Source organism: Vidua chalybeata, chromosome 15, assembly GCF_026979565.1.
Source record: "Vidua chalybeata isolate OUT-0048 chromosome 15, bVidCha1 merged haplotype, whole genome shotgun sequence".
Lineage (NCBI taxonomy): Eukaryota > Metazoa > Chordata > Aves > Passeriformes > Viduidae > Vidua > Vidua chalybeata.
The window spans coordinates 11,815,158-11,933,051 of NC_071544.1; the positions used below are offsets into that span (position 1 = coordinate 11,815,158).

The 117,894-nt window shown below is 55.1% G+C and overlaps 5 protein-coding genes across 7 annotated transcripts in view; 2 read left to right on the forward strand and 3 right to left on the reverse strand.

The window, feature by feature from the left end:
- Nucleotides 1-14,055, reverse strand: part of PDGFRB (platelet derived growth factor receptor beta) — a 31,575-nt gene extending 17,520 nt beyond the window's left edge. The window contains exons 1-2 of the mRNA XM_053956721.1: nucleotides 13,790-14,055; nucleotides 838-914 (exon numbers count right to left, since the gene is read on the reverse strand). Of these exons, the coding sequence (XP_053812696.1) occupies nucleotides 838-886 (49 nt within the window). The 5' untranslated portion in view covers nucleotides 887-914; nucleotides 13,790-14,055. The remainder of the gene's footprint in view (nucleotides 1-837; nucleotides 915-13,789) is intronic.
- A 7,561-nt stretch (nucleotides 14,056-21,616) lies between these two features.
- CDX1 (caudal type homeobox 1) lies at nucleotides 21,617-33,896 on the forward strand. The gene is made up of 3 exons (XM_053956785.1): nucleotides 21,617-22,043; nucleotides 33,322-33,467; nucleotides 33,690-33,896. The coding sequence occupies exons 1-3, from the start codon at nucleotides 21,617-21,619 to the stop codon at nucleotides 33,894-33,896; spliced, it is 780 nt and encodes a 259-aa protein (XP_053812760.1).
- Nucleotides 33,897-40,202: 6,306 nt separating this feature from the next.
- On the forward strand, nucleotides 40,203-53,650 carry SLC6A7 (solute carrier family 6 member 7). Of its 2 annotated transcripts, XM_053956527.1 has the most exons (14): nucleotides 40,203-40,389; nucleotides 45,849-46,029; nucleotides 46,690-46,821; nucleotides 47,397-47,631; nucleotides 48,123-48,261; nucleotides 48,543-48,677; nucleotides 49,322-49,425; nucleotides 49,971-50,095; nucleotides 50,473-50,585; nucleotides 50,667-50,798; nucleotides 51,129-51,228; nucleotides 51,583-51,683; nucleotides 51,889-52,056; nucleotides 52,991-53,650. In XM_053956527.1, the coding sequence occupies exons 1-14, from the start codon at nucleotides 40,357-40,359 to the stop codon at nucleotides 53,204-53,206; spliced, it is 1,914 nt and encodes a 637-aa protein (XP_053812502.1). In that variant the 5' UTR covers nucleotides 40,203-40,356; the 3' UTR covers nucleotides 53,207-53,650. The 2 variants fall into 2 exon arrangements, with proteins under 2 accessions (XP_053812502.1, XP_053812501.1); XM_053956526.1 differs by having other exon boundaries at nucleotides 50,473-50,798.
- Nucleotides 53,651-56,498: 2,848 nt separating this feature from the next.
- Nucleotides 56,499-90,354, reverse strand: CAMK2A (calcium/calmodulin dependent protein kinase II alpha). Of its 2 annotated transcripts, XM_053956454.1 has the most exons (19): nucleotides 90,154-90,354; nucleotides 84,525-84,619; nucleotides 81,579-81,638; nucleotides 77,855-77,909; nucleotides 77,541-77,606; nucleotides 75,927-75,999; nucleotides 75,474-75,576; nucleotides 74,885-74,968; nucleotides 74,199-74,293; nucleotides 73,691-73,813; nucleotides 72,858-72,941; nucleotides 71,505-71,547; nucleotides 69,745-69,785; nucleotides 65,168-65,200; nucleotides 64,032-64,080; nucleotides 62,672-62,747; nucleotides 61,770-61,864; nucleotides 61,186-61,423; nucleotides 56,499-60,979 (listed from the first exon to the last, which is right to left on the reverse strand). In XM_053956454.1, the coding sequence occupies exons 1-18, from the start codon at nucleotides 90,213-90,215 to the stop codon at nucleotides 61,191-61,193; spliced, it is 1,470 nt and encodes a 489-aa protein (XP_053812429.1). In that variant the 5' UTR covers nucleotides 90,216-90,354; the 3' UTR covers nucleotides 56,499-60,979; nucleotides 61,186-61,190. The 2 variants fall into 2 exon arrangements, with proteins under 2 accessions (XP_053812429.1, XP_053812428.1); XM_053956453.1 differs by lacking the exon at nucleotides 65,168-65,200 and having other exon boundaries at nucleotides 90,154-90,304.
- Nucleotides 90,355-94,508: 4,154 nt separating this feature from the next.
- On the reverse strand, nucleotides 94,509-100,384 carry ARSI (arylsulfatase family member I). The gene is made up of 2 exons (XM_053956638.1): nucleotides 99,561-100,384; nucleotides 94,509-98,512 (listed from the first exon to the last, which is right to left on the reverse strand). Exons 1-2 carry the CDS (start codon nucleotides 99,878-99,880, stop codon nucleotides 97,108-97,110), a joined length of 1,725 nt encoding a protein of 574 aa, XP_053812613.1. The 5' UTR covers nucleotides 99,881-100,384; the 3' UTR covers nucleotides 94,509-97,107.
- Between the last annotated feature and the right edge of the window lie 17,510 nt (nucleotides 100,385-117,894).

Below are 117,894 nucleotides of genomic sequence, written 5' to 3' on the forward strand. Positions count from 1 at the left end.
AAATGTCCTGCCAGTCCAGACCTTGGTGGGTCACCCTTCATTCCCTGTACCTCCTACAACCCTTACTGGAGGGCAAATCAGACATCACAGCATTTAGCAGTTGTGTTCAATGCAGCCCATGTTGTCTGAGGCAGTATTGGGTAGAGAAGCCCCAAGGAGGATAGGAGGCAATTCCTTGCACTTCTGGCTGCCTGTCCACACAGACAGTGTCAGACAGGACACAGATGAGGCTGAAACAATGACAGTTCACAAGAAAGTGAAAAAGGAATGAAAGCAAAACCTTGCAGGAAATCCTTTGGAAGCAATAGAGCAGGAAAGGTCTTCCTGAATGGTTCTCCACGTCTCTCCCAGCTTCCTTGCTCCACCATTTGCCCAGATGTCCCAATGGGGCTGTGACACACTCCCCTCTGGTGTCCCCACATGTGGGCAGGACAGCTGGGGACAGCTCCAGGGACTTGCAGCAATGTTGAGAACAGCCCAGGTGCAGCCAGGAGCCCTGGTGCCTTGCAGTGGGGGGTTGTTGGATATATGGGATCTGACCAAATCCCTCCTGCTGTGGGGTGTCCAGCTAATGTGGGTTCTCAGGTGTCTGCTAAGGAAGGTGTGAGCACACCTGGCACTGCTGCCCGTGGAAAGGTCTCCTCCTCCCTCCAGGAGGGCACTTCACATCCACCCCACCACGGGACTGAGCCAGCCCATGGATCTGAGCCATTAGCAGGGATAGATGTGCCTGGAGCATGCTGTGCACCCCAGTGCTTCCCCATGGCACTGCCCCTTTCCTCCCCCTCACCCCAAAGGGAGCCCCCAGGGACCCCCCTGCCCAGCCACAGCACTCACCAGTGAGGATGAGGAGCCAGAGACACTTCTTGAGAGTGGGGCACGGCATGCTGGGCTCTGGGCTGGGTGTCTGAGTCCTGCCAGGAGCAAAGCGATATGAGCACAGCGCTCAGCAGAGCAGGGATCCCTCAGCTGTCCTGGGCAGGGGTGCCTGGCCTCACTTCTGCACCTCAGAAACCTTCCATCTCTCCAGTTTTCAGCCTGTCTCTCCTGCGGGAGTGGTGCTCCCCCCTCATGCTGGATCTGCAGTTTCTAAGGCTTCTCCCACTGGTAAACAGGGATTTTGCTGGAGGCTCCAGCAGTTGTGTCAACTTTTGCTCATCTCAGCTGGAAATGCCTCTCCCCCTTGGCAGAGCCCTGTCTTCCTCCCTCCCTCCCTCTGCTTTACCACTTGCCTTTTTTCCTTAGTTTTTCTTCCCTCAGTCATAGTGAGATAAAACTTGCTAGAAAACAGATCCCCTTCCAACCCTCCCACATTGTTTGCTCCTTCCAATGAAATAAAAGAAGCCTTGTCATGGCACTTGGCTGCTGGCTGGGGTTAAACCACAACAAGCCTGAAGAAACTTCACCAAAAAATGAGTTTCTTGTATTTAACTTTTAAATACATAAACTTAAGAGAATATCCATGAGGGTTTTTTTTTTAAGTTTAAAGTCCTTCTAATCAACATTTCTCAAGAAACCTTTTCTACAGAGCTTTTTCAGCCCTCCCTGGTGCAAACCATGAGCCAAAAGAAACGAGGTCAGAGATCCCTAAGAGCAAGGGTCTGTCTCCTGTGTATTGGGGGTGACAGGTACCCCTCCCCATGATGCCTGCAGGGGTGGGAACGACTATTTCTGAAAAGCAAAATGAACACACCGACAAAGAGGAAGAGTAAGGGAAAAGGCTTTCTCTGTGCCTGGGCGAAGTCTGGGGGAAATGAGTTCCCTCGGGAACTCGGGGATGCTCCTGCACAGAGCTGAGCCCCACAGCTCAGCCAGGCTGCAGCCCGGGCTGAGCTCCTGCCCGGCCACTGAGCCACCTCCCAAGGCAGACCCCGAGGCGAAGCCCCCTGCGATGCTGGCAGTGCTCTGGGGAGCTCTTGCCAAGCTCAAGGAGGGCTAGTGGCAATCTGGGCTTGCTGACCCGGCCCCAGGCCCCGTCTCTTACTGAGCTCTCCGCTGCCTCCTGGCCCTGGAGCGGCCTCCCGGTCCGCTTGATGTTAAGGAGGAAATGGTTTTTAAATGACGTGCGCTTGTCAGATGTTTTTATTATTCTCTTGCTTTGGCTCAACAGAAGTCTGATCTACCACAAATCCTTCCAGGTCTCCAGCTTACTCAGCAGCGCCCGTCTCCCTCCTCCCGAAAAAAGCCTCTATAACTCTTTCTCTCTCTTCGTTTGCCAGAGGGGATAAGAGCACTTAGGGCAAGAGAGGGGGGTGGGTAGGATGAAAGGACCGAGGTGAAATTCAGGCTGTAAAATGAATGTGACCTCCCTGCACCCACCCTCGGAGCACCAAGCTGCAGGAGAGAAGGACGGACAATCTAATCTCTGTCCCCCAAGGCAGTGCCATGAGAACAATCACCTTCGTTTCCCCGTTCTCCTTTACAGAGGTGTGTGATTCATCCATTATTCAATGTTCAAGGTCGTAGGGACAACTGGGATCCTCTCCTTCGACCCCTCCCTGCCTGCATGCACAAGCCAGGTTGTATTCACCACCCCAGCCCCCAGATACCTGCCTGGAAGCGGCTAAGATCCTCCCGAGCTCACGCCCAGCTTTTATCTGTGCAGCCCCATGGCTGTCCCTGTCAGTCCTGCTGCAGGCGGCATCTCGGCTGCCCGTCCCCACGCAGACAGCTCCCTGCCTGCACAGTGATCTCTGCAGGACCACCGACGGGCAAACCCTGCCCTGCCGGATCGGGGAGCCGGGCACGGGGGCTGTGTGCTGGTGCTGGGCTAGCAGGGGTGCTGCAGCAGCGAGCAGCGAGAGCCCCGCAGCCTCCGCCTGCCGCCGCTGGCCGCCTGCGCTGTGCTCATAGCTGCTTTTAATAAAGCTGCTGGTTTTGCAGAAAGGCATTTCTCTTGGAGATGCTTCCCAAGCAGAGTGGGAGGGTGGCAACGTCTCGCAAAGAGTGGTGACCTCTCCCTTGTTTGTCTGCTCCGGCCGGGCCGAGAGGCACGCTCAGAGACGCTGGCTGAGCTCTGTCCTGCGGGAGGAGAGGGACAAGCCTGTCCCTCCCTGTCACGGGGACACGTGTGCTTGCTACATGTGGGTGCGCACAAGCATCTCACAAGGGATGCAAATGCACCCAGCTCGCTGCCAGCCTTGAGAGCACTTGTTTCTCTCCTCAATCCCAGCTTTTGTTCTTAGCAGGAACTGTGAGTGCCACTAAGAGTGCCAGACGAGGAGGAGCAATCCCACTCAGTGGTAGAAAAGCAGGCACGCAGATGTTATCCCACCCAGGGACCCAAACACAGGCACCTACACGATGCTCAGCTGCCTTGGGTGATCTCCTCTCACCCCTATGGGTTAGCAGGGTGCCACAGACCCCTCAGTCTCCTACATCCTTCCCACAAGCTGACTATGCTTAAGCCGTGGGATCCTTTGCCTTCACCCATCCAGGCACAATCATGGAGGCCAGGGAGCTCCTGCAGCAATGTCCAGCACCCTTCACTCAGCCCTGCAGCTCCGTGGCAACCTCCCACCGTGCAGAGCCACCAAGGTGCTGTCCCAGCTCTCCATCCCCATGCTACACCCCTCACAATCCTTCCCTCCCCGCCAGCACCGGTACAGACCTTCCCTCTGCCCCTCTCCAGCTCCTCGCTGTGAAGGCAAACCAGTCCTAGCCAGGCTGGGAAAGGAGCCTTTCTCTTGAGCCACACTGTTTATTATTCTAAAGGAGGAATTTGGCTGGGAGAGGAGACAGGAGGTCGGCTGGCTCGCAGGGCAGCAGCGCTGGCTGGGTGACACAGCCCCACACCACATGCAGCCCCACATGCCTGTGGGGTGGCTGTGCTCCCCAGGGGCTCAGGTCTCGGCAGGGCTCAGGTCCCAGGGGCCACACTGGGGCTCGTCCAAGTGCCGTGGGGGAGGCTGGTCCCCGACAGTTGGCACTGTCCCTGCTCGCCCCCACGCTACGCCCAGCGAGGCCAGAGCCAGGCACTGCTGGACTGAGAGTGTCTGGGAGGGTTTGGAGTCCAAACAAGACACAGATACAGGCAACTGTCCCTGACTGGTGCCACAGACACTGCCTGTCCTTATCTCCCCTCTGTAATCACACCAGCCTGGCAGAGCAGAGTGGAGTTTGCAGCAGAGTTGAGGAGAGCTGAGCCAGCCTTGGGGCTGCTGGCTTTCCCAGCTGGCAAAGGAGTATCCCAGGGCTGGCTGAGGTCAGGCACTGCTGGAATCCTGTTTGAGCATCTCTAGCCTTGTGCTCTTGCAGGGGGGTTCTGGGAGATGGAATAAAAGGGCTCACCCCAACATCCCAGAGCAGCTGCAGCACTGAGCACAGGGCTCTGTGATCCCACAGACAGAACACAGAGAGAGGGCCAGAGCAGAGGTCAAACAGCACGGCCAGGGCCATGGCCAGGGCCTCGCCACGCCAGGACCGGGATTCAAGTCTCATGATTCCCCATCTCATGACTACACAGCTTTTCCAGAGCAGCCTGCTCCCTTTTCTCCTGCATCCCAAATCTGATGACAGCTGAGCTTTCTCCTCCGCCTCCTCTCGCAGTCCCTCGCTCGAGCGGCCGGGGGCTGATGCCTCTGTGGCTGATGAACTTGGACAGGAATTTCTGCAGCAGGAGCAGGGCAACGCCCAGGAGTTTGGATACAAGGAAGAGCTGTATCCAGCCTCTGCTGGGGATGGTACTACCTTAATTTAGAGAGCCACCTCTACTACTCCTTGCACCTCAGAGTGCCTTGCTAAGCAGCTCAAGCATCACCAGACCTTACTGACTCATTAATGTTCCCCCACTCCAGACCTCTCTCTTGTTAAAGAATGCTAGTAAGCCTAAAATGCCTTTGCTAATGCCCAAAATATGCTGTGTGGGTTCAATCTTCGCTCTTCTTGGGTAACAAGGCGAGAATTTCCTCTGATTTTGCTCTGTGTGCCCTGCCATACGCTGAGTCCCCTTCCCTCTGCACTTGCTCCCTGCGTGTCTCCCAGCATCCTGGCAGAACACACACTGCAGCCACTGCTGGCACAGCACTGCATGGCACTGCCCAGCCCCAGGCATGGATCATGTGGGACAAGGCCATTTCCAGCCCTGTAAACCTCATAAACCATGGGAGAGAATGGGTTAGGAACACCAAGGATGTCCTCCCAGTCCACGGCTCTCTTCCCAGCACACCTAGACCATGTTTCTTGCCTCTCCACAACCAGTGCCCTGTGCAGAACCAGTGTGTGTGTGGGGTCCCACAAGCACCCCAGAGCTGTGGGAGCTGAGAACCAGCCTGCAGAGCTGGTGCTTAGGGAAAGGGACAGCTCAGCATGCTGGGGAGTGGGGGAGCAGCCACAGCCACCCTGACAGCCACCTTGGCAGGAGCTCTGCTCCCTACAGACCATTAGTCACCAGTAAGGGAATGCACTGTTTGCTGGACATCAGGGTGCACAGCCCCCTCTCAGCAAATTCTATTTTGTATTTCCAGGGGCAATTCCTGCATCCATTGCCCACGTTGCTCTTCTCTCTGGCCATGCTCTCCTTGCCCTCATCGCTGCTCCTGCGGTGTTGGGCAGAGGTGCTGGATGCTGGCCCTGCCCACGAGGACATCTCGTCTGACCAGGAAGGAGCTCTCACACAGCTGCCAATCCTTTCCCTTCCTCTGGATTTCTATTTCTAGCCCCTTTTCTTGCAGGGCTGTGCTTCCAGGCACTCCCACAATGCTTGATGGCTCCGCTGTCCTGCCAAACAGGCAAGGGACATCTGGTGCAAATTAGCGGGAAGTCAAATATACTTTATTTCTTCTCTGTCTAATCACATCTGAGTCATTAAGTGAGATCATGGGTGCCCATATGCAATAAAAAATTCCCTCTATGGATCCCGTGATCAATACCTCTCACAGCCAGGGAGCAAAGGCATTCCTGGCAGGAGGAGGGGGACGCCATCCCCTGCTTTTGAAGGTAAAAGGCTCCCTGAGCAAAGGCTGATGACCCCTGAAACCCAAACCTTGCTTGTCCGGCAGTGAAACTCCTTGGTTTGTCCTGTTTTCCTCTGCCACTCTCCCTCTGGCCTCTGCAACTGCTTCTTTCCCACCCTTTAATCTAAATAAAACTGAGTGGTTGTTTTTTGGTTTTTTTTTTCCCTTGGCTGGAATTGTCCAGAGTTGCAACATCTCTCCTCTGGGGTCCCTTGGCTCCCATGACACCATGTTTACTCACAGGCCAGATTATCATCACAGAGCCCTTTTTCTTTTTCCCAGCAAAAGGCTAGAATTAGGCACACATGGGGAACTTGTCATCCCAAGGCCCATAAACGGCTGCTGATAAAACACAGAGGTAGGAAATCTGAAACCAGACTGAGGAGCAGCAGGGCTGGGGAGTCCCTGCATCCCACAGACCATCCCTGCCCCAGGGATGAACACCTGGGGGCAAAACCCTCCTCACCTGGCCACATGCCAGTGCCAAGGGGGCCCCAAAGCTTTACCCAGACACTTTGAGACTGGGGGATGCTGAGAGCCTGGGTACCTGTTGGCATTGTGCAGGATCTGGGGGTGTTTCAGTCTGGGAGAGGTGAAGTTTTGCAAGCACAGGCAGTGTCATTAATGTCAAAACCCTCTGAGTGGTTTTGTGAGAACTCCTTGGCTGTGAAGATGTGATTAAAGCCACAGCCTTGGACTGAGCTCTCTAGGAGACAGGAGAAGCGTGGGCAGATGCCAGCTCTGGGGATGAGCCGAGGGACAAGCCCAGGGACACTGTGCCCACAGGAGGGGACGGCTCTCCTGCTGACCTCTGCATCGGGGAGCAGATCTGACATGACCAAAGCCCCTGCCCAGGACCCCAGATTCTGGTCCCCAGCCTCAGTGGCATCTGGAGAATGTGGTTGTGTGGTCATGAGGATCCTGCAGCAGATGTCAGCACACGAGTTGGCACACCCAGCCTCCTCCAGGGCACCCTGACACATCCAACAGAAAGCTGAAAATCAGGACTGTGACCCTGAAGCAGGGGAGGGAGACTGCCAGGGGGGATGACAATCCCACATGGAGCCCCAGCAGTGTGATTCAGCTGCCCTGGGGTCAGCCACGTGAGGAATGGGGTGGGGAGGCGAGCCCCACGCAGCCCTGTCTGACCACGGCCATCCTCCCTCTCCGAGCGAGGGGGGACCACGATGTCCACCCACAGAATCCAGCAAATCTCCAGCCACGGGCTCTCCACAACACGTCGCTGTGAGGAGCCAGCACAGAGGGACGTGGGACCAGGGCGAGCCCTGCACTCTCACCCATATCCCCTCCTCTTTCCCCCTCTGTTTTAAGCCCATGGGGGACAGAGGAAACGAGTGACCCATTTAGCGCAAGTTCAGAATAAAAAGAAACATCTGTTTGGAGAGGTGCCAGTGTTATAAATAATCCCCCAGCCCCTGTGATGGTATTCATGGCCCTTTCGGCTGCGCATGCTCCCCTGCTTCCGCTTTCGGAGGAAAGGCCAGACCCCGTGGGCTGCTCCCCGGAGCCTGCGAGCTTGGCCTGGACTGTGGGAAAACCCTGGGTGAGGACCAGGGTTCACCTGGGCCTGGGGAAGGAGGGAGGGGGTGTTGGGAGGAACGGCTGCCACGTGCCAAGCAATGCCCAGCTGTCACTTGCTGCATCCCCTGCTTCTCACCCAGGTCAAATCCTGCCCACCTTGGACTCCCTGGGGCACACAATGTGTGTCAAGGTCATGGTGGTGCTGGCACTGCTCTGGGGTGGTGCTGGAGGCTGGGCAGCATTTTGGAGCACAGCCCAAGATCTGGCATTGTGCATGTCTGGGGATGCTCTCACCGGGTGCAGACTCAGGGCTCACCCCTTGTAGTGCAATGACCCCCCCCAGGGAGGTACAAATGTGCCCCTTGAGAGCATTTCAGCCCTTCCCAGTGCTCTTTTCCAACAGGATGCTTTAAAACACCCAACACAGCCCAGCCAGGGCCATCCCCTAATTTCTCTATTACCCATGACAACAAAGACATTTTTGGGAGAACATACCATGCTGTTTCACAAGCATGTAAGCAATGTCAGTTATGAACATGGCTGCAGGGATCCAAACAACTCCCTGCATCCCCTTGGCCCCTCCAACTGGATAGCAAAGCCTTGGGGCTGGCTGAGTGACTCAGCTCTCCTATCCCTCCATCCCCAAACCAGCACATTTAGGGGTCCCAGCTCCTGGGCATGTCAGACTGGATGGGGGTTGCTTGCCTTGAGCAAAGCCCATCTGCTTACCTGCTGCTTCTCCCCACCAGAGCAGAGAAATGAGGGAAGCAGGGGACATGGAACTGAGATCAAGGACTATCTTGGCTTCTCATCCCTTGGCCTGGCATCCCCAGGGCTTTCCTCACTCTTGTTCCATGGCTGCCAGAAAGTCGTGTCTGCCTTCCCATGCTGATTCAAGGGAAGCTCTCTGCTGGTGTCTGCACAGGGAGGAGAACAGTCCCCAGCAAGTCAGCACCTCCATTACCTGCTCACAGCCACTGATCCAGGGTGGCTGCTCTGGTGGGGCCAGGGCTGGAGCCAAAGGTCCCAGCTGGCTCTAATTAACCACTAATAAGCTGTGAGGGAAGGGCAACGGAGGCAGGATGAGAAAAAGAACTATCCCAAGTCCCAGTAGGATGTAGGGGCTTTGCAAAGCCCCAGGAGCAGGCAGAGTTGTGGTTTTACCAGTCCAACATCGCAGCAAAGGCTGAGCAACCTGATCCTCTTGTGAGCATTTCCCTGAGATCTGCGGAGGAGGAGATAATCTCCGTGGATGCATCAGCTCCTCCCAGCTGCCTCCGAGGGACCCAAGCTTAATTGCTTTGTTCTGGGGTTTTAGGTTCTCGTGGCTGGGATTAGGCACTCACCATCTCTGTGGTCAGGGCACCCTTAGCCTATCTGCAGGGACTGGAGAGGAGCCTGGCACTGCGGCCAGGGTGGGAAAGGATGGAGCCAGCCAGTGCTAGGTGTGAAGGGCAGAGGCTGCTTTCTGATGGGTTTTTTGTTTGGCCCTGTTACTTCTGGATTTCTGAGAGGAAGAAAAATGCAATTTCTGGTGCAGCTCTTGGTGCTGTGAGCAGATTCTGCACCCTCCTGCATAGGCTCACGTGTGGGGCAGGAAGACCAGGATGGTGTCACTTGGCACCAGGACTGCAGAGATGGATTATCTCCTCCTGCATGCTCTGACCAAGCAGTATAAACCATTCTTGCCAACCTGCATGCAGGCTTCTTTATAACTTCTCCTCTCAGTCACAAATCAGAAATCAGCTCCCCTCTCCACCCATGCTCTGCAGACAGCCCCAGCCCCAAAACCTGACAGAACCTCCAGAGGAGAAGCTGAGGCAGGACTTGGCACCAGCAGCTGCCAGCACCCCCTGCCCTCCCCCTGAGTGCAGCTTTTAAATGGGCACTGAGTCCTGCTCCTGAATCAGACCATATTCTCCTAAACAGCTCCCAGCCTGGAGAAGGAAACTTGGCAGCTGCCTGTGGGGAGAGAGGAGGGGACCCCTCTCGTGGTGCCTGCAGCGCCCGGCCCCAAGGAAAGCAGTGTTTCTGTTCTGCCACCATTGCTTGGCAAAGGCTGAAACCAAGGTGACTTCCAGTTTGGAAGAGGAGAATGAGCTTGCAGAGCACAGGGCTTGAAATGGTGTATTTTTTGCTGGCGCCGGTTCAGACAAACCCACAAGCAAACATATTTTTTTGTATAAATAAGACAGTGTGTCTCGCCAGTTAAAGCAATTCAAACATGAATGTAGCAATTTAATTGGTGCCAATTGCTGGGTCTTGGTAGCATTAAGATTTCAGTCACAGCCTCTTTCACATGGCAGCTGGGTCGGAAGAGGGAAGGCAGAGGGCCCGGCAGGATGGGGCTGAGGAGCAGGATTGCCCATCTCCTGCTGCTTCAGGAGCATCACCCCTGTGCTGCCCATGGAGACCTGCCAATGCCACAGCAGGGAGAAGGTGCTCCATCTGTTTCCTGGTGGATTTCCAGGCTTTAGCAATCAGTGCAGTGCCCTGATATATCCCTGCATTCTCCAACCCCTCCCTGCTCCAGCCTCTGCACCCCACAACTTCCCACCAGCTCCATCACACACTGGCTCTTACGGGGCCCAAGGAAGGGTGTAGGATGGGTGTGAGTCAATTCCTGGGTGGATAAGCAGGTTCCCCTGCAGATATGGCCTGGATCAGTCCATCCATGGGTGCAGGACAAACACCACACACTGCACTGCCCTGGCTCTCCTGGCACCAGCCTTCCTGTGGGAGTTTTGTGAGCTCCCTGCTCCCTGCATAAGCTCCACACACCATGGTCCTCTTGCTCTGCAGGTTGTGGCTGCCAGGGAAGGTTGCACACACACCAGGGTATGCCACAGCCTGGTGTGCACCCAGGGAAAAGCAGGGTGTGAGGGGCAGTACATAACTGCACAGCTCCTGTTACCACACTGGAGGACAATGGGCTCGAGGGACCACCTTGCTCAGCACATGACCCATCCCAGCACCCCTCTGTGCATCCCCAGTATGTGTCCCTGTCACAGCTGGGGCTGCTCTGTGTTCCCCATGGTGCTGGAACGTGCTGCCCTTCCAGGAGGAGGTGTCTCAGTGGCAGCAGAACAGGACAGAGGTGAGCTTAGCTTGGGAATTAGCAATGGGGGAGAGGAGGAGGGGGAACACCGACCCCTAAAACAAGCCTCGTTATGTCCAATTTGCCCGGTGGAGCGGAAGGAGCTTCCTGGAGCTGCTCCAGCCCCTCAGGAAACAATACCCAGTCTATACCCTCCCCCTGCAGCTCCCCTCCAGGGGATTTCTTTCCCTTGCCTAAAGTACAAACAAACAAACTCCACGAAGTGTTCAGCTCCAATCCTCCCTTGCTGGGACAGGATACATCCAGCCAACCCCAAGCCCACATGGTCCCCAGCTCCTTCCAGCTCTGGGTCAAAGGCAGCGCTGGTTGCCAGCGCCGGCAGCTGTGCTCCCACGGGATTCAGGATTCAGCCACCGCACGGCTCCTCTGCTCCCTGACCTTTGCCACTCCATCCCAGGAAGAGCTTTGCTGGAGCCTGACACTGTGGACAGCATTGCAATCCCATCCCACTTCCCATCAGACACTGAGGCCAAAGGAACCTTGAGGACCAGGCAGAGAAGTCCCTGCCTGGAGCCTCTGGCAGCAGTTGGACATTTGGCCAAAACCACATCCAGCCAACGTGGTCTCTTTTTGCATGGCATCACTCCTGCAGCTAAAGAGCATTTCTTAATCTCAGCTTTCCTCTCACTGAGGAAAGTGTTCACTGTGTTCACTGAGACAATCCTGTCCTGCTCTACTCCTGCAGACAGGCTCAGTGCTCTCCTCTCCCTGGGAGTGTTGTTCTGAGTGCCTTGGAAATCCTGTCACAGACCCATCAAAAATGAGGCTGAAAGTGATCATGGTGTCACTGTCCTGTGTCCATGTCTGCCCAGCCAGAGCTTTTCCTGACATGTCCTTTGAGACTTGTGAGGCTGAAGGAACTCATCCTTCTGTCTTTAAGCCTACAGACATTTCCCCTAAAAACTCTTTTCTCTCTGTGATGACTTTTCCTCTGCATGAAGACTGTGTGTCACCTTCCCACAACACCCAGTGACCAACGAGACACATCAACCCCTCTCCCAGTCCTTTGCAGCTTCTTCTGGACTTCTCATCATCCTCACTGTTGTCCCTGAGCCCATCCACTCCATGCCTAGCCCTGCTGAAGCACCTGGTGTCACTTGCTGGGGAGGAGCTGCTCCCTCCCCTGCCTCTGTGAGCTGCCTCCAGCTGTGCATCTTCCAGCACATCCCTCAGGAAGAGCTTGGGTTTCCTGGCACCATGCTGCAATCTGGTTTGTGTCCACTACAGCCACTCTGCTTGGTTCTGGACTCTGCTGGAGCTCTTGGGATCCTCCCTCACTCCCATGCACACCAGCTGCCCTCCCAGCTCGGTGCCACCCCAGGGTGGAGGATGTGTGCTCAGCCACCTCCCAGGTGGTTCATGCAGGGATTGCACCGGACCAAGCCCAGGCCAGAGCCCTGCAGCACACCACAAGATATGCCCAGGACTGTGGACAATAAGCATGGCTAACTTCTCCCAGACTGCAGTAGTGCAGCTGGCCATGCTTGCTGCACACCGACCACGGGCACCCCGCACTCCCAGTCCTGGGCAGGGATGCAGGAGGTGATCCAGGGATGGGGAGTTGAGTGGCTGTTGTTTCCTGGACTGCTCCTTCTATGAGGACCCTCCATGCTCCTGAGCTGGAGGAAGGGACAGCCAGCTTTAGGAAGAGAGAAAAGCCCCATGCATGCTGCAATTGGGTTGCTGTGACTTGGTGCTTGTCCAAAACACTGATCCCTCCTGATGCACCGACTGATCTAGGGGTGTTTCCTGGGCTCAGGGACATTGCCCAGGGTTGGTGGCTGCCACAGCAGCCAAAGCAACCCAAGCTTGGTGACATCCCTGTCAAGGAGTGACTCCAAGCCTCATGTCAGACCCTGGCCAGGGCTGCCAACCAGGGCAGCTGCCTGGCAGCTCCTCCTCCAAGCCAGTCTGGCCTGCGTCCTCTGCCAGGCAGAGACACGTCCTTGACACTGGCTTACAGTGACCACATGAAACTCACTCCTTCCCCAAGTGCATGGGAGGCACAAGCATCTTGTCCTGCAGGGTGCTGAGGGGGGAATGACCCTCCCAGCCACCCCTCAATAGCCCCTCAGAAACACTGGGTCTCAAGATTGTTAATCCTTGTCATTAATGGGACACCTGAAAAGGTTTGGGAATGCCAAGCCTCTGCCAGCTTAGGGTTTGCACACCAGACCAACTACTTTAAGCTATTTTCCCCCTGCTTTAGCATAAACCCCACTTGCTCTGGGACCAGGATGGAGAAGCACAACATCCCTTTCCACCACAAATCCTGTTTTGAATGACTCCCAGTTGGCAGGTGAGTGCAGGAGCTGGATACTCTGAGCCCACTGTGAGCACCAAAGCCCCGCAGGTCATGCTCACCCCTGTCCTTGGGCTGTCAGAGCCTCACTCCAGATCAGCTCTGCCCTGTTGGAGGCCCTCAGCTCTTGTGCTTTCAGGACAGCAGAGTAGTTGCCCACATCCATGCCTAGTAGAGTTTTACCAAGCTCTGCTAGAGTTTTACCAAGCATTCCCAGGCACAGGTCCTGGGCAGGGCTTGCACATGTCCCTCTCCATGGCCCACAGGCACAGGAGCCCTGCCATGGCCGCAGACAGAGGTGACACTGTCCTTGGAGCAGCCTGCATTTAGGGATGGCCATGGTGTGTTTGGACAGGCTGACAGTGACAGGGCTGACACTGCTCTGCACTCACACTCTAAAGGATATCTCACTGGCATGGTGAGCAGCCTCCTCCCCCTGCACACGCCAGCCCTCCCACAGCCACCAGGTTGCAGAGCCAGGGCAAGCCCCTGATCCAGGGAGAAGCAGAGATCACCTGGGCCCTACTCCCGCTGCAGTGGGGTCCTCCCTTCCTGTCCTACAGCTGCAGCATCCCCTTGCTCCTCTCAGCCGTCCCCACCCAGGACCTGGTGAGAGCTGATGCCATGTTCTTTCCCATGGGATGCCAGAGAATTCAGCTGCTTTCCACCAAACACCATCTCCCCAGAGCCTGGTGGGCGTTTCGGGCTGCCAACCCCTTGGAGGGGAGCAAAGCCCCTTCCAGAGCAGCCGGGCTGGCTCAGGGACAGGGTCCTTCGGGACTGTACCAGCTCCAACACGACGTTTCCCATCTGGAGAGCCAGAGCTGAGCAGGAGGGCGAGTCAGCCCCCGGGTGGGCGACACAAGAGCTTACCTTGAGCAGGGTCCCACCGGCCGAGTGCCTGTGCCGCACGTCCCACCGGGAAGGCTCCAAAATTCCTTCCTCTCCTCCTCCAAACTCTCTATCTGCTGCCTGCTGAGGCTCTCCCTGCCCTCCCAGCCTTCCCCAGCTGGCAAGGCTTTTCCACTTAAAGGCGAAAGAGAGGGAAAGAAAGAAATGAAGTGGAAGGGAGGAGGGGAAAAAAAATAAAAATAAAATCAAAAAGAGAGGCAAGGCTGTGCCAAGGCTGGGATGCAGCCAAGCCCCTGCTCTCCTCCTCTAGTGCATCTGAGCAGTGCCCTGTGCAGCCCCCAGCCCAGCTGGGAGGGGGTTCTGCCTCCTCGGACCCGAGTGTGGAGCAAACCCCGGGGCCGAGGGATGTGCACGCGTGTGTGCGTGCGTGTATAAATAAAAGAGACCTCGGGAGGAGGAGAAGGGGGGAGGCTGCTTCGCCAATGAGGAGCGGAGCTCCTCCGACTTCCTCCCTCCACCCTCTGTGGGGACCCTTTGCGGAGCAGAACTTGCGATTAACACCCGGCGGACGAGTGTGATGGGTGAAGAAAAAAATTTAAAAGGAGGAGAAGCCAAAGTGGCTGCAAGGAGAGGGGAGTTCTGCTGCAGGCTGCGATGGGGCGAGCGATGAGGGCCCGGCTAACAGGGAACAAAAGGAGCCCGGACCAGCCCGACTATCGCCTCCTTAAATCGGAGGGAAGGAGCTGCTCTCTCCCTGTGTCTGCTTTCAATTCTGGCCTTTCTCCTGTTTTCTTTTTCTTTTATTTTCTTTCTCTTTTTTTCCCCTCAAGCCCCCCCCCCCCCTCCCGTTTTCTTTTTTTTTTTTCCCTTTTCTCAGGATATGAGGGGATGTTTAGAAAATCCACTGCCCACGCCAGCAGCTGACTCATGTTTTTATTAAAAAAGGCCTGTACTGAACTGACTCCGTGTGTTCCCCCAGATGCCTCCCTGTGCTGTGCCGGCCCTGCTGCTCCTGGCCCCTGACCCCGACTGGCCACTGCCCCTTGGGGACCACCAACGCACCCTTGCAACTCTTCTTTTTTGGAAAGGGGGATAAAAGGCTTTCTGCAACTGGGATGCTGCAGCAGAGGGTGGGTTTAGCTGGGGATTTGGGGCTGTTGGGGCTGCCGAGACAGAGCTGGAGAGGTGGCAGGAGTGATCACCTCAGCCCTGCCATCATCTCAGATGTCCTACACCCCTGCTGCCCTGGGAGGATGGAATCCAGGTGATGAACCAGCTTTAAATCCTCCCAGTTTCTTAAGGAGTTCAAATCAAGTTTCTGAGAAACTTCCAGTAGGCAGAACATTATCGTGTGTCCAGAGGGGGATTTTTTTTTCAATTTGTTTTAGCACTGTAACAGGGGACAGGTCATCTTTGGATGAAAACTGCTTTTTGACCATGAGTTCTTGCCACCGTTTTCATCCTGGGGATGCTTTAGGGTGGTCAGGCATTGGAACAGGCTGTGAAGGGAAGTGGTGGAATCACCATCCCCGAAAGTGTTCAAAAATGTCTAGATGTGGCATCTGGGGACATGGCCTAGTGGTGAAGGTGGCTGTGGTGGGTTGGACTCAGTGATCTTACAGGTCTTTTTTAGCCTTAACCATTCTGTGTTTCTCTCTGATCCAAACAAGAAAAAGTGCAAAACTGCACTGGCTATCCTGAAAAGACACCTGTCCATCTTTCTTTAACTTTCCTTTCTCAGAATTAAAAAGCCCTCCCCGTAATGACAACACTGCTGAAATCTGTGTTTCTGCTTTTTTTGCAAGGCAGACTCATCCCCTCCTGCCAAGCTAGTAAATGCCTGCACAATGGCCACAGGGAATGATTCCCTGGCTGGACCAGCCCAAGGGATTTGCTGCTTATCTGACATTATCTCCATGTTTTCTTTTTATCTATGAAAAACCAAAGTGGAGGTGTTTATTGTGTGTAGCTGTGGAGGGTGAGGAAAGCCAGGCTGCAGCAGCCAGGTTATCCCTGTGTGCCACTCATGGCATGGGGCTGGTGTGCCAGCTCCATGCCTGGCAGCAGGACAGCTGCAGGAGGGATGCAGCCCTGGCTTGGAAGGATTCCCCCAACTCCAGACCTGGTGGTGGCTCTGTGTCAGGGGTCCTGTCACCCCCCTGGGCCGAGACAGGCTGCTGTGCAGAAGTGGAGCCAGCGAGCGCGAGAGCAGCTCATGTGGGGGGCAGGCAGCAGAGGGGACGTGCTCTGCACATGGCTCTTCCCAAGGCTTTTCCCAAGGGGCAAAGATGTGTCTGGTGGGTCCATGTGTGAGGACCTAAGGGCTGCTGGGAATTGCTCAGCAGAGCTATTTCCTGGCAGTGTCCTCGCTCCAAGGACGTGACTGCTCCAGGCAGAGTGGGAGAGGGAGAAACCCACTGGGTTTCTCCACTGGGAGAAATCCTGCTGGGCCCCTTGCATTAGGGATGGGCTACCTGGGATGAGCAGGGGGTGGAAAAGACGACACAGACCATGCTTGAGGGTAGAGCATCCTGAGCCTGAAGTGGGACATATTTCCCCCTCAGTCCTTTCCAAACAGATGGCCCCAATACCCACTCCAGGCTGGGTCCAGGAAGAATCTGGCAAACAAAACCTCCCAGTCTGCAAAGGCCAGGATTCATTGTTTGGGGATGCTGAGAGCCCTGGGGAGCCCAAAGCATCCCGGCAAGCACACGTCAGCCCACTCTGTACATCCCCAGGGAGCATCCACAGCCGCACATTTTGTTTAGGAACAGCTCGTTGGGGTTACGGCAGCTCCTGGGAAAGGCCAGCTCAGAGGAAGCACCAAAGCCAGAGGAACTCGCCTGTGCAAGTGTGGGGGTGGAGGGCAGCAGCTCTGCTACTTCGGCATCATCAGCCCTTCATTGCTCACCTCTATTTTTGGTGCTTCGTGGTGCTGCAGGACCCAGTGGTCCCCCTGGGGCTGGGACAGCTGCAGTGTGGGATGCCAGACCCCTCTCAGCTGAGATTTCCAGCCTCAATAAGCATCGTTAAGTGCTAATGGGGGCTTGGGGTCATGTAGTGCAGCATCTCTGGTAGGGAAATCAGCCACTGAGACAGGACATTCCAGGGTATTTGGTCTGCTTTGGCATCACGTGGATCAAAGCAGCTCTCCAAACTCCTGCCCCATCCCAGGCAGAGCTGGGACCACAGAGAAAAGCCCAAGCCTGACACAGAGTAGAGAGACCAGAGCCAGGTGACCCAAGACAATGGTGGAAACAACCATGCTGGAGTCAGCAACAGGTCCCATGTGCCAGCAGGTGACAGGCAGGTACGAAAGACGCAGCAGATGTTGGCCTACCCCACTTCTCTGAAGGTTTGATGAGGGCCAGATTTGCTCCAGCTTCAGTTTTTCAGAGCCTCTATCAATTCCAAGTCAGCCCAGGAATTTCAGCGCTGCTCTGAAGTGGTGTCAAGCCGCAGACCACAAGAGAGGAGTGGAGGGTGCCAGGGAGCACAGCACCACATCTGGGCAGCCCATCTGGTGTGGCAGCTGCCAGCACATGCTCCTGGCTGGATCCCGCTCCTGGGCCCTGCAGGGAGCTGCACTGAGGCTTCATCCAGCGTCTCTAAAGCTCTGCCCTGGTGTCCAGAGGAGCCTGTACCCCGTGTGTGTGTGTGGTCCTGCTTGGACTGGGTGGGTGACACCAGTGCCCAGGGAGGAAGGGGAGGCAGAAAGTGCTGGGCTTCTTCCAAAGTGAGTGCATGCCCAAGCATAACATAATGGGGAGTATCCTGCAGCATTCCCCAGCACTGGGAACACTCCTGCAGCACTGGAAACCCTGGCCATGGACACCACAGGGTGCCAGCAGTGTCAGGAGGTAACTCTGAGCTGTACACATGTATTGTGCTGTGTCCTTATGGGTGCTGGCCCGTTGCCTACATCCCCTGGGCTGGGGCACTTGGAGGAGGCAGCAGCCAACAGACGATGTTATCCCGCTGCCTTTCCCCACCTCAGGGCCTTTCCGACCCCGTCCCACGCACTCTTCCTAACCCCCACCACGAACCTCGGTATTAAATGTGCTCAGCAGAGCCCCGGGAGGCAGCGACAGGCTCCTGGGTGAATACTAATAACGGTGCCGTCCGCTTGCCCCAGACTTTCCCACACATCTGCAGCCACTTAATGTGGGAATCGTTAACCCTCTGCTTGCCCCGTGCCCGAAACACAGCCAAGGAGTGAAACCAGAATGCTCTCCACCAGTGCAGGGGGAATCACACCCCCAGCCTGCTGAGAGCAGGGCCCACATGTGCTGGGAAGCAATGAGGGCTGCCAGCATGTGTCCCTGTCCCCAGTGCCCTCTTGAGAATAGTCAATTTGTGGCATTTGCATTTGCCAAGAAAGCTGATCCAGATCCCAAAGAGGATCGCTGAGCCCTGGGTGGGGAGAGGGGAGCTGTGTGGCAGCGCTGGTGGCACATCCATTTGGGCTGTCCTGGTCCATCTCTCTGGGGATCAGCTCTGCAGACTCTCCTCAGCCTGGGGACACAAGTGACAGCACAGGGGTGGTTCAGGCATCTGGGGAGAACCAAAGGCCACACGTGAGTCTGCAGTGGGGCTGAGGGAGTTGAGGAAGGGAGTTGTCCTCTGCAAGAGGGTTGCACTGATGTCTCCATTGCCAGAGAGGAGGGGTAACTCTTGGGGTATTCAGGAGACAGGGAATGACTGAAAGGTCCTGGCTGGACTGGGATGTGAGTGGCCATGCAGCTCTGGGATATGCTGGTCTGAAGCCACAGATTTGCCTTTGGGAGCAATAGGAGCTGGAGGGAGTGGGGAGGTGGTGGGGCAGAAGGCTGTGGGGGAAAGGGGGAGCAAGGGGAGATGTCTCCTTGACTCTCTGTGGGCATCTCCCGCTCCTGCAGAAACCATGGTGGGGTTCAGAGCGAGTTGGGGGACAAGGCAGGACTTGGTTTCCCATATTGAGTGCCTCCTCCATGGGAGCAGGAGCTGATGGGATGGTGTCCCTGCTCCATCTGGGATAGCTGCGTGCAGCCTGGCCCCAGGGACGTCCCAGCCCTGCTCCTTCCAGGAGATGGCATCACTCGATCACGGATAGCAGCACCGAGCCCCAGGGAGCACCCAGGGAGCCCTGACTGCTCTCCCTCTCCACTTCATCTGCCTGGTTTCTACCAGAAATACCAGGTCTGAAGGACTAGGGGTGGTCTGCAGGTTGGGTGCATTTCTGGGGGTCTCTAGGATGGATGGAGGGGGTACAGCCTCCTGCTCTCACCCAGCTGGGGACCCCAGGGGCTCTGTCAGTTCCTCATCTGCTCACCCATGGGACCCCAGTGCAGATGGCATCCTGAGGCACTGAGGGTCCCCCTCAGCACCCTTCAGCCCCACTCGAGCAGCTGAGATGCTCCTTGGGGAGCCCATGAAGGGCTCCTCATCTGGCTCCTCCCCAGCAGAAACTTCACCACCAGTAGTAAGTGGGTCAAAGAAAGGAAGAAGAGGGAAGTTATTGTTGGTGATCTTTATGGCCTAATTGTCCTCCCCTTTGCCCACACTGAGGGAGATCATGCTCAGCTGTCAGTGGCCATGCTGTGCCCTGCCTAGCCTGTCACCTGCTCCCCTGGGGAGGATGCAGGTGTGGGTTGCTGCCCCAGAGCCCTGAGCCCCCCAGTCCCCAGGAGCTGCCTGAGCCCTTGGCATTGGCTCCACAGACTGGGAAAAGGTAAGGGGAGGCTGGGCTGCCTGTCACTGCCTGTCAGAAACAGCCAGTGGCAGGAATAACCCCAGTCCCTAAAACTGGGGGTGGACTGGTTGTGCAGCCAGCCCTGGGATGGAACCCAACAGCCACTTGTGTTCCTCTGTACCTCCCACCATCTGCTCAGGGGGAGTTTTCTTCTTTTGTTTTTCCCCACTTCCTGAGCATCTTTGCTGATGGGAGGAAGAGGAGGAGTAGGGTGGCCTTGACTCTCTACACAGAGCCATGGCTGTACTGAGATCTTGGGGAAAATCCGGGACAAATGGGATTATATGGCACATCAAGCAATCTGAGCTGAGTGCTGAGCTGAGATCATCACTGGGTGGGACGGTCATGACAGTCACCTTTGTTACAAGGGAGGGACCTGGGACAAGGCTGAGCAAGGGGTTGGGGACCCTGGGGGCCCAGAAGGGATGCTGCTCACCTCTCCTGGTGCCTCCAGCCATGCCAGGTTTGGGGAAGCAGACTGCAAGTGATGCCAGCTCTGGGGGTGATTTCCCACTGCTGAGGGTTTACCCATCTCTGTCCTCGTAAACCAGACCCCTCACCTCTTACCCATCTCCCCTCCATCTCATCCTGGCACCCACCCTTGCAGGAAGTGGATGTAGCACAAAGGAATATGTGCACCCAGTTTCAGGTAGAACTGGGGCTAGACCAGTGGGATGAGGTTCTTGGGACTGACACAGACCACTGAGGGTCCAAAGCCCCATGACAGAGGGGCTGGGGCCCCTCTCCTCTGTCATCCTTTTTTTTTTTTTTTTTTTCCTGATTCCTACTGTCAAATTCCAGGCTGTTTTGGTCCCAATAGGGTAAGGATCATCCTTGCCCTGCTCACATTTCTAGCAGGGGAAGGGGCTGGTGCAGAGAAAAGGGCAGAGGGTGTTTTGCCACTTCCTCAAGGCAAAACACCTTCCTGAAGCCTCTGTGGACTCTGCTTCTGATTGAGGAGAAAAGGCCAGCCTGCAAATGACAGCTGTGGCTGCAGTGGTGGCCAGTGCAGCTGGAGTGTGACACTGGCAGGGAGGGGACATCAGTGGAGCCGAGGTTCCCAGCTGCCAGTGGTGGGGGTTTCTGGGCAGTGTGTCACCCAGTCCCCCTCTGGAGTGCAGGTGTGTCTGACCTGACAGGTGACAAGCGGGTGATCTCTGCTGGGACGTTTGTGGCTGGCACCTCCCACCTTGCAGGCAGACAGAGCTTCACAGGTGTCCCCTTTCTGCTTGATTTTCCCTATCACCAACATATGGAGATGGTTTTGCTTTCTTAGGAGAGAAAACAGGTGAGCAGCTCCTCTTGCTGCAGGGCTGTGAGCCCCCTGGAGATGTGTCAGCCCAGGTATTCCAGCAGTGTCCATGGTGTCCATTCTCCCTGCACACGGAGTCTGCCCATCATTCCTGCTCTCTGAGGCTGGGCTGAGCTTTGCTGTCAGGATTAGAGGGGCGGATTTGCTCTGGGATAAAGAAAATGCAGACCCAGCACCTCCACCAGCCCCTCTTTTCCAAAGAGGCAGATGCTGCTGCTGGGCACAGGAAAACATTATCTGGAGCAAGAGTTTGGTGTCCCCTAATGTGGGTGACAGACACACACAGGCCAGCTTGTCCCCTGCGTGCAGCCAGCTTTTAATACAGAGGTTCATCCCAAGGCAGCCTGTTCCTGGGGTATGGATGGTGATGGGATCCCTTGGGGCATCCTCACGGGACTCCTGTGGCAGCCTAATGTCCCCAAAGCCTGCTGCTACAGAGGGACCATGTCCTGTGGCTTGGGCACAGTTGTGGGGTAGTGACAGAGGGGCTGGGGGGTCCTCGGTGCTCCCTGGGGTCACCCCCTACCTCATCCTCCTTGCAGTCAGAGTGGGAAGTTTGAACTCGTCCCCCTCACCCGCTGGGGCTTCTGCACTTTGAAATGCAAACCTGCCTTTCAATGCAAATGCTGCGAGAGGTTGGGCCCAATAAAAGCCCGTGGGCAGGGAGGTGCCTGGCCCCAGGACAGGCTCCCCAAGGCGCCCAGGTGAGTGCTGGCGAAGGAGGGGCGGCCGCCTCCCCGCCGAACCCAAGCGGCCGCAGCCGCGGCTCGGCAGCGCAGCATGAGCGCGGGGACGGCCCGGGAAGATGTATGTAGGATATCTTGTGGATAAGGACACCAACATGTATCCCAGCCCGGTCCGGCACCCCAGCCTCAACCTCAACCCCCAGAACTACGTGCCGGGGCCACCGCAGTACTCGGACTTCGCCAGCTACCACCATGTGCCGGGGATTAACAACGACCTGCACCACGGGCAGCCGGCAGCTGCCTGGGGCTCTCCCTACACCCCTGCCAAGGAGGACTGGCATTCCTATGGCACCGCTGCGACGCCTTCCACCGCCAGCCCCGGGCAGTTTGGATTCAGCCCCCCAGATTTTAATCCCATTCAGCCTCCGGGCTCTGGACTCCTGCCTCCACCCATCAGCAGCTCGGTCCCCCAGCTCTCCCCTAACGCCCAGAGACGCACCCCGTATGAGTGGATGAGGCGCAGCATTCCCAGCACCAGCAACAACGGTAAGGAAACCCCCAGCCCTGCACCCCTGCAGCGTGCCCAGGGCAGAGGATCCCTCTGGAGTTCTGCAGGGCTGGATCCTGCTCTGTGGCTCTCCCTGCATGGGGACTGCCAGAGGGACAGCAAGCTTGGCCTGTCCTTGGCACGACACCCAGTCCTCAAAGAGCAGGGGAGCTCTGAGGTGGCGGGGGCTGAGGATGGGCAGGGAAGGTGCTGTCCTTCCACACTCACAGCTGGCCTTATATGGCTGGAAAGTCATTTTCCCAACTGGTGCCATTGCCTGCAGCCACTGGGTAGATGGGCAGAGCCAGAGACCACCAGGACCCTGGGGGTGTTGGATGGGGAGGTCTCAAAAGTGCAAGAGTGAGAGTGTGGGGCTGTGGCTGTACATGAGTGTGAGCTGGCTGTGTGAAGGGCTGTGTATGGTGGGTGTGCAAGGTGCCCGAAGCTGTGTGCGTGTGCAGGGAAGGAGCCGTGTGTATATCCATGCTCTGTGTGTGCATGAGGTGGATTCAGTGAGGTGCTGCAGGCTCTGTGGGTGTGCAGGGCACCATGAGGAGTGTGTGTGTACAGGCAGTGCCACCAGGTGTGTGTGGGGGAGGTGACATGCTCAGTGTGTGTGTGCAGGGTGCTGTGGGGACGGTGTGGTGCATGGTGCGTGTGTGCAGGGTGCATGGTGTGTGTGTTCTGGGGACAGTGCCACGTGGAGGGTGGCTGTGGGTGCTGCAGGTGCACGGGCCAGTGGGTGCCCGGCTCTGCAGGAAAGGGGGCCCTGGTTCCTGCGATTACCTCTGGCCTGGGCACGGAGCGGTCCTGCCGTCCTCAGGGTCCTGTCCCCGCTGAACTCCTGACCTGGGGGAAGCGTCTGGGTGACCCCAGCCCCCTACCCCCCCTGCAGCCCACTTCAAAGGCGGTGGGCAGATCCCCCTTGGGGCCAGCCCAAATTGACAAGGACTTCTCTTTGTCATGGAGATGGTGGCCGGCTCCTTTGGCAGTGAGGTGAGGTGCGGGCCCTTTGTCCTGACCTACCCTCACCCTTTCATCTTCCCAGCCTGGACCCTTCCCAGCAGGACCCATGGGGCTTGCCTGAACCTGCCGCCCCTCTCCCTCTCCCGTGCTGGCCATGAGCTCCTCGGAGCACTGCTGGCGCCAGCTCATTACAGGAGTGGCTGTGGGCATCTCTCAGGGGTGAGTTTGCTCTGAGTTACTGCTGCCCCAAATCACTGAAATCAGGGCCTGAGCTCCCTGTTTGCAAAGTACCTCCAGTTTTTGGCTTGTTTTTGGCCTTGCACTATTCCCAGTGGCCAAGGGCCATGTAAGGGTCTTCTGCAGAGGTGCCTGGGGTCTTCCAGCATGGAAAATACCTACTTGTATTCCCAGAATCCATGTGGCAGGGATGGGGACCAGTGTCTGCAGTGGAGCAGGCAGAACATCTCAATAAATGGAAAAAAAGCCCAGCCCCAGTCTGGAAAGGGGAGGGAGAGGCAGGCTGGTATTTCCTGTCCCATTTTAAGCACTGAATGTAACTATTTAGGAAAAATGCTTCCCCCCACATGCAGTGATGGAGACCCACAGGCATGCCAGGGCTGAGGACTTCCCTCTGCCCAGGGTGGAGAGAGAAATGTGATGTGCAACCCTCCCCTGCAGCAGGAACCCTGCCACTTCTGCAGGTTTTGTAGGTCTGAACATCTTGGTTTCTTCTGAGAAGAGAGGTGGGAGGGAAAATGAATGGGGAAGGAAAGCCATCAGCACACCTCTCCCTCTGGATCAAGGCCATGGGTTTACACCCAGCAGTGGGGCCAAGATAAAGCAGGAGCTTGAAAGTGCCTCTGATTGAGTTAGACGACAATTGAGTTGATTGAATTGTGGAAAAATATCATTAGTTGCTTAGTTTGTATCTCTGAGATCAAATACATACAAAGGAACAAATAAACCAGCCTTGTTCCTCTCACACACAGAGGAGCTACCCCAGCCCCACCACAGTGATGCAGGGGTGAAAGGCTCTTTCTTGGGGTGGTTTCCTTAGGACCTGTCCTTGCACCTCTGCTGGGTCCAAGCCCAATGCTGCTGCTGCCAAGCAACTGCAGGATTTGGTTGTGGTGGGATCATGAGCTGGGAGATGATGGGATGCAGTTGGTGCTTTCCAGTGCTGCCCTTTAAATAGAAGTCTTCATTAAGCTTGAAAGAGAGTAGGGCAGAGATGGGTTTGACATAGATAAGGGTGAAGTTCTTAGATGAATCATTTTATTGAAATCAATGAACTGGACTTTGATCAGTCTGGATTGATAAACTCCTCATCTCACCACAGTGAGGGAATAGGAAATGAATACACGGAGGTTTTTTGCTATAAATATCAACAGTTTCATTGCGAATGCTATAAATCATAACACTTCAGAGGGTTGTAAATTAATGTTCCCCTTCTGTCTTGGCTCGTATGAACAGCTTCTGGCCATAGTTTGAAATCTTTTGGGGAAGAGCTGCATGGTAGCAAAATAAATTATTGTGCAGGGAATATGAGTGTGTTGGGCACTTCTGCAAATGTGATCCAGAGCTTGAGAAAAATCAATGAGAAATCTCCCAGTGACTCACTGCAGAGTCAGGCTTTACAGGGGGGTGATTTTCTGTACCTGTTGCTACATTCATGCGTGCTTCACCTGGCTGAGCTGAGATAACCCAGCAGCAGAAGGGATTAAACCAGGAATTGGGAATCACAGGGGGAACGGAGCTGGAAAATGTCCCCAGGCCTCATTTCTCTCTCCAATGTCACCTCCTTTTCTGCTCATAAAATCTTCACTAGCAGCATGTCAGAGCCTCATGCTTCCTCCTTATTCACAATTATTTGCAAACTTCCCTGTGAATTGCACCCAGGGTTTATAAAAAGCTCAGGAAGGTGGTTGGAAGTGGAGCTGGCTGAACTTTGAAATTCACCCTCTGCTTGTTAGTCATGCAAATCCTCAGATACCGCCTCGGGTCTGGCGTTTAGGTCACTAATTGAGCAGGGGCTTCAGTGCTAAATATTGCAAGTGAAAGTGCAGTTGGAGCATCCCTTGCAGAGGCAAATGTGCTCAGGGCTTCTTGTGGTACCAATGCCCATGGTGCCCACGCAGGTTTTGGGGTGATGGAGGGTGAGCAGTGATGCTCTGAGCATGTGGTGATTTGCTGGGTCTGCAGTTTTCCATCTCAGCTTTATTATTTCTAGGTCAGTTTTCCAGCTCTGTTTATTTTCCTAGAGGGGCCCATGAACACTGGGGGAAAGAGTTCAAATCCCAATAATGAGACAGAAATGTTTCCCCTGGACTGCTGGGATTCATGCTGTGCTTGGTATGTTTTGGGATGATGGTGCAGTGCATTTCCCTGGTCAGTCCCTGCATGGGGAGCCTCTCTTTAGGCCGTGCTCATTCCCTGTGAGACCCTTTCCTTCACTGGGACACTCGAGGTGTGTGTCAGGCCCCATCAGTCTTCTCCCTTTGAATTATTAACCCACAACCTGCTCCTGGCCCCAGCTAGGGTTTGTTGACTGCTTAGCCTTCTGGCCAAGGTACAGGCCTCTCAAACTTTCCTAGAATTGACTTTCCTTGAACAAAAAAGGGCTTCCCTGGAGCACTGGCAGTACCTACGTGATGGGCTTGGCTGGCTAATACCCTGGGATTAGCAGAGGGACACTTTAAACCTCTGGCCAATGACAGATGCTTCCTATAGGGGACCTTTCAAGGACACCCACTGCAGTCCTGTTAGCTTTGTGATTGCTTGGATAAGGGGCTGCATCCTTCCCCCACACTGCCCCATGGCAAGTGTGGCCCAAATCCTATAGGGCTGCAAAGGGGGAGAGGAACCCTGGGATCCATATGGGACCCCCCCATTGCCTTGCTGTCCTGCTCTTCCCACTGCAGATGAGCCACATCCAGCCAGGAAGCAGGCTGGGATGAGCTGGATCAGGCTGGAGTGAGGTGACATTCTGAAGAGGGCTGTGTCCGCCCCACGTGTGCCAGCAGCCCGTGTGTCACCCCGGAGCTGCTGTGCTCTTTGACCCAGCGCAGGAGCCAGGCTGGCGGCGCTCAGCTCGGCACTCATAAAACATGGGAGCAACTGAAGGAATTTGCCAGGTGCCAAAATAAAGGATTGAGTTGCTGCAGGGCTGGGAAAGACTTGCTCAACACCCAGCTTTGTGCTGCTGCCCCTGGGGATGAAGGGAGCATCTGGTTGTGTTGTCCATGTCCAGGAACATGGGGTTGTGATGGGGAATCCCCAGCTTGCTGTGAACATCAGGCATCTGCTCCTCATCCCCTTGGGGTTTGCACCTCCTGGGAGAAGGATGGGGCTTGCAGGAGGGGTGTCCTCACCAATGGGTGTGGATGTGGGTGCAGCTCTGTCCCTGTCCCGCTGTGCTGGCTGTGTAAAACCCAGCCAGGGCCAGCCTGTGCTCCGGTGCACTGGTTTGCACTCTCCAAATCCAGCTCTTTGACCAGGTGTTTCTGCCCTTTCCTGGCAGCCGGGCTGCCCTGCCTGGCTGGCCTGTGCACCAAGCCTGGGCTCTGCCTCGAGCTCTGCTACAAACCCTGGGCATGCATTCCCCAGCCACACACTTGCTCTTAGAGCAAAACTTTTTAGGGAACATAGAGCTTGATCCTCAGTGAGCAGGAGACCAGAAAGCCATTGGGTCAAGCGGTGCAGCTTGGCACGTGAAATGCTCACCCTACGAAGCTGAGCCAGGTTTTATTGCGACCTGGTGCACATGGGAGAATTGCAGTTTGCTCTGAAGCCTTTGGCACCAGGAAGAAATATTCAGGTTGTGTGAGGTGAGCTGCCATGGAGAGAGCTACTCTGGGTGTTGGAGCATTGCTGGGCTCCTTGGAGGGGCCTCAGACTCCAAGATGAGTCCTGCCTCAACCCTGATGTCTCAAATGCCCATTTTTCCAACCCAGAGTAGAGATGGGGGAGCTTTGAGGAGTGAGGATTCATTAAGCATTCCCTCCCTCCACAGCACTGAGACATTAAATATGTACAGAGAAGATGTGTGGTTCCTCTCACCCAGTTTTTGACACCCAGCCGTTGTCTAAATGCAATGCATTCTGGCAGAGGAATGATGTCAGGCAGGGATCTCGGGGAGGATTGCCCTACAGAGGGGGTCGTTTCTCACTGGCTGGGATGAAACAAGCCACATGGCTCCGCTCCTTCGCCCCGTGTTGGTCGTCCCATCCATCACTCCTCTGCTTCCTGCGGCAGAGGAAAAATAGCTGAGGAAGTTGAAGTATGCAAGGGAAGGGGAAGGCTTGTGAAAACCGTGAGCTGCTGGTTCCCAGCACTCAGGGAGTGTGAGGGGCTCGGGTTTATCCCCCCCTCCCAGACCACAGAGGAGCGTGGGTGTTTCGGAGTGGCTGCTGGAGCTGGAGGGGGACGAAATGAGTGTGGGGAGGGGGTGAACAGGGAGGGCATCAGAGGCTCAGCCCTTGCCAGCACCAGTGCAGACTTTGGGGTTCCCGTTTCCCGTCGGTTTAGGGATGGTGGAATGAGCTGGGCTGTCTGCCCGAGCCTCAGCAGCAGCTCTGTGTGCTGCGGCTCCCGTCAACGCTGCTCGGCAGAGGGAGCATCGACCCCTCTGCACACAGGCAGCTGGAGCACATCTGGCTGCCAGATGAGGGTGGCTCCAGCCAGCCTGGAGGCTCCTGAGCTTTAGGAGCCGACCTCAGCCCTTTCCTGGACCTGCTGTGTCTGTCATGGGGCATTTCTCTGCTGGCTGTCCTCAGTTTTGTGGGGTTGTGAGGGGGATTTCCCCCATGGAGCTGCAGAAGGATTGGGGATTCAACTGCCCAGGGCATCTCATGGCTCTGACCCTGGGACTGTGTGCCTCAGTTTCTCCAGCTGTTGCATTGCCTAAGCTCTGTTGGGGCTGAGGGAAGATTTCCTTGGTCCTTTCCCTGGGTAGAAATGCCAGATCCTGACAGAGCACTGATTCCTCTGCGATGGGAGGATTTTATCCTCTTTGCAAGTAGATGTGCTCATTAGAATGGAGCAGCTTTATCATGGAGAAGAAGCACCCACACGGAGGGGACAGCCTTGTGGCCTGTCTTGCTGCACTTCACCTCTGCTATGGACCAGTTCTTTCCCAGGTGCTCTGTGGTGACAGGACTTTTACACCTGATGTTTTTCAGCATTATAATATTGCAATGCCATCAGATAGTGTGGGAGCAGGCCCCCAGTACAGACAGATCAGCAGACAAGGCTGTACAGATGGAGCCGGTGTGGGGCCAGAGCACGGCCAGGAAGATGGGATCAGGCAGGATGGCTCTGGGAGCACAAGGAGCCAGCACAGAGCAAGGCATGGGAGCTGCTGAGGCAGCCTGGCAGCGATGCCTCCATCCCTCTTCTGCAAAGCAACATCCAATGTGTCCCCAGGCCCTGGGGACCTCTGCTATGGGGTGATGGCTGTCACTACCCTGGGTTCTCATCTCAGTGGCTCCAGCCAGTGGGTTGGCACTGCCATACCCCAGCTTCCCTGACCAGAGCCCTGGTGGCTGCACAGAAGCTTCCCACAGAGCCAGAGTTTGTGGTTGTGGTAATTTTGAGCTGCTTTGACCTGTGAAATAGAGACTTTTAGAAAAGTGCTTCAGTTTATGCTCCTGGCTGCTGGCAGCTGTGCTGCTCCTGCTGTGGCTGGGAGAAATGTGTCCCACAGATGGGGATCCTCCCTTTGGAGCTGGGCTGATCCCCTCATATCTTGCCAGCTTTTGCTCCACCTCCACGCACGGTGCCACTGCCACCCCTCATTCTCTTTCCTCCCTGGTTTGAACCAGCCCCTTCCCAGCTGTTCTTAGAGCTGCTCAGCACCAGTCACACAATATCCATATTCTCAGTCTGTTAGGGTTTTTGGGGCACAGTTTTTTCCTCAAAACCATCCTTTGGGCAGGCCAGGACTGGGGATGGTGAAAGATCCCCTTCCTGGCAGCCTCCACTGTGGCTGTGAGGGGAGAGAGCTTGGGATGGTGGGCACAGGATCCACTTTGATTTTCCCTTACCCTGCCAGGCTCCTGATCCAGCCCTGGGCAGCAGTTCTGGTACCTCTGTCTTGGGGCAGGGTTGCTGTGGGGAGTGGATCCAGGCTGGGGTCAGGGCTCCATCCCCCGTGTGTGTGCGTGCACGCTCGGGAGCGCGTCCCTTGGGGTTTGCACAGCACATTAAAGCTATTCCCTTATCTAATCGTGGCTCAGGTGAGAGCTATTAGGGTTACACATTAACAGTGGTAACGATACCCTCTCCCCGCGCTGTCATTGGCCCTGCCTTGATCCCAAAGCCGACACCATTCCCCACGGATGGCTCCATTTGCCTGCCCAAGCAGTTCCTTTGCCTGGGCTTTCGGGGACAAGCGGGAGGGGCTGTAAATGCATAGCAGGGTCGGCAGGGGCTAACAACTGTGCTAAGAGACATCACTGGCACCCCCTCTGCACCCCATCCACGCTCCCTCCTGGGGCAGCAGCCCCAGCTCCAGGTTATCCCAGCCATGGGACAGCCTGATTCAGCTTTGCCAGGCTGGAAATGCAGGAGCAGTTCCATCCCTCTCTTTGGCCATAGGCACGAGGGCTCCCCAGAAGGAACCGGATTGGCTTGTCCCGAATTTCCTCTTTCTTTTCACAGAGCCATAAAAAAGCTCCAGGAGAGAGTTAAGTGTAACCAAGCATTCATATTCAAGGTAGTTGAATTATTCATTGTCAATAGTATTTCTTGCAAATCCTTTTCTTTTCCTTGTGAATCACCCACAGTACATCTCTGAATTCAGCAAACATCTGAAAACAGCAATTAGTGGAGGTGAATAACTTTCCATCTCTGGCTTGGTCGTCAGCCCCCTGTTTTGAGTTTTTTCTACCTGATATTGAGCAGAAAGTGATGATATTGGTACTGATATTGAGCCTGGTGCCCAGCTCACCCCATGATGGCTCTGCCAGCCCTGAGGCAAAGCCCAGCCTCCAACCAGGATGAAGGATGAAGAAGGAATAACAAAGAACAGGCTGTGATGGATCTATTTACAGCTGCAGCAGGAAATAATAATTCCTACTGAAATTCATGGCATATGTGATATTCACAAACTGCCTTATTTCTTTAGTCCTTAATTTATTTTTTTTACTTTATCTGTCAACTCTTCACTTTCCAGGTGTTCTTTTTTTCCAAACAGTGGTATTCAAATAAAAACATTGCAAGTAAGACCATTTAAATGTTATTATCTCTTTAGAGATGCTTTTGCTTTCAAATGACAAAAAAAAAAAAAAAAAAAGATAAATTTATGAGAAAGAAAAATCTTGCAGGAGCCCCAGAGCCTGGAGGAGCCAGAGGGAGCCCAGTTTCTCACGGAGCTGCTAAACCTCACATAAATCTCCACCAGAGCATCTGGTTTATTCTGTAACTTCTTGGGAATTGCTGTGTTTTCAGATTCAGCACAGGTCCCTCCTGGGCTGGGCTGCAGAAGATCTTTTGATGCTGCTGAACCCTTCCCCTGCAGGGTGCTGAGAGGCAGCAGTGACCCCTGGGATGGACAGGAGCCCTGAGGGAGGCCGAGGGCAGGGTGGGATCCTGCGTGGGCTGGGTGCCCCCGGCATCACTCCAGTCCAGCAGGGCTCCCATGGGCAGCTTTGTTTGGAGCTGTCACAGCTGATGTGTGCCAGACAGGAGACAAGTGCCTGGCAAAGCTGCCATACACCCCTTGCACACGGAATCTCTGCGTTTCACCCCTGTCTCTGCAGACAGTCCACTAACACCTCGCTCAATCAAATTAACCTTTTTTACCCTTTTTAAACTCACAGGGTCACACTGTGTGATACGCACAGGTTTGACCTGATGGTGGTGAGGAAGGATTACGTGTTTGCTTCTGGCCAGCCCTGGGATGAGCTGGGCTCCCCACTCTGAAACATTCACTGAATTCATCACATCCCTCAAATACCAGTTAGTGGCTGAGGTCCTGCCATGGTGCTGGAAATCTGGTTCTATTCCTGGTCATGGAATATTCCTGGTCGTTGCAGCCTTGCTGGGCTCCTTCCCTCTTCCATGGATCACTGGAGAGCTTCAGTGCTTCTTGGGGATTGTGCTGAGACCCTCAGCCATCACCCTGCTCATGCTGTGCTGAGCCCATGCCAGCACCGCCAGGAGCAATGGCAGGAGGACACAGACAGTGGCACAGTCATGGAAACGGGGTGCTAACTCAAACTGAGTGACTGCTGCTTGTGTGCCTGGGAGTGCCAGCATCAAGTGCCAGCAGGGTGAGATGCCTTCCATGCCCATCCCAGGTTCTACTCGTGCTTCCACTCTTGGTCTGCTCAGTGTCAATGTCATGAGCTGGATTCTTGCAGCTCCTGCTTATTCAGTAGAAAACCAGCTGCTTTCTTCCATCCCATGTGATGCTGCAAGGGGGCCCCTCTCCCACTTGCAGTACTCTGGGGCCATGGGTAGTCCTGTCTTGAACTCTTTTACATTTAACTTTCAGCATAAGAAGTGGCTTAGGAATGTCTCCATCTCTTTGCAATGGGAGAGCAGGAGAGAGACACTGTCAAAAATAAAACTGAGCTGGTTGACAAACAGATTTGCGGCCCAGAGGTTGGAGTTTGCTCTGTGGATGTTCTCTGGTGTCTCATTAGGGTGTTTAGAGCCCAGTTTTCCTCTGCACTACCTAAACTCCTGCTTCCACTCAGATGGTGTCAGAACACAATTGTACTGCTGGGACTGCCCAGTGTCCAACTGATTTGGCCTAAATGAGTGGATGTGTGAAAGACTTGTTAGGGAGAACAGATGAACAGGACGGCAGGCACACAAAGATCCCATTTCCTGGCAGAACCAGGCTGCAAGCACGGTTATGTAGGTTGCTGGGTCACTAGAAATCCCTTTCTGCACATGTGCAGCAGTGGTGTGCAGTATCTTGTCCGTGTTGATACACCCAGGGCAGCCCCAGGGAAATCCATGGAGCTGCTCTGAGCTTGCTCCCACTCCTTCCCACAGCAGCACTGCTCTCAGCATCAGAAATTCAGAGGAAGATGGGCAAACACCTCTGCCAGGCAAACAAATGGCCAGGCATTATCCCTCTCAACTCCCTGGAACAGGATTTTGTAATTTTGGGTGGAGAAGCAAATATTCACAGCTGTGTTTATTCCCTGCCTATGGGCTCTTCTGCAGAGGACAACACCAGGAACTTGTCAGCAAACTGCCAGGCATGGGTGTCCTCCCTCAGAGTGCCACCTGCCCCCAGAGCCCAGGCAGAGTTCCACAGGTCGCCCTGTGTGCCTGTGGAATAACAAATGAACTTAGGAAGAGACAGCTGGGCTACCCTCGACTGTATTTTTCTGCTAGAAAGCAGCAGGTGCTGTTTGCACAGACATGTGGATCCTGATGGCCCCAAGCTCTGTCCATATCTGGGGGACCAAGGAGAGATTCAGGCTGGCTTTGGCCAAACACCCCTGGCCCATGGAGCCAGTTCCCAGGAGTGCTTAGGCATCATGTGGGCTTTCTCCAGTGCATCTTTAAAGACTGCACCTCAAGCACTGCCCTGTCTTAGCTCAGTACTGGGAGGAGGAGAGCAACCCTCTGGGTGGCAGAGAAATGCGGTCCTTCCAGGGTTTTCTGTCCTTCCCCTGTTCTGATCCATCATTCAAGTGATAGCACCTTGGTTTGGGGCTTCCTAGAAAAAGAGCTGGGCTTTCCTTAGCCCTGCCAGGCAGCCTGTCCTCAGCCCACCACAGGACCTGCAGCTCTACTCCTCTCAGGGACCGTGTGTCATGACACAGGGGATTTATGGTCCATAGGTTGGATATTAGGAAAAGGCTTTTCACAGAAAGAGTGATAAAGTATTGGAATGGTCTGTCCGGGGAGGTGGTGAAGTCACCATCCCTGGATGTGTTTAAAAAAAGACTGGATGTGGCACTGGGTGCCATGGTTTAGTTGAGGTGTCAGGGAATGGGTTGGACTCGATGATCTTGAAGGTGATTCTCAACCCAGTGATTCTGTGATTCTGTGATCCTCACAAGGGATCTCTGAATCCCCCCTGCTCTTTCCTCCAAGCAATTCAACCAAAGCCCAGGTACTTCCCAACAAGAAGAAACATTCTGGTGCAAAACAGGAAGGATGTTAAAGCCAGTAGGAGCCTCCTGATTCTCCCACTGGTCCCCAGGGCATTGCCGTGTTTCTCCTGAGCTCTCCACAGGTGGTTGTGTGTCTCCTCCATGCCCATGCCCTCGGGGATGTTCCTTGCCTTTCACTGCTCCCCTTCTTCCCCTGTTGGCTCACCCCCCACTCTGCTCTCTCTGCCAGGCAAGACCAGGACAAAAGACAAGTACCGGGTGGTGTACACGGACCACCAGCGCCTGGAGCTGGAGAAGGAGTTTCACTACAGCCGCTACATCACCATCCGCCGCAAGGCTGAGCTGGCCGTGGCCCTCGGGCTGACTGAGCGGCAGGTCAGTGCTGCAGTGTCCCGGGAAACCCCAGCCGAGTGGACATGGGGATGGGGAAGGGTGAGGGCTTTAGCCCTAGTGGTTAGAGGAGGCCCCACCTTGCTCCACAGACATCCCTTCCTTTCCAAACTTTGGGATGCCGTCCCTGCCCCATGAGGACTGGAGGTTGTCATCCTTGCCTGTGTCCATCCTCATCCCTTCATTGCCCTCTTTTCCTTTCTGCAGGTGAAAATCTGGTTTCAGAATCGGAGGGCGAAGGAGAGGAAGGTGAACAAGAAGAAGCTGCAGCAGCAGAGCCAGCCCACCAGCACCACCACACCGACCCCACCAGCTGTCAGCACCCTGGGACCCATTGGAGGCCTCTGCAGCAGCAATGCCCCCAGCCTCGTCTCCTCATCTCCGCTGACGATCAAGGAAGAATTCATGCCTTAACCCTCTTCACCAGCTACAGACCCCAAGAGAAAAGCACTATGCAGCAGAGCCCTGCCAGCCCACGTGCTCTGGAGGGTGACAGCCCCTTCCCAAAGACATGACTGTCCCTGGCTGAACTGATGGGACAGACAGCGAGGCTGGGCCAGGTGGCACTGGGGCCTTCCCAAGGAACGGGTGGGCTCTTCACTGTGTGAAAACCTGGGTTAGGTACTGCTCTCCCATAGGAACCACACACTGGATGGGTCTCTGGTCTTTGTAGCAAGGTCCTGATGTCAGCAGAAGGAAGGGGGTGATAGTGGAGGAGGGCTTTCCTACAGTGCTCCAGGTGCTTCCTTTGGTGTTCCTGGCAATCCAGCTGCCTGGTGCTTTTGGGCAGTTCGAACAAGACTGAAATAGAAAAAAGACCTGGCTGGACTCAAGGCAAAATGAATTTCTGCTGAGCTGGTCTCCTGGGAAGCGAGGTGAGGAGGGCAGAGCAAGCTGGGCCCTGGGAACCAAGTAAGACCCATGGCTGTGGGATGTGACATGGGAGCCCTTCAAACCACGGTGATGGTGGCAAGCTGGAGCACATCCTTGACAAGAGTACCTGAACATCCCCACCGTTGTCCCCAGTGACCCTGGCGGTGCCCAACCCTCCATCCCCAGCCCTGCCCCTGCAGCCACACAGAGCCATGTGGAGGCATCTCCAGCAGCCCTGGTTCCCCTGGCTGTGCCATGGCAAGGTGGCACTGCAGCCATCCTCCACCTGGAGCACAGGGAGAGGGTAGAAGGGAGCCTGGCACAGGCACATTTGGGGCAGACCACCCTGCTGAGCCCTTCCATGGGCAAGGGAAGGGGAACAGAAGGTTTTCCAGCAGGACAGGGTCCAAGAACCAGCCCCAGGCTGTCCAGAAGGACCAATACTGGGAGAGTTTTGGGTGCTGGTCCAAGGGAGCACAGTAACTGCAGGCAGCAGGAGCTGCTGCCAGGTGGGCAGGGGCCTCTTCAGGCATGCAAGAAATGACTGGCATGTGCCCTGGTGTTAGGTGATGGAGAGGTGGTTTTCATAAAGACAGAGAAGCATTTATTTTCCTATTTTCTTTAAAATTCAGATTACAGGACTACAGATTTTGTCCTCCCTGTCTCCCTGCTCCTTCATGCACTGCACTCCCTCTTACCCACTGTGTTCCCTAGGCCAGTTAGCTAAACCCCATCCATTCCTCCTGGTGAACTGCAGCCCAGAAGTCCCTTTATCCTGTTAAGTTTTGACCATTGTATAGGCCCAGGTTAATGTACAGCCCAGTTTCAGCAACCCCACAGGCCAGTGGGACACAGCTGGGGCACAGCTGGGACACAGGAGGGTCTGTGGCTCCTTCTCAGGCTGCACCATGTGCTCCTCAGCTGCAGTTCTGAAGACTTAAGACAGGGATAAGGGAGCATGAGCCTTGCATGGTGGCTTGTGTGATGTTTCTCAGCATTTTCTCTCCAAGCTCTGGGAGGATGGAGCAGCAGACATGTCCCTGCTGCCTGGAGACCACCCAGTCAAGCCCTCACATCCCACCTGACACTGCTTGTGCCTCACATCCCTTGGCCACACTGTCCACTGCCAGCCCCCACCGCTCCCAGCCCCCAGAACACAAAGTCCCCAGGTGTGCTGTGGCTTTTACAAGTGGGTCCCAGTTATCCCACTGTGTGCACTGCTCTGCTCCAGCCCTCAAAGGCCTTGGGTCTCCCTCCTGCCAGTGACACTTCCCACAGCCACTGTTACCAGGTGTGCTCAGTGATGAGGACAAATGTTTGCATCAACTCAGGACTTTAGCTCAGTTTTTGTGTACATAAGGCAGAACTGGTTTTCCTTTTTTATTTTTTAGGCATCGGTGAAAATAAAAACAAGCAGGGATCCTGTGTGACACAGGTTTGTTGCTGTCATTGCTGCCTGTGGTGCTGGGGCAGGGGAGGATGCTGGCTTCAGGGTCACACTGGGGCCGATGCTCCTGGGCACAGCTGGGGTTGGGAAGGGTGCCTTGAGGCAGCAGCCTTGTCCCTGTAGCACACGGTGTGCCTGTCCCACCCACAGGGACACTGCTGGCAGTGGCATGGCTCATATCACAGCATGGCACTGCCACGTCTCATTCCTTTGGCACCAAGAGGGATGGCAGACACGATGGCTGCAAACTCACAGCACTGGAGACAGAGGGGAGAGGGTGAGGCCATTGTTGGGCTGGCAGAGGCCAAAGAACAAGGCCAGCTGCCCACGGATGTGGCCAACTCCCGTTGGCGCCTCCTGGTCTCTAATCTCATTTTATGGCTGTCGATGGGCTGAATATCCTCCTTGTCCAAGATGAATAAACAGAGAATGAGGATGTGAGATAGTGCCCGGGACAGCTGGCATTGGTGCCTGACACTCTCCCCTCTCCATCCCATGAGTGTTCCCCTCATCTAGCAGAACACTGAGCAAGCAGCTGCCCTCGAATCCCTTTCCCAAATGGCTCCTCCAGCCCCAAAACTCTTCCCAGTGCCAGGCATTGCATGGGGTGTGTTGAGGTGCCAGGGCAGGGCAGCTGGCTGTGGAAGGACACCTGAAGCAGGATAAAGTCCTCGTGGGTGGAGGAGATGGAGGAGTGGGAACAGGATGAGGTGGCATTGCTGAGAGAGGGACAGAACAAAGTGTTTGTTCCTGCAATTGCAACAGAGGCTGCACCTACTGCTGCACCTACTGCTGCACCCTGGTGACCCTGCACTCACCAGCATGGTGCCAGGCTGCCCATGGCACAGGAGAAACACCTCATGCACCCCTGCAAGGAAACGTGGGGAATCAGGAACTAAAATAGGCAGGGGGATGCAAATGCAACGGAGCTGATGCCGTATAGGAAAGGGATGAGACTGAATCAGCCACGTGCCAGAAGAGTGGGCTGGACTGGGGAAACTGGAGTTGCTTCTGTGTGCAGTCTCCAGCATGGTCCCCAGGGTGGGGGCTGGCTCCCCTACACTCATCCTCCCTCCCTGGGCTTTGGCTGCCTTTAATGTCCAATTTTGCCATTGCCACGTGGAGAGCAGCAGTGGGGTCCTGCCCTGGCAGGGGATGGGGTGATGGCAGCCCGGCACTGGGCATCACTACTGTCTGCAAGGGGAGAGCCTGCAGACAGCACTGGGGAGGGGAACAGAGTCCTGGTGGGGGTGAAATGTGCATCTCCCAAATTCACCTGTGGTGTTGGGTGGCCTGCAGGGAGATGAGGGGCTGGGACAGAGGGAAGATGCTCCACTGCCTTCCCAGAGAGGCTGCGGGTGCTGTTGACAAGATGAAATTCCAACTGATACCCTAATCTGGCGCCTGCCTGTTTGCACAGCAGGGTAAAAGTCCAGGGAGCCGTGGGCTGTGCCCTTGGGTCCCTGCCACCCGTGTGTGCACAGGGAGCCGGTGCTGGCGGGAAGAGGCAATAAATGCACCCACACACCCAGCCACCCCTTCCCCCTACACACACACACGCCCCTTGACCGGGTGATGAAATGCATCTGCTCTGTTCCCCCTCCCAGGTCCCCCCCTGCGCCCTGCATCTGCTGTTTGGGCAGGGATGGGTGAGCCATGCAGGGCCCTCCCTGTGCCAGGAAAGGGGCTGGTGGACACCATGTCCCCACCAGCTTTGGAACCTTTGGTTCAAACCTCCTGGACACGTGTCACCTTGGCAGTTCAACCCCTGGCAGGTGACAAACACCTGGTTCTAGCACCTGCAGCAGCTGCCTCCCGTGTCACACGTCCCACATGGAACCTGGCCCTTATGGGAAGAGCCTGCCCTCATAGCCAGGGGACCCTGGGGGCTGTCCTCTACAAATTCCCACAGCTTCTCCCTGCTCCTCCCTCTACACTTTCCATCAGCTCCCACTGCCCAGCTTTACCCCTCCTTGGAGAAATCTTGAAACCATCATCAAAATAAGGCCACGCACAGCAGGTGGCCGAGCACAGCCGTGCTGCCAGCAGCCTCCAGCATGGCACACTTCCCAGCAGTGACTAACCAGAGCACCGCTGCCTTGTCGCCTTCCTCGTGTCTGCAGCAGATCTGGGCACGGTCCCATCCTGCTGCCAGCCACCTTCTCACCCCTTCCCAGGCGGCTGCCACCCGGATGTGTGTGGTCTGCCCAGGCAGGGTGGGCGAGGGTGTTTCCTCAGCCTGTGTTCTGCCCTCTCCTTGCCCTCCAGTGTCACAAAGAGCAGGCAGTGCCCGCGGCTGTCAGTGCTGCCTTGGGTGGAGGATGTGTCCTGTGCTTTGGCCCATGAGAAGGGAAAGGTTTACTTGGTGTCCCAGGGGCGGCTCAGAGGTGGAGTGGGAGAAAACAAAACTTGCTAGGAAATGCTTGCAAGCCCTTTGTGTGCTACCTAGTGCCAGCCCCTTGGGGACCAGGGCATGGGGACAGTTGTGCACACTCTTGTCCTCTCCTGGGGCTTTTGGGGTCCCTAGATTGCACTGCTCCTTCTGGCTATTTCTGCCTCTGGTGTGTGCTGTTACATGAAGTACATTTCTTGCCAGCTCCGGGGCAGAGCCAGACGTGGTCCAGCCCTGCAATGCTAAGCTGAAACATCCCAGGTCCCTGGGGTGGGACATCTACTCCCTGGTGATCCCAGGCAATGAAGAGCTGCTGGTGCTACCAGAGCACCACCAGACAAACCAGAAGAGCGAGTTCCAGGTACAGAGCATCCCAGAAGAATTGGTATCAGCATGGACATTTCAGGGCCCCATCAGCCCAGGGTGTCTCTAATGAAAAATACTGCCCTGGACACAAGAAGATGAGGCCATGAAGTCTGTCCAGGAATGCTGAATGGTTTGTGTAGGGATCAGTCCATGGTGATGTGGGGCTGGGACAGCTGTAATAAGGTGGCACCAGGCTCTGTGATTCAGATTGCACTGGCATGAAAGGCAAACAAAGCATCCCTGCCCTGCATGAAGGCTGAGGTAGGAACAGTGCTTGATGCAGCCCCTGGCCATCAGCCTGGCCAGCTCCAGGCTCAGAACTCCCAGTCACCATCTGGGAGAGGGAGAAGAGGTGGGCAAGTCCAAGGCAGGTAAAACCAGCCTGAGTGAATTCCCAAAGATACTTTTATTTTTGAGGAAGCTGTGAGAGTGTGAAAAGAGATGTTTGATGGGTTATCTAGTTTTGCTCTTTCCTCTTTTCTCTGGGAAATCCAGGTAAATATTAGCTCTAAAAGACCCATTGTGCAAATGCTGAGCCAGTTTATCAAGTTAGATTCCTTCAGAAATCTTTATGCTTTCATAAGTCTTTATGCTGAGAATACCTTTCCTTTCAGGGAAAATGTTCAGAAGTGCTTAGAGGGCTGTAGGAGTACAACTGCCATTAGATGTCCTGGATATTTGCTTTAATATCAGGCAGGCTGGGTTCTCTCTGTTCCAGCCCTGTCATTGTCCTCCTCATCCCCACTCACATTAAGCCTCAGTAAAGCACCTGGGCAGAAGTCTGGCTCAGGCTGGAGCCTGTAGGGCACTTGCAAGAAAAAGGGACACATCTGGTGTCAGAGCACTGGGCACAGTCTAGGCATGAAGGGATGGACAAGTGGAAATTATCATGGGAAAGAGCTCTGACTGTGAGTCCAGAGCTGTCCTGGTCCCACGCTGGCCCCTGAGCATGTGGGGTTGTCCTTTCTCCCATTTCCACCATGAAAGTCGGAGGAGAAGGCACAGGCCAGCTCTGCCACCTCATTGGGAATTTGACTGAGTATGAGGGTGAAAAGCCAGCATCTCCCTGGACACTGGGGCTCCCATATCCCACTGCTGACTCAAACTGGGACATCTGGACCCTGGAGATGTGACCTGTGCTCCAGCACTGGGCTCAGATGCTCACCCTGGGCACTGCCCAAGGATTGCTCTTGCCCTCAGTGTGGTGGGATGTGTTGGTCCTACCCAAAGGGACTGGTGGCTGTGGAGCATCTCTCTCCCCTGGACTGAGGGGTGGGCTCAGGGAGCATGGGGAACAATCGCTTCTCATCTGCTCAAGCTCCAGCTGTGTCCTGCCACAGGAAAGTCACCTCAGAACCAGACAGGAAGGTGCTGTGAGCTGCTGGCATCTGCTGCCATCACTACATGGGGTGCTCAGTGACAGAGTGACCCCACAATCAGGTCTTTGGGACACCTAGGGACACCTGATGCATTTGCGGTGTGAGTGAGGCAGCAGCCGTTCTCCCTCGCTGCCGGGTGGGGGGCTGAGGTCCCGGAGCCCCCTTTTCCTCGCCAGGAATGCTTTTGACAGACAGACCTCCCTCCTCCCTCCCTGCTCTGCACGCAGCCATCCTCCGCTCAAGGCAAACCTTTCCTCCAGCCTCGCTCCTCACGTCCCCAGCTCTGCCCGGCAGCAGGTGCGTGCCCACCCCTCCGTGCCGGCCATCGTTCCCCCGCTCCCCCTTCGCCCTCCCCAGCGCCGGAGAGAGCGAGACGAAAAGTGTCGGAGCGGGGAGCGCATAGCAACAGGGTCTAGGATGAAGCAGGTTCGGCAGCAGCATCTCCGGAAGGTGAGAGCCGGGAGCGAGGATGCCCCAGGGATAGGAGCAGGGGCCAGGGGTACCCCCGGCAGGTGACAGCCAGAAGCGAGGGGACCCCAGGGCTGGGAGAGGAAGCGGGGATAACCCCGGGCTGGGAGCGGGGGAGTCATGCCCATCGCCCCGCATCCCGTCCCCGGGAGCTTTCGTGGGCAGCCGGCAGGGATCAGTGGGATATTAGGGAACAGCGTTGGTGCGCGGGGCCAAAGCGAGATCGTGGGCAGCGGGCTGGGGCATTTCGTGCCCACCGCTCCGCCGGAGCGGGAGGCACCGCTGCCCCCCACCCCTCCCCTGCCGGCAGGTGCTGCCGGCGGTGGGTGACTCATGTTGTGTCTGGCCGGGCGCCGTGGGTGGCCCCGGGGGCAGAGCTGGCTCCCCGCACCCCGGGAACGCTGCTCCCAGCAGCCCCGGGACTGCCCGGGCTCGGGGTCCCTCCCGCGGGATGAGCACAGGGGCTGGGCAGTGCCTTTCCCATCTGCAGCTCGGATTGCCTCCTCATCCTCCTCCAGGATTTAGAGGGGTGTGGGTGATGTGGGGTCAGCTGGATGCTGAACTCTGGGTTCAGGGCAGAGCTGGCAGAACTACAAACCCTTTTTACATCCTGCTGGAAACCCTTTTTTAACCCAGTTGTCAGGCTTTCCCATCCTAGACTCCCCTCCATTGCCACTTTGCTCTTACCAGTCTGAGCTCCCATTTCCCCCACGCTGGGGACCGAGTCCTTTCTCTGGGGACGCAGTGGAGCAGGGTGGCAGAGACATTGTCAGCCACATGGGGATGTGCTGCTGCTGAATGGCTCAGCCTTTCATGGAGCATCCCGGGCAGTGACCCAGGGCTGGGAGCCTCTTCAGCTACACCCTGTGCCAAACCATGCCCATTGAACACAGGGCAGGTTGACTCTGTTGAGATGAATGAAAACCCAGGAGAGTTTTATCCCTGCCAGGAAATTCCTAGGATATTGAGAAATGACTTTAAAAACCCAGCAGTATCCTGGTGACAGCCAGCAGGCCCTCACAGCCTATTTCTCCACTCTTGTTTGGAGGCATCGTTTGGCTCTTCTCTTTCTTCCTCTTTCCTACAAATTGCTTTACCAGATGGCTTTGTGACTGCAAGATCCATTAAAAGTGGTCTTTGCCCCTTCCAATGTCTTTCTGAGTCACTTGATGCTGGTGACCCTCTTCAGCATTTATTCAGGAATTCATTTAGTCCCGTGGTGATCAGTTGGGATGGAAAGCAGATGTCTCTGGAGTTATTTTCCTCATTCCCAGTGTTGCTCAGAGCCCTCTGTCCTTCATTACCCAAAAATACTCTTGCTGAGCTCCAGATGGAGGACCTGGTGCTCACAGCCACCTTGGGACCACTGTGTTCAATGCTGGCATTGGGCTTGCCTGGAGCTGGTGGTGGCTGATGAAGAGATGTGCCCATCCCGACTGCAGCACCCACCCAGGACCCTGACAGCCTCCTCTTCCTCTCATTGTGATCCACTTCCCATTGGTGAGCTGGAGTTGTACCAGACATATTTTAGACATATGGAAATACCTCTTGATTAGAGAAGATCTTTCTCAGGCTCTGAGGATTTTAGGTTGGTTTTTGCATAATAGTATTTCCAGAAGAGCTGAGTGTTGTTCTCATTTATTTGATTCTTTTCTTTGGGGTTTATTTGGTAGAAATGGACTAAATCCCACTGGAGCCAGTGGTGGGAGCCATGGTTCCTGCTGTCCCTTCCCACACCTGTCCAGGCTGCTGAGCAGCATCTTCCTTCCCGAGCCACTGCCCTCCTCTGCCTGCCACAAACTGCCTCGAAACTTCCCCGGGGTTTTCAGATGAAAAACCACAAGCATTTGTATCTGTGCATACTCCCTACACTTTGGACATTGCTGTAATGAGTTTGCTTTAGCCTCAGCCATCTCCAACCTCCTTGTGCTGGCTCTGCCATCGCTTGCTCCCTCTCATGGCATCAGCTGTGACCCCGGGCTGGGGTCACCCAGGGTCAGTTCAGCCCTTTGAGGGGCTCTTCCTCGCCATAGCAGTGCTTTATTTACTTCACTTTGTAAATGATATTACATGTGAATTAATTTTTATGCCTTTTTAAGATTTTTTTCTCTTAGAGATTAACAAGCAATTCAAACTAATCTGAAGTGACTCACACTTTAGAGACTCACTGTGCTCAGATCCGCAGGGGAGAAATCTGGTGCCGGATGGCATTTCTCTTGCTCAAAGGCTGTGATCACGCACAAAACATTGACAAAATAACCCCACAATGCCAGCTTGAATGGAGACAAAATAGGATGAAAACATACCTTTGATCTGGCTGCAGTTTTTTCACTCAGACACAGCTGAGTTTTGGTTTAAGTAAATTGGTTTAGAGAAAATAATTAGCACAGAGCTGTTTCCTTACAGACCTGAGCTCTTATCTTGGCAGAGACTAAAGTGCTTTTTCTTCTCGGTGACCTTTGCTTTGCTGATTTCTTTGGGAGCATCTTTTGGTGAATAATGGGAAGTGATGCTGTGTTCAAAGAGGCCGTGGTTGCCAAGGGAGCTGTTAGTCCCCGTCTGTTTATAACTGCGAGACGGGAGCCCGGCTTGAAGGATGGCAGCTGACGGTGGAAAGCACTAGAGCAATGCTGTAGCACTGAAACACTTCAGCTGCTGCTGAAAAAGAGAATTTCTGTTATGACAGAGGCTGAAATAGAGCATTAATCCTAAAAAAAAAGCTCTAGAGTCAAGCTGGTGAGTGAGATTTCCAGCAGTCAGGAGAAGGGAGGTGTGCTTCCCTCTGCAATGTGGGACAAGGATGGGCTGGAAGCCTTAAATACTGTGCTTTGTAATTCATTTCAATCAGGCAAATAGGCCAGTTTTTCTGTGATTTCTATGGAAAGACTGGGATTTGGGGGAATTTTGAGCATTGCAGTCAGGGAGTCACTTTGTGTGTGTTTTCCAGCAGCATCCCTGACCTGTATCTCCTCAGCTTGCCCAGTGGGGACAAGTGTCATTGTCCTTTGGGTTTATCTGACATTTGAGTCGTCTCTGCTTTCTGCTCTGGGGTCCTAAATTTGAGCTGAGGAGCTCCAGATCAAGATATTAACAAGGGGGGGCAGTCATTATTGAGACACAAGTGACAAACTACATCCTATGGCCCTTGAAATGGTGACTGAGGTGGGGACCAGGCCATTTAGATTTTGGGAAAGGTCTCATTGATTCCTTTCATTTCCTCTTGTTGCTTCTGTGTTGATTTCTGTTCTACATCTCACGGACAGGCACTCACATGTAATGAGATCTTGCAGCTCTACCTGTGCCCTCCTGCAGGTGTTTGGGATTCAGACAGAGATGCAGGAATTCGGCAACAGGATTTTATGGTCTCCCAGCATCCCTGCTTGCTAGTTTTCTGTGATTCAAATCTGGAAAACAAGAGCTCCCCAGCCAGTGTGATGGACAGGGAAGCATTCTTTTGCAAGGGGAAGACCCAACTGTGATGGCCCCTACCTGGCAGGGATCTTTGTGAGCACAGGTTTTAGCTGCTGAAATCTTTGGGAGGGAGTTCAGAGCAGCCTGTGCATCCCCTGCAAGCACAGACAGCTGCAGGTCACACGCTGTGTGTGCTGGGCTAATTAGCAGGCACGGCCATGGCCTGGAGGTGTTGCTAAACCACAGAGCTGTGTTGAACAACTGCAGGAGGGCTGCCAGGTACTGATGGTTTTATAGCACAGTATTACATTTGGGTCAAATTTGGACTTTTCAGCCTGTGTTTTTGCAACTTTTTCTTCTGGCCCTTGCTTTGTGATAGCGGCATCCAGGAGGGATGGGCTTTTCACAGAGGATTTTGGTGTAACAGCTTTGCTGGAGCTGTACATTTCAGGTTGGCTCTGGGAAGAGTTTGGCCTTGTCCTGTCCCTTGAGGTGTTTGTGCACCAGGTGGGGATGGGGTGGATTTTGCCTCTGTGTGTGGTGCTTTTGGGCTGCAAGCAGCATGTCTGCAGTGCCAGCAGCTGGGGGTTTGGGGAGCACCCTGCACAGGGTGGGAGCTGGCAGCCCTCTCCTTCAGCATCATGGCTCAGGATCTCCATGGGAACCAGCAGCAGGAGCATCCTCCAGTCCAGTCCAGCTGGAGAGGAGGAGGAGGAGGAGGAGAAGAGGTGGCTGCCACCTTCCATGAGGCCATGAAAGGGCAGCACTAAGCTCTGATCACCAGCCAGCTCTGGCCTCCTGGGGACTGGAGTCTGCTGCAGGCTCTGAGCACCAGTGCACACTGGTACAGGAGACCCACAACCCCTTCTGGCTGATCCTTCCAAACCCAGGTCCCTCTCCCTCAACTACATCCCATGGGTTTGTTTCTACAGTTATGAACAAGGACAGGGAGAAGGCAGCTTTTTTTCTTCAGAGAGCCCAAGAAGAAAAGGTTCCCAAAAGGGTTCCTCTGGCCCAGGTCCTGGTACCTAGTCAGCAGGGACACCAGAATCCTCCTGTGCCTCAACAGAAACATGATGAACTCCCATGCCAGGGTACAGCAACACATGGTGGCACAGGGACAGGATCCTCATTCCACCCTGCTGCCTGGTTTTGCTGTGGGTGTATCTGTGATAGGATCTCATCCGGCAGCTGCTGGCTCAGACTTTCAGCTCTGGAGTCAGTGGGAATGCTCCCCCTGCTCTCCTGAGATCAGGAAATTGGGGGAATTCAGACTGAGCATCTCACTACAAATCTGATGTACACCCATACAAACACAGAGGTACCCTCCTGGTGCATCACCCCCACCCAAATGGATTGCAGGACTCGCACTTCCACTTGCAGGGCTGAGGCAGTGGGGAGGAAGGGAATGGGTTAATGCCCTGCCTGTGCTGCATTGATCCAGAGCACATTAGGAATTCTGGAAGGAGGTCTCTCATCTCTCAGCAGGGACAACTGGGAGGAAAACACTAAATTCCCACAGTGCAGGCTTTTGGCAGTTGGAAAAGTTGAAAAATGCACAGAGCTGAGTGCCTGGCATGGCAGCACACATGGGGCTGGGTGTCACGCTCCCTGGCACGCCACAGTGCTTCTCCTGCTGCCCTCATGCCCGTATTCTGCAGGAGATGCAGAAAGTTTATTGTGGCCCCCTGAAAGGATCTCTTTGGAACCTGGAGTTGTGAGTTGGGTCCTGGTCCTTCCCAGAATGAATTGGGACAATCCCACGTTTCCCAGGGGAGCTCTGGCCATGTGGGATCACATTTATCCCTTTTGTTTGCTCAGTGGCAGAGCAGGGCATTGGCTGAGGTGGGGAACAGAGGCCTGCTGGGACAGGGTGTTCCCAAGGGACAAGTGTCAATGCTGTGACTTGGGGTCACAAATTCACTCGCGAGTTCTTGGCACTTCTTCCCTCTCTCCCACTGTTCATTCTCTGTTTTTATTCCTTGCTCAACCCCTGTCTGCCCTCTCCCACACCCTGGTCCCTCACTCAGCCAGTGGCACCAGATGTCCTGGTAAGCCCCAGCAGCCAGGATGGGGACCTGGGCTCCGAGTGCCCAGAGGACAGAGGGAACTGGACAGGGCGGCTGGATTTCCTCCTCTCCTGCATCGGATACTGCGTGGGCCTTGGAAACGTCTGGAGGTTCCCCTACAGGGCTTACACCAACGGAGGAGGTACTTGGGCATCCTTTGCAGTGGTCAGTCTCCCACCCACTGACCTGGGCTGGTAGAGTATCCTTGAAGAAACATCCCTTCCCCTTCCTGGGGTTGGAAAGTAGCACTTGTTGTGGGGTGAAGCCTCCTCCTGCCCTCCCCATGGTTGTTTAGGGCTTTAACCACTTGTATCCATGTGGGGAAGGGATTTGCAAGCCCATCTCTGTATTCCTGGCCTTGGACAAACCCCTGTCTCCATGCTGAACCAAGCACCAGCTCTCCTGGTGTCTGGCAGCTTCTTGGTCTGGTGTCCTCCAGGACTCAGCAGCTATCAGAGGAGGGAGTGAATTTTTGCAGTGCAAGAGCCCTGGGTGATAGTGCAAAATGTTGGTTCAACTCCTCCCAGAGCAATAATAACCGGAGAATTTCATGGTGTTTGCAAAAGATTCAAAGAGAAAGGAGAATTGGGAGCAGTGGGGAAGCACAGCACCAGGTGAATCACAGCTCTTTTCTCCTACACTAACAGTGAGCTCTTGCTCCTCCCTGCCTTCCTGATTTTGATGTAGATCCTTCGGAGCCACACGTTTTGAATGTGCTTTATTCCCTGTCACGGTTAGGCTTTACATGTTTGTTCTGTATTACTTTAAAGATTTTTTTTTTTTTTTTTTTGGTTTCTTGCAGGAGCTTTCTTGGTTCCTTACTTCATCATGCTGGCCATCTGTGGGATCCCCATCTTCTTCATGGAGCTGTCACTTGGCCAGTTCTCCAGCCTGGGGCCACTTGCTGTCTGGAAGATCAGCCCTCTCTTTAAAGGTGCGTGAGTGAAGTCCAGAGCCTCTGAGTGACCTCTGCAAGAGCTCTTAGATGAGGACATGCACCAGCAGCAGCATCCCATGGTCCTCAAAGCTCTCGTTAGAATCAAAAGAACCTGGGGGAAGGTGTGGCAGGCTGGAATCTTGAATTAGATGTTTTAGTAGCTGCAGGATATGCATGAGATTAGTCAGTCTTTGGGGGCTCTGGATGACATTGCCAGCTCTAGAAATTATATGAAGATTATTAAGCCAGCTGTGGTACAAAATAGAGCATGAAAACTAAGCAATACCTGTTAAAAACAAAGGTAAGAATAAAGAATTCAGAAAAAAAAATAGTTCAGATCAAATGCTTTTATTCTCAACATTAAGATGGTGTAAAGTTTTTTGTATGAGGCAATAGATCATCAATGCAGAGAAGGCTTGTCCAGATGTCATAATGGCAATAAGTGGCTCCCCCAGCAGGTGAACCTTGGACTGGTTGATCATTTGGCTGCTGAGATGCAGTGTCTGACCCTGCTTTTGGATGTGCTTTGCTCTGCTCCAGCTCACTCCTTCTTTACCCTCTCCTTCCTTCAGGCGTTGGCATGGGCACAATCCTCATCGTCTCCTTGGTGGCCATTTACTACAATATGATCATTGCTTACGTTCTCTTCTACCTCTTTGCATCCCTCACAAGCGACTTGCCCTGGCAGCACTGTGGCAACTGGTGGAACACTGACCTGTGCCTGGACCACCACGTCATCAAGGCGGGGAACAGCACCCTCCCCGTCAACATCAGCAACACCGTCAGCCCCAGCGAGGAGTACTGGAGGTAACGAGGTCAGCCCGAGCCAGGCCTGGGGACGTGGTTGGTATCTAGTCAGGGAGAGGATGGGGATGGCATGAGGGGTGAGGATCTGCACGTCTCACAGCACAGATGCTGCAGGTCTCACTCATGGGTGGTGGTGTGGGTGCAGCAATGGGCTCGTGTGCTCAGCTCTGGCTGACAACTCAGTTAAGCCACTGGGATGTGGGAGGTGTCCATGTTCTAGTCCTGCTTTGTTGGCCTGGAGATATGCTAGACTAAAATGCATCCCACGTCTGGAATGGCTGGCAATTTGCTCTCGAGATGCCAGGCTTCCCTTCTGGGCTCTTTAATACGTGGTGGAGAAATCACTCCAAGTGTTCACTGTTTGCTTGGCAAGGAGCTGCCAGTGCCTATGATTGTTGGCAAGGTCATTTTGCAGCAAAGGCATTTCTAGGGTCAGAGGGCCTCTGGAAGAAGGCAGCCCATGCTCACTAGCAGCTCTCCTTCCTCCCTAGCCGGTATGTCCTGCACATCCAAGGAAGCTCGGGGATTGGGGATCCTGGGAGGATCCGCTGGAACTTGTGTCTGTGCCTGCTCCTTTCTTGGACTATTGTTTATCTGTGCATCCTTAAGGGAGTCAAATCCTCTGGCAAGGTAAGGGCTGGCTGCTCTCCTCTGGGGGGGCTACAGCGATGCTCACCAGTGTGTGCAACTCTGCACCTCTGGGAAAGTGAGACCCACAAACAGCATCTGCTGGGTATAAGATATTTTGGGGGTGCCTTGCACACCCAGACACCAGCAGCGCTGGCACACCAGCCCTGCTGCAGTCCAAGGACCCCAGGGTGATGTGTCCCACCCTAGGGACGGGGCGTGGGGGCAGCACCCACGCTGTGCTCTCATTCCCAGCTCTCCCAGCTGGCTCTGCTCTCCCACAGGTTGTGTACTTCACTGCCACCTTCCCATATCTCATCCTGGTGATGCTGCTCATTCGTGGCGTGACCCTGGAGGGGGCCTGGAAGGGGATCCAGTTTTACCTCACACCCCAGTTTGATCACTTGCTGTCTTCCAAGGTGAGTAGGATGCTGTGCAATTTGTTCAAGACACAAAAAATGAAACTTCTCCTGCTACCTCCTGAATGCCACAGAGGCAGTTCCCTTACTCAGGTGTCTTTTCTGGCCACACCCTAACCTAAAGCTCTCTTGGTTGCTCCTAGACCAAAAATCTTTGTCCCATACCTTGTTTGGGCCACTATTCCCATGTATCCCCACCCTATGCATGTGTTTATGGCTCTGCATAGATGGGATGGTACCAAAATTCCCCTGAGTACCAGGACCATGGGCAGGATCATCCCTGCCCCTGTGATGGGCTGATGGGTGCCCGTGGTGGATTTCACTGTTTGCTGTTCTCAAGAAATCCCAGCATGTGGAGTGGGGGTCAGCAGTGGTGGTCATCAAGAGACCACCCAGTTTTACAAGGGCATTTAATGCCACGCTGGGCTGGCCCTAAAACATTCTTATTAGCCCTCCCATTAGCCAGCTGATCCACTCTGAGTGGTGAGTGTTAACAAGGAAGGGCAAATATCCCATAGGCTGTGCATGCTTGGAGTGCTGGAGAAGATGTGCCCAGGGATCTGGGGAAGCAGATTTCTAATGTCATCTTCCTCATGTGGAGGATTCCAAACCCCTGCTCTCCTCAGAACTGCTTCTTTCCCCAGGTGTGGATCGAGGCAGCCCTGCAGATTTTCTACTCCCTTGGGGTGGGCTTTGGGGGCCTCCTCACCTTCGCCTCATACAACACCTTCCATCAGAATATCTACAGGTGGGAGTCAGCTGCTGTCTTGTAAAAATTATGGGTTGTGGGGAGCCATGAAAACCTGAGCTGGTGGGTTCAAAGCCAGCAGAAGCACGTGGTGCAGCACAGTCACCTCGCTCTGCTCCTTGCACTGAGGGAATACCTGGCAGTTTTTGCAGGCTTGAGAAGAACAGAGGGATTCTCCTAAGCACCAAGGCAGAGCACCCAGCTCAGATATTTTGGGTTGTAGGTGCTGAAAGCTGAGGATATTTGAGGTTGGAGCTGTGCATGTGTGCCCTGTCCCCAGCATCCAGCGTAGTTCACTGAAAGAGACAGGTGTGACATTTGGTCGCATCCCATCCACAGGGGACAGAAAGCTTTGGAGGAACCCCACAGAGTTATCCATTAAATATAAGCTCCTTTTGACCCTGGAAAGCACTTGCCATGAGAGGCCTTGAAGGACAGTCACTGGGTCACCTTACTGTGGTGTCTGGGGCTGGCAGTGCCACCGTGCCCTGGTGTGGGGCGGGAAGGAATGGCCAAGTTCAGAGCATCTTCTTCCTTCTCTGTAGGGACACCTTCATAGTGACCCTGGGCAATGCCATCACCAGCATCCTGGCAGGGTTTGCCATCTTCTCCGTTTTGGGATACATGTCCCAGGAGCTTGGGGTCCCTGTTAACCAGGTGGCAAAAGCAGGTGAGGCCAAACAAAGATATTTTCCCCTTCCCCCTCTGGCTGGGTGTGCTGAGGAGCCTCCCTTCCAGGATGGAAGGCGCCTGAGGGTGTCAGCATGAGGGAGGAAGGCGGATGCTCGGCTGGCCAGGGGGAGGGAAGGGGGCAGATAAGTTCCCGTGGTGTAAATATTGAGTAACAAGTGTTGTCTAATGAAGGAGCTCCTGAGCAAGGAGCAGGCTGTTTCTCCACCCTTTGCCACAGGACCCTTCCTGCCCATCTTGCCAGAGTCCTGGCAAGTCTCTGCCATGGTGCTGCTCTGCTGAGCTCTCCTCTCCTCCATCCCCCCATGCCCAGCTCTTCCACAACCTTTTCACCCTGCTGTCCTTTGCCTCCCCTAGGTCCTGGTCTGGCTTTTGTGGTGTACCCCCAGGCCATGACAATGCTCCCCCTTTCTCCATTCTGGTCATTCCTGTTCTTCTTCATGCTGTTAACCTTGGGCCTGGACAGCCAGGTAAGGACAGAGCCCACGGAGACAGCCATGGACTCCAGGCAGCCTGAGGGCTCAGGGGACCCTCTCCTCCTGTGCCTGCAGTTTGCATTTATGGAGACCATCGTTACGGCAGTGACAGATGAATTCCCCTACTACCTGCGGCCAAAGAAAGCTTCCTTCTCAGCTGTCATCTGCATTGCCCTCTTCCTGATGGGGCTCATCCTCACAACAGAGGTATGGGTGTGGGGACTGATCCATTGTGGGGACCAACTAGGGACTCATTTTAGGGAGAACTTAGGTCAGGGGCCAAGTTTTCACATGTATATTCATATCAGATAAACAGGTGAAAGAGAGAAACAAGCCTGGGCTTCCAGAAGGTGTGAGGGCCATGGGGAGTGACATAGGGTCATTCCCATCCCTACACCAACCCCATAAGGAGACTGATGGCTCTTGAGGCTGCTAACTGCTGTCCTCCCCAGGGTCCCCGAAAGTCAGAGGACATGGGTGGAGGTTTACTGGGATGATGGTCCAGGAGATGCTGGCATCTGTGCTTTGTGTCCGCAGGGTGGGATGTACTGGCTGGTCCTATTGGATGACTACAGTGCTGGCTTTGGTCTCATGGTGGTGGTGATCACTACCTGCCTTGTGGTGACACGTGTCTATGGTAAGGTTGCCTGTCCCCACAGGGGCACAGGGAAGGATGTGCTGTCTGTATGAAGAGAGGAATTTAGAGGGAGCAGTAGGGAAACCAACAGCCTCACAGTGGAGCATGAGACTCTGCTCCCATCACCTGTTTCTTCTTGGCTATCACTTGATTCACCTCTCCAAAGATACATGTGGTGCTGAGCCTGGTCCTTCAGGCAACACCAGCTGGGCCCCCTCCTGCATCTCCCAGATGGGTGGGGGGAGACTGCAGTACAGGATACAAACCTGCTTGTGATCAGTGCAGGGCAGCCTGGTACAGGCACAAGGCTCTGGCAGGGGGGTCAAATCTTCTGAGTCCCTCTCCCTCCTGCAGGCATGAAGAGGTTCTGCCGAGATATCCACATGATGCTGGGATTCAAACCAGGCCCCTACTTCAGAGCTTGCTGGATGGTCCTATCCCCGGCAACGATGATGGTAAAGTGCTCAGCTTGAGCTGCTGGATGGTGCTGGAAAACCATGGTGCTGCCAGCATCCCTGAGTGACCTCCCAGTGTGATAAGTTACTCTGCTGGCATCTCCTGCCCCAGAGACCATCCTTCTTCTGGGAGTTGTCCGTCATCTCTAGGCCTTTTTTGAGCATGAGACCTCTGGGATGATCTCACTTTCTTCCCATCCCACAGGCTCTGCTGGTGTATAACATTGTCAAGTACCAGCCTTCTGAGTATGGCAACTACCGCTTCCCCACCTGGGCAGAGGTCTTGGGCATCCTCATGGGAGTCCTCTCCTGCCTGATGATTCCCATGGGCATGGTGGTGGCTGTGCTCCAAGAAGAAGGGACGCTGTGGGAGGTAGGAGGTACTGGGGCCTGACACTGCTGGGGAGCACCCCAGAAATATGCAGCAGGGAGCACAAGCCAGAATCATCTGGAAGTTTCTGTATCCTCTCTCCTGGAGGTGTGTGTCCCCATTCCCTCTTGCTGCCCATGGGGTGTGAGAGATGGCACATCTCAAAGCATTTCCAGCAGTGCTGTTTCCCTTGATGCCAGACAGGTGCTGAGTAAAACAGCTGCCCAAGGGGCAGCCCAGTGTGAATTCCCACTCCAAAACAAGCCTGCTGTGCCCTGTGAGGAAGCACATTGTCCCCAGTGTGGGGTGGCCATGGGCACCTGGGACTTTGCACCCACTTGGCAAGAGCAATGACACAGCAAAGCAGGCAGCTGCCAGACTGTGCAGGCAGCCCAGATGGGATCCCTGCCCTGAAAGGCTTCTCCCTGGAGCAGGTTACAGAGCTGCTGGCTGCTCACAGCTTTCTCAGACCTTCACTGCTCTCGCCAGGCTGTTAAAAGCAGAGGAGCAGAGCTTGATGCCCTCCCTAGGTAGCAATCCCCTGCTGGAGCACTTGCTGGCTGTAATCTGGCTTGACACAGCCATGGGCCCTGTGACATGGCCAGGAGCCACCTTGGCCAAGGCTAACCCCTTGTCTGAGTGGCTCTAACCCCACAGCACAAGGCTATAGCCCTACAATAGCCCCTTGTTCCTGCAAGCCCTCACCACCAGCACCCACAGCTCATGACATCTCCCCAGCCCACAGCAAGACACTTAGACAGAACCACCTTCCCAAAAGGTTTCAGGATGAGCTTTTGACCCCATCCCATCCTCACTGAGGGTTCTTTCAGTCCCTGGGGGCCAGCAGGGCTCTGGGAGCGGTGGGTGAGCTGTGGGGTGGTGCCTGGGGAGTGGAGGGTGCAGGGTGCCTGTGCTCGCTCTGCCTGTCCCCCCACAGCGAGTCCAGCAAGCCAGCCGGCCGGCCATGGACTGGGGCCCGTCCCTGGAGGAGAACCGCACCGGCATGTACGTGGCGAGCCTGGCTGGCAGCCAGTCCCCCAAACCCCTGATGGTGCACATGCGGAAATATGGGGGCATCACCAGCTACGAGAACACGGCCATCGAGGTGGACCGGGAGATGGAGGAGGAGGACGAGGAGGAGTCCATGATATGAGGGGACTCAGCGTCCCATAGGCTGGGTGGGAGCTCGCCTCCCATTTTGCACAGGTTGCACTGCAGCACTTCAGGACAGCTTGGCGGGTCTTTCAAGGAGTAGTCGGGAGCTGCTGACCCTGCCAGGTTCCCCATCACCACCCTGGCCCTGCCAGGACAGAGCTGCTGCCTGTCCTGGTGCCCCCGATGTGTTTCTGTTCAGTGTGACAAACTGTGTGATGAGTCCATGTGTTTGTGTGACAGTGTCTGGTTGAAGTGTCACAGCTGTCCCACTCCCACCTGCAGCCCCAGCCCTGCTGTCCCCTCTCAGGATTGTCCAGGGTGGAGGGATGTCCAGGCTGCAGGAGGTGGGGAGGAGGAGAAGGAGCTCCTGTGTGTAGATCTGTTCTCTGTTTGTCTGTATTTGACTCCAATATCCCATAAACACATATGAGAGAATCTGTAACAGCCTCTATGCCCAGAGGACAGCTTGTGCCAGAGTGCTCTGATCCCACAGAGGTATTCCAGCAAAACCAGCACAAATCAGTGTCCTCCTAAAGCAATTTGACCTAATAAACAAGCTGTAATAAACGAGTAGAAGAATAAAAGAAAAGGCTTGATAAACAAACCAGGCTGTAGATCCCCCAAGGACCTTAGTGGGTCAGGGTGGCTCTTCCCTGTGGTGTCTGGCAGGGTTGGGGTGATTTGAAGGGAGAGAAGAGATGGTGTAACCTGTCCCTCATGTGTGCAGGATGTCAGGGACAGGTTTCAGCTGGACCCAGTGTCCAAGGAGGACCTGTGTCTATTGCCAAGGGAGATCCAAGGTATAGCCCCAGCCCTGAGTGCTGTTTTTCCCAGGGAAAGGAGAAGAGCTGGGTTTCAGTGTCTGTGTGTGATTTGGGGTAGATCAGCCCATGTCCCACCTACTGCTGACACTGCTGGCCTGGGGGTATTGGTGACCTCCTGGATGAGGCTGTTTGGACCTGATGCTGCCAGTCCCCATCATCCCAGTGTCATGTGTTCCTTCTGCCATGTGCCATCAGCTCACCCGTAGCTGTGTGACACAGCCCCTGCCTGGGTTATTTGGAGGGTGTTCAGCATGGAAGAAAGGCACATCTAGTGGGGCACAGCTCCTCCTGGTCTTTTTCCTGCAAATCTTTGTTCTGGTAAAAGACAAAACCATAGGACAAAGAGAAAAATTAGGGTCTCTGTCTGGATTATGGATGTGCTCCTGATGCACTGGGTCCAGCACTGTGGCCTGAGCCTCCAGGGTGAATTCTGTCAGGAGGCTGCAATCTTCTTCTTTCCCTCCAGTATAAGAGATTTAATTATTGCCTTTGCCCCTCCAAGAGTGTAGGATCAGCTCCTACACCTTGTCCTCCTGCCTGCTCACCTCCTCTTGTCCAGGGATGCTGAGCTCATTTCCAGATAGCTGTGCCTTTCCTTTCTCCTGCAGGACCACTGATGACTTTCCCCATCCTCCTCCCCATACCCCACCATGGCTGCAGCCCGTGGGGGCGATGGGGGTCCCCCAGCTCCAGCTACTCCGAGTGTGTGGCTCTGGCAGCACAACTGTGAAGCACCTTCGACTGCTGGCCCCAGGTTAATCATTAGAGTCCGGCCATAAAAGCGTGGCTGATGGAAAGCTCAGGCCATGGCGGCTGGGGAGCGGGGAGGGCCTGCCATAAACATTTATGGCCCCAATGAATCCCTTGCTCTAACCTTGACACTATTTACTGAGCAGGAGGCCTCTGGAGGTCACGGTGCTGCCTAGCCATCGCTGTGGGTGCTGGCCAGGGAGCCTGGGCTGGGCTGGCCCCTGGAGGGGCACACACAGGGGTCTGTGTGGGGTGATGGACTCCAGGGTTTCATGATGGTGCCGCCGGCCACAAAGTAGGAGAAGAAGAAGCAGGAGAACCTGACGCCTTCCCACAGCATGAAGCTGCTCTGGGCTGACCAAGATGGTCCAGTCTCTGCATGTTTCTCAGGTTTTCCTACCTGCATGGGGTCCTACCATATTCCCCAAATCCCCAGCGTGATCCTGGGATCCTCAGGGCTCTCCTTTGGTAGCTGCCATCAACCAGCACTGTGCTGCAGAGCAACGGGAGGGATGGAGCCGAGGCTGTGCCAGGGATGTGGTCGGGAGGCAAAGCTGGCACTGAGGGAGGACACCAAGGGCAAAAGGCAGTGGGGCAGTGGCACATCCAGAGGACACATGTCCTGTGCCAGGCATGGCTGCCCAGGGCTGGGGGGGGACACAGCAGCGGGAACATTCCAGTGCTGACACCTGCCAGACCTGAAGCAGATGGCAGAGATGGGGGGCAAGGGGGCACCCCAGGGCCTGGCATGGAGCAGGAACAGGGAATGTGGCAGCCTGACTCCAGACCCCCTGAGGTACCAGCCCACCCTGCATGAGCAAAGCCCAGCAGGTGCCCCTGGGAGCCCCCCAAACCCTCCCTGGACTTAGCTGGAAGTCCTGTGTCCCTCACCCTGTAGCATCAGCTTCCCCTAAACTTCCCCAAATTGCCCGGTGGGCACCCCCACCCCCCATCTAGCTTAAACACCTGCTGGGGCCTCCCAGGCAACTGCAGCACCCCAAGCCCTGTCCCTGGGAAAAGGGCTGGATGGCAATGAGCTGGGTCGGGGCGTGACACTGAGCTCTCTGAAACCCCAGAGATGCTGAAGACCAGGGGTGGGCAGTGTCCAGAGTACCAGCATCCTGCAGGCAGCAGGATACCTGCAGCCCTTGCCCAAGGCCTGCTCTCAGCCTTGATGCTTTCGAGGACAGGAGTGCGGTGATGGAGGGACAAGGGGGTGGCAGACGGTCTGAGTCACTGCAGTGACGGAGAATCATCCGTTTCCATGCTCAGAAGTTGGTAGCTATTTATTGCACTTGAACACCAAGAATAAAACTGACACTCGCCCCCCCTCCCACACCCACCCCGCTCCCAGTCCCCCCCCCACCGCCCTCCCCAAACAGAGCATCCGATTTGAGCAGTGATCATTCTGTTCACAGCCGCAGGTTCAAAAAAGACAAAGGAAAAGGAAACAAAACCTATCCTCCCCCCCCCCCCACCCACCCCCCTCCCCAAGTTCCCACTGAATCCAACACGGTCACACTGCTCAACAGTTCGAGTGCACTTACAAAAAGAGAAGAGAAAGGCTTCAGCTGCAACCGTACAGACGAACAGACACGAGGGGACAGGCAGCGACCCCTCCCTGGGGCTTGATTTTTTGTTACGTGACAAAGCTTGGTATACTCTTAATTATAATATATTTTTTGCAATCATCTTAAATAAATATTTCCATAGAGATTTCCTGTAAGTATATATATTTTTATATATATATATAATATATAAGAGAGAGAGATAGATCTCATTTTCTTTCCTTAAACCACTGTTAACATATTTTCCCTGCTTGTCCAAAAAATGTTACAAAAGCCCTAAAATTGTGCAACAATTAGAAAAAAGGGACAACAATCCAAAGAAGGAAGGAGCCACTCGATACAGTCCCCTCCACTGCTCCCTCTCTCCCACTCCCTGTTGATGACCTTCAGGAGGGAAGGAGATTCAGACGACTCTGGTGGCAGAGTGGCCACCAGCCCTGGTGTCCCCACAGCCTGCTCACATCTGGGTTTCGCTGTCTGATACCTTGGGACACGGGCAAGGGCAAGGTCCCTTCTGGCTGGAGGATCTGTGCAGCATCAAGAGTGTGGGGTACACCATAACCTGTCCTATGGTGGGCAAGAAGGGTCAGTCTGTCTCCTGGGGTGATGAGAGGATGTGATCTCCTGCTGGCAGACACCTCTTGGTCCATGGGGCTGTGTGGCTGCCCCCTCACACATGGCACTGCAATCCCACCACGGGCTGCAGAGCCCACTGGGAGCTCCAAGTGGGAGTAGATGACTACTGCCTGCTTCAGCTTCTGGAGATCCATGGGGGCATCCATGGGAGGAGAGGCAGGTTTGGGGTCAGACAAGGATTTGGTGCCTGGCAGAAGGGGCATTTCATGCGGGTTTGGGGGGGGAAGACAACTCTCCCAGTGGTGTCTGGCTGGGGTGAGGAGCAGGGTGCCTGCTCCTCTAGCAAAGAGCAGAGGCCTCTGTCTTCCAGAGGGGATGCATCAGCAAGATGTGAGAAATTATGATGTTGCCAGAGGACCTTGGCAGTCAGGAAGGGAAAACAGGCAGATCCCAAACCCACCTGTGGAGCTGGGAGCTCAACACCACTACAGCAAGTGCCTCCAGTTAGACATCCCCTGTGGTCTGGGAGAGGTGGAAGAGAGGATGAGTTTGGAGGACTTCTGAGTTTGGTTTGACTCAGGCACCAGGAGACCAGAGGAGAGGGGTTCTGTCTGTGCCAGGAAATTAAATGTGCCATAGCCTGATCTCCAGCCTTGAGGCCAATGGGACAGGAGGTCCATGGTGGTAAACTCTATCCCAGCAAGGTGGCCCTGTCCATGTTGCTTATTAGGAACATCCCTGGACATTGTCATTCCCAGAACCATGGTGGGATTGCTGGGGTAATGCCCATTTGCGTGTGTCAGGGACAGTGTCAACAGCTTAAAAGTAGAGATGTAACAGCAGCATCCCTGGCTTTTCCAGCCAAAGAAGAATGGTGGAAACTTATTTATATAGCTTTCCTGCAAGTTTAGGAGAAATCAGCAAATGCGAAGGAAGACAGAAATGGATGTTTTCCATGAATACTGAAAGAAAAGGTGGAGGTCCATCAGTGCTAACTGAGATGCTCTGGAGATACAGGAACACGCTCTGGAGAAGTAGGGCAAGGTAGGCAGAGACACCAGGCAGGACAGACCCCTAAAGTGCAGGTGCTTAATGCTGCCACGTGGGCATGTTGGGAAGTTGGGTCTTCCTTGGTCAGGCTGCAGCTTGACTGGAAGACTAAAATGAGTTTAAACTTCAGACTCTGCTTGCCTTGCAAAGGAGTGTTGCAAGGACATCCAGCCGCCTCCTGGGGAGATGACCTTAGGGAAACCTCAAGGAGGAGAAACTCCCTCCAAAAAGACACCTCAAAGCCTTCCTGGGAGCCAAGATGCTTCTCCCTAGAAGTGACTGTGGGTTCTCAGTGAAAAGAGATTGTATCTACCCCAACTTCTCATCTGTTATTCCCAGGGAATCCCAGTCCCAGTCCTTTCTCCAGTAGCAGCTGCTGGAGCAGCTTCACCCTCACAGCCCATCCAAGGTCCACAGCTATCAGCAGCTTCAAAACCAGGCTGTGATGGCATCTGCCCTTCAGCCTCCATGCAGAGCCCTGATATGATGTCCTCCATCATCATCCACTTTATACAAATTCCCAAAAATCTTCTTGACACCTGGAGAGCTTGGACATTAGAAGGTGGATGACACTGACCACAGCCAGCTTCAGAGCCAGCTCTGGAGAGGGAGAGAGAGAACTATGAAAGAGCTGAGTCCTTCCTTTAAAAATTAAAAAAACTTCAGCACTACATGACTACAGGAAGAAAAACAGATTTGTAAAAACACCCAAACTCTACCTTAAAAGCTAATCCTTTCCCTGCATGGATTTCCCTGCTTTGGGGAACTCTTGCAAGCCTATGGTGCACAGGTCCACCAAAGGCATGGGGAACCCCATGGGCACCCATGGATCAGCTCTGTGATTTGCCCCCAAGAAGGCATCTCCTACATACATCACCAGCAGCCACCGCACTGCTGGCACAGAGGAACACACCAAAACACTTCTCATGGCCTCTCCGTGCCCCAGCAGTTTAGATTTCTCCCCCTCCATCCAGTGGGAAAATATTTTTGCAGTCTGCAAGGATGCAGCTGCGTTTGGCATGGTGGCCGTCCCTGCCTCAACAGAGAGCAAAGCATTCAAAACCACTGAAAAGGCAAAATACACACTCAGAATTTACATGGAGGAAACATTTCCTCTTTTTTTTTTTCCTTTTTTTTTTTCCTTTTTCCTTTTTTTTTTTAGGTCCAAAACAAGCGGTTTTTGTTCGTTTCTTTGTTTTTCAACACACGCACTGTCTAGAAAGTTAAACACCATGCAGACGAAGAGAGTGGAGCTAGAAAGTACCCCGGGGCAGCAGTGCTGCAGAAGCCTCACATCAGTGAGGAAAGAGGCTCCAGTCGGAAAAAAGAGAATTTGAAATGGAAGAATTGCCGGAAGAACACCCACCCTCGAACCTCTACCTGATGGCAAAGAGGTGAGACTAACCTTCCCCTTCCCGGCCATGTCTTCTGTCCTGAAAGCCACATGCTGGTGGCACTCCCAGAGCCACCGCTGTGGTTTGCCCTGCAGGAAGACCCATGGGGTGCAGAAAGGTGCCACGGCGATGTGGGTGTCCCTGGAGATGGGTGCCCCTGGAGGCGGGTGCCTTTGCCACCCAACGCTGCGGGACAGAATGGGACAAGCCACCACGGTGTGAGAGGAGGGGGCTGGCAGCCGTGGGACCCCTGGTAGGAGCATCGTGGCAGAACAACCCCACTTCAAATGTAAACGCAATGAAAAACAGCAACCCCTGAAAATCCCCCCTCCCGCCCCACTTAAACAGTTGAATGCTTCTAGTTATTACATAAAGATCCATTTCAGCAAATACTCAAAATCAAGTTACGAAATACACGGTAGGTTGGTTTCTTTTCCCTATAAAAAGGCATGCGCTCAAAGGAGAAGACAGCGAAAGGCTTGCTTGTTTTTCTTGAAGCACAATCAGATTCTGCAGTTTGTCACTAAAGCTTGCATTCCTTGTTGTCGCTGGAAGGAGTCCCGTGGGCCATGGAGGTTTGTGCCCCGAGCCAGCAGCCAGCTTGGCTGCCCCCATCCCATCCTAGGAATCGGGAGCAAGGGAACGCCAGTGCTGTATGTGGGGGGCAGGGGTGGGTGCTGGGGTAAAGGACCCAGGCTGGGTGGTGGGTGAGGAGGAGGGTGCAGGGGCGATGCTACTGCCCGGACATGGATGGGAGAGCCCCAGCTCCCGTCTGTGCTGATGGGAAGCAGTTGTCATTCTCCTCCTCTCTTCTCCCAGCATCGCCAGTCTCTGCTCCAAAGGGAGAAGGGAGGAAGAAGGGAGAGCATCCTTCTTGGCACAGCAGTTGGCTCCACAGCCTGGAGCCAGGGTGCAAACCTACTTGCTCTCCTGGGAATGAGCCAGCCTGTGCTGGGAAGAGAAAATTAACAGATAGTCTTTACTCACCCATCCAAACATGGCCCTCCTTGCACAGGTATGCATGAAAAATGGACTTGGCAAATGGATTGAATTGCAGTTCCCTGGACGAGGCTGCTGGGAAGCAGGAACTCAGGTTGGGAGCAGGCAGGAGTCATGGCAGCAGACAGGGACCTTGATAGCAGCAAAGCAAAATCCACCAGCACGAAGGGAGGATGCAGCAGAGAGCGGCTCAAAACTGCCCCCCTCTTCCTCGGAGGGCTTCCAGCAGAGGTGGGGATGGAGGTGGATGATGAGCCCAGTTCAGGAGATGTGCTGGGTAGTGAGGAGTCTCACCGACGCTATGCAGCCGATGAGGGGGGCCTGTACACCGGCCAGATGCTTGGGTTTAAGTTCATGGTTTCTCTTTTTCTGGTTCATGCAGAGGAAGGGGGCCCAGCACCATGACCCCGGCAGGGTGGGGGGTTTGATGGGATGCTTGTGCTGCACTGGCGGAGCTGTCGTGTGTGTGCGGTGAGAAGCGAGGGGTTATTCCAGCGGGAACCAAGCAGCAGAGCCAACAGCCAAAGTCCCGTAGGTGAACATGTCGGAGGGGGTCTCCCCTTGGTAGTCAGTCAGTGACAAACCCAACACGGGCAGGACCACACTTCAGCTGCAAAACACAACCCGGGAAGAGCCGGAGTTTGCTTTGACCATCCCTTTGTCAGAGCATCCCTCTCCCCGCTGCTATCTCACAGCAATCAGCCATCTCCCCACTACAGATCCTCAGGAGAGGATCCCACGTCCTGTGAGCCCCAGCGCTGCAGTGTGCCCACACCAGCCCTCCCTATCCCTTGTGCCCCACCCCTGGATGCTCACAGGGCTTACTGCGGTAGGACCGAGGGCGCGCCAGATCTGTGGAAGTGAACAATCTGCCATTTGCCATCCCGGCGGTGCCAGATGCGGGTCTCCTCAGACTGGGCAGTGCGGGGGATCCCTCCAGAGTCCACGTACTGCGTGATGCGAATGTAGGCAATGCAGGCAGACTCGTCTCCCATCAGGTGGATGTGGGGGTTCAGGATCGTCGTGTGCACGGGCTTGCTGTTCCGGGACCACACTGGTGAGGGACAAGCACAAGTGGATTTAGGAGTTTGGGTGGCTCTTGCTCAGGGTGGCAGCAATGTTGGAAGGGGAGACACTTGTGTTAAGCTCTCTGCTTGATGGGGCTGAGTAAATGCTGTACAGGTGGATTCATGATGGGTCCATCTAGAAAACAGCTAACCCAACAACCTCTACAGATACCTGGCCCCAGCTGACCTAACACCCCCTGCTGGGGTCTTCCAGATGAGCCAGAGATGCTCCCACAGCAACCCTAGCCCTATTCTCTCCAAAAAACTGATGGAGGTCAAGACAGGCACATGGGAGGTGGGAGGGGTCCCTCAGAAAGCAAGTGAGCTGCTTACGGTTTTCAAAGTAGAATCGGTGGAAATCCAGGCCTTCCACAAGGTTGCCCAGAGCCTCAGGCTCAAAAGCAGTCATTCCAGGGTCACACATCTTCCTGGGGAGCCAAGAAAGGGAGAGAAAAGGGAGAGGTTATCTCACCACTTCTGACATGAGAGCCTGAAGTGCCCAAATGCCTCCTGCTGGGGATGGCTCCGTCAGCCTGAGGCTGAGGAGTGTCTGCACCAGTGAGTAATTCTTGCAAAAATCTGACCTCAACCCTGCATTCTGCCAACACACCTCCCCTTCTGACCACTAACTGTAGCCAAGGCCCCACCAAAGAAGGGTGCCTTCTCCATCAGTCACCCTCTGCAATTAAACATCCTCAAACATTGTCATCTTCTTTACAAGAAAGGAAGACATCAGGGAAAAAGCTCGTATTATCTGCTCTGTGTCAAAATATCCCTGCTGCGGCAGGGATGACAACCTGTACTCACTCAGACATCACTAATTACATCAGCCTTGGACACAGAAGAGGTGTACTCTGAACAGCATCAGCTCAACAAGCAGAAATCATCTACACTTCAGAGCAGCCTGTGGCAATCTGGATATAATGGATTCCATGGATACAAACACTTCTTTCACCATAAGTCATGTTTACAATTATTCCTCTTTCTGCAAACCAAAAATTGGGCTCATCTGTGACAGTGAGACCAGAGAATTGCAGTCAGCTGAGCACAAGAGCAGCATCAGGCTTGCAAACTGGTGTCTCCTTCTTCTCTTGGATGGTCTCCACTCTTCCCCACCACATCAACCTTGTCACCCTGCCCTGGGCAGCAGTAAAATCTCCTGGGCAGCACTGTAAGAGTGAGAGACTCCAGCCTGGGAGGCTGAGCCCTCACCCAGCCCAAACCCACACACTCACGTGTAGGACTCGAAGTCGCCATTGCTAATTGCTTCAATCAGCTGCTCTGTGACTTTAATGATTTCTTGCTTCCGTACTGTTGGTTTAAAGAGAAAAGGGAAATAAAAGGATAAAACAGACCAGAAATAGGCACCAGTGTTACCATACTGGTGAGAGTTCTTTATGTCATCAGAAACAGACCACAGGATGTGGGGGGACTTTGGAATCTGTACAGGGAAAAAGCAGGAGAGCAACTGGGGAGAGAGATGTGGAGAAGGGCTCTTCATCTCCAGATTTTCAAAGCTAGGGCAAAACTGAAAAATGCCTGTAATTTCCTAAAGAGCCAAAAGGTTAATCACCAAGTGGGAAGCTACCCTCAGCCCAAAAGTTGGGAAAGGTTGGTCTTGGCTGAAAAACCTTGCTAAGCTTGGACCCTCTACCCCATGGACTCACACCAGAAGCCAGCTAGGGCAAGCTGGACCAAGGATGCTCTCACCTTCTTTTTGAAATGGGAGGAGAACAGGTGAGTGACATGTGCAGCCACCCCAGGAGATACAAGAAGGGACCCTGCAAAGGGCACAGAACTGTGCAGCTGCTGCCAGAGATTCCAGGCACTGCCGGTTCATCTGGGAAGGGATGGGCTGCAAGAGTGTCTTTGGGGCTCCCAGGGATGCAGGAGGAACTGTCAGAGGTAACCCCGGGCTTATTAACAAAGCTCCACTTCAAATGCAAATTGGCATCATGCTTGACTTTTTTTTTCCCTTGCATTGTGACTAATGAAAGGAGAGGGAGCGTGTTCCCAGGAGTTGCTCAGAAAGGTGAGGGAATCTCATCACTTCCTGAGCACCACCTGCCTCCACATCCAGGCCCAAGGAGCCCCTCTCTAGGAGGACAAGTTGTCCCACTAGCTCTCATGTCAGGCCAAAGTCCATTTTGCTTGTGTAGAGATCACTTCATCGAGAGACTTTACAAATTAACACGGATAAATTATTCCCTGGGTTATTCTTAGAAAGCTGCCTCTGGCAGGCAGGCAGGCAGGCGGCAGACAGGGATTTCCCCTGGAGGCTTTTCCCAAAGGGAAGCTTATTTTAAAAGAGCAGCCAGGCTGCTATCCCTGCAGATTCCTGCCATTTCCACACCTGCTTTCAGGGAACATCCCTGTTCACGGGAGCACCTCACTCCTCACCAGCAGTGCCCCAGCTGCTCGTGTCAGCAACCCAGCAGTGAAACCATCTGAGGAGTTACAGCAACTTCTGATGGGCCCTGAGGCTTGATGGTGGTGGGTTGCCACACTGTGGCAAATATCTCATGAGGAGTGGCCAGACCTATGGGCACCCCTCCAAAACAACCGTCCCACCTTCCCACTTGCCCCCATTGGTACCTTTGGTGTCTTCGTCCTCAATGGTGGTGTTGGTGCTCTCCGACGATTCCTGAGCAAAGAACAGAAGGGAGACATGGGGTGGTGAGAAGAGTTTTCTCCCCGTGACAGATGGTGCTCGTGTGTTCGACAGCCCCCCGAGTCTGACCCCACAGCGCTCAACTGTGCCAACAGACAGAAACCAAGGAAAACGCCAGCAGGTCCAACCTGTCCTCAACCACAGCTCTAGGGCAGCACTGGCAGAGCCCTCCCTGACCTCCACTCCTTGTCGCCAAGGGCACAAGAGGTGGGCTGTGGAGGGTCTCGTAGGAACGGCGCTGCCTTTCCTACTGGCACCTGTGGGGACAGAGATGGGGCCAGGTCCAGGGGCCATGTGGTGGGTTCCTAGGAGCGTTGCCGGAGGGGCAGGGAGAGGGGCTGTGCAGGGGTGGAAGACACCATGTTGACTGTACAATAAAGAGAGAGATGTACAAATTAACAGCGAGAAGGAGCTGGGATGAGAAAGAGGGGACTGTGCAGGAGTGAGAGAGACCACACTGACCGCAGAGTAGGGAGAGAAATGTACAATAAAACAGTGCTTCCAAGACCCACATGGACCACTGAAGGCTGAGACACAGCTCTCTCAAGAAACAGCTGAGCACTACACAGATCTGGGGGGAGAGGGGTACTGACCCCCCGTCTCTCTCCGGGAGCCTCATCAAGGCAACTCTGCTAGCGGAGCTAGAGCAATGGCTCTGCTAGCTCTTCCCAGCAGAGCCTTGCTTGTGTATTACCCAGAAGACCCCGATGTAGGTTGGCAAGGTGTCCCATGACCATACAGTCCCCGCAGAGGCATGGAAGGTGTTTCTCCAAGGCTCCTTGGACCGATGCAGCCTGCAGACCTGAGTCAGGAGAACTGGGAGAAACGGCATGAGAACCCATCAGCAAGAACCAGGGCTGGCTGCCCACCAGCTGGTGGCCAGCAAGTGCCTGCACCAACCCTGTTAATGGGGTTTGTGGGTGATACGGCTTTGAGGATGTTCCCTCCAACCCCGCTGTCCCTTCTTCCCTACCCCGAGGTAACTTCCAAAAACGGGGGAAGCTGGAACATGTGGAGAGGCCCAGCAATATCGGCATTTAGGAAGACGAAGGACACTCACCATTAACTGAACGCTGGAACTGGACTTTCTTTTCTGGAAAAACAAGGAGAAGAGATGGAACAGGAAGAGACACAGAGTGAGAAAGGCTGAGAGCAGCACATGAAAGGCAGCAGCTCCTGAGCCACCCTTCTTGGTCCTCATGGGCAAACGAAAGGCGCAGAGGGACTCGTTGCTCCTGTGGGGACGTGCCGCTGGCTGCAGTGCTGGTGGTGACTTGCCAGCTCCCTCCCCGCATTTCTGCCAGCACTTTTCTCTCCTGACCTGCCACAATCTCTGGGGTTGCTCATCCCAAGGACCTGGCTAGTCCAAAAGGGAATCCCTAGGAGCCATTCTGGTGGCCTGTGACCAGGCTGGCAAGCTCACAGGAACAGAAGCGGGGTACTGAAAAGCTAAGGCAGCTTCACCACAGCCCTGTGCCCAGTGTGAATGCTCTACTGACTTCTCTGGATCTGCTCTGGGTGCATCTGCTGATGGCACTGACTGCTGTGGAGACACTCCTTTAGCTTTCAAACTAGACCAGCCCTAAGCTGGCTGGTTTAAGGCCAGAAAGGCGTTAAGCCCTCAAGGCAGGCCCACAGTGTGGGAAGCAGTCCTGAGCACAGCTCCAGTGCTTTAAATCAGGACTCCAAAGAGAAGACCTGCACATTTATCTCCATCCTTGACCACTACTGCTAGGCTTTAAGGTTTTTGAGTTGGATCACCCCATGTCCACTCTTCTGCTTGCAATCCCAAACTACTTCTGGACTCTCCTTCCTTACTGTGCTCTGCTCCCCATCTCCATCTTTAATTTAGCTAGGAGACAGGGGGACATGCCTGCTGACCTCATACCCCTTCTGCACCTCTGGCTCCCAGGGTATGAATCCCAGTGTGCGTCAGGGAATACCAATGTGCAGAAATCAGAATCTGCAGTGCCAAATAACAAAGGGCTGTACTAACATGTTTAACAAGGCACCAGCTGTGCCTGCCCTGCAGAGGGAAAAGCACACACTGTGCAAATCTCTTGGAAAAGTCCATAGAGAGACCCATTAGGGTGCGTGGGTGGGCTACAGCATAAAAACTGATGATATCCATTCTCCCTCATTGCTCCTTTCACATCCTAACTGACTCCCACCAGCATCCTCAGTGAGTTTCCCTCTCTACTACTGCTGCTCTCCCCTTCCTTGATAGGTCATAGAATCATGTAATCACAGAATGGTTTGTGTTGGAAAGGACCTTAAAGATCATCCAGTTCCTAGACCAGGCTGCTCAAACCACCATCTAACCTGGCCTTGGATACCTCCAGCGATGAGGCACCCACATCTTCTCTGAGTAATCTGAGTCCCAGTGCCTCAACACTCTCACAATAAATAATTTCTTCCTTATATCCAATCTAAACCTGCCCTTTATCTGTGTGAAGCCATTCCCCCTTGTTCTATCACTCCATGACCTTGTCCAAAGTCCCTCTCCAGCACTCTTGTAACCCCCACTGGGCCATCTGTCAACTCTCGCCCTTCCTTCACTGACAAAAAAGATGTCCTAAAGGGCAGAGTGAGCTGTGGTATTTTGTCAGGAACCTCATGGAGAAAGGGAGCCACTGGAGCTGGGCTGTTGCAGGAAGGACTGACAGCTTCTGCTACCCAAGGACATGAGACGGGGCAGCAAACTGCAGAAATTTCAGACGCAACAGAATGCAACACAAAGCAGTGACCGCGTCGAGTCTGGACATACAGTAACAGGATGCAACACGGGGCAGTGAGCTCATCAGCTGAGGACGGGACAGGATGTGACACGGGGCAGTGATTCCATTCGTTTACAATGGGACGAGATGTGACACTACACAGGGCAGTGAAAGTATCATAGCTGCTGGGACCAGAGGACCTCCCATGGATCCCAGAGCAGGGCTCGAGGGGGATTTCTGGTCCCAGGAATGCTTTCAGTAGGTGAGGAACTTCCTCAGGAGGTTTTCGAGCCATCTGAGCCTGAGCTGGCACCGTGCTGGTGTTGGAGGGCTGTTCACACAGGCCAGAGGGCAGCTCCAGCTGCCTGCTGCCCACCAGCACAGCTTTGGGCAGGAAAGGCAGGGGTGGCTGCCTGGGATCTGCCTGTTCTCATGGAGATGGCCAGTCCAGCACGTTACTCCAAGTGGGGACACCACTCTCCTGTCACCCACACCACGTGGCCCCGCTCTGAGCAGGCAGGACCATTCCCTTCCCACTGTGCCAACCACTCAAGGCAGGATTCCAGGTTCCTACCTTACTTTTCCAGCCAGTTAAAAAAGTTAACACTGCTCAGCAGTGTCCTGACATCTGCTGGTTGCCCAGTGAGCCATTAGAGCTTCACCCAACACCCAGCCTCTCCGTGCCCCCCTGAATGAGTTACGCTGCAGGTTCCCCCAGGCTGAGCATGGAAATGAGAGGTGGGAATGGTTACGCTGAAGGTGGACAATGCAAGGAAGCTGTTTGGAGTGAGCTTGTCTCTACCTTGTCTTCTCCTCCTGCACCTTCCTGGCTATCTAGCCATCTCCCCTTTACTTGTTGAAAAAGGGGCAATAAAAAAGCAAATTCATTCTCAGAGCTTGTCCACACTCTTCAGATGAGTGCTGGTGGGTAGGTTGCACTCGGAATGAGGCCTCATGATCTGCTCCCTTCTTGCCAGCAAGGCTGAGGGCTGGAGATGCAAACCAGCATCTCTGATCCTGCTCTGAAACCAGACTCTCCTCACAAAGTTTCAGTGAAGAGCCAGAAGGATGTTCACCCAAACAAGCTATTTCGCTACAATAGGAAATGCCTCTTTTCCCAGGATAATGTCTGCCCTCAAAGCTCCTTTGAAGTCCAACAGGGAGCATCATTACCAAGTTGGGCTGGCAAATAGTTGTCTACCACAACACAGAAATTCAAGGCTGTCTCTTTTTGCTGGAAAATTAGATTCAGGACTGTGCCTGATGAATACTCTTCATCCAGCAATCTCTCCTTTATTAGCTTAAAAATGCATCTTCTGTTTGGCCTCACCTGTGCTCCAGCAACTTGTACCAAGTTAGCTCTACCTGTGGTGTCACATCTTAGGTGACTCTCAGAAGCAACCAGGACCTCAGAGCAGCAGAGGACAGGACAGCAGTGGCTAGCACATGGGGTGTTGTGACTACCATGGGATCTGCCAGCACCAGCCCTATTCTGTTCTGGGAGTCTCATGATATCCTGACAGTCTAAAGTAATGTCCTCTCAGAGCCATCCAGGTCATCAGCCTCATGCTGCAGAATCACACTGCATGGCCAGAATGGCCTCTCGTGGAGCTGAGCCCAGGTTTGGAGGGTTGTGGATGGTCTCAGTCCTTGCAGGCTTCTCCTGTCCCAGCTGCTGGGTCTGGGAGAGTGAGAGAAACACATGCCATCACTAGACTGTCAGCTTCACCAACCATTCGTACTGAGGAAGGAAGAAGCTGGCTGAGGGCTCTGCTCTTCCAAAACCCTGCACCTGTCAGCCCAACAGTTGGGTCCCATTAAAAGGGTGGGAGAAGGTTCTGTAGGTTCTCCCAACAAAGGGCCCCTATGGAGGAGGAAGAGCAGCCACACTGCAGTCGGGCTCCCAAAGCTCTGCCTGACGATGGAGGATGTCACCACGATGGAGGATGTCACCATGCCAGCTCTCCCTTGCTGAGTGATCCATTGTATTTATGAAGGGAACAGGTAAGGAGAGAAGGACCCTCGCATGGATCATTCCTTCCTGCAGGAGGAGTTTAACAGAGCTCAATAACCATTGCTATCTACCACATCTCCATGTTACCAGAAACAGCAGAATTTTGCTGCCTCCTGGAGCCACCTTGTCCTGGAGCAGAGCTGCGGCCCCACCTCAGAGGGGCTGATGAACCCGCAGGCTCTGCAGCCCAAGAAACAAGATCCACCAAGCACCAGCTTGTTTTAGGAGCATCACCAAGCCATTTACTCTGTTGAAGCACCACCATGTTTCTTTGCTGTCTGCACTGGGCACAGGGGACAAGCAGCACTGTGAAGGCGGTTAAAAGCAGCCACGTGTCACCCAGCAGCACATCAGCCCTTGGTACAGGATGGGACAGGAATTGGGACCAGTCTCACCAGCTGCAGCAGGACCTCCATGCTGAGCGAGCAGGAGATGAGGCCACCCATCCCACTAGATAGCTGCTGTTGGAGCCATGGTCCTGGGCTGCAAAGCTGCCTCCTCCTGTCCCCTGTCCTGGTCCAGCCTCTGCCTCTCCCCCTCCCTGGGGGCAGCGAGGGACAAGCGCATGTTGCCGGCAATGAAACAGCAGCGAGCTCCCGCAGCGCACCCTCCAGCACCAGCCCACTCCCCTCGCCCGCTGCGCTGCAAAGCCCCCTGTGCACTGCCTGTCCTGGCAGGAGCGCAGCCGGTGGCACGGGGACACACCGGGACAGCCGAGCCAACAGCTGCCCTTTAAAGCGCTGGGTGTAGCAGGGACTGCCGGCGCGGCGCGGAGACCACGGGCACAGCACGGAGAGCCCACGGCCAGCAGGGCACGGAAACGCTCACCGCCGGCACGGCACAGAGACCCCCAGCACCGCCCAGCAGAGAGGGGCAGGCAGCACAGGGCACCGCGGCTGAGCTTACCTTCACGCCGTCATTCTTCTTGTTGCCACCACTTTTGCCTCCTGGAGAGAGGAGGAAGGAGATTAGCAGAGCCAGGCAGGGCACCAAGACCAGGAGGGCGAGGATCAGCAGCATGGTGGCGGGTGCCAGAGCGGCAGGACCCCTCGGCCCGGCTGGTGGGGTTCGTCTTCTCTCCAGCAGTCACCGGTGCAGCCCGTGGGAGCTCAGGGGCGACCTTGCCAGCACTGTCCTGTCCTACCGCAGTGGCTCTTGGCCGGGGGCATGACCCGAGTCCTAACGTCACGCCAAGTCCCTGGGGCGGCTGGAGGGGGCAGGCAGGGCTGCCCGGCAGAGGCGGGCTCTGGCCGGGCGGTGCTGTTGACCCGGCGTGGTGCAGTGTGGAGGAATGGGCTGCCCGCCTGCCGCCCTCTAATTTTAGCCCCATGCTGCCGGGATCATGTGCTGCCGGCCCGCCGGCCCGACAGCTGCAAGCCCGCATTTTGACAAGGATGAAAAGCAGGCGCCTTCCCCTGTGCCCACCCACAGCTGCCGACAGTGCCCCAGCCCCCCCGGCTGCACACCCCACTCCCCTGAGCCCCCGGCGCAGGGCGGCACCGGTGGAGCCCAGCGCCTGTCGCCCGCCAGCCCTGCCATGCTCCCGGGCAGGGGACACTGGTGAGCCCTTGGGCCGTGCGTGGGACGGGCAGCACTAGGAGAGAGATGCTTTGAACTTCCTGCCTTTCGATGTTTCCTGTCCGCCTCTCCCGGCGTGGGGCTGACATCGGATCCCCCCAGCTGCTGGATTCCTCCAGCGCCCGCCACAAGTGCTAAATGTGTCAGCACGATCCCCCCACGACAAATGCAGATACCAGCCCTGGCCACAGCCCTCTGCCCGGGCACCTCTGCCCACCTCCTACACCTGACACTCGGGGAGCCTCAGCAAAGCACCCTAAAACATCCAACTAACCCCAAACAACTGCCACCAGCCAGCTCAGCAGCGTGCAGGGCTTGGCTGGTGTGTCCCAGCCCTGTAGCACCACTGCAGGGCCATCTCCAGCTGGGGAGGGCAGGAGGTGACAGCGGGTGGATGAGCCCTGCAGTCACACAGCTCCATTTGGTTCCATGCCTGGGGAATCGCCTGTGAGATCCCATACTCAGTGAGGTGTCCCCAGAGGGAACAGCTCTCAGGGAGGGCACTGGAGCAGAGAGCTTCTGCCTGCACTGAGACCTCTCCAGTGCACAGGCTGGGCTGCCATGCTCGGTCCTGTCGCCATGGCAGCCCTCGGGATGCAGGGAGGCAGGAAGAGAGTAGGGAATCCTGCAGGATTAGGATCCACCTGCCTGGGGAGAGACCTGCGAGATCCTGCTGCCATCTGCCTGCAGTGGTGCCAGGGGCCTTTCCCTACTCCCGATGCAGAGGATGCTCTCCCTGAGCCACAAACATCTCCAGTAGGACACAAAACCAGCTGCTTGAGCTCTGGCTGCCCCCAGCACTCACATCCCCACCCCTGCACAAGCCAGATGGTTGGATGCATACAAACCCCAAAACCCTAAAGCACTGTGGATCACGGAGCCTCAACCACACACTTTTTCTCTTGCTCCCAAGGCAGCAGCCAGCCTGGAGGTGCCAGGTGATCTCTCCTGGAGGAGCACCCAAAGCCACACATCCCCAAAGGCACAAGGCTGCAACCTCAGCCTCTCTGTGACACATCAGGCAAAGCCAGCTCTCCAGGGACCCTACAGATTTGTCCTGTAAGACGAGTCCCAGAGACAGCACCTACCGGAGAAGTTCCTGGTGGCCAGCATGGTGGTGAGGATGGCTCCCTGAAAGACAAGGAAGGCAGAAGGAAAAGGTGTGCTGGACCCTGGGCCCCTGTACCCTGCTGCTCCCCCCATCCCTGGGGGAGGAAAGCCCTGCTCAGCACCTGCTCCCCGGCCACTGGAAGGAAGGAAACTGGCCCACGGACTGATATTCTCCTCCTGCCATCAAAAGCAGCTCTCAATACCTGACTCCATATCCCCAGCACCATGGCATTGGGTTGCATTCTCTAAAACTGCCTTCCCTCTGAGATTAAAGGGATATTAAATATCTGCGGGGCACTTTTCATTCTCATACTACTCTGTCCTAGATGAAGCACAACCCCACTGACTGGGGCCAGCAGCTGGCAGCAAGGGGACCCACTGGGAGTGGAACCGGATTTAATTGTGATTAAAGCTGTGCCAGCTCAGAGCAGCAGGGCAGGGATTGCTCATGGGAGCCACGCAAAGATCACCACCACAAAACAACATTTGTAAAAATCCATCCCCTTTTCCAGCTGAGTCCACTAACTAGTTGCTAAGTGTATAATGAGATTACTTTGGACTAATTGCGTACAGTAATGGATTATTATTTTGAAGTGTATGCCTGAACTAATTTGATTATTTGTCTAGCTGAAAAGTAATAATAGTTTATAGCCAGTTTCTTTGCTTGATAATCTTGTAAGTAGTCTGCAGCTGTACTGCTCTGTGTCATGCTGCGTGCAGGCCTGGAGTGCTGATGGCTCAGGCTGTGGCACAGACCAGCCTCACCCCGCTCTGCAGTGATTTCCAGAGCCCATTCCCAGTGCCCTGCTGCCAGCTGAGGCTGAGCAGCACCCGGGAGATGGCTGCCTCGGGGAGGTGCTCAAGCTGGAGATGGTGATTTCAGAGGGGTCCAGGCTGTGGCACATGGCAGATTCTGAGAAGGGAAAGGCTGTGGGGCTGCTGGGGTGGGTGAGCTTTTTGTCTGTATGTGGATCACTTTATTCTTGGCTGCAAAGTGTCTTGGCCATCAGGCAAAGGGTCTCACTGTGCCTCTCAGGCCAGCCCCAAAAAGAAGCTATCTTGACACTGGCTCCAGTGGAAAAGTCCTCACCCAGTGTCTGGTATGACTCAGTGCTTTCCTTCACCATGGCTGTCTTTGAGCAGTTGGGAACCCCAGACAGATGAAGCTGTCACTACACTCAGCCTATTTCCCCTTCTTCACAATGGGGGTCCCCAAATGCCCATCACCCCCACACCACTGCTCATAGACACCACCCTGTTGTTTCCCACCCAGGGAACAAACCCACCAATGATCTGATTGTGCATTTAGCAGCCAGCTTGGACAGAGTTACCTTCAGCTTCCTCCGGGCATTGAACTTCTTCAGACAGTCCACCGTCTCCTGCCTGTGCATGCATGACGCCACGGTGGCACGGTGCTGAGGGGAGAGAGACCTGGCTCAGAGCAGTTCTGGGGGGAAGGGGCCCCCCAGCCTGGCTCTCACATGCTCACACACGTGTATGATCTCCCATGGCCAAGGCACAGGCCAGAGCTGCCTGCAGCAGCAGCAGCAGATAAAACTTTAATGGGCAGTGAGAGATCGAAGCTTTGGAGTCAGCAGGATCTGCTCTGGTGGTGGGGGTGTGTGGAGAACTGGCTGCCCCCTGAGTTAACCCCTTGACTGACCAGCCATGTTTAGCAATGTGCTCAGGGTTTGCACGTGTGTGGTTAAGCCCACAGACTCCTCCTGCCTTTAGGATCTGATTCAAAGTGAGAACCAGCAGCTGAAACAGCGGGATGCAGCGAAGGGTGGGGGCATTGCTGCTGGAGTGGATGGATGGATGGATGGATGGATGAACATGAGCCTATTCCCATTGCCTCTGAAGAAAGACCCCCCCAGCACAGCGTGACACTGAGAAATTAGTCTGTTCCCACCAGGGCAGGGAGCCTGTGTATCCCTCCCATCACCAGGTCCCCCAGGAACATGCTGTTTGCATTCACAAGCTTTTTTTCTGCTGTAAACCTCAGGGAAAATGCTGCTGTGAAAGCATTGAGAGGAACCCTGCCAGGAAACCATCTTCCCAGGATGGAGAAGAGAGCTGGCAGCATGTTTGATAACAAGTGATCCCCAATGAGATGTTCCAACTTGTGAATCCCCACATCTTTCTACCTTCGGCCCCAGCTCACCGATATCCAGGGGTGCTTCAGAGCCTCTGCTGCTGTGATGCGCTTGGATGGGTTTATGGTCAACATCTTGTTGATGAGATCTTTTGCTTCAGGAGTGACCGTGTCCCATTCAGGGGAGGGGAACTGTCAAAGCAAAGGGATGAGGGTGAGAGATGGCAGAGAGCCCCTCTGCACTTGGGTTGCTTCTCCTGCAGCTTGGGACAGGTTGGAGAAATGGTAGCCACTGGAAAGAACTGCCAGGTGGAAAACCAAAGAGCAGGAGTGGAAGAAGAAAGTTGGAAGGCTCAGGACAAGACCTGCCTCTCCCACAAAGTGGCCCTGAAATGTGCCAATGTGTGCACCTGGGCATGGCAACGAGGCCAATGCTCTGTGACCAGGGCAGAGGAAAGTAGTTGTACCTATCAGTCAGAATTTGTCTTGGTTGCTCTTCTAGAGCAGCAGGCTGCGAGGCATGGACAGCAGGAGAGAGAGGAGACTATGAAAAGGGCAGCAAGACAAACCCACTCACATCGTAAGCCCCAGCCTTGATCTGCTGGTAGAGTCGGTGTTGGTCTTCATCCCAAAAGGGTGGGTACCCAACCAGCAGGATGTAGAGGATGACACCTGCCCAGGAGAGGAGACGGGATCAGTGGGAAAGAATTCATTGCTGGCAGCAGGAGCACACACAGCCTGGGGACTGATCAAGCTCGAGCAGAGAAACAGAAATTAGGGAAACATGAAGATTTGCTCACTGTTTAAAGAGCAAAAGGCTTGTTGGTGGGTCCAGTTCAGCACCTGGGGAGGTTCAAGGCTCTGGCAGCCACCAAGCAGAGCCCAAAGTGGGTGCCCTGGCAGGGGTGGGTGATGCCTCCTCCCCATCGTGGATGGAAAAAGGTTCCCCAATGGCTGCAACTGCACGGAGGCATTGCCTGACTCCACCAGCACCACAGGGAAAAGAGGCAGGATCTCGCCTGGCTGGGAGCTTTGGGTACATAACAAAGAGGGTGATCCTTCAGAGAAGGGTGCCACTGGATTGGGAGAGAGTGTGTTGCCCAGGGTGATGTGCCACCTCCTGGGTAAATCCTCCACCCTGACTTCTCTGAGGTGTGACTGGAAACTGCAACTTGGGACATGCTGGATGAACAGCCTGCCTCATCCCGCCCAGCCCAGCCCAGCCCAGCCCGCTCCCGGCATTCCAGCCCCGGTCTGACTTACCGCAAGCCCACAGATCCACGGCTTTGCCATAAGGGTCCTTCCGGAGCACCTCGGGGGAGAGGTATCCCGGGGTGCCGGCGAAACCTGGGACAGACAGCCCGTCACGCCCGCGTCAGGCAGCCACCGTCCCGCAGAGCCCAGCAGCAGGGACTGCTCCCCGGGCAGGCACAGCGAGAGCCCAGAGTACTGGCACATCCCGACCCCCTGGGACAGACACCGACAGACACCCTCCCTCCAGAAACCTCTGTGACTCCCGAGGGCAGGGCAAACTGTGTTTTTGTGCCACTGCCAAAACCCGGTGGTGCCCAAGGCTGGAGTGCTCTGCTGGGCACTTCCAGCGCTTGGAAGAGGCTTTCCTTCCACTGCTCTGCCTCTGTTGCCGGCTTGTCCATCTCACCAGGACACCTCGGTGACTCACAGAGTCCCTGTGGAGCTGACTGCTCCACATCAGCCTGCTCATCCACAGCGCTTCCTGGGCTGGTGCTGCTGGGGCTCTCCCATAACCCTGGGCTCGGGGTCCTGGAGCCCCCCTAAGTACCACGCCAAGGAGGGCTGGAGGAGACCCCCGCCTCAGACCTGTCCTACTCACCAAACCACGCTTGCTGGTCGCCCTCCACCTCGATGGCGAGGCCAAAGTCAGCCAGCTTGACGGCAGCACCCTTCAGCTTGGATGCCAACAGCAGGTTCTCGGGCTGCAGAGGGAGACGGGGGTTGGAGAGGAGTGAAAACCCCTCAGGGGCTCTGCTGTTGGCAGGGGGAGCTTCCCAGCACAGCACAGAGGAAGATCTGGATGTGCTCCCTAACTGCTTTGTCCTGCTCTTTGTCCTGGTGTCCCCGGATCCTTAGGGGACCACAGACTGCAAGGACCTCCCTGCCCCACCTCCCCTGTATCATTTCACTCCGGAGCTGTCTTTGCTCTGTGGGTTTCCCGCAGCCCTGCTGTTTCAGCAGCCCTGGAGGACTCTGGGCATTGTTCCACAGTGCTTTGCATCACAGATGGAGTCCCCTGTCCTCCCACAGGCACTCTCCCTGCAGCTCCTACCTTCAGATCCCGGTGAACCACCCCCATCTGGTGGCAGTGCAGGACGGCCTCCAGGATCTGCTGGATGCAGTGGCTGTGGGAGAGAGGAGAATGCTCACACAAGTGCCCGGTGAGGCAGAGTTTAGTCAGACACTTTTATTCTGCTGCATTTCACCCCTATGCCCCTCTCCCCATCATGCTGCCCATCAGCAGCCCTGCAGCTCAGCTCAGCATCCCCCTCCACTGACACCCACACACCTGGGGGGGGCAGTTCTAACCCAGTAGGAACCCAACAGAACTATTGGACACCAAATAATGGTGAGCAGGAGCTTAGGGGACACAGCTGAGCCCGTGGGGACCCCACAGGAGCAGCACTGGAGGTGGGGAGCTGGAGACCAACAGGGGAACCACAATACCAGCAAAGATTTGGGCTCCAAACCCAGGCAGAGCAGATGTGCTCTGTGCGACCTTTGCTCCAGCTCCATTTCCCTGCTTTCCTCTAATGCATGTAGCTCTGCTGTGTCTGCTTGCTTTATATCCAGTTCATTACATTCCAGCTCTGCTGTGTGCGTGAGACAGGAAGGGAAAAAGACAGAGGCACTGATCACTGCTCCAAAACAGCTTATGTGCAAGGCAGAAGGTCTTTATTTACATGTATTTTATTTTATTTGTATGACACTAATAAGTGGATGGGCTGTAAGTGGATTCAGTGCAGGCAGCCCATTAAATGAGATTATTTTCTGCCTAGAAATAAAGGATATTTCCATGCAGAGAGGTAGTGTAGAGTTTACCACCTCCTGGACATACATACAAGCTATTCTTAGCCTGGAGGCTATGCCAAAGCTTGGGGGCACATTATATCTGGAGACTGGAGAGGGCCAGATCATGTCCCCTCAAAAGAGTGAGACCACTCTGGATGAGTGGTCTCCTGGATGAGCTGCAGGGACTGAAGGGGTGACTGAAATGGCTCTGCAGAAGGTACCTGGAAAGTGCCAGTGGGAGTGTGGGAGGGAGCAGAGCTCCAGCACAGCCTGCTGTGCTGCTCTGTGACTGCTCCTCCTCAGTGCTCCTCCTCAAGTGGCAAATGCCAGAGAAACACTTGCAGAGGGCTGGAATGCAGCTCCACGGGGAAGGAGTGACATCCGCAGGGTATCTGTGCTATCATGGCCCTGGCTGACCACCAGCCTGGTGTTGGGTTTCCTCCCTGCCAGCCTGGGGAGCCCTGGTGCCCCCAGACCAGGCAGTCCTGATGCCCCCAGACCAGGGAGCCCCCAACACCGTGTTCATTTACAGTGAGGTCAGATGCTGGCTATCCCAGCATCCTGAGGAATGAGGACGCTGTGGGCAATGGCTGGGAGCCATCGGAGTCAAAGTGGAGACCAGGCCTATGGCAGCACATGCACTTCTTGGCACATGAGTTGAGTGACTTAAAAAGAGCATTTCGTGTGGTTTTGGATTTCTTTTTTTTTTTTGCACCACAGTTCCAGTCTATGAGTATGTGTTGCAGAGTGGCTGTAGAATACGTCCCAGTACAGAAGGAGCTGGTGCTGCAGAAAACCAGTCCTCTAGGACCCTGGGAGAGAGCAGCTTGTGGGAGAAGGGGACACCTCCTGTCCCCTCCACAGCCTGGCTCACCTGGCATCCGCTTCGCTGTAGTACTCCCTGGCCACAATGTCCTCAAACAGCTCCCCGCCGGTGACCCTGCGAGAGAACAGGGGAGCTGGATTGACTGACAGCACACTCAGCCCTGGCGAGCCCCCCGAAAATGGCACTGCACCATGCATGGGGGGAGAACCGGGGGTGCAGCACAGGGACCTTCCCTCTGCCTGGCTTGGGGGACCCGAGTTTGGTTCAAACCCAGGCTGTGGGAAGGGCTTGGGTGAGGTGGAGGTCACGTCCCCCCGGGGGCAGCACGGAGCTGCCCGTGGGTTAGGGGATGCATTACTCACAGGTCAAATATCAGGTAGTGGTGGCCCTCTTCAGAGATGCTGTCGTGGAGCCTCACTGCAGCAGAGACAGAAGGGTTATGGGGTATACCTGGCTCCCACCCCACTCCCTGGGAATGCCTTTGCCCCCCTTCAGGCACAGGCAGGAGCTGGGGAAGGGCACAGCAGGGCCATTCCTCTTGCTATTTCCACTGGCTGGGTGGGGGTCCCTGCTCACCAGGGGACCCCAGCCATGGCCTCAGCCTGGGGCAGTCGCGAAAGGCTCAAAGATCACATCCAAACTGGGGACTGCCCTGGGGCTGCACCTGGCCAGGGTTCCAGGCAGCTGCTGGGCTATCTTGGGCACTGGGAAGGCTGCAGGCATGGGTGTCCCCAGTCCCATCAGGAGAGGTGCCCGAGCAGAGGGAGAGCTCAGCAGGGAGCTGAGCTGACAACTCTGGCACCCACGGGGCTTTTTTATTTTCTGCTCATGACCTTCCTTTTCTCCTTGGGAATCTCCACGGGATGAATTTCCCCATCTCCTGGCACCTTCTCCCCTTGGGCACACCCCTTGCCAGGTACAGCCAGGTACAAACCTGTCACCCTGCTGCGTGCTGGTTATTCAAGCTCAGATCCCTGCTCACACTTAGCAGGCAGCTGTGCAGCAAGGAGACTGGCACAGAAACAGGTAGGGTGGATAAACAGACACTTGTCTAGCATCCTCTGCCCCACCTCATATTTTGTTTGATTCCCTTAAGACTATGAATATATTTAATGCTTCCTCTCTCTCACCTGGCTTCAGCCTGATACAACTTTCAACATATTTGAGAATGTTGGGAATCAGGGAAGAAAAAAGAAACATTCAGGTGAGAGATTTTGTGGGAGTTTTTACTCTTAGCCCCTTTTACTGCATCTAAATCAGCTGAGCCCTATATGGAAACATCCTCCAGACTCAGTGTGAGCCAGAGGAGATAACAACCCCAGCACTGAGCACAGACACTGCACTGTGTCACTCTTATCTGCCAGGCCAGCAAACACCACTTTGCTGGTCCTTTTCCTGTCTCCAAGCTCCGTGGGCAAATCCAGCAGCTGCCAAGAGCATGTTGCCAGCAGCGTCACTTCACCCGGCCGGGGCACAGAGCAAACAAGGTCTGATGGGCTGGTCAGCATCTTTTCTGTCTCTCTTGTGGTCTTGACTACTGACACAACTCGCTCATCTCATTCCCCAGTTATCATTCCCAACTGCTGGCCTCTGCAGACATCCGCTGAGCTCTGACATCGGTGTCTGCTCCGTTTTTCTCCAACATACAACCCCAGCTTTTGTGCCTTCCTCTGCTGGAAGAAACATATTTCCTCCCGTTTCCTCTCGCTTGGGAGGGATTTGAGGGTATCACGCCTGGGATTCCACAGAAGCCAAAGTATTCCCAGAGGGATTAGGTGACTTTGGTGTGGATAAGGCCAGCCTAACCATAAGCATATGGTCCAGATACGTTCCCTGCTTGGGGAAGTCCTGAAGCCTGTGGCTGCCAGGAGCCAAGAAGGTATAAGAGGGAGCAGCTGCTCTAAATATAACCTGACCCTACAAGTATCTGTTACTGACCCTAGTCAGAGAGAGCCACACTGGCCAAACCACTCCAGCTCAGAGCTGAGAGCCAAGGCAGGAGCATGACACAGCTTCAGGAATGAGACTCAGAGAACAAGTACCTGGAGTCCCAACTCCAGGGCTGGGTGCAGCCAAAGTTTTCCCAATAAAGCAAGATTTCCCTGAATGGAAACTGCTCTTCCTAGTATATCACTCAGTGCTGTGGGGTCCTGGGGACCTGGGCCTGCCTTTGACTGCCCATGCACAGCTTTCCATGTGAGGCTCTCCAGCAGGCACGGTGCAGAGCACAGGTTAGTTCCTCCAGGAACTGCAGCATGGCATCCCATGGGAGACAGAAGGACCCCACCTTGCTGCAGGGAGCAAGTAAGAGGACAGCAAAGCCCCTTGGCAGCTGGGGTGCTTCTCCCCGGGAAGGGCTGGACAGGGCTGTTTTGCCTCATCCAGCAGCAGTGCCTCCTCTTCCTCAGGCCAGGCTGCTCTGCAGTGGCACCGCTCGCTCCAGCTCCTGTGTGGGTACCGAGCCGCCTTTGCTGCACGGAAGGGAAGCTGCAAGCCCAAGTTTCCAGGCAGCAGGAGCAGTAGAGGGGGGTGAAAGGAAAGAGGGTGTGGGGTGGGGGGTGGAGAAGAGCCTCCTGGGTATAAATAGCAGCAGATTGGGCTTGTTAGCATCTCATGCTGTTAACCCCTTCCAGCCTTTGCAGCTCTGAAGCTGCCAGGTCACAGCCAAACAGCGAGGGGTAGTGTAGGGATGGGGGACAAGGACAGGGACAGCTGAGGTGTTTCGGTCCTCAGAGAACATGCCAGCCCCACGGGAAGGTGATGAAGAGGGAAGGGTGGAAGACAGTGGTGGGACAGAGCTGTGGCCAAGCTGGGAACCTGGGGAACCTGGGAACCTGGGGAACCTGCAGGTGCCATCCTGCAGGTCTCTCACACAGTGAGTTCCCCCGGGTTTATATTTCTTCCTACTCACACACTTTGCAGTGCGTTTCCTTCAGGTCTCGACAATCCCCGCATGTATTTTGGTGCAAAGAGGAGGCTGGAGGCCCCGGAGGGACCCCTGCAGGACAGCTCCTGGTCCTGCTGGAGCAGAGGCTGGGGAATGCTGCAGGGTCCGGCACCCTAGCAATGAAGGGAAGACCTGCCACACAGCCGTGTGCCCGAGACAGATGGAAGCTGACAGTCTTTTTTGGAACCGAAATATTTATGGGACAGGAGCCACATGGCTTGTCCCAGTGGCCCTGGACCTAGCTCCCTGAATCTGCTGCAGCAGCTCCTGGGGAAGGACGGATCCAGGTCACCAGAGCAGTGAGGGGGCCAGGGAGCAGCTCAGCCACAGAGGAACCCTCCCAGCTCCCGACTGTGGGTTGAGAGGGCTGCAGAAACCACCAAATGCTTTCCCAAAAGCCGCAGGATCTCATTGGGGTTGGTATATCCTGGGGTGCAGCAGAGGGAAAAAGAGGTTCATCCAGATCATCCACAGGGATCAAGAGCCTGCATCAGCATCCCTTCCAGGATGGAGTTTGGGATTTTTTTTTTTTTTACTGCAGTTTTTTCCCCTCCCCTCTCTCTCTCGCCTTCTGGCCTATTTTTGTCTTTTGCAGGGGCTCAGGAGTTTTCCTGAAACAGCTTTTCCGAAGGAGGCTACTTTCAGATGGACGGTCGGTGGGAAAGTCTTCGCTTCCCCCCGCCATCGCTCCTCCTACACGCCCCGCGCTGCCGCTGCTGCTGCTCCGAGCTGCAGCCGCTTTTTGGAGCATGCAGAGGAATACAGCACCCGAGCGGGGGGAGAGCAGTAAAAATAGCCTCTTGCAGCCTCCTGGGGCTCCGCTTCTCCCTGAGGGAGCTATGGCCAAGTGGGTTAGTCCGGACCTACTTCAGTCTCCCTGTGCCCAGTGGGGGCCTTTTTCCCCATGACCCCATTTGAAGATGGTGTTTCCCGTGAGGAAGAGGAGGGATGGCTCTGCAGATCAACCGGGCAGGATGACACCGAGCCCTTCTCAGCCTCTGGGACAAACAGTCCGTGCTGCTGCAGACAGGGCTGGATTATGGCTGGAGACTCCCTAGCCCTGGCTGGGACATGGGAGGGCAAGTGGGCAGCAGAGCCAGGTATGGAGCACCAGCCACGGGGGTGCAGGGTGCACTTACCAATGTTGGGGTGCTTCAGGAGACGGCAGATCCGGGCTTCTCGTTCCAGCTTCTGGTGATCTGAAAGAGGCAACGGCCCTAAATTAAGATCTGAGGAAGGGAATCAATGGCTCTCAGAGGAGGTGTTGGCACAGGAAAGCTGGGGGGACAGAGCAGCTTTTTTTTTCTTTTTGCTAAAGAGTTATGGATTTGAGGATAAGTTCTGCATCAGGGCACAATTGGGCACAATCCCAGCACAGATGCAGTTCCTGGCTAAGCCCCTCAGTCACTGATGCCATGGGCAATTTTGGGTTTGCAATGATCCCTCACTCTCCCCTCTCCCTTCTCTTTGCCGCACAATCTCCAATCACCTCACCCTGGATTTGCCTGGGTCATCCTTGCTGGCAGCACTGTTCCTTTTTCTCCTATTCACCCAGGACATTGCCAGCCTTGTATGGTACAATTTGAGCAATTGAAGGCAAAGTGAACCAGTGAGAGGTGTGAGGATGAAATGAGGCTATGGACTTCACTCCCCCTTGCCATCATCAGCCATTCCAAACCAGGGCTTTGCTCTCCTACACGGCAGAACCCTTTCTCAGAACCAGTGCCTGTCTCCAAACAGGAAGCACAGGTCCCACTCCCCAGCTTTCAGCAGGCTTGGGAATGTGAGACAATAGAGCTCTGGGCAAAGCAAGCTCAGCTAAGCCAAAAAATCCTCCCCCCTAGGACAGCTCAGAATAAATCTGCAAATCATTTTGTTTCTTCCTCTGCCCTTCTCTCCTTGCTCACACCTGACCCAGCCACCCTGCATGGAGGTGCCTGACTGGAGGCATTTTGTGCAGGCACTCAGCAGCCAGGACAAGCGAGGATATAATTAGGGCTGCTGTCTCTCAGTGCTACCTTGCAGGTTCACACCCCAGAGTCTCGCTCTGCATCAAAACAAACCTGGGTGTCTCCGACCGCTGAGCCGTGAAAGCAGCGCAGCCCCTTCTCTGCAGGGCTGCAGCCTTCCCCAGGGCTCAGTATCCTGTCCCAGAGGCACCCTGGGCCTTGGGGTGAGTTTGGCGGCCTGTGCTGGAGGCTGTGAGCTGAAGGCTGAGATAACCTTGGTGGTTTCATTCAGCTCCCCACATTGTTTCCCCGATGGGTGACAACCCTCCCAGGGTGGGACAGGGTGACAAGGAGAGGTTGGAGCTTGGGATATTCTCACAACTAAAGTCCATTGTGGGGTGGATGATGGGGATGGGATGGAGGGACAGTGTGACCAGTGGGGCAAGCACTTCACCGGGGAGGTGGGTTACAGCCTCTCCTACCCCACAAACCCAGCTCCTGCACACACCCAAACCCAATTTTTCCTCTAAAATCTCCACCTTCTCTCCTCCTGGCCCCTCTGTGTTGGCAGCCAGGAGGATGTCTAAAGAAGCAGACTATGGCTGGGGATGTTTTGCAGCTTCTCTCAACTTCTCCCCACTTCTCTCCTGCCTGCCCTTTGTATCTGGGGAAGCGCCATCCCCCCTGCCAGTACTGCAGAAACAGGGGGTTCCAGACCATTAGCCAAAGTCATTGGTGATTCAGCTGGCAGAGCAGGGAAAATAACTCCAGTGAAGTCTCTCCAGGGGACTGCTGGGCACGGCAGGGATGTCACAAACCCCAGGAGAGAATGGAAAGGGGCAAACTGCCGGAGGAGGCAAGCGGAGGCAGGAGGGAGCAAAGGGAGGGCGGCTCAATCTGCTGCTCCAGGCAGCCCTGAAAACTGGGAGGCGTTTGCCAGCTGGGGTACACGGGCAGGAGCCAAGGGCTGAGCCCAGCACTGCACACCCTGCCCAGAGCCTTTGGCTTTGAAGGAAGAAAATTACCCGCATCCCTGAAGAGGGGCAGGGGTCGGTGCTGGAGGACCTCAGGGATTCAGGGCCCGTGTTGTGCTGCTTTGGCAGCACTGTGGGAGGGATCTTGCGACATGCTGGTTTAATTCCAGGTCAGAAAGGAGCTTGTCACTCTTTTCTGCATTTCAGTTTTGCCTTCGGAGGTCAGCAGTGGAATTGGGAGAGACGCCGAGGGAGGATAATTAAACCCTCCCGGCAGGGTGCTTCCTCCCAGCACACATCCTGCACTCCCGACATCCAGGGAGGAGCCGGAGCAGGGACACGGCATCTGCTGCCTCCTCCTTTCCATCCACCTCATCACAGCTCCTCTGGCAGGTGGGGCAGATGGGGGCAGAGGGGTCCCTGGCTTGGGACAAGGGCTGGTTAATGATTTCTGCGCTGGCTCATCTCAGCCTCACTAGAGATGACCCACCGGGACAGACCCTCCAGCACCTCTTCCAGCAGCAAACAGCCAATGTGCTCCACCAGAGCAGATGGCAGTGAGGGTTGAGGGCCCATTTCCAGGTAGAAATGAAGTCAAACCCCCACCTGAAGGGATGTTTCCCTTTCATTGATGTAGGTATATGAGTAAGAAAACTTACAGACCCCAGAGCAGGGATGGAGTGTCAGCAGGGGCCCTCTCAGGAAGTTATGTTCCCAAAATAACTGGGCTACCCTGTGCCCAAAGCTGGCAGCGCTCTGACTTGTTGCAAGGCTGTAACCATCATTTTGCTGCTATGTATGTGCAGGGTGGTGGAGGGGGTCTCAGGGACAGAAATGGGGTCCTCTGGCTCATGATGCAGGTTGGGGTCTGGGAGTTCCCCTGAGCCTTTGCACAGCCAGGCTGCAGAGGCATCCCTGTGATTGGATGGGATGTGGCGAGCAGCCACCAAGACACCTCCTCGGGATGTTCACCCCATCCATCAAGGAGCTCAGTGAGTACTGCAGCGAGGACAGGGTGGCACGAGGGGTCACCCTCAATCAAAGACCCCTCACTTCATTGCACATCAAAGGCATCATCCTAGCACCGTGCAGAGGGGACAAATTCCCCACTATATGAGCCCTGCTCACCTTTTGCCTTCCCCAAAACACCCTCAGTGCTTACCTCGAGCAGAGAGCTTCTTGGTGTTGATGATCTTGGCCGCGTACTCTTGTCCTGCCAACACCTTCACGCATCTCCGGACAATGGAGAACGCGCCCCTGGGAACAGAAGAAGCCAGAGGTGAAGGGCTTGACATGAGAGCGAGCACAGCTCAGCCCTCATGTGGCTGTGGGGTGAGGGACAGCCACAGGCATGGGGACAAGGGTGGGGAATAGGTGCTGAATGGGGCAGGGACTTGTGCAAAACTTGTAGGGATCAGCTTCCCTGCACCACCATCCTTGAGGAATGATGGGAGGAGGCACATGCAGACCTAGAGAGGAATGTGGGCTTCTCCCCTCTGTGCTCCTCTGGGACACCCCAGGCACTGTGCACTTTTCCTCCTCTTCCTCCTGGCTTTGCCCAACCTGTTGCCAGGAGGGAAGGGGCAGTGATTTATCAGGGGCACTGGTTCCCAAGGGAAACTGTGATGGCTGCAGCTGCCACGTAGCTCTTGGTCACTTCAGTCTGTGTGTTCTAGACCTTTCAGTCACAGCAGCACTTGGTAGCTGTGACTAGTGCCAGATTCCCCCTCCCACTGCAAAACTGTCACCCAGGCAGGGACAGCCCAGGGGACCCTGTGAGGATGGAGCCCAGCTGGACAGGGACAGATGCTGTTGCACCTTGCACACACCCGAGCTAATGTGCAAAGCTCTTCTGGGGTCTGGCAGGCGAGTGAGCACGAGTCCTTGGGACACTCCAAAGACTCCTGTCTGCCCTGGTACCCCATGGCCCAAGTCCTGCCAGCTCGTGGCACTGCCAGTGCCGGCGCAATGCTGGGAGCTGCAGCACTGCAATCACACACACATGAACGCTGCAGCCCTGCTGAGCACAACCTTTGTGCCAGGTTCCCTTTCCTGCCAAACCTCTCCAATTGCTAAAATAACAACTATCAAAAGCAATCCCACCTCCTGCCCCACCTTCCCCCACTCCCTTTCACCCCACTCCAACTCCCTGCTGAGGAATAAAAGGCCACGGGCTGGCGAGTGCGGCTGATAATTGATTTTAGCGGCGGGGGCGGGTGGAGACGGGCAATTTGGGTTTGAATGTGATTTTTGGGAGAGCAGGCAAGCAGCGGGTGTGGAGGGATGGGGATGGAGCCCCAGCAGAGCTGGTAGCCCACGTGCCCAGTGCTGCCATGCAGAGCATCGCTCACGGCACGTGCCAGGCAGGAGTTGGGGGAAAACATCCTGGTGCTTCCCAGCTTCCCCGTCCTGCCATTTAATCCTGGCTGCTGAAAGAGCTGAGCTGTTAATATCCCTGAATCCTGAGGAAGAATTAACTGGAAAGGGTGGGCGAAATGCTTCATATCCAGCTTGCAGTAGGTAGGCAGACCAGAACTATTGGCAGTCCTGTGGTCTCGCTCTCTTCATCCTGCTGGGAACCCCACACTGCGTAGGGTTTGTGGGCTCCTATGGATCCCTGGGACTCATCTTCTCTATTTTTTTTTCCTAAAGACATGTGTGATGTTTCTGCAGTGGCAGGACAATCTGCAGCAGAGAGTGCAGCAAGCAGGGATGTCCCTCTGCCCCAGCTCAGAGTTTCACTGCAGAACCCAGCATGAGGCTGGAGGGCTGTGGGTGTCCCAGATCCACTGGAGGCTGGGGACCAATGGTCACTCCTGGTCCCAGTGTCCACAGCCACTTGCTCATCTAGTTATTTGAACTGAACAGCAAAAAAAGGGGGAGCCATGGGAAGCGGCTGTTTCACTCCCTCAGCTGCATTCCTGGCTTTTGGCTCCTCCAGACCTTCCTAACAGAAACCAAATGTCTATTTGTGGTTTGTAAAGCATAAGTAAAACCCTGTGTGCCTGGAGGGTGGGTGGAACATGGAACACTGGATGCAGGTGTAGGATACCCAGGGGTACAGCATACTTGCCATACCCCCATCCTTGTTCCATCTGGGTCCTTCAGTGGGTCTGCATTGGCCACCCAACTCCACATTGGGTGTTTGACCCCCAGCCAGGCTCTACTCCCTGTGCCAGGCTGCTCCCTTGCTACTCAGTTCCATGTAGGATTTTCCAGCCTAGGGGTGTGGGGGGGGGGGGGGAAACAAACCAAAAAAAACCCCTTTGCTCCATCTAAATTCAGCATCTTCATGGCAAAGGCAGCATCCCCTTCTACACCAAGGGCTCATGGAGCACTGCAGGCAATGCTGGGGGTGCCATGCAGGGAGCTCAGCCCCCCTGAGCTGCAAGAAACCCCTCTGGAAGGAAGGTATCCTGTCCTGTTCCCTGGCCATGGACAGCAGCGTGTCCCTTTGCTCCCAGGGCGCTGGGTCTTTGGGTGGGGATCACCCCAACCCTGGTGGCAGCTGAGGACCCCCATCTCTGCCTGGCTTGGATGAGACAGCACATCCCAGTCTGAGCAGGGGACGGGTACATCACCTGCAGGGCCATGGGTACACAACCGTGTCCTTGTCACCTGGCTGGCTGCCAGGGTGATGTTGGATCCACAGCCCAGAACAAGCCCTGTCTCTGCAGCCCCGAGCCCTGGCAGCCTCTGTCCCTTGATCCCTAGGCCAGGCATGACCCCATGCCTCGTCCCCACGGCCTTCCCCACCAGCTCAAGCAGTGGCTTTGCCACCAGGCTGCTCCGCTTCTCCCTTTTTCACACCTTCTCTGCCAGTGCCCGGCTGTGCTGCTGCCACCCTCCCTCTCTTCAACACCTCCTCCTCCTCCGAGGCATTTTTTTTTCCTTTCTAGAGAGAAGAGTGTGGGCTGGGGATTTTTTGTTCCTCCATATTTTTTTTTTCCTTTTTAATAAGCCCCCTCTCCTGCAGCTCCGGGAGCGGAGGGGCTGATCCTACGGCTCGGCATGGTAATTGTCTCCAGCCTCTCCCCGAACCTGCTGCGGGGGCGGATTTGGAGGCGCCGATGGAGCTGCACTTCATGTTTGTCCTACTCCGGGGGGCCGTGGGCAGAATCCTCTCCCTGTCCCCCCCGTTGCCCCCCGCCCTCCGCCTGATTCCCTCCTGCGAGCGTGGGGGATCGGAGCAGCCCTTCACTTGCTCAGCTTTGCGGGGGCTGACGCAGGAGTGGGTTTTCCCCAGCTCCGTGTCCCCCGCTCGGGACAGATGTCCTCCCATGCTTGGGAGGTGCAGGGATGTGCCAAGGGCTTGTGCCTTGCTGGGCAGACTCTGCAGATCTCCCTCCCCATCTCTGCCTGCCCCCAAAGCCCCACCGTGGTGCTACCATTAGGTGTGTGGCATCTCAAACCCCCGCCTGCCCGGCTGCCAGGGTGGGTGACAGCCGAGGAAACGGCAGAGAAACAGGGTGGATGCAGCAGCCTGGCAGCCAGACCTGCCGTCCTGCCAGCCGGGCTGGGGACACACCGTGTGCCCCACAACAGCCCGCCCCAGTCCCTTGGGGACAGCAAACTCGAGATGGACCCTCTCTGCTCGGAGTCCTTGCAGGACGCTGCTCCCTGCCAGGGTCTGGTGCGGGGAGAGCCGCTCTGCCCGGCCCTGCCGGGACTGACCCACCCCGACTGGCACCGGGAGCATCTCTCCGGAGGAGGAACGACGCTTCCCAGCGTGAGCAGCTGCCGCAGCAGAGCAGAGGTGCGGCACTTCGTCCTGATTTCCCTCTCTAAGCCCATGAAGCAGAAATTTCCCCGTGGGAAACCGCTGATTTTTGAATGTGCCAGGATGTGCTGGAAACCATCCCAGTGGAAAATCCCCAACCAGCCCCACAGCACCTTGGCTAACCTGGTGAAGCCCCTAACTCGGGAACACCTCAGTGATGCTGTTGTACCTGCCCTCTTGAGTGGATGGAAGAGCTGTGGGATGCACTGAGCTGGGGCTGCTGCCCCTGCATCACCCCAGAACTGGGGTGGTCAGGGGCGATGCTCTCAGGGGCTGGTGAGCTGCTGCGCCAGCTTTGCTCCTTTATTCCTTTTAAAATGCTTCTGTCCAGGTGGTTTTGGATCACAGTGCTGGGCAATGCAGGCAGCCCCCAAGCCTGGGTGCTCAACCCTCCAGTCAGCACCTACCCAGAAAAGCGTCTCAGCCCAGATACCTTCAGGAGCCCTCCAGGTCTTCCCCCATCACTCCTGGCCTGTGAACTCCCCTCCACATCCTCACAGCCATCTCTGCCCAGCCAGAGCCCCACAGCCTCACCACAGGCACGGAGCAGCCACTGCCTCACCTGCCCACCCCCTGCCACCACCAGAAAACCATAGAGCCTGAAAAGCCGAGAAAAGTCTGGAAAAAGCAGGTCCCACATCCCACCTTGCGACCAGCTCCCCAGAGGGTGCCCATCCCCCTGCCTGCAGTGCCAGCTGGGGCTGTCCCCACCACAGGGACCCACTCCCGAACGCAAGCCCCTGCTGTCCACCAGCCCCTCTCTGTCACCCTGATGCCACAGGGATGGGTGTGAATGTCCCAGGACGGGAGGGGATACATTTGCCTCCACAGAGCTGCACTTTGTAGCAGCACCCCGATGCCACAGTTTGGCTGGGGAATGTGAGCAGCACTCAGCCCAGCCATCACAAAGTCCCCCTGTCTCAGCCTGTCCATGTCCCCATCTCTGCCCTCTCCCTTCTCCCTCGCCCCCATTTCACACGCCCACGTGCATGTGGGCACACGCTTAGGCACAGGCTGCTCTGTGCCCGGGCGATGCAGGGCTGCGGGGTCGGAGCATCCCTGTGCCTGCCGACGGACAAAGCTTCCCCTCCGGAGCACAGGCACCCTGAGCCCACCACCACGCTGCCAGCCACTCCGAAGGGACGGTGGCCACACAGCCCAGATTTACAGACCAGCTCCAAAAAAAGGCACAGAAACCAAAACAGAGGCACATGCCTGCTCACTCCTGCGCCCGTTTTATAGCCACACGCTGGGCGGGACGCGGAGCATCCCTCCACACGGGGAACCTGGCATCCCCTGCTCCACCCGGGGGTGCTCAGTGCTCCCCAGGATCCCCTTGCTGGGCACAGGCAGCTCTGTTTGCACACACACACACACACACACACACACACACACTGATCCAGGCACACACGATGACACCTGGACCAGAGGAGCCGAGCCCTTCCTCGCAGGAAAGCAGGGTCAGACAGGGCTATGGCTCACCCGCACCGGGACAGGAGTGGGGAATACCCTGGATCTTTCCAAAAGCCACCAGGATTCTCTGGGGACTGCCAGGCAGACTGGGTCTCCTGCAGGTCTAGTCAAGCCCCAGTGCATCCACACAGATAAATTCCCTAAAGAAATGTGAGGGGTGTCCACTGCTTTGGCTTTCCTCCTCAGCTGTCCTGATCCTCCTCCCAGCTGGAGAACTTCCCAAGGGAGCTAGCAGCCTTCTTTTTTGGGAGCAGCTTTTCCATAAGAGGGGTAGCCAAGCCTTTCCCAGGCAACTCCAGACCTCTGGGGTGTCCCAAGCCCCCAGCCAAGCACCCATCAGCAGCCCCTGAACTCAGGTAGGGACAGGTCTGGGGCTGGAAGCCCCCATCCTCACTCGCGTGCCCTCTCTGACTCTCACGGCAATCTCTCCGTACCCATCTCCTTTCCCTCATCTCCAGCAGTTCCCAGCACTGCTGAGTCTCTCTCCCAGCCAGGGCACAGCCCCGCTCTGAGCATCCCAGCCCCATCTCCAACTTACTTGCCCAGTTCCTCAAAGAGCTGGTACTCCTCAGTGAAGCGATTGCAGGTGATGGTGGCCATCCTGAGGGGCTGGAAATGCTCCCTCCCGGTGCAGAGTTTGGGGCAAGCAGCTCTCCTCTCACTCCTTCCCTCTCCGTGTGCTCCCGGGGCTCTCTCCTCGGTGAGGTAAATAAGGGAATATATTTGATTGACAAGCCCAGAGATAATGATGAGGGCAATTTGTCTTCTCAGCTTCACAAGCCTTCGTCAGCATCGCCGTCCCCATGGTGACCACCGCTGCCAGAAACGCCCTGTTTCTGTTGCCGGGGCAACTGCTTCCCAAACCCGCCGCCCTCCGTGGGGACCAGGGCCCTGCTGGGGACCCGGCCCGGGGGCTGCCCGGGGGTCACCCACCTGCTGCAGAGGGGGAATATCTAAAATACAACTATTAATGGCAAATTAAAGGCTGTGGCAGTGGTAAAATAATTGGGGCAAAAAAGGTTTCCATGGAAACCGTGGTTTCCATGTTGCAGGAGGATGCTGTCACCCCAGCAACTGCTTATCCCCCCCCCCCAAAAAAAAAAAAAATACAGGCCCTGCTGGTACCTGCAGCAGCATTCCTGGGGGCCCTGGGGGCTGTGGGATGGGGACACGCTGCAGCAGGAGGGAGCAGATGGAGCAGAAGTGTGTCAGGAGAAGCTGGAGAAATCATGGCAGGTCCCCAGGTCCCCAGACCGTCCCGCCTTCAGCCAGGGTCCCCAGAGGGGCTGGCCCTGATCACAGTGCAGGGGAGGGCTGGCTGCTCCCACTCCCTCCTTTGCCCGCTGCGTCCCCACAAGGGCCCTGGGGTTCCTGTGGAGCAGCTCCTGAGGGTCCCCCCAGAGAGGGACGAGCAGCCTGGCCTGAAGCACAGCTAGAGGGGAGCACAAGGGCTGTGTCCTAGGGTGCCGTGTCCCTGTGCTGCCCAAGCCAGGGTAGAAAGGGGGGAGTTTCAAAGTGGGAATAGAAGGAAGGTCTGGCCCCCCAGTCCGTGGACTTTTTGTTGCTGAGTCGCCTCTCTGCTGTGCTGAACATAAGAAAGCACAAAAACTGCAATGAAAGTGGAATTGTGAGGTCCAAAACCTCAGGGTTTCCTCTGAGTCCCCACCAGCCCTCACTGGGGATCCAGCAGCACCCGCTCTGTCTACACCACCCCTTGCATTTTCCACCTGCTGACTTCCCCCAGAAGAGCTTTCTACTCAGCTTGTGTCCCATTTCTGGATGATTTTGCAGCAGCAGGGCCCTCCTCACAACAGGAGAAGGGACTCCCTGTGCCAGCTGGGAGGGCATTGCCTTTGCCAGGTGACATGGATTGAGTTCCCTTTCAGGCTGCCATGGAAGGGTTAAAAGGAAAAGAAAAGGTTCTAACCAGACAAAAATAGGGAGAAATCTTTGAGAGGGGAGAGAGGAGGAGCAGAGAGGGAGAGAAGAAAGGAGGTGGAAGTGGAGGAGGACAGCAAGTGGCGGAGTGAGGAAGAGGAGGGGGAGGAGGAGAAAGGTCTAATGGCTTTTCCATTAATTGCACCATTACCCACCTTCATCCCCACCTTGCATCCCTGCATCCAGCCTCCCGCTCCTGTCTGGTCCCATCCAGGGGACCCTGGAGGCAGAGCAGGGACTGATTCCCAGCCATGGAAGGGCACAGGGATGGGGCCACAGTCCCCAAGGGTTGATGACCTCCAGACCCACCCTGGCCGTGGCATGAGCAGAGCACACCAGGCACCCTCACTTGGGCTGCAGGCAATGCACATGTGCCATCTGTGCCCCAGGGACATGATGGTCCCCAAAATGCCTCCAGGCATCTGCACAACTCTTCCCCATGCTGCTCCCACAAAAAAGGGGGTTTCATTCCCCACCCCAGGGCTGTGCCAGGAGGCAGGGGGCTGCCATGGGGGCCGGTGCATGCGGATGTTTGTGGGAGTGCTTTCCTCCTCCAGCATTTTGCTGCCAGCCCCCAGCAGCCCCTTAGAACCCTAGAGGCAAGAGCCCCCCACTCCCAAGACCCCCTGGATGCCCGTGGGCAGCTCTGTGCCCCTGCCTCACTCCCACCTCCCTCCCACCTGCGCTGCTGTTCGTGTCCCCGTGAGCTCCGCAATGTGACCTGCCCCCCTCCCCGTGCCCACCCCCACACTGCCACACGTGCTCAACCCCACACGCGTGACTCTGCGTGCTCCTGGAGCCAGGAGGAGGGATCTGTCCCTTCCTTCCCCCCCGGGGCGCCTGCTGCAGCCCAAACCCCTCACCTGGGCAGGGAGTGATGGCAAAGTCCCCCACGAGGACCCTGCCTTCCTCCCCAGGGTTCTCCTGCCTGGCAGAGACACGGCTCTCCAGGAAAAGTTTCTCCCTCTCTGTTCTTCTCTCTATTCAGTTTTTTTCCTTTTCCTCGACATTTTTGCTTCTGAGGGTAAGGGGGTGTCAGACTTCTGCATGCTGAACGTGCTCTGTTTTGCTGGTAATGTTTTCCCAAGCAGGAAATGCTGCGTGGTCCCAGTCCTGGGTGCCTGGGGACAGTCTGAGGGGAGCAGGAGCTCTGGGTGGAACCTTCCAGCCCTGAGCTGGGGGCTCCCCTGTGGAGGGGAGTAGTCCCAGTCCTCTCCCTGAGGCCTCAGGATATTCCCAGGATGTGTCAGTTCCCAGCCATCCCAAGATTTGCTCCTGCAGGCCTTTGGGAGCCATGCTGCTCTCATGCTGCCATGCTCGGGTCTGGCCACCTGATGGAGATCTTCATCCCCAGTGCCCCTCTCCATCACCGGGCTCGCCTCTCCGAAAATGCATCCTGCTCTCCACACTCTGCTCCAGCTCTGCCTGCAGAGCTTTGGTTTCTGCATCCCAGCACGGGGCTGCCCCAGGGTGGGCACCCGAGGTCGGATGCTGAACCCCAACCACACGGGATGGGCAGCTCAGGAAGGACCCCCGTGTCCTGGGGGGCTGCAGCAGGTTGCCCCTGCTCCCAGGGGATGGGGCTTGCAGCAGTGCCTCGCACACCAAACCAGCCAGGTTGCCAATTACATACTGCAGAGATCCCGAAATTACTGGGACAGTTTCACAAGCAAGCTGGGGTCTGGGGGATGCTCAGTTGCTGTCCTCTGGGAAGCTGAATTTGGGGTTATTTTTAGATAAGATTATAAATACCGTGGGGAGGAGAGCTGATTTACATTTAGGGCTGTGTTTGCAAACGTGCCCTGTCCCTGCGGGCCCAGAACTTGCTCCTGCAACCATAGGAAGGTGCTTTTGGCTGAGACAGGGTGTCCTCAGTGCCACCCTCTCCCCTACAGCAGGGTTCATAGGCAAAGACCCTCCTGTGGACATGCCCACGATACTTGGGGACAATCAGTAGGTGCCATGTGGCTCCCTGGAACCATGGTGCACCGGCTTGAGTGGGGGAAATCTGCAAAACCACACGTCCTCAGATCACGGGCATGAGAAAGAACACAAGTGCCCCTGATGCAGAACACCTTCTGAGGTGCTCAGGGTGCTCTGCCACTGGGGCAGTTTGCTGGCATGCCCATCCCCTGTCCTGATACTGGGCTTCTTCCCTCTCTCGGATGGGAGTTGCCTGTGGGGCTGGAGAGGTTCTGACGTACCCCCAGTCCTGCCTAATGCATCCCATCCCTATTCCATCCCCGTCCTATCCCACTCCCCTCCTCTTCCCAGCCCAGCCCAGCCCCACACTCCTCTTATCCTCCTCCCCATCTCTATCCCATCCCAACTCCATTAATTCCCAGCCCATTCCCTTCCCATTCGCTCCAGCCAGCAGGCTGGAAACAGCCAGGGTGGAGGCAGCCAGTCCACACCGACAGAGAGGCAGCCACCACCCCTCCGTCCCCGAGGGCCCCGGATGCGTCCCCTGCCCCTTCCCTCCCAGGCCCCCATCCTACACCCAGCTCCCGCTGGGCCCGGGAGCTGCCTGGGGCTTGCCAGGCGCTTTGAAGGGAGGTTGGGAAGGAGGGGAGCCTCAGCCTGTCTGTGAAAACACATCTCCCGGGTGCAGGGAACTCCACTGACTGAGCATCTCTCCAGCTGCATTAACCCCTTGGCAGCCGGAGCGCACACACAGTCCCTGGGGACTTCAGCTCTCTGAAAACATGGGATTTTGGCACATAGCTGTGTTTTTCACAGCACAGACCATTAATAAGCATTGCTGTGATGAGGAGAACACGTGGCAGCAGCTGCATCTCCTTTCCCAGCCCAATGTTCAGACACAGCACAGCTGGAATCAGGGGTGAAGGACAACTGCTGTCCTCGGGCTGGAAGCTTTGCTCTCTCCAAGCACCCAGAGATGCTCCTGCCTACTTCTCCTCTTTGTGTTCAAGGACTAAGCTTTTCCTTCAGCTGTTTCTTCTTGCAAAAATTCAGAATCCAACTCCTTTTAATTAAAATACACATGACAGCAGATCCACCACTGTGGCCAGGCTGACTGCAAACCCAGCATCAGCCCAGTAGATCCAAACCTGGAAAGAGGAAATGAGACCAGACAAACATTTTCATGGTGATGTTAGTAAAAGGGAAGGGAGAAAGATGGAGCATGTTTTCATGGAAATTTCCATTTTTGAAAAAAAAAGAAAATAAAAGGACTAAACTTGGATGCATTTATATAAATATGGAAATGAAAGCTGTTTCCCGAGCCTTGTCACCACCTCATGTCCAGCCCTGCTCTCCCATTCCCTTCAGCACCAAATCTCCCTTAGCTAATATTTGTTCCCAAGCCCCTGCAGCATGAGCCCCTGCTCTCCCCTGGCTTTGGCTCTGCCTGCAGCAGCCTCCTCTTCTTCAGCAAAGTGTTGCTTTATTTTCAGCAACTGCTTGGCTTTGCCAAATGGCAGCCGGTGCCGCAGTCCCGCTGATGGTGCACATCTCCAGGGACCAGGCTGGCTGATTTGAGGTAGTTTGAGGATGTGGAGCATCCTCCTGGGGCTCACCTCCACCCAGGCGATGCCATGGGGACCAGTCCTCTTGGAGCAACATGTTGAGGGAGCAGGGATGGAGATGGGGCTGATGGAGGAGCTGAGTCCCCTCTGAACCCTGTGCTTGGGATGTGCCTGCAGGGATGCAGGGAGCCCGCGGGGTGGGATGGCACAGCGATGGGCGTGCGCGGAGCAGCGGGGACTGGCACACACACACTGCCACACTCCAGCTTTTCAAACTCCTTCCCAGCTCTACAAGAAGAAGCCTCCTCTCTTCTGCCTTGCTGTCAGCTGGTTTTTTTCCTTTGTTTCTAGAGAAAATCCCAAAACCCCCAAATAATCCAGCTAAGAGTAAGAAAAAAAAATACAAACATGTCATTTTCTTCCCATCCTCATCCCTCTCTCACACACAGGGCTTGGAAGAATACTGAAAGGTATTCAGTGTGCACGCTGCCAATTGTCACATCTTTCAATGACAGATTTTAAATGAATGTTATTTTGCAAGGGAGAAAGAGAGGGGGGAAAAGAAAAAAAAAAATAGAAAGCCCACACTGCTCATCCAAGAGCTGACAAGTCCTAACGGGCCTCATTTTCCAGAGACAAAAATAACTATTTTCAAAATTCACAGCAGGGCCTTCGCCTACACACGCTGCACCAAGAGAAACCTGTGGGGAGAAATGTAAAACACATTGTGTAAATGGAAATGCACCATGCATCCAAAGCGATTTCAAAGTTATTTACCCCCTTCCATCCTCTCCAGCTCTCCTGCGAGCGCACGTATGCGCGCTCTCACCCCGCCAAGGGCGGGGGCCCGGAGCTTTGCTGGCTTCCCTGGCCCCTGGCGATCGGATGGGCTGGCTCCCCAGAGCAGCGGATGATGGGGAGGTGTTTTCCTCCCCACGCGTGCGCTGCTGGAAGAGCAGTGCCCATCTGCGGCGAGGGGATGTGGCGCGGTGCTGGCAGGCGGGAGACGTCCCCATCATCCCCGTCCTCCACCGTGGCTTCAAAAGTCCTGCAGCTGCAAAACAGCAGATCAGCTTCTGCAGAGACCTTCTTGAGATCTTCTCTCTGCCCCAGGTTCAGCAATGGGATGTGGGGACAGGGACGGGGACAGGGACAGCTCCAGCACTGGAAAGAGGCAGACAGGGGTGGTTGGCTGGTTGGATGTGTAGGATTCATAGGGAGGAACAGGGGAGGTGCCTAGAGGCTTGCACATGAGGGGGGTGTCCAGGCAAATTTTGGGTGAAAGGCTCTGCTGGGTAGCTGACCCATGTACAGTCCACCACCAGAGCCTGGGGCAAACCTGCCTCCCAAATGTGGGGCCAAAGAGAAACACCCGTCCTCTGGGAGCATCCAACCATGCCTCCATGGGCCACAGCGCCTCATCAGGGCTGCTCCTGGCCCCCCAAGCCAGTGCAGAGGGGAAGCCATAGCCCCACATGAGGTCACTGTAACAGCATGACTTAGTCCAGCCACGTTGATCTCAGGTCTGACATCCACGGTCAGGAATCCAGCCCTCCACAAAGAAGCAATGTGGTCTTGGGTTTGGGGGAGGCCCTCGAGTTCCCAGGGCAAGAGCAAAGGTTGCAGCTTCTTGGCAGCAGGCTGCGAGCCAGGGGCAAATAGAGGGAAATGGCGAGGGTTAACGTGAAGGCAGAGCCCCCATGCTTCCTCCTGTCCTTGTGATGGCCAGCACTTAAAGCTTATGATTGGCTGCAGAATCCTTGAGGAAAGGGTTTCTCTCTTTGGAAGCAGCTGTGCAGGGCCAGCCCAGCTCAGCACAGTCATTCACCGCCACCAAGCACCGCAGCAGAGACCACATCGCCCTTCCTCACCCACTGGGAGCAACTCCCTGTGGCCACCACTCCAGCCAGGGAGGAGAAGTGTTTTGGATTTAACCCTGGAGCAAGGGAGAGCAAGAAAGCACTGGCCACCTCCCTGCCTGTCCTTCTCCCTCGCTCCCATGCCATGGCACTGCAGTCCAGAGCTCCACCCTGGCCAGGATGGGTGGATGCTGGGGGAGTGTTCTGTCAGATGCGGTTGGACATGAGCCTGGTGTTCAGCTTGCGGAAGAAGGAGCGCAGCTTGCAGATCTTGCACTTCTTCTTCTTCTTGTTCCTGCTTTTCAGGGACTCTCGGCCGCCTTCCCAGTCCTCCCCATCATCCTCACTGGCCCAAGGTCCCCAGGCCCCGCCGTTGAAGTCTGGGTGAGCCCGGGGGTTCTCCGCAGGGTACCGCACCGGGATGGCCGTCCGGTTGTAGTGCACCAACCTCATCAGGAGGGTCCTGACCACGTCTGGGCGCTGCTCTGAGAGGTCGTAGCGCTCATAGGGGTCGGCGGTGATGTTGAAGAGCCACACGGACTTCCTCAGGCCATCAGTGAGACGCTCCAGGTTCCACCAGCTCCCTGGAAAGTTGGTCAGGGTCTGTGGGGGTATCCAGTCACTGTACCCTGGGTCGCCAGTGAGGAGCTTCCACTCCCCAACCCGGATGGAAGCTTGCACAGCCGTGTTCCAGATGCCGAAGCCATCCTCCAAGGAGCCATACTTGGCATGGTTGTACAAGGGGTCAATATTGTGCAGGATTTCAGTGCGTGGCGACTCCTTGCCCTCACTGATAGCAGGCCAGACATCATAGCCATCCAAGCCTTGGACATTGCTCAGGTTGCCCCTGGCCAGGCTGACCAGAGTAGGGTACCAGTCTGTAATGTGAACTAGCGCCCAGCTTGTCCGACGCTTGCGCTTGATCAGGGGACTGTGGACAAAACCAATGCCACGCACTCCCCCTTCCCAGTATGTTCCTTTGCGACCCCGTAGCGGCCAGTTGCTTCCCCCGGAGAAGGTCTGCCCACCGTTGTCCGTGGAGAACACCATCACACTGTTTTCATAATAACCATACTTCTTGAGGGCCCAGGTGATGTTCTTCACCGCCTCGTCCATGCAGGTCACCATGGCCGCGTACTTGCGGCGGGCGACGTTGCCCATGGAGCGGTAGCGGTAGATGTACTCCTTGGGGGACTGCAGGGGCGTGTGCACCGCTTGGAAGGCCACGTAGATGAAGATGGGCTCCTTGGGGCTGTGGGATGCCAGGATCTTGCTGACGCGCTGGGCGTAGAGGAAGGTGGAATACTTCCCGCTCTGGTCCCAAGCCACGTCCTCCCCCTCGTGCAGGTCGTAGCCGCAGACGTCCGGCCCGTCGCAGTTGTCGTAGGTGTAGTAATCCACGTTGCCTGTCAGGGAGCCCAGGAAGGTGTCGAAGCCCCGGCGGGTGGGCAGGCACTCCTTCTTGTAGAAGCCAAGGTGCCACTTGCCCACCATGTGTGTGGAGTAGCCGGCTTCCTGCAGCTTCTGTGGCAGGGTGACCTGGTCGAGGGGCAGGCAGTTGGGCTGCCGAGGGCGGATGATGGAGTGCTGCAATCCTGTGTGGATCTGGTACCTGCCAGGAGGAAGAGCCAGAGGAAAGCAATGGTGATGAGGAGCAGCACAGGGTGAGGATGTGATGGCACTTTATGTGTTAGAGACCCAAAATAAATGCAGATTCCCATGTCACCCAACCCAACGAAGCAAGTTCCAGCCAGGGACAGGGAGCTCCTCATCTGTCCATAAGTACCAAAAGTAGATGCAAAGAACACAAGAGAGAGGCTCAGCAGGCATCTCACAAAAATGCCACCAGCATTTGTCCCCACTGCTACAAGCCTGGGGAGGTGGCTGGGCTGTGTCAGGGCTGGGCAGCACAAGCAAGTGGGTTCATAATGCCCCACCTGAACTAATGTCCCCACTATCTCTGTCCTCCCCTGCTTTGCACACCACAAAGATATCCGGGACCCCTCAAGGACCTTTAGGAGAGAAGGGAGGCCTTTGCTTGGACCGTGGTGGGCTCCACCACTCCAGGCAGTAGGTGACCACATCTCTGGGCACCTCCCTGGGGACCACTCCTCAGCAGGAGGTGGTCTGGTGGGATCTGCCTCCTACAGTGAGTGCTGACCACACAGCACCGCTCCAGGGAAAGCCCCACCTATCCTAGAAGGCAAAATGGTCCAGGATAAGGGGACATCTGACAGTGCTGCCATGGGAGAGGGCAATGGAGCAACATCCAGCCTGTGCTGGCCAGTGCAGCACTGAACACTCATGCAGGGAAAGCACAGACCGAGGGCCTCACAGCAAATCTCCAAGGGCCAGTGTGTCAGGGACTACCTGGGGACACAGCTCCTTGCCCCGCACCAAAAACCTCCTGACTAGAGACCACCCTCTCCCAAAGTGACATCCATTACCCAGCAGCATCCACATTTCTGCTCTTGCCATGTGCCACTATTTATCCTGTCTGGAAATCAACTATTCAGCCAGGAAGCTTTCTAGAGAAATCCAGATCTGCTGGAGGGATCTCCATCCTCTGCTAATACACCAGGGCATCACTCTAGCAGCAAGTTGGGGTTAAGCCCCTCAGAGAAGGGACCAAAGGGGGACGTGAGCAGGCACTGGCTTACCTGCCAGTTATCAGCTGGCTCCGGGACGGGGTGCAGATGGGCTGGATGTAGTAGTTCTCCAGCTTCACACCCTCTGCTGCCAGCCTGTCCAGCGTCGGCGTCTGGATATCTGAGCCGTGATAGCCGATGTCGTGGTAGCCCTGGTCATCAGTCAGAATGAAGATGATGTGGGGTGGCCTGGTGAAGGTGGGAGGCAGTGATTTCTCCATGGGGTCTGTGGCCACATCAGCCACCAAACTGGGCTTCATCCAGTCCCAAGACATATAGCCAAAGCTGAGCAGGCTGACGAGCGAGAAACCCGTGAGGGCATAGACGGCCATCCCGGAGCACTGCGCTGCCTGCCAAGGGTGTTACTGCCCCAGCATCGCCTCAGAGCCACGAAAACAGGAGCTCTCCCCGTCCTCCAGGAGGGCTCCCTGACCTAGAGGATGCTCCCCACGACCCCCACAGCTGGTGCTGCGGGAGCAGCTTCCATCAAGGCACACTCGCGTGCACACAAAAGCTTAATCCGCCGGGGCTGGGTTGCCTTCAGTCAAAGGAAAATAAGCCCCGCGCTGCTCCAATCACACACATCTGCACGGCGGGACGGGCTCCTCGCACGGACTGCCGGCGGCCCGGAGCCGCTCGCCAGCGTCCCGAGCGTTGGAAACACTTCCTGGCTTCCTGGGGTTTTCTGCCTGGTGTTATTTCTTTATGAAGAGCTCCACAAAGTCCTCGTCAGAGAAAGTTGCTCTGGCTTCTCGTCTGCTCCAGCCCTGCGCCTGCCCGGCTATCCAGACGGCTCGCTCGGGATACGACGATCCTCGTCTTTAAACTCCTGCGGAAGAGGGTGCTAAAGTTCAAGCCCAGGGGTGCCGAGCTCTCCTCCTCACTCTCCGGGCAAGAGCCGCCCTCTGCTTTTCCCAACCTCCGCTCCAAGGCAGAGTCCCAACATCTGTCAGGAGTTGGTCTAAGCCGCCAGGTTTATGGGGAGCTGCCGGCGCGGCCCCTCCCAGCTCAGCAGCTCCAGCAAAAAGCTGGGAAGCCCCAGGGCAATGCAGGGTCCTAAGCGTGGCATTCCCTGAGCCACCGATGCTTCCCTCCCTGCTTGCACCGAGGCGTGTGACACATGGATCAGGACCCTTGGTGGGATGCTCAGCTGAAGCCCCCGCAGCACCCAGCCCGGGAGGGCAGTGGGAAGGGCTGGATCTCTGGGAGGGATTGCCGGGGCCAGCTGCCCACACTGACAGGATCGTCGTCCAAATTAATCCTGAGCAAGGAGAAGCTGCAAAAACTTGCTTGAACACCCCCAGTGTTAATAAAACCACCCGGGGACTTGCAGAGCACTAAGGAGTGGTGGGTGCTGCTGCACCCATTTTCCAAGTGAGGAAACTGAGGCAGCAAAGGGCCATTGTCACAGCCAGAGAGGGGCAAGGTTTGATGGGAACCAGAGACTTTTGCCAGTGCAGGGGTATGATCTGAGCTTGGGGTGCTGGGACAAGGGGCCAGTGCCCTGATGCTTCAGGGAAGGGGTTGGCAGAGATGTGCAATGGCCCTGTGCAATTCCCTCCGTGGGGCCAGCACTCATCAGGAAGCCCTTGTGCCTGGTATCCATCTTGTGCCCCCCACTTTCCCAGCCAAGGACATGGCCCAGGAAGGGGGATTTCTAGCACAAACCCACTCACATTCACCCGCCCCTGTCAGAGTTGGGAGCTGAGTCCTGTGGCTGTTTGCAGTCCCAAAATGATGGGGACCTGAGGGGTCCCAGTACACTGGGCACTCCAACGGCCCCCAGCCCAGCCACCCCACCTGCCTTTACACCTGCAGGGCTGTGGTGGGGGCTCACTGGGGTCTGGGAGGGCTCTGCCTTCAGAACTGGCTCAGAAGAGCAGATGAGAGAGATGGCTCCATGGCTCCCTGCATGTCCCCTTCCCAGATCCCCTCCTCCGGGTCCCCTCCCTGGGCTCCTCCCACACTCCCTGTCCTTCCACTGACCCTCCAGTCCCCAAGTATCCCCCCTGCCCCACACCAGCTTGCTCCCTAGGACCCTAGACACCATGGAGGAGTGGGGAGGAGGGATCATGGGGCTCCTCACCCCCAGGGACTCCCGGGAACAGCAAAGGGGAGATGGGCTTCTCCCTCCTAGCTTTAGACACAGGCAGAGAGGATGGGGTCAAGGACAGGGACCAGGACAGAGCCAGGGCTCAGAGGCTTGCAGGAGCACAGGGAGGGGTGCAGGGGACAGGAGCAGGAGGCAGGGATTGATAACTGTGTTCTGTGCTTTTCCCTGCTGGCAGGAACCCCTGCTCACTGACAGCTCAGAAGGGCTGGGCTAAGCCCTTCAGTGAGGTTTGATTAATCCCCAGGGGTTCATCTTTCATTTCTTCCACCCAATTCTCTTCTCCCTTTCCCTCCTCCTTCCCATGATTTGCCCCCCTTTTCTTCCCCAACACCTTTAGTTTTGAACAATATCCTCCTCCTGGGAAAACCTGGACCTGACTGAAGGGAAATAGAGGCGGGGGATCCCTGTCTCCTGGGTCCTGTGTTCTCCTGTACACATGGCTCAGTACACACCCCAAACCAGAGTTACTGCCAGGGCTTGTAATCAGAGCTCTTCCCAAATAATAAATAATGGTCCACTTGGGTGAGTGTTACAGATGAGAGAGGAAATTGAAGATGTCAGGCCTGAGACATGGCAGAGAAACTGTGTTCAAGGCAACACAGACCACTGATAAACTATGTCTTGCTTGGGGCCAGAGGATGAGCAGGAGGGAGGTGCAGGAGGGGGCAGCAGAAGGGATGTGTGGCCACAGGAGTGGGTCTGGAGCCCACCTACGAGGAGCAGGGCTGGATCCCACCTCTGAAGAGCAAGAGCAGAGCCAAGCACCTCCTGGGTGTGAGGATTTGCTGCTCCACAGCTGTGTGGTGGGTCACATCCAGCTCACACCCTTGGATGAGGAGGCACAGGCTGGGAGAGTCATCCTGAGTTTAAGCTGCTGTCAGTGGCCAAAGCTCAGAGGGTTGAAGGAGGGGAGGAGGTGGCAGCAGGGACATGGGCACATGCTGACACGGGAAGGGGACATTCTGTGCCAGCCAGGGCAGCCGTCTCAGTTAAATTAGTGATGGGTCCAAGCTGGCCCCAGGTCTGGGGGGGAAACAGCAGGGTTAACTCAGCCAAGGGAGCTTTTTCCAAGAGCCAAAGGGTGAATAAATAGTGAATTTGTTGGCAGTGACCCTGTTCAGAAGGTTCAGGGACAGCTGGCTGGGTCTCAGCAGCACATGGACACCTTCTGAGTGCTCCTCCAAGAAATGATAAAAGGGTGAAAAGCAGCAAGGGGTACAGTGAAAACACTCTAGATCCCAGGAAATGGGGTGCAATGGGACCCACCAACCAACCCCCACTGATATCATGACAGGAGGCAGGAGAAGGGAGCGGCTAGCAGGGAGGAGGAGGAAGAAATGACAAGTCTGGAGTTTTGGGGTCAGGACGATTTAAGCTGTCTGCACAGCTGCTCTGAGAGTGATTAATGCATCACAAGGTCTAGGGATGGAAAAAGTACTCAGGGCCTGCAGGCACCCCCTCAACTGCTCTTAATTCAAGGCAGTCACTCGTCCAGCCTCACTCAAAGATGTCTCAAGAGCCAGGAGCTTCCTTGGAGAGCTCCAGCATGTTGCACAATGGGGAGATTTCCCCTGGCAGCCGGCCCGGCTGTGAGTGCTGAGCCAGCCAGCAGACCCTGCCTGCTTTGGTCCTGCATCTGCCCTGGCAAGGACAGCCCTGCTCCTCCCATCACATCAGCTGCTGTGACAAAAGACACTGAATCTCCCTCCCAGCCTTGTCTGCAGCGGCATTACCAGTTCAGGATGATGGGGAGGCCCTTCAGGTGAGCTGGGTGCTGGATGTGGGGCTGGCAGCAGCTCTGTGGGCAGAGCATCACCCACCTGCACCCCAGCCCAGCCCTTCCAGGTGCCTGCAGACCCTGCCCAGCTCAAACCAAGCCCACCATGCTGAGGAACCACTCAGCAACCAGAGTAAAGTCACCAGCCAAAGCCCAAAATGCTCCTTTTTGGTGCCTTTATACCCAGGAACATGACCTGTGAGGCTTCAAACCCTGACCAGTGCCTGGACCAAGTCCCTCCACATCCCTGCAGCTGTCACAGCTCCTCACAATTGCACAGCTGGTTCTCTGACCAAATATTTAATTATTACTTTTTTTTTTAATTATTAATTTTATGTGGCCTGGGGCAAGAATGAAAATAAACACAGCCCTTCCTGCTTTTTTCTCCCCACTGGCCCCCGGCTCCGGCCGCACTTGCGTTTTGGCTCCGAAAGTGCTCGCTGCAAATGGGGTTATGCAAACAGGCTCCACATATTTCTCTGCGCCTGCGATCTGCCACGAGGGCCACACAGCAAAGTTTAAAACTAAGCCTCAAATCTTTCTTTTTTTTTTTTACTTTTTTTCCCCCCTTTTCTTTATTTTTTAACCCTTCCTGAGGCCGTAGCTGTTTCAGCCCTCAATACTGCCTTTCTCTTGCCATCAATGGGGCATTATGGCAGGGGATTTATTGGAAGCAGAACTCCCAGGCTTTACAATGGGAGCTCTGTGCAAGGCAAATATTGCACAATCTGTTTGCACGCCGTCAGCTCACTGCCCTTCCCCTCCGACAGCCCCACTCACGCCTCGGCCTCCGGCCTGCTGAAACAGGACCTTAAAAATCAGAAAAATGAAAGGTTTTTAATAAGTCCCCTCTCTCCTGCTTCAGAGCAAGACATTTGACCTAACAGGGCATCAGGGAGCCTCGGAAAAACACCTCTTGTCGCTCTCGCCTCTTAGATGTTTAAGGGTTTCCACTCTCCCTGGCCAGCGTGTGATGCATTTACTCTTTTATTGGCGTGATGAAAGAGGCTAGGCAAGTCTGGAGAAGAAGGGAGCAGTCCCAGGAATGGGGAAAGGTTATTTTGTCTAGAAAGGGGGGAAAAGGCTGACAGAAGGGGTTGGACAGGTAATTTGTGGTGAAGGAAAGAGGCTGGAGGCATCACCAGTCCCAAGCCCAGGAAAGGATGGGGCTGAGTGCTTTTCCACTGGCTTTGGGAGCCTCCACGTGGTCCTGGACATCATGTCCTCAGCCTGGTGAATGGTTCTGTCCTAGACTTATCCCTGTCAGGAGCACTCTTTGCTCTCCAGTGTCTTATCCTCCAGGGATATCCCCAGGCACCATCTTCCCTCCCTGGCGCATTTCAGGCAAGCAGCATTTCTGCCAGGCAGTGCCAGGACCTGCTTCCTCCCCCACCAGCCCTCCATATTCTTTTGCCCACTCTAGGACCTCATTTTTCCCACACAGAGCCCAGCACCTCTCTGCCTCTGGCCACATGACCCTGTGGATAGAAACCAATTTTCTAGTGACAACCGCTGTGGCAAGACCTCCGCCAGATTACAGGGATAGGGTTTGGGTTGGGGAAACTCAGAGGTTTTTGAACACGCCATAATTCACTCTCTGGGAGCTGGAGCAAGAGGAGGAGAAAACAGCAAATCTGCATCAGTTCCTGGTTATGCAACCCTGATCACTGCTGAAAGGACGAGGAGCGGTGCAGCAGCAGCCGTGGCACAGGATGCCAAAGCCACCAAGGCAGCACGTTATGGAGCAGAGAGGAGAGCATCAGCTGTCCTTCTGACAGGGGCTCTGGATTTTTTTCTTGAAGCCAAATGGTCTTTTTTTCAATTCCCTGCCTGTATTTCACACCATTTGAGCAGTTGAAAATAATCATCACCATCAAAATGCACTTGGAAGCTGTAGCACAGTATTAGAGTCGTTTCTAATGTAAACCATAGCCTCTGACAACACATGCTGGGCTTGGCCAGGGTTTGTTCCCCATAAAAACACTGCTGCTCCCCTTCCTCCTCTCCAGGTCCTGCAGTGCCAGCAAAATAGGAAATAAAAGCCCCGAATAAGAAAAGTTCCTCTTAGGTTTAGGAATTTTTCTTCTGTTTTTGGTCACTGTGATGATGCGTCTCAACGATTCTGCAAATCCTCCTGTGAAATTACTTCTACGCCTTCCTGCTCATGTTTGTTTTCTTCCTTCCCTTTCATTCAGGAGACTTCAGTCCATCAGCTTCCCTTCCTTCACATAATATTCTTTCCCTTGCCTTTCCCCACCCTCTGGGAAACTGCAGCTCGCCGCCTTCTCCTCTCCTCTCTCTAACGACTTGCTTTGAAGAGCTGGAGACGAGCCCATGGGTTTGGCACCGCTCCCTCCTTCCCATGCCTTATGGCAAGCTTTCCACGTCGCCTGGGTGCTCTCCCTCCTCGTCCTACTCCCTCTTCTCCAGCCCAAAATCCAGCACTCCCTGAAGTGAGGTGCTCCCCGCTGGAGCTTCGCGGCAGAGCCCCAGGGCTCACATCGTGGCTTGGCAGTCTGGATGGAGAATTCCCTTTGCTGTGAACCAGGAATGTGTTGAGATGTGGATCCCCACAGGTTTTGGAGAGGGTGACAGGAAGCAATTCAAGTCTGGCTTTGCAGGCAGGACAGGCTGGAGATGAGGAACCTGCCCAGGTGTGGCAGTGTTTGATAGAAGATTGAGAGCACGTGGGCACAGCCTGGTCCCCTCTCATGGCTCAGGTTCCTGGCATGGACTTTACTTTGCCCCCAACACACTCACCTTCCAGAAGGACTGAGCCTTGCTAAAAATATTGTATAAAAAAAGAGTCAGCAGTTCCCTGGCCTCCGAGGGCTCTCTTTGAAGCAGAGAAGGTCCCAAGGCAGCGGAAGGAAGGATTTAAGCATTTAGCATAGCTGGTTTCTGGCAGCACTGCCATGTGACCCTGACACTGGCTTCCCCAGCTTATTGATTTTGGACTCCCCCACCTTCATTCCTGACACGATTTATCATGGGAGACACAGAAACTCCTCAATCCTCAAAGTATGCAAGATGCTGGCATCACTTTCAGCCTCACCCAGGCTGGGAAAGAAAGAGCAATTCTTCCCAGCACCCGCCTGGCAAATGTCTTCCCATCCCAAAGCTATTCCAGGCTGCACCCCGGCACCTTTGGTGGAGCCCCTGAACAGGCTCCCCTCCTGGAGCAGCCATGGCCATGAAGTATGCAGGGACCCAGCAAAGTCCTGGGTCCATGGGAGCAGCCCCAGCCCCTCCATGTCCTCCTAAAACCCCACCAGGGTCCTGGCTCTCCTCCCAAGCCACAGCAGAGCAAGGGACTGGCCATCCTCTCCCCAGGGCTGGGCAGCCTCCTGGCTCCTGTCTGCCCTTAAATTCCATCTCCCCTTTCAGGTGCAACCTCTTCAAAGGCAGCTGGTGGGTTTGGGCTGGCGGGAGATGCGACGGCCGGTGGGCAGGGTGCCCACCCAGAGCTCCGCTTGCTGCCCTGAGCCAAGGCATGGAGAATGAGGAGGATGAAGCCCAGCACTCCCCGGCTTGGCTCAGGTGCCTGCCCCAGACAAGGAGCCCTTTCTCACCGCTGTGCTCGCAGCAGGGCAGGGCAGGATGGCCTCAGCACCCTGCTTGTTTATAACCCCACCTCAGCACAAGGAAAACACAGGTGCCCGTGCCAGCAGGACTCACACCTGTGCCCCCTTCGGGCAAACGGACGCCTGTTTATCCAGGACGTGTTTCTTCAGCACCCTGGGGGACCACAGCAGAGATGCTGCTGCTCCCCAGCAACAAGGGTTGTTTTCCATCCTGGCAGGAGACAAAATCAGAAAGCTCAGGAGTGGCATTTCAAAGAGTTTGACATCAAGGCTGTCCACAACCACGCTGCTGGAGCAGAAATATGGCAGGGAGTATGTCCAGCCAGACCCCACAGCTGCTCTCTGCCCACCCATCCCTGCAGGCAGCAGCAAGCCCTGGGCACAGGTGTTGGAAGCTCCCGCTCCCACCCTTTCCAGAGGTCTCTGTGCTGTTGAGCACTGTCTGGGGAGTGGTTCAGAACAGGCAAAGAGCCCAATTAGACACTGCATTGCTTAATACAAAAGGTATCAATAATCCAGCAGGAGATGAGAGCTCTTTCTCGCCCCAGGATGCCAAGAGCACAAATTGCCTTCTTGTAAAAGAAAGGCTTAATTTCCATAGAACATGACAGATTAAAGTACAAGTGGGTGGGTCCACTCTATTATTCATCAGTCTTTAGTGCTAACAGAAGAGGGTGTGCTACCTCCTTTGAAGTTTCTTCGAAGGCCCAGGGTGCCCACAGACATCTTAGCAGGGTGGAAAGCAAGATATGAGGGAATGGAGCTCTGAACGCTGAGCACCCACGTTTCCCTTCGCCCTGGGTTTGTAACACAGCAGCCTTGCTGTTGCTAGTGCTCCCCAAATGGAATCAAACCAGACGGTCCTGGTTTAAACCCAGGCACCCTGTGGACCTTAAACTAGCAGAGAAGAGGTCCAGGATGAACATGATGCTGTATCAGCTCTGTCCAAAGCCAAGCAGAGCTTCCTTTCCTGGCTGTGCAGTGAGTTCTGTCAGCAGAGAAATCTAGGATTAAACTTTGGAGCTTGTATTCCTCCCTCCTGAATGGGAAACAGAGCAGAATAATGAGAATAAACCCCAGTTTCTCTCGGCTGAATTTACTGAGAACACTGGAGTATTTCACTCAAACAGAAAACTCCAGGAGTGATTCCTCAGAGGCAGCACATGGCATTTGCAGACAAACTCTGCAGGGTGAGATTGTGCCAGGGAGGTTTAGATTGGATGTTGAGAAAAATTTCTTCACTGAAAGGGTAGTCAAGCATTGAAATACGCTGCCCAGGGAAGTGGTGGAATCACCATCCCTGGAAATGTTGAAACAACATATAGATTTGGTGCTCAGAGACATGGCTTAGGAGTGAAACTGCCAGTTCTGGGTTAATGGTTGGACGTGATGATCTTAGAGGGCTTTTCCAAGCTTAGTGATTCTAAGATTTTATGATGGGTGCAAATAACTTCATTCCAGAGCAGAGGGGCCTGGAGCAGCCTCCCCCCTGGAGCCAGGGGCCTAGGTGAGCTATGTTCACTCCAGTGCAGGCAGCTGCCCACCACACACCAGTAAAACCACCAGATCAAGCAAAGAGATGCAGTTTCCTAAACAGAAAGCACCAAACCCAGCACTGGGAGACCATGTAAGGCAACAAGGGCATCCAGCAGGACAAACGTAGAGAAGGAGCTGGAAGGGGCTGGAAGCAAAGTCCCAGGCTGGAACTGGGAGCTGGAGCTGAACCACAGCATGTGCACCAGGACTCCTGCCACACACAGGAGAAATGTGCTCTGTTGGAGAAATGTGCTCTGCATACAGTGGATCTGGAGCACCATCCCCATATTCCAATCCCACCTGTTACCATTGAGGGTTTTCTGCTTGTAATCACAGGCATAACTTACAGGGTGGTTGTTGGGAGGCTTAGAGTACCTATATCAATACTGCAGAGGGTGATTCATGATTATCTGCAGTAATCCAGAAGCTATACAAAAAATTGCTAATAATAGGTCTTCAAAACCGACATTTTAGTCAAGATAAAAAAATGAGTGGAACAAAATCCAGTCATGCTTTGCTAAAACTATAAATGGAAAGGTATAACCCATATTCAGCTCCCCTAAACACCAAGCTAAATGAAAATAGGGGATGCAGCTCCAAGTCAAGGCAGGGCTGGGATCCCGCCCTGGGGGAAGTTGATTCTCAAATATGCTGCAAGCGGCTCCCAGTGTACCAGGTGCCACAGGACTGGCTTAAATCCAGGAAGATGGAGGGGATTGAGGAAGGGGAAAGCATGAGCACGGATTATGTAGCTGCCCTGGCAGCACATGACAGACTGTGTGCTGGCAACTGCAGAGCTGCCAGAGCCGAGGCTGCAGCAGTGGGGATGCGGATGTGGGGCCCAGCAGGGTTCACAGTCCTGCTGAACACCATTTATTTAAGGCTGCTGTGAGATCTGATGCACAGTTGCTAGGTGACCAGAGCCCAGGGATGCGAGGATAACATGGGAACGGCTGCGCAGGTCAGCCCTAGTCCAGCTCCTCAGCATCACATCTCCAGGATGGTGTCTGGGATGCATCAGGATGTGCCTACAGCACGAGGGTGGGATAAATACAGAACTTGTGCAAGGAGATGCCACACACATGGTCCTGCCCCTCAGCCCCAGCTCTCGGCCAGGAAAAGGGAACAGAGCCTTCCCCAGCCCCAGGTCCCAAACCTTCCTCTCCCTTGCAGTTCCCACATTCCTCCTGCCTCCAAATGCCTGCTTACCCTGTTGGGAAATCTCTTCTCACCCCGCCTGACTTGCAGTGTTTCATCTGCCTACGGATCGGATAAGCTGATAAAATGTGCTGAACGCACCAAACGGAGCCCGTTCCCTCCATCCGCTCCTGCCGCCGCCGCGGCCAAGGCCCCGAAAATCTCTCTTGCCATTAACACTGTAACAGAGCACAGCGTTTGCAGGGCCAAAGTAAACACAAAATCTGCAGGGATTTTTGTGGTATTGAGGACAACTTAATGACTGGAGCCTGAGGCAGATTTATTGTCACAATTTTCACTGAGGTCGGTAAAAGCTAGTGTGTTGCAAGCCGGTCGTTAACATTGGCTTTAGGCTTTCACAGTTCTGTCTTGAGGAGTGGCAGAAAATGTTCCTGCATGTTGCTGTGGGACTGAAGGTAAGCGTGGGATCAGCTGTTCCTCACCGAAAAACCCGGGTCCTGTTAGTTTTGGCATAACCAGCCCCTCTTCCACCTTCCCCACCCTCCTCAAGGGAGAAAATGTTTTCTCCCACCTCCCTCTTGGAGGGCTTCACAGTCCCAGATGGGTGAGGAAAACCCCATGGCAGCTCCTGGGAGCCTAAAGGAGGAATTTTTTTTCCCTACCAAACCATCAGGCATTTCATACCAACCCTTTAAATGAAACCAGACTCCTTAGTCCAAGCAATTACTCATAAGCAGCTTCTAATTACTTCTAGTATTTAAAGAGAACAGAGAAGAATCTCCTTGGAGTGTAAACTCAGTGGAGAAGTTGCAGCTGCAAGGAAAAGCCTGTGTTACCCGGGCACACACCCTCCTTCACATCACCCCATGTCCCTGCCACACGTGCACCTCCCGAAGCACTTAGGGGGCAATCACCCCTTTGTCCCCTTGTCTTTTTACCAATAACAGCACAAACAGTTAGGAGCGAGGAGATTTGCAAATATACATCCCAATATACCATATCCATACGTGCACTCCTGCAACAGCGTGAGGGGTAAAACAAATCCACACTCTGTGGGAAAATGCCCAGCTCTCGGGCCAGGCAGCCCGACCTCCCCGGGAGGCAGGGCCAGCCCTCAGCAGCCGATCTCAGCAGCAGATAAGATCAGAGGTTGGCAGAGCCACCCTCCTGTCTGCTGCACTGCGGGCTCTTCCCATCGCAGCCCAGATGAAGCTGCAAGGGAGCTGGCTGGCGCTCCAGGCCGGAGATGCCGTCGAGCCCACACCCGCTGCCCCAGCCTCCTGGGACAGAGGGAGGGTGAGACTCCAGCTTGGAAACCTCCCAGAGCACTTCAATCTTCTGTCTTGGACAGTGCTCAGAAGCACGGGTTATCCTTCTAGAAGCAGAATTGCAAAGATCATCCTGCAGGAAGCTCCCCAGTCCCCGACCACACTACACCATGAGCAATGCTACCATCTCAGAGGGAGAGAGAAGAGGCAGAAGGGACCACTGGTTCTCCCCAGGGAAGGCCACAAGGATTGGGATCTGCAACAGAGTCCCCAGAGGGCCAAAAGACAGCCAGCAGTACGTGGCTGTGGACAGAAGGCCGCAGCCTGTGAGGTGTGACATGTCCAGGGTGACCACACACTGGCACCTTGGGGATATCCCAAGCAGAAAGAGGAACAGGAGCATCCTCCCTTTTCAGTATCACTTCAGGTGACACAGATGCTTCTGGAGCATCCTGTCCAGTGGCACTAAGCTGCCCCCACCCCAAATTTGTCTGAGTTCAGGTGGCTCCTCCACCAATCCATGTCTCCAAGCCCCCAGCATTTTGGAGCACTGGAAGGTGCAGGTTTGGCTGGCCATGAGCTCTCCAAGAGAACAAAAGACAGACATGGAGCAGCTCTCTGTTTTTCCACAATTACTATAAAACATGGGTTTCACATTAGACCACCAATGGGGAGCAAGGGCAAGGATTCTCTCCCTGTCTGCTACATCAATTTTGGGGAGTTTCCCCCCACTTTTGGCAACAAAAATGGTTTGCTGATGCCAGAACTGATGCTAACTAAAGCTAGGTGAAATAAAAAGTCCCCAGCTCCTCAGCACCAGCATCCCATTTCCAGCCAGCACTCTCTCCCATCCAGGACTTCATCAAGGACTTTCTAAGAGACTCTGGTTGCCCTCCAAGGGGGATCACTGTCCTCTGCCAGCCCGGGACACCTCTGGGCTTGTCCAGGGCCACCAGAGCACAGGATGGCACTTTGTCACCCTCTTGTGGCTTACAAGGACTGGCAGGCTTGCTGTGGCTTTGAGGTGTCCACATCCAGGACCCCTGGTCCAGGGAAGGCAGGGGACTGCCTTCAGCATCCTCCTTATTCCAGCATCCCTGCTTTGGCTTTTGCTCCCAGGGATTAGGGGATGCTCTCCACCCCCGGAGGACTGGCTCTCCCAGCTCTCCTGCCCCATGAGTCAGGAGTCTCCAAGGCAATTTCATGTTCAGGGAAGAGCTTCCCTCGACCAAGACATTCCTGCTCACCCCACGTTCCCAGCAAGCCATGGAAAGTGTCTGCGAGTCATTCACATTGGGCTGCTTTAAGGCACTCCCTTCTTCCCGGTTTAGGTGGCTGAAAATCTCCTACCCAATTCCCAACCCACCCAAATCTCAGCTAGGAAATTAAGCCGCAACAGCCTCTGAGACTGAAAGATTCATTCAGCTTTATCTGAAAGCCATTTCAAGTATGTCCAGATTCCTAATGAAACTTGGATAAAGCTCCTGAGATTAATAACAGTGCAGGGCTTTTTCAGATAATGGTTTTCTTCTGTTCCCAAGAGAAACATATATATATGTGCTTTGGTGGAATCTCTGCATACATTGTTTAGGCAGAAAAGCCAAAATAAATCCTTGTACTGCAACAACCCTCGAGCAAGATAAGGCAAAAATCTGTTTGCAATTCTTGCGTATTGCTGTCATACACAGATAAACGGGCATCTCTGGCCATCCTGCCCTCAGCAAGGCAGGGAGAACAGGGAGTAATGTTTCTACAGAAGCCCATCTTGTCTGTCCTCATCAGTGCAGGTCCAAATCTGGCCCCTCACATGTTACTTCTTCACAAGAACACATGTACCTGTTGCTCCTGCCTTAAACTTGAGTTTTTCTGGTACATTAAAGTTACATCAATTTGGAGAATGTGCTTGGAGCCAGTGTGGGGTTGTGTCCCACTTGAGCAGAAGCAAAGTTCCTCACAGTTCACCTGGGAAGCCCAGGAGCAGACAGGTTTGGGTACCAGGAGCACGAGCTTTCCATCCTGCCCACCTTCTTGTCTGGCAGAGGACAGGCAGAGCTTGTGCTGACAGAGAGCAGAGGCTGTGCTGGGGCACCCAGCTGCCCTTCTGCAGCTGCCTCTCCTGAGCAGGGACAGAGGGTTTGGGCTGCAGCCAGCCAGGCTGGCTCAGCACTCACACTTTTAGAGGATGAGGATGCTGTGAGCAGGACCATTGCCCTGCCCGCCCCTGGCTGCTCATGCCACAAGCACCAGGAAGGGCTGGCAGCACTGTGACACGAGGCAAGGCTCATGCTGGATGTGCTCACACAAGTCTGCCCTGCCTTCAGACTGAGCCCTGCCACACCAGGGTAGACCCTTGCAGGGTGTCATGTCCCTTGTGGGGTTTCTCCTCAACCCACAGCCACTTGGTCAATGAGTGCAGGTCCTGGGGAAGCCATGTTCTTCTCAACTCTCCTCCTCCTGAGGCAAAACTCCTAAGGAAGGAGCCCTCATGACTGCCCAGAGCACTAATGCATCTGGCATCTGTCCATTCCACTCCTTTAACCACTGTGGCTTTTTCCATCTTCATAAGCAGGGAAAGCAATCAGCGTAATGAACGTCTCTGAGGCTCTCACCACGGCTCTCAGGATGTGCTAAACGAAATAAACACACATCAAGAGCCCATTAATGGGGCTCTCTCGTGCCCAGCAGCCACATTCAGGCACAAGGGGACCAGGAAGGGATGCTAATGTACAAAGCAGAAATCCTCAGAAAGATAGGCCTAAATTCTTACTTTTTTTCCTCTCTTTTTAACCCTGTTTTCAGATTGCTGCATCCCCACTGCTGGCACATGGCTGTGCCCCACTGGGATGGTGCCACAGGGACATGCTGCTGCACAGTGATGCTCCTCACAGTAATCCTCCTCTGGGTGATCCATCCTGCTGAGCCTTCCTAGCAAGCCTTCCCCTCTTTCCCAGCCTCCCAGACTCTACACAGGGGGAATTCAGAACAAACCAGCTGGCCACAGGTGGTGTTTATGGTCAGGGACTGTGGGACAGAGACTGCTAGGCTAGGGGGACAAATGCTGCTGGTCTGGTGGGAGCACAGTCAAGAGCCCATTGTCCTGAGGCAAAGTAATAGGATACAGCCACAGCAGTGGGGCAGCTCACTGCTGAAAAACAAGGGGTTGCTCCTCCTTTCTCAGTCTCATATTGTGGCACTTAACCAGGAGCAAGAGTTTTGCTCTGCTCAGAATGGAGCTGAGGAAGCTCAGGATGCTGGAAGGACACAAACCACAGCTCAGGTCCACAGCAGGACCCCAGCACAAGCAGCCCCTGCCTCCCACTGCTGCCTCCTTCCCCTCTTCCTGCCCCACACCTTTTGACTTCAGTTGGAGCAGCAAAGGATGCCCAGTGGGAGAAAAATAATAGCCAGATCCCTGGCTTCATGAAGGCAAACAGACCCCCTTCCCTCTCCTCCCAGGTAGAGCTGCTGAGCCCTGGATCAACATAGCAGAGCTGTTGTGGCTGTTGGTGTTGGCCGTGCTGCACGCGAGGCTGCCAGGCCTTTTAACAGGGATAGGCTTACAAAGGAGAGCAAGAGCCTGCGGGAAAGCAGGGCTGGGCTGGGGGCTGATTCATAATAACAGCCCTTCTGCTCACTGCATCGATGTGTATTGGATCTACTCCCCAAAAAAATGAGAAATTAAATGGCCTAATGCTACTTGGTGTTCAGTGCCAGCGCTGAATAAGTGCCACGCCAGCAGACACACAGGCAGTGAGACACAGCCAGAGAGACACTTCCAATCGAGGTTGTTAAGCATATTGCAACGAAATGTTAATGTCACGTCTTCTGCTCGTTGGAGTTCTCAAATCTGTTCTTTCAGCTACCAAATTTAAAAGACTGTTTTATATTCCACAGGCTTAGAGGTGACTTTTTTCCCCCCAATTAATTAGTTTGAAACTAAAAGGGCTGGGTTGCTCTGAGTTCCAGTGATGGAGCTGTTGGGATATGTGTGTGTATATATATTTTTTAATATTTTTCTTTTCACTTCTGAGCTGCTCCTTCTCATCTGGCAGCAAGCTGCCAGAGAGTGAGTCAATATTATTCGATGCCTGCCTCATAGCTTAGGGGAAATGATCTGATCACCCCAAGCAAAGCCTCAACAGCAAGCGGCCACATCACAGCCCTTAGGTTTGGCTCTGTGAGTCCATCCTCGCTGTGGGGCCAAGCAAGAGGCAGGTGTGGAGACACAGCTTTCCAGAGGGGCCAAGGGCTAAGCTGGAGGTGCTGGGGAGGGCTGTGATTCATCAGGTCAGGCTCCCTTGATCTTGTTCTTCCACCTTGTGCAAAAATCTTTTGAACATAACATGAAAACTGAGTATCATTTATAACCCCTGAAGTCCCCAGAGGCAATGTGGAGCAGATGTTTCAAAACTAAATGCTGGTTTCACCACTGGCAAAGTGTCATGGGCTTAGTTTGGCCTCCAGAAATGCAGCTGGTGAAATTAATGTATCTGACTTGTGCACCCAGGTTGGGGAGGGCACCTGCTGGTGGGGAGGCCGGAGCGATCCTCAGTGTACTTGCAAAGCTGGAGGGAGAAAGCTGCCCAAGCGAGGCCGAGCAGCAGCAGGGCCTGTGCACAAAACAATGCCATGATTCATCCAAGATTGCCATAACCCATCACATTTCATCAGGATGCTGTGGCATTTAAAATGGCATTTCCTCCCATCTGCTGTGCATTAGCAGACAAAGAAAAAGGAGGAGGGGGGGGAGAGAACAGCAAAACAAAGCGGGGAATAAAACGGAATTCCTGAGTCAGACTGTTCCCAAAGCAGCTCCTTGTCCTTGCAAAGCCCGAGCCCACCGAGCCCACCGGCTGGGCAGAGGACAGTGGCACTGGCCATGGACAATATTGCCCCCGGCGCTTCCCGGCTGCAGCCCAGCTTTGCCCAGACGTGGTGAGATCTGCTGTGACTCAAATCCCTGCCGAGCAGCACCTGGCAACCCCCTCCACACCCAGAGCTGCCCAACCATGGGCCCCCTGAGCAAATCCCCACAGGCTAATTTCGTCATTTCCTCTGCTTCTCATCCCTCCTCAGATTTTCCTTCGCTTCGTACCTCCCTTGCCTGACTCATCTTCCCTTGCAAATAAGAACCCCTTTCTCTATCCCTTCACTGCTCCCCCCTTGCCTCTCTCTGCCCATGCTCCCACCTTCTCTCCTCACTGTCCCTAAACACCTTTCATCTCCATCTTCCTCTTGCACCTTGTCCTGCCCCATCTCCACCTCCTCCATATTCCTTTCTCTGCTCTGCCCAGGTGGTGCCCCCAGGGCTCTTTCCAGGAGGCAGAGGGCTTGAAGCTCTTTTGACAGGGCACTCACACAGTAGCAGGGAAGTTCAGTTCAGCTTCTGAACTGGGCCATGAAGATTATCCTTCTAAACATGACTTGCATTTTCAGCCGATGCTCTGACCCATGAGACACATCAGAGTTACTTGTTGGGGGTCACAAGGGTCCTGTCCCAGGCCACCCATCCCACCCTGCTCTGGAGCTGAGGCAGAAGGAGCATCGTGACTGCAGCTCACATTCTGGATGGGATCAGCAGCCATGAAACATGTCAGGTGAGGAGCTGCCACAGCTGAGGAGCAACCAGAGCACCTTTCCTCTTGTCCCTGCTCCACCACCATGATGTAAACACCAACCAGAAGCAGAAACTTCCTTGGGCAAAGAGCCTGGGACCTTCCCACATCTAGACCCCACACGTGCCGTGTAGCACCCTGCCCCGTGATCCCTACGGATCACAGTCCCTTCATTCTGCAAGCCCTCAACAGGCATCACCAACCCCATGTGCACCAAACAAAAGGCACGACGGTGACAGCAGACATGGCGCTGCCACCACACATGGCATGCCAGGGTGAACAAAGGCCTGAAGCTTGGAGAGCAGCAACGTGTCCCTGCAAGCCCAAGGGTCCTGCAGACGTGCCTGGGGGCTGTCAGCTGCCGCTGGGAAAAACGCTGGAAGGACAGAGCTCCCCAGCCTCAGGCACACTCCCTGACCCCAGGCTTGGCTGGGACACAAGCAGTCATTCAGAACGGAATAGGTGTGGACAAGTTTGACCCCAAGCAATAACCAGGGAGCCTGTGAAAGTGGCAGCAAGCAAAGACCTCAGCTTGTAGGCTGAGGGCAGGGAAGGGCTGTGTGGTTATTAGTGGACGGAGCTGAGCTGGCTCCTCAATTACAGCTGTTTTATCCCCTGTCTGGACTTCCAACAGCTTCCTCTGATCCCTTCGTGACTCAGTGTCTTGGCATGGAGAACACATACCTGAGAGGTTGGCTTTTGAAATCCACCAGGGACATTTCACCTTCCTAAAATAAAGAGTGGGCAAAATATTTTCAACCTCCTTCCAAAAAATATGCACAAAAAAATACCACTCTTTAATAAGCGCATGTTGTTGGGTCTCAGCTGGTTTTGGGCTGGGGTAGATTTTCCTGGTTATAATCATGCAGCTGTTTGCTGACTGAATAGCTGTATTTATTTTTTGACATGTTTACTAACCACCTCAAATACCTTCTCTACCTGTAATTGTGGTGCAGCATACATATTATTTTTTTTCAGATTTCTTCATTCAAGTGGGTTGTGTTATTCCCAGGCCCTGCGCTGTGGTTTGTGGAGCGCATTCGTGGTTTGAGGGTATGAAGCTTTGGACTCAGGTGACCCTGAACTATGGCAGACCACTGAGGAGATACTTGGTGGGGGCAGGGAGAAAATGGAATCAATTTTTCAAGCCATTTGTGCATGGATGCTCAGAGCTTTAACATCCTCTATTTGCCTTTCTCAAGCAGTCTCTCATGAAAGCGTTTCCTCCCATCTGTGCCCATCTATCTTCCTCCCTTCCATGTTTTATTGAAGTTGGTCAAAGCCAAACCCTTTAT

What these genes read in the sequence shown, in the direction of transcription:
- ARSI (XM_053956638.1), bottom strand. Translation starts at nt 99,880, where the DNA reads ATGGCCGTCTATGCCCTCACGGGTTTCTCGCTCGTCAGCCTGCTCAGC. An exon ending in AGCCAGCTGATAACTGGCAG is followed by an intron (nt 98,513 to 99,560) that starts GTAAGCCAGTGC and finishes TCCTCCTGGCAG; the next exon opens with GTACCAGATCCACACAGGAT.
- SLC6A7 (XM_053956526.1), top strand. Translation starts at nt 40,357, where the DNA reads ATGAAGCAGGTTCGGCAGCAGCATCTCCGGAAG. An exon ending in GATCAGCCCTCTCTTTAAAG is followed by an intron (nt 46,822 to 47,396) that starts GTGCGTGAGTGA and finishes TCCTTCCTTCAG; the next exon opens with GCGTTGGCATGGGCACAATC. An exon ending in TAACCAGGTGGCAAAAGCAG is followed by an intron (nt 50,096 to 50,472) that starts GTGAGGCCAAAC and finishes TGCCTCCCCTAG; the next exon opens with GTCCTGGTCTGGCTTTTGTG.
- CDX1 (XM_053956785.1), top strand. Translation starts at nt 21,617, where the DNA reads ATGTATGTAGGATATCTTGTGGATAAGGACACCAACATGTATCCCAGC. An exon ending in TCCCAGCACCAGCAACAACG is followed by an intron (nt 22,044 to 33,321) that starts GTAAGGAAACCC and finishes TCTCTCTGCCAG; the next exon opens with GCAAGACCAGGACAAAAGAC. An exon ending in TCGGGCTGACTGAGCGGCAG is followed by an intron (nt 33,468 to 33,689) that starts GTCAGTGCTGCA and finishes TCCTTTCTGCAG; the next exon opens with GTGAAAATCTGGTTTCAGAA.
- CAMK2A (XM_053956454.1), bottom strand. Translation starts at nt 90,215, where the DNA reads ATGGCCACCATCACCTGCAATCGCTTCACTGAGGAGTACCAGCTCTTT. An exon ending in CGACCAGCAAGCGTGGTTTG is followed by an intron (nt 74,969 to 75,473) that starts GTGAGTAGGACA and finishes TGTCTGTCCCAG; the next exon opens with GTTTCGCCGGCACCCCGGGA. An exon ending in CGTGGATCTGTGGGCTTGCG is followed by an intron (nt 74,294 to 74,884) that starts GTAAGTCAGACC and finishes TCTCCTGGGCAG; the next exon opens with GTGTCATCCTCTACATCCTG.